This window comes from Papio anubis, chromosome 4, assembly GCF_008728515.1.
Source record: "Papio anubis isolate 15944 chromosome 4, Panubis1.0, whole genome shotgun sequence".
NCBI lineage: Eukaryota > Metazoa > Chordata > Mammalia > Primates > Cercopithecidae > Papio > Papio anubis.
Genome location: NC_044979.1, coordinates 137186249 through 137326955, shown reverse-complemented (window position 1 = coordinate 137326955; position 140707 = coordinate 137186249). Strand labels below are relative to the sequence as shown.

General features: G+C 52.7%; 2 protein-coding genes across 2 annotated transcripts; both read right to left on the bottom strand.

The window, feature by feature from the left end:
• Positions 1-18436: 18436 nt before the first annotated feature.
• Positions 18437-20151, bottom strand: HSPB1 (heat shock protein family B (small) member 1). The gene is made up of 3 exons (XM_003895845.3): positions 19638-20151; positions 18869-18932; positions 18437-18750 (listed from the first exon to the last, which is right to left on the bottom strand). Exons 1-3 carry the CDS (start codon positions 19999-20001, stop codon positions 18561-18563), a joined length of 618 nt encoding a protein of 205 aa, XP_003895894.2. The 5' UTR covers positions 20002-20151; the 3' UTR covers positions 18437-18560.
• A 15633-nt stretch (positions 20152-35784) lies between these two features.
• Positions 35785-120467, bottom strand: SRRM3 (serine/arginine repetitive matrix 3). Its single transcript, XM_031664916.1, is given in 17 exon segments — positions 35785-37459; positions 40012-40149; positions 40240-40464; positions 41192-41556; positions 56277-56454; positions 57401-57505; positions 58059-58109; positions 61300-61335; positions 61466-61528; positions 61970-61999; positions 62651-62731; positions 62814-62942; positions 74314-74417; positions 75448-75459; positions 86292-86334; positions 86336-86553; positions 120320-120467. Coding segments are annotated over 16 exon segments (1968 nt in total). The 5' UTR covers positions 86515-86553; positions 120320-120467; the 3' UTR covers positions 35785-37230.
• Between the last annotated feature and the right edge of the window lie 20240 nt (positions 120468-140707).

The following is a 140707-nucleotide window of genomic DNA, read 5'->3' as shown; positions in this document are numbered from 1 at the left end:
TCACCAGCCTAATCAGAACATTAACATGTGGCATACCAGCTTGCTAATTAGCCCACTGGTTTGAATTTTCCAACTCTGATGTGGATACATGTGGTTGAATCGGAATGGCCACAAGCTCTACCTCTCATTAACCACACAGAGCTGTGGTCAGTGAGGAGTTAGGGCAAGAGTGGCTGGATCACACTGGCAAGACAATGAGTCAAGATATCTTGGCCAGGTGCGGTGGCTCAAGCCTGTAATCCCAGCACTTTGGGAGGCCGAGACGGGCGGATCACGAGGTCAGGAGATCGAGACCATCCTGGCTAACCCGGTGAAACCCCATCTCTACTAAAAAATAAAAAACACTAGCCAGGCGAGGTGGCGGATGCCTGTAGTCCCAGCTACTCGGGAGGCTGAGGCAGGAGAATGGCGTAAACCCAGGAGGTGGAGCTTGTAGTGAGCTGAGATCCGGCCACTGCACTCCAGCCTGGGAGACAGAGCGAGATTCCGTCTCAAAAAAAAAAAGAAGACATCTCAGGTTATGTAAGGTACTCACGTGGCACTCTGTTATCCAGAGTATTGGAGAGGAAAGGCTGTAGGAATTACTTTGAGGAACACTATGACTTGGGCTTTTTTTTTCTTTTTTATTTGTTTGGAGAGACAGAATCTCGCTCTTGCACAGGCTGGAGTGCAGTGGCATGATCACAACTCACTGCAGCTTCTACCTCCTGGGCTCAACTGATCCTCCTATGTCAGCCTTCTGAGTCGCTGGGACTTATAGGTGTGCACCACCACCACACACACCTGGCTAATTTTTTGATTTTTTTGTAGAGTTGTGGTCTTGCTATACTGCCCAGGCTGGTCTTGAACTCCTGGCCTCAAGCAATCCTCCCATCTCAGCCTCCCAAAGTGCTGGGATTACAGACATGGGCCACTGCACCCAGCTGGTTTTTATTTTTTGAACTGGCAGTGCACACACGTTACAAAATACAAAAGTGTGAGGTGGCCATATGCAGTCCACGAAGCGTGACATACTTACTCTCTGGCCAGTAGTTAGCAGACCCCTGGTTTATCAGAAACTCTCCCAGCATGCCCATTACCCGATCACCCATTCACTGCCATTCTTAGAGGTAACTACTGCTGTCCATTCTTCTAAAATAGTTGAGCTTGAAATAGGATTTTTGCTGCCTTTGAGCACTGATGTGACTCTGGCCTTGTGTTTTTTTTTTAATTGAGACGGAGTCTTGCTCTGTCGCCCAGGCTGGAGTGCAGTGGCACGATCTCGGCTCACTGCAAGCTCCGCCTCCGGGTTCATGCCATTCTCCTGCCTCAGCCTCCTCAGTAGCTGGGACTACAGGCCCGCCACCGCCCGGCTAATTTTTGTATTTTTTTTTAGTAGAGGCGGGGTTTCACCGTGGTCTCGATCTCTGACCTTGTGATCCACCCGCCTCGGCCTTCCAAAGTGCTGGGATTACAGGCGTGAGCCACCGCGCCCAGCCGGCCTTGTGATTTTAAATATGGATAGTTGAAATGTGGTGGTCCCAAAACAGACATCTTGAATTAGAATATTTAATTCCATGTAAAGGGTAGGTAGGTAGGTGGTATTGGGGTGCTCAAATCCCAAACACAAAAATTGAAAAGAACGTTACAGTGATTGGCTACAGACCCACTCCTTGATATGGCAGGTACATTCCTCTGTGTGTCGTGGAACCTTGAAAGTAAGTCGCTGTTGGCATTTTACTCCCAACGTTCGTATTTCTCCTTACAAAGAGGACATTTTCGGCCAGGCGCAGTGGCTCACACCTGGAATCCCAGCACTTTGGGAGGGAGGTGGGTGGATCACCTGAGGTCAGGAGTTCGAGACCAGCCTGGTCAACATGGCGAAACCCTGTCTCTACTAAAAATACAAAAAAAATTAACTGGGTGTGGTGGCTCGTGCCTATAGTCCCAGCTACCCAGGAGGCTGAGACACGAGAATCACTTAAACCCAGGAGGCAGAGGTTGCAGTGAGCTGACATAGCGCCACTGCACTCCAACCTGGGCGATAGAATGAGACCCTGTCTCAAAAAAAAAAAAAAAAAAAAGGACATTCTCTAATATAACCACCATACTGTTACCACCCAATTAATAATTCCCTAATATCAACCCATATGCAAATTTCTCTAAATTGTCCTCAGAATGCATTTGATAGCTTTTTCTAATCCCCCTCCCGCACCAGCTAGACTCCCATTAAAATTCATTAACTGCATTTCAAGATTAGGTTTCTTTGCCTTTTTTTTTTTTTTTTTTTTTTTTTTTTTTTTTTTAAGAGACAAGGTGTCAGTTGCCCTGGTTGGAGTGCAGTCAACAGTCATAGCTCACTGCAGCCTCCAACTCATAGACGCAAACAGTCCTCCCAACTCAGTCTCCGGAGTAGCTGGGACCACAGGCCTGCACCACCACTTCCAGCTAATTTTTTTCTTTTTTTTTTTCAACATGGCCTTCCAATAAATCTATTTTTATTTTTTGTAAAGATGGGTATGCTGCCTAGGTTGTTCCTGAATTCCTGGCCTCAAGCGATCCTCTCACCCTGGCCTCCCGAAGTGTTAGAATTAATGGGCATGAGCCACTGCGCCTGGGCCTGATACTGGCTTCTTCGAGACCAGGCTACTTGCCAGTCTTAAGGCCCCACGTTCTGGGTTTGTCCAGTTGTTTGTGCTTATGTCATTTAGCTTGTTTCCTGTCCTTGTTGGGGTACTTTTTTTTGTCTTGTGTTGTTTTTTTTTTTTTTGTTTTGTTTTGTTTTGTTTTTGAGACGGAGTCTCGCTCGGTCGCCCAGGGTGGAGTGCAGTGGCCAGATCTCAGCTCACTGCTAGCTCCGCCTCCCGGGTTCACACCATTCTCCTGCCTCAGCCTCCCAAGTAGCTGGGACTACAGGCGCCCACCACCTCGCCCGGCTAGTTTTCTGTATTTTTTTGGTAGAGACGGGGTTTCACTGTGTTAGCCAGGATGGTCTCGATCTCCTGACCTCGTGATCCGCCCGTCTCGGCCTCCCAAAGTGCTGGGATTACAGGCTTGAGCCACCGCGCCCGGTCTTTTGTGTGTTTTTTTTTTTTTTGAGGTCTTGTGTAAAAACTTTGCTTTCTCCTCCATTTAACCTTCTCACTGGTTCACTTTGTGCTCTTAAGCAGCTACCAGCAGCAGAGCCTGTCACCTAAGTGGACAAGGCCAAAGCCACTGCTCTGAAAGGCCAGAGGGACTGGCCACTACCCATGGGGACCATCTTGTTTTCTGACTGGAGTCTTCTGGGCTCAGGGATTTGCCTCCTCAATCCTCTCCTGCCTCCCCTGGATGGGAAAAGTACAGCATTAGGTGCTTTATTTTTTATTTTTATTTTTTTTTTGAGACGGAGTCTCACTGTCTCCCAGGCTGGAGTGCCGTGGTTTCACCGTGTTCGCCAGGGTGGTCTCGATCTTCTGACCCCGTGATCCACCCGTCTCAGCCTCCCAAAGTGCTGGGATTACAGGCTTGAACCACCGCGCCCGGCCAGCATTAGGTGCTTTAATAAGCACTGGCTTTGACTTACATCCTCACTTGGCCAGCTGGGTCCTGGTGGTCTGCAGCTGTTCTGCCCCTATGGTGGGGAGACAGCACAGCCCATCTTATTCACTAGAGTTAACTCAGGAACCAGAAGCATGCCTGAGACGCTTCCTTCATACTGGAACTGCAATAGGGGAATCACAGTCTTGGTGTTAAATTAGTTCTTCCCACTGTGATGGGTAAATTACCCTACCACTCATTGGCTCTTAGGAGCTGATAAGATACATGAAAGTCTTTTTTTTTTTTTTTTTTTTTTCTGAGACAGAGTCTCACACTGCCTCCCGGAGATGGAGTGCAATGGCGCCATACTGGCTCACCGCAACCTCCGCCTCCCAGGTTCACGCGATGCTCCTGCCTCAGCCTCCCAAGTAGATTACAGGCACACACCACCACGCCTGGCTAATTTTTTTTGTATTTTTAGTAGAGACAGGATTTCTCTATTTTGGCCAAGCTGGTCTTGAACTCCCGACCTCGTGATTTGCCCGCCTCGGCCTCCTGAAGAGCTGGGATTACCAGGCATAAGCCACCGCACCTGGCCACATGAAAGCCTCTTTTTACTCTCTTAACCTGAAGCCAGATTTTACAGATGAGGTTTCATTGGTTGTCAGGTTTTTGTTGTTTTGAGATAGGATCTCGCTCTGTTGACCAGGCTGGAGTGCAGTGGTGCAGTCATAGCTCACTACAGCCTCCACCTCCTAGACTCAAAGCAATCCTGCCTCAGCGTCCCAATTGGCTGGGCTGTCTGGCCTGGCTAATTTAAATTTTTTTTTTTTTTTTTTTGTAGAGACTGGGTCTTACTATACTATGTTGCCCAGGCTGGTCTTGAACGCCTGGGCTTAAGCGATCCTCCTGCCTCGGTCTCCCAAAGTGTTGGTTCCAGGTGTGAGCCACCACGCCCAGCTGGGTTGTCTGTTCTTTAAAGCCAGATAGGAAACTCATTTTTTATTCCATTAGGTTTATCAAAGCAGACTGCCTTCCAAGAGACGGTATTTTTTGGTGTTATAGTTGATAAGGGGTTTTGCCTGCTAAGTTTGCCGAGTAAATCCTCGGACAAGGAATGTGGGTAGTGGGCAGACCAAGAGTGAAAAATATTCTCTTGACCTAAATCAGGAGACTACATTAGAAGCAGACAAGATAGACTCAGGAAATAAAGGCTAAAAGGTATAAAGGACAGGGCAGCTTGTAGCTGACTGCAAGCATTTTGGGGTGAGTCTTTTTTTCATGTAATCTCCCTAAATACCGTCCAAATCTCCAAAGTCAAACAAATGCCACCTCCCGCTGCTGGGGCGGGGGCAAAATGAGTAATAATCATTGCTCCCCGCGGTACGTTAGCGCTTCGATTTCTTTCGCCTAGTGGTGACAGTCAAAATGAAACTGAGTAAGTACAAAACACAGCAAAACAGCATTGGCCCCATCCCTCAGGGCCTCAATCACGCACCAGCCACAGCTGGTCTGGCCGCCCCTGCCCCATTCCTTGAGCTACAAAATGCTGCAGTGATGCTGGTTTGCAAGGCCCCGGAGCTAGGTGATGGGGATTCAGCATCCCTCCTGGCACAGGTCTGGGCCCCCTCCCTACCCCCACCTGGGGGCTCCTGCAGTAGGTCCCTTGCCTTCCCCTCCCGGCTCTGAAGCTGGCTTTCCCGGGGATCGCCTCTTCCAGACCCCGGACTGCAACAGCGCCCTCGAGCCCAGCCACCCACGGCTCCAACCCACCTGGGAGCTCCATCCTCGGCCCTATCTCTGAGCACCTCCCCTCCCCAAACGCCCAGAACCCCTGCCAAGGAAGCCTTTTGCTGCCTGCCGTCTCCCCAAGGGGCCTGCTTTGCACTGGCGAGCCGTTCGGCCCTGGCCCCGGCACGCACTGGCTCGCCTCTGTCCCCCGGGTTCCTCGACGTAAGACCGCGTACTGGGACCACGCAGAGTCCAGGGAACCCGGACTACACGGAAGCCCGGATGTGGGCCGGGCGGGGCAACGGCTTTGTTTGTAGCCCCGCCCCGGGGGCGGCCGCCTTCCCCTCGGGCATGGTAAGAGCCAATCACAGGCCAGCGTGTCCCCGCTCCGCCAATGGTCGGCCTGTTGCTAGGGCCTAGGTCTCTGCCCCAGAATCGGCCCGCTCAGCGGCCCCAGGGTTTCATTTGTTGCAGACCCGGCCTTCCATCCACTAGGGAGCTTTATCTCCCAATTTCACCCGCTCCTCTCTCCTCTGTCTTCCGCCTGCACCTTTGTTACGTGCTTGGGAGGACGAAGCCTTGGGCTCGTGGTGGGCCCTTGGTCCCACGCCTGCCCTTCTTTTCCCCATCTGAACAGTGACGTGATCGTTCGTGTCCCGGCCCGTACTGGTTTGCTATCCTTTCTTACCTACACATGTCTGCTTCTGGAAACAGCCCTGGGAGGTCTGCGTTATTCCCAGATTGCAGAAGAGGAAACTCCTGACCCCCGATGCACACAACAGCCGGGCGGTTTCTGGTGGTGACCTGGGTCTGACGGGTTCCATCACCTTACACGCGGGAGCCATGGTGCAACAGTGAGGGAGGGAGCAGATCTGGTGTCCTGGGGACACTGAGGCCAAGCCCTGCCTCTCTTTGGTATCCCAGGCCCTCCACAGCTAGGTCCCACCCTGCCTGTCCAACCTCGGCTGCCCGCGTGCCCCAGGTGTTACAGCCCCATCAGCCTCCTGTGTGCCTTCCAAGGTCCTCTGCTCGAATGCCCTTCCCTCCCACCATGTCCTGATGGTGATAACTTTGAATCGAACAGCGGCGGCCAGCCAGGGCCAGGGCTCTCCGCCATCATCAGTCCTGAAAGATGTCAAAAATTGAATAAAAACTCCCAGTTTTTTGAATTGAATAAAAACACCTTCCTGTTTCCTGCCTATAGAGTTGTATAATCTCAGGCGTAGAGGGAGACGTGTTGCGCAAGTCACTATGAAGGCTGGATTTAGGAATTAAAAATCAGCTTCAGTGTGGCTGCTGACTGTTTAGAAAGGTGGGATTTCTGTCACTCAGCAATGTCTATTTTATTTTTCTTTCTTCTTTAGAGACCGGGTGTCACTCTGTTGCCCAGGCTGTACCGGAGTACAGCGGTGCAATCATAGCTCACTGGAGCCTCCAACTCCTGGGCTCCGAGTAGCTGAGACTATAGGTGTGCACCACCACACCCAACTGACTTTCTTTCTTTTTTTTTTTTTTTTTTTTTGTAGAAACAGAGTCTCACTGTGTTGCCCAGACTTGGTCTTGAATACCTGACCTCAAGCCTCAGTCTCCCAAAGTGTTGGGATTACAGGTGAAAACCACTGTGCCCAACCCAATGTCTCATTTTTCTGAATAAAGGGCTGTTGGGGAATGAAAGCTTAAGAGCTCAGGATTTGGATTCTCATCCCACTATGTCCTAGTTAAGTGACATAACCTCCCAAGGTATTTAGACTTTTAGAGTGTCAGTTTCCACATCTGTAAAATGGGAATAATACAACCTACCTCAAAAATGTCTAGCAGTGACTGAGTGCTTACTATCTGCTCTGGGCAGCATTCTAAAGACTTCACAGTGGCCAGGTGCAGAGACTTAAGCCTGTAATCCCAGCATTTTGGGAGGCTGAGGCAGGAGGATCGCTGGAAGTCAGGAGTTCCAGACCAGCCTGGGCAACATAATGAGACCCTGTCCCTACCAAAAATTACAAAATTAGCCAGGCATATTGACAAATACCTGTAGTCCCGGCTACTTGGGAGGTTGAGGCAGGAGGATAGCTGGAGTCCAGGAATTCAAGGCTGCAGTGAGCCGTAATGGCACCACTGCACTCCAGCCTGGTCAACTGAGCAAGATCCTGTCTCAAAAAAAAAAAAAAAAAGACAAGCATGGTGGCTCATGCCTGTAATCCCAGCACTTTGGAAGGCCGACCGAGGTGGGCGAATCACCTGAGGTCGGGAGTTCGAGATCAGCCTGACCAACATGAAGAAACCCCATCTCTACTAAAAATATATTAGCCGGGTATGGTGGCGGGTACCTGTAGTCCCAGCTACTCGGGAGGCTGAGGCAGGAGAACTGCTTGAACCCAGGAGGCGGAGGTTGTGGTGAGCCAAGATCATGCCATTGCATTCCAGCCTGGGCAACAAGAGTGAAGCTCTTTCAAAAAAAATTGATAATAATAAGAATACTTCTTAGGTATTAATTCATATAGTCGCATCATTTGCAGATGAAGAAACTGAGACTTAGCAACATACCCAAGGTCCCACAGCTAAAAAGTCAGTGGCCAAGTGGGATTGAACCCAGGCAGTGTGACATGAGTGCCTGCAAGCATAACTGCGATCTCATGCTGCCTCTCAGTGGAGTGGGGTTGCTGTGAGGATTTAATAAGCTAACGAGTGATTGGCAGCTAGCAGGTGCCTCCTAATACGTGCAGTTCTGATTAGGATCAGAAGGGAAACAGTGGTCAACCCTCCTGCAGCAGAGGGTGCGACAAGGCAGGGCAGGCTCCCAGGGCCCAGGTCTTGGCTGCCAGACCCTTCCAAGGCAGAGAGAGTGGGCTGGCTCCTCCAGGAGGGAAATTCAAGGAGGCTTGAAGGCCCTTGGAAACAGAGGCCCAGGGCAGAGAATAACCGGGCTAAAGGCATGCTGGGTGTGGGGCTGGGGCAAGGGCGGTGGAGGAGGTGTCAGTTTTTCAAGACTGGGTCTTTTTCTTTTTATTGTTGTTGAGACAGGGTCTCGCTTTGTCTCCCAGGGTGGAGTGCAATGGCATGATCTCGACTCACTAAAACTTCCACCTCCCGGGTTCAAGCAATTCTCCTGCCTCAGCTTCCCGAGTAGCTGGGACTACAGATACCTGCCACCACACCCGGCTAATTTTTGTATTTTTAGTAGAAACGGGGTCTCACCATGTTGGCCAGGCTGGTCTCACACTCCTAGGCTCAAGCGATCCTCTCGCCTCAGTCACCCAAAGTGCTGGGATTACGAGTGTGAGCCACCATGCCTGGCCAGGACCAAGTCAATTGCCCCTGCTTGCGCTCTACAGGGCTCAGAATCTGTGGAGAGATTCCTGAAGGTTCTGGACTGGGCAGTGTCAGTGCCTGAGGAATTGATTCTCTCTGGGAGGGCACCAGGGGGCGGTCGCTTACTGTCCTATCTGGGCCTGGGAGTGGGGCGATGTGGGTGCGCAGCCCCAGGGCGTCCTCTAGGGGGCAGTCTCGGATCTGTCTGGGCAGAGTTCCATCCCCCGTGTGGGAATGAGGCTTCCTGCCTGACCTTGACCTGAGCCCGCGTGGGGATTCATTTATCTTCCTCCCACCCAGAGCCCACCGCCCCCTGCTGAGGGGATCGGTCTGTGGGGCTGCTCCCAGGGTTCAAGGCTGGGCAGACCTGGAGAAGAGGGGTCTTTGGGGCCACGGGAGGAATTGCAAAGGGATAGTTTGGGCATCAAGGCTCAGAGACAGGCGGGGTGGGATTCAGAGAGGGAAGGGGCCTCAAAGAAGGGAGAGGAGCCTGGGGAAGTGAGGAAGTGCAGTCGTGGGTTGGGGGCTCAGAGAAGACGGGAGAACGCCAACAAATGGGGATTTCAGGACAGGTGAGGCAGCTCACATCTGTAATCCCAACACTTTGGGAGGCAGAGGCAGGGGGATCACTTGATTCCAGGAGTTTGAGACCTTCCAGAGCAACATAATGAGATCCCCATCTCTACAAAAATTTAGAAACTTACCAGGTATAGTGGCGCACACCTGTTGTCCCAGCTACTTGGAAGGCTGGACAGGAGGACTGCTTGAGCCCAGGAGTTGGAGGCTGCGGTGAGCTATGATCTCACCAGTGTACTCCAGCCTGGAGACAGAGTGACACCCAGTCTCTAAAAAAGAAAACAAAAAGAAAAGAAGAGGCCAAGCACGGTGGCTCATGCCTATAATCCCAGCACTTGGGGAGGCCAAGACAGGTGGGTCACCTGAGGTCAGGAGTTCGAGACCAGCCTGGCCAACATGGTGAAACCCCGTCTCTACTAAAAATACAAAAATTAGGCCGGGCGCGGTGGCTCAAGCCTGTAATCCCAGCACTTTGGGAGGCCGAGACGGGCGGATCACGAGGTCAGGAGATCGAGACCATCCTGGCTAACATGGTGAAACCCGTCTCTACTAAAAATACAAAAACTAGCGAGTAGTGGTGACTTGTAGTCCCAGCTACTCGGGAAGGCTGAGGGGCAGGAGAATGGCGTAAACCGGGGCCGGAGCTTGCAGTGAGCTGAGATCGGCCACTGCACTCCAGCCTGGGCTACAGAAGCTGAGACTCTAGATCTCAAAAAAAAAAAAAAAAAAAAAAAAAAATACAAAAATTAGCTGGGTGTGGTGGTGCACACCTGTAATCCCAGCTACTCTGGAGGCTGAGGCACAAGAATCACTTGAGCCAGTCAGGTGGAGGCTGCAGTGAGCGGATAGCCACTGCACTCCAGCCTGAGCAACAAGCAGACTCTGTCTCAAAAAGGAAAAGGAAGGAAGGGAATTCACACTGTGCAAGGAGGGACTTGGTGGTGTTGGGAGGGGTGCAGTCAGGTAGTGGAGGTGAATCAGGGAGGGACAGAATCAGTGGGGCAGATGGGGACTCACAAGGGGTCCAGTGAGGGCATGAGGGCCGAGCGAGGGTAGGTGAATCCAAGAAAGGGAGTGACCTCTTCTTTGTTTTTTTTTGAGGTGGAGTTTTGCTCTTGTTGCCCAGGCTGGAGTGCAATGGCACCTTCTCAGCTCACCACATGGGCTCAGCACCATTCTCCTGCCTCAGCCTCCCCAGTGGCTACAATGCGGGTGCCTCTGTCCTGCGCCTGGCTGATTTTGTAGTTTTTGTAGGGATGGGGGTTCTCCATGTTGGTCATGACTGGTCTTGAACTCTTGACCTCGTGATCTGCCTGCCTCGGCCTCCCAAAGTGCTGGGATTACAGGTGTGAGCCACCGCGCCTAGCCAACCTTTTTTTTTTTTTTTTTTTTTTTTTTTTTTTTTGAGACAGAGTCTCGCTCTGTCACCCAGGCTGGAGTGCAGTGGCTCAATCTTGGCTCACTGCGACCACCTCCTGGGCTCAAGCGATTCTCATGCCTCAGCCTCCTGAATAGCTGGGACTACTGGTGCCCACCACCATGCCTGGCTAAGTTTTTTGTATTTTGATAGAGATGGGATTTCACCATGTTGCCCAGGGTGGTCTTGAACTGCTGAGCTCAGGCGATCCGCCCGCCTTGGCCTCCCAAAGTGCTAGATTACAGGTGTGAGCCACCGTGCCTGGTGGGAGTGACCTCTTTGTCATCCATCCACCTGATTAAGTTTTCAACCTCCTTATCCTGTGGTCCTGCCAGCCTGAAGACATAGACGCTCCCAGCCATTCCTAAGAGGACTTTGGGCCGGGCGCGGTGGCTCAAGCCTGTAATCCCAGCACTTTGGGAGGCCAAGACGGGCGGATCACGGGTCAGAGATCCAGATTTCATCCTGGCTGTACAGTGAAACCTCGTCTTCTACTAAAAATACAAAAACTTAGCGGGCGAGGTCGCAGGCGCCTGTAGTCCCAGCTACCGGGAGGCTGAAGGCAGGAGAATAAAGCGTGAACCAGGCCGGAGGTTACGTGAGGCAGAGATCCGGCCACTGCACTCAGCCTGGGTGACAAGAAGCGAGACTCCGTCTCAAAAAAAAAAAAACCAAAAAACAAAAAAACAAAAAAAAAAAGAGGACTTTGAGGAGCCCATCATATGGAGAGCAGAACGATGTAGGGGAAAAAGGGGTTACTTAGTGCCTGCCCTGGGGTCAGGGGCCAGACTGAAGGCCTTTCTCACCCAGGCCCTTGTTGGTCATGCACAGAAATATCCGCATATCCTCGAGTCCCCCTGGAACTTTGGTCTTCCTACAATTGTTAGGGGACCTGGGTAGCTTCCAATATTCACGACTCCCCCTTGATCTTCACCCTGCATGGGACTGACGACACCAATTGACAATCAGAGATCCCCCAGAAGTGAAGTCTCAGAATGGAAACCGAGCCCAGGGCCAGGCTGCACCCCAGCCCATGTCTCCGCCGGGGTGCATCGGGCCCAAACCAAGATCTAGTCCCAGCCCAGGGCTTTTTCCGTTTTGTTTTTGTTTTTTGAGACGGAGTCTTGCCCTGTCACCCAGGCTGGAGTACTAATGGCGCTATCTCAGCTCACGGCAACCTCCGCCTCCTGGATTCAAGAAATTCTCCTGCCTTAGCCTCCTGAGTACCTGTGATTACGAGCATCCACCACCACGCCTGGCTAATTTTTTTGTATTTTCAAGTAGAGATGGGGTTTCACCATGTTGGTCAGGCTGATCTCGAACTCCTGACCTCAGGTGATCTGCCTGTCTCGGCCTCCCAAAGTGCTGGGATTACAGGTGTGAGCCACCGCGCCTGGCTGGCTTTTTCCTAAACACAGAGCTATTGCAGCCTCCTTGATCAATTCTTTATTTTTTTTAGAGACAAGGTCTTGCTCTGTCACCCAGGCTGGAGTGCAGTGGCATGTCCATAGCTCACTGTAACCTCGAACTCCTGGGCTTAAGAGATTCTCCTGCCTCAGCCTCCCAAGTAGCTCTGACTGCAGGCACCACCACGCCCAGATAATTTTTTATTTTTAGTAGAGCCAGGGTCTCGCTATGTTGCCCAGGCTGAGTGCAGTGGTATGATCATAGCTCACAGCAGCCTCAACCTCCTGCCTCAGCTTCCTGAGTAGCTGGGACTATAAGCACACGCCAACACGCCCAGAAACTTTTTTTTTCTTTGAGACGGAGTTTCACTCTTGTTGCCCAGGCTGGATTGCAATGACACGATCTTGGCTCACTGCAACCTCTACTTCCCAAGTTCAAGAGATTCTCCTGCCTCAGTCTCCCAAGTAGCTGGGACTAGAGGTACCCGCCACCATGTCTCGCTAATTTTTGTATTTTTGGTAGAGACAGGTTTTCACCATGTTGGTCAGGCTGTTCTCGAACTCCTGACCTCAGGTGAACCACCTGCCTCAGCCTCCCAAAGTGCTGGGATTATAGGTGTGAGCCACTGCGCCCAGCCCTAGCTAATTTTTAAAAACTTTTTTGGTAAAGATGGGAACTCACCATGTTGCTTAGGTTGGTCTTGAACTCCTGGCCTCAAGCAATCTTCCCGATTCAGCCTCCCAAAGAGCTGGGATTACAGGCATGAGCCACTGTGTCCGGCCTTGATTCATTCTTTAATCCCAGTCCTTCCTGGCAGGCTCTGCACCCTTGTTCAGTCCTGGGGCAGTGGGCGGGGAGGGGGAAGGCTTCCTTCTACCAGAGTCTGCTGTTGATACCGTTACTGTCATCCTAGGCTGGGCAGCTGCTGTACCCAGCTGAGAAGAAGGGCAGGAGGGGCTGTTTTGCTCTAGGAACCCCGGCCAGAGGGAGTCTGTTTTTCCCAGGGTCCCCAGCCGTGCTCTTTTCTCCCTGGGTTGAGAGTAGGGAGCCCTGGCTGGACACTTGCTTTTGGTTTGCAGGCCAGCCAGGGAGGCTCTCCCACCGTCGTGCTCCTGCCCGAGGCCATCCCACGAGTCTGTTATTGATCCAGAGCCGTCCCTTCTCAGCCAAGCCAGGGATTCCCGGCACTTGTCATACTGCCAACTCTCCCAGCACCAACTGGCAGTTGGCAGAGCTATCTCTTGTAAGCAGCCCATGAAAATATGGCTCGCCCCTGAGAGGCACAGTTAGATGGGCACGGCGAGGTCCAAAGTCACCTGGCGAGTTGGAAAGCGAAAGAGAACCAGAGGTCTCGACCAGGAAGAGCGTGCCAGGAACGGAGTGATCTCTGCTCGTGCATGGGTCTCCATCCCTGGGCTCCTCAGCACTGGCACCCAGGGCATTGGTTGATGGGTAGAACAGTGCACCCTTTGGGGTGGAGTGCACACACCCTGCTCCTCCTCTACCCAGACCTGCTGGGTGACCCTGGCCAAATGCAGTCCTGGTTGGGCCTCAAGTTCCCCTCTGTAAGCTGAGGGGTTGGGCCAGCCAGTTTCTGGGACAGGTACCTGCCCAAACGAATGAGTTCACTGAGGCATGGAGGGAACGCCTTTTCTTTTTTTTTTTTTTTGAGGCCAGATCGCTGTATCTCAGGCTGGAGTGCAGTGGCGTGATCTCCTCACTGCAAGCTCCGCCTCCCGGAGTTCACGCCATTCTCCACGCCTCAGCCTCCCAAGTAGCTGGAGACTACAGCCCGCCACCTCATGGCTAGTTTTTGTATTTTTAGTAGAGGCGGGGGTTTCACCATGTTAGCCAAGGATAGTCACCGATCTCCTGACCTCGTGATCCCACCCGCCCTCGGCCTCCCAAAGTGCTGGGATTGCAGGCTTGAGCCACGGCGCCCGGCCTTTTTTTTTGGGCGGAGTCTCGCTCTGTTGGCCAGGCTGGAGTGCAATGGCATAATCTCGGCTCACTGCAACCTCTCCCTCCCAGGTTCAAGCGATTCTTCTGCCTCAGCCTCCCGAGTAGCTACGACTACAGGCATGTACCACCACGCCTGGCCATATTGGCCAGGCTGGTCTTGAACTCCTGATCTCATGATCCACCTGCCTTGGCCTCCCAAAGTGCTGGAATTACAGGCGTGAGCCACTGCACCCAGTGGGGAACACCTTTTCATTTCTCTTTAAAAAATTTTGTTTGTTTGAGACAAGGTCTTGCTCTGTCGCCCAGGCTGGAGTGCAGTGGTGTGATCGTAACTCACTGCAGCCTTGAACTCTTGGGCTCAGGTGATCCTCCTGCAGGTGCACACCACCACATCTGGCTTTTTTTTTTTTTTTTGCAGAGATGGGGTCTCACTATATTGCCCAGGCTGCTCTCTAACTCCTGGTGTCAAGCAAATGTCCCACCTCGGCCTCTCCAACTGCTCGGATTACAGGTGTGAGCCCGTGCGCCCAGCCTGCAGTGCCTTTCTCTAATTTGCACTAGACATTTACAGATCAGGGACAGTTTTTGTTTGTTTGTTTTTTGTTTTTTTCTGAGAGAAAGTCTTGCTCTGTCACCCAGGCTGGAGTGTAGTGGCCTGATCTCAGCTCACTGCAACCTCTGAGTAGCTGGGATTACAGGCGCGCGTCACCACACCCGGCTAATTTTTGTATTTTTAGTAGAGACGGGGTTTTGCCATGTTGGCCAGGCTGGTCTCGAACTCCTGACCTCAGGTGATCCTCCCCCTTCAGCCTCCCAAAGTGTTGGGATTCCAGGGGTGAGCCACCATGCCCAGCCAGATCAGGCACACTTATAGCTGTGATGCTGTTCCCCACCCATCCCCCATTGCCTTGATATGCCCTCCATGCCCCAGGGGAGCTACACTCAGAGGTCTCCCCATATTTCCTGGGGGCAACTTCCCTGGGAGGGCAGTATGAGCTTAGCTCACATATCAGGCATTCTGAGCTTTGAGGGCCAGTGACAGACTGGCTGAGACCAGCCCAGCCTCACCCACATCCCTCTGCTATTCTGCTTCTACCCTCCCCTCCCTCCCCTGCCAACCCCTGACCTCTGGCACTGTCACAACCCCCCAGGTCCTGGTATGTGCATGTGGGAAGGGTGGGGAGGTGTATAGGGGGCCAGACTGATCCCTGCCCTGCCCTGCCCTGGGCTCTGCCAGGGTGGCATAGGGCTTGGGTGGTCTGGGGCTCTGTCCCTGGGCTGGAGCTCCAGTTCCCCCAACCCTCCTGTCCCTCCTCCTCTTGGTGGCTCTCCCCATCACCAAGAGGCTCTTTGGACCCAGCTCTGGGGTCTCCTGTCACCTTTCTGTGGGCAGCTTTTGCTTCTCTCTCCACCCTTTCGATGGAGCAGTTAAAAGCTGCACCTGCCAAACCCTGAGTTGATTCTATAGCTGGAGTGATGATGGCGCCTGGAAATAATTCACTCCTGGGCAGCCAGGGGCTGCCTGATCTTACAGACTGTGAGGTCAGCAAGCCCCAGACAACATCCCTCCTGGGGTGGAGGGGCAGTTCCAGGCCTCTACAGGCCTGTCCTGCCTTTTTGTTTGTTTGTTTGAGATCTTATCTCACTCTGTTGCTCAGGCTGGATTGCAGTGGTGCAATCTTGGCTCACTGCAACCTCCGCCTCCCCGGTTCAGGCAATTCTCCTGTCTCAGAATTTGAGACCAGCCTGGCCAACATGGAGAAAGCCTGACTCTACTAAAAATACAAAAATTAGCCAGGCATGGTGACAGGTGCCTGTAATCCCAGCTGTTCAGGAGGCTGAGGCGTGAGAATCGCTTGAATCCAGGAGGCAGAGGTTGCAGGGAGCTGAGATTGCGCCACTGCACTCCAGCCTGGGTGACAGAGCGAGACTTCATCTCAAAAAAAAAAAAAAAAAAAAAGAAAGAAAAGGCAGGACAGGCCTGGAGAGGCCCGGAATTGCCCCTCCACCCCAGAAGCAGCACAAAGATTCCACAAATCTCCTAATACCCAGCAGAGACCCCCAGATCTGGGCCAGCCTGCCCTGTCCTGCCAGCCAGAGCCCACTATGCCCAGAGGTGCTGCCCCAGGCTCACATCATCTGAGCTGAGCCCTGGAGCGAGGGCTGGGACCTGCTGTGACTCCTCACCCTGCTCCAGATGTGGGTCTCTGGACAGGGAACCCACGAGGGAGTAGACGTAAAGAGGCTGGGCCGGGTGAAGGGGCTCACTCCTGTAATCCCAGCACTTTGAGAGGCCAATGCAGGAGGATGGCTTGAGCTCAGGAGTTTGAGACCAGCCTGGGCAACATAGTGAGACTCCATGTCTACCAAAAAAGAAAAAAAAAAAGTAGCCAGGCTTGTGGTGTGCTCCTGGAGATGCCTTGAGCCCGGGAGTTCCAGGCTGCAACACTTTGGCGTGGTGCACCAAGATCTCACTACTCCACTCCAGCCCGTGTGACAGTGGCAGACTGTCTCTAAAAAAGAAGCTGGGGCCGGACGCGATGGCTCACGCCTGTAATCCCAGCACTTTGGGAGGCTGAGGCGGGCAGATCACCTGAGGTTGGGAGTTTGAGACCAGCCTGACCAACATAGAAAAACTCTTGTCTCTACCAAAAATACAAAAATTAGCCAGGTATGGTGGTGCACGCCTATAATCCCAGCTACTCGGGAGGCTGAGGCAGGAGAATCACTTGAACCCGGGAGGCAGAGGTTGCAGTGAGCCGAGATCACACCATTGCACTCCAGCCTGGGCAAAAAAAAAAAAAAAAAAAAAAAAAAAAAAAAAAAAAAAAAAAAACAGCAGCAAGGTGGTGTGGGGTGATATTGGGGGTAGTGTGGACATGCTCCAGGCCCTCGCCTGCAGGGTACCACCACCCTTCTTAGGGAACCTGGGAAAGTCAGGCTGTGGGCTGAGAAAACAACATGGGAGTCTCTTTTTTTTTTTTTGAGACAGAGTCTCGCTCTGTCGCCCAGGCTGGAGTGCAGTGGCGGCGCAATCTCGGCACACTGCAAGCTCCGCCTCGAACATGGGAGTGTTTTGCTACAGCCTCAGACTCTGGGTCCCTCAAAAATTTAAGGACCTTGGGACTGAGCTCCAAAGCTCCCATCTGCTTTTTTTGTTTTCAGACAGAGTTTTGCTCTGTCTCCCAAGCTGGAGGGCGGTGGCACGATCTTGGCTCACTGCAACCTCTGCCTCCCGGGTTCAAGCGATTTCCCTGCCTCAGCCTCCTGAGTAGCTGGGATTACAGGCACCCGCCACCACACCCGGCTAATTTTTATACTTTTAGTAGAGATGGGGTTTCACCATGTTGGCCAGGCTGTCTCAAACTCCTGGCCTCAAGTAATCCACCCTCCTCGGCCTCCCAAAGTGCTGGGATTATAGGTGTGAGCCACCGCGCCCGGTCCCCCTGTGGAGTTTCTATCTCCACAACTTCCCCTGGGCCTGGTTAGAGGGTGGCAGCCAGGGCAAGGGCAGGCAAGGGAGAGGGAGACTGGGCCCTTGGAAGCCTGACTACACCTGGAGGGAGGCCAACTGGAAATAAATACAGGCAACAAGAACTGCTGGCCCAGCCAGCAGCACAGGTCTGAGCCTGTGGGTCGGCCAGGGCACTGCCCAGTCTCCCCACCCCAAGACTCTGTGGGCTCCGTTCTCACCCCAGTTCTGCTTGCCAGTTCCCTTGTGACTGCCAACAGGGATGCCCTGGCCTCAGGGGGTGTGGCGGTGAGAGACAGGTATCTCAAAGCTTGCCAGGTCCACTGTGGTGCCCTTGGGGTGTGCTCAAGTTGACGCCAAGCTTTTGACATAGTAATCCTCCCATCAGCTCTGCGGGGAAGTTCAATTACCTCTGCGCCCCTTCACCTGGGACCCAGCCTAGGTGGTCCTGGGAACTCAAGCCTCAGGTGCTTCTCCTAGTTCCTTCTCCTTCCCGACCTTACAGCTTTAATTGCAATCATAACCTTGCAATCATGACCTTTTTTTTTTTTTTTTTTTTTTTTAAAGACAGGGTCTCACTCTTTCTGAGCTTTTGATTGTTTTGTTTTTTTGAAACAGGATCTTGCTCTGTTGTCCAGGCTGGAGTGCAATGGCACGATCTTAGCTCACTGCACCCTTCAACTCCTGGGCTCAAGCGATCCTCCTGCCTCAGCCTCCTGAGTAGCTGGGACTACAGGCATGCAGTAACACCCTGGCTAATTTTTATTTTTTAGAGACAGAGTCTCACTACGTTGTCCAGGCTGGTCTGGAATTCTTGACTTCAAGCACTTCTCCTGCCTCAACCCCCCAAAGGGCTGGGATTACAGGTATGAGCCACTGCGCCGGGCCCTACGACCTCTCTTTATGAATGTGAGTCAGCCCGTGTCCAGCAACCTACATCAGTGTACCAACATGGCCCAGCACGGGGCTGGGCACACAGTACACCCTGAGTAAAGGTGACTTGTGGAAGCCAGCAAATGGCAGGTGCCTGAGGCTTCCTTCCACAAATACCAGGGTCTGAGCCAGTGACAGGTGGGTTACTTGGAACTTTATTTGAGAAAAACAAGATAAACGTATCAAAAGAACACACAGGTTGAGGGTGGGGGGGCGCAGCCAGTGGCGGCAGCAGGGGTGGGCATCCGGGCTAAGGCTTTACTTGGCGGCAGTCTCGTCAGATTTTGCAGCTTCTGGGCCCCCAAGCTGGGCCCGCGACTCGAAGGTGACCGGGATGGTGATCTCGTTGGACTGTGTGGCTAGCTTGGGCATGGGGGCTTCCACGGTCAGTGTGCCCTCAGGGGACAGGGAGGAGGAGACCTGGGTGGGGTCCACACCAGGGGGCAGCCTGGACGTGCAGAGAGAGAAGGCGAGCGTTACATTACACACCGGGTGGGTCCCTGTGCCCTCCTCCCTGACCCCCGCCCCCCGCCCCCCACCCACCCCGATCTGGCGCCAGGACTCACGTGTATTTCCGCGTGAAGCACCGGGAGATGTAGCCATGCTCGTCCTGCCGCTCCTCGTGCTTGCCTTTTGGGGAAAGAGGGAAATCAGACTATGGGGGAGGGGACCGCCTCTCGGCCCCGCCAGGCCAGAGGCCCCACCTCCTGCTTGGAAGCAGCCAGGACTGCAGGCCGGCAGGGATTAACGGAGGGGGTTGGGGGTGGGGGCGTGCCCGCCTGTCCGGGCTCTCAGAAACTTCCGGAAAGTTCCTCGATTCAGAGTTTTGGGAGGAATGGAGCAGGGCGCCGAGCTGGGGAGTGAGCAGTGCGCAGGCGCACTTGGAGCCGCACGCACGCCCTCTCCGCGGCTAGAAACAGGGAACCCGCTTAGCTGGGGATGGGGTTGTGGGTGGGGAGGGGGCTCTGTGGAAAGGTGCATTTTCTCTTTTCATTGATGGTCTTTTAAAAAATTTTTTTGGTTGCTTTTTAATTTTTTTGTAGTGTGGGGGGGCGTCTCGCTATGTTGCCCGGGCTAGTCTTGAACTCCTGGCCTCAAGCCATCCTCCCGTCTCGGCCTTCCAAAGCGCTGGGATTACAGAGCACAAAGCGCCCTTAGAAGCGACCTGCACTCCCAATTCCTGAGCAGAGGAATCAGGGATCCTGTTTTTCCCGGTGCTGGGCTAACATTTAACTCCCCAGGCCCCCGGGACCCCCGTTTCAACCGCACCCCCCCCCCCCCCCCCCCCCCCCCCCCCAGCCCCCCCCCCCCCTCTGCAGGACCAGGGGGACTCACCGGTGATCTCCACCACGCCATCCTTGGTCTTAACCGTTAGCTCGTCCGGGGCGAAGTGGTTGACATCCAGGGACACGCGCCAGCGGTCCGCCGTGTGCCGGATCTCCGAGACTCCGCTGCTGAGCTGCCGGCTGAGCGCGCGGCTGTAGGCGGGCGCGGCCACCGCGGGGCTCTCGATCGCGGCGGGGGGCAGGGGGCGCACGTAGCCTGGCCAGCTGCTGCCGCCCAACCACTGCGACCACTCCTCGGGCAGCCGGGGCAGCCCGAAGGCCTGGTCGAAGAGGCGGCTGTGCGGGTACCAGTCGCGGAAGGGGTCCCAGCTGGGGCCCCGCAGGAGCGAGAAGGGGACTCGGCGCTCGGTCATACTGGCTGACTCTGCTCTGGACGTCTGCTCGGAGAAGTGCGGGGCGCTGGGCCGGGCTGCGCTTTTATGCGCTTCCAGTCGGGTATTTTTAGCAGGCGGTGTTTGAGGTCTCTATTAATGGCAATGACCCGTTTGAGGGCCGCCCCTCCCCATGCACTCCTCCCCTAGCGTTCAGGGGCCGTGGGCGGGGCGAAGAGGGTTCTGCCCTCATCTGGAACCTTCTCTCGTTAAGGAAAACAAATGAGTTCGAGAGCTCGAAGCTGGAGCCGTGCCATGGCAGGGCACTCGCCGTCCCTGGTGCTTAAGAGCTGCCGACTGTGACCCGTGGCCAGGGCCGTTCTTTTGTTAAGGAGGACAGAGCCAGACAGGTTGGGTTGGGGCATACAACTGAGAAGTGGCAGAGGCAGGATTGGAATCACAAGCGTGTGAGATGGAATGTGATATAAAGCAGGCTGGTGCTTGAGCCCAGGAGTTCGAGGCTGCAGTGCGTTATGATCTTACCACTGCACTCTAGCCTAGGCAACAGAGCAAGGACCTGTTAAAAAAATTTTTAAAAGGGGCCGGGTGCGTGGCTCATGCCTGTAATCTCAGCACTTTTGGGAGGCCAAGGCAGAAGGGTCCCCTGAGGCCAGGAGTTTGAGACCATTCTGGGCAACATAGTGAGACCCTACCTCTACCAAAATTTTTTTTAAAATTAGCTGGGCATGGTGTGCACGCCTGTGGCCTCAGCTACTCTGGAGGCTGAGGCAGGAGGCTCCTTTGAACGCTGGTGAGTAGAGGCTTTGGTGAACCTGGATTGCACCACTGCACTTCAGCATGGGCTACAGAGCAAAACCCTGCCTCAAAATAAGTAAATGAATAAATACAAATACAAAGATAAAGCAGTCTGGGCTGGGTGTGGTGGCTCACCCCTGTAATCCCAGCACTTTGGGAGGCTGAGGTGGGAGGATCACCAGAGGTCAGGAGTTTGAGACCAGCCTGGCCAACATGGTGAAACCTCATCTCTACTAAAATTACAAAAATTAGCTGGGTGTAGTGGTGGGCGCCTGTAATCGCAGCTGCTGGGGAGGCTGAGGCGGGAGAATTGCTTGAACCCCGAAGGCAGAGGTTGCGGTGAACTGAGATCTCACCACTGCACTCCAGCCTGGGCGGCAGAGCGAGACTCCATCTCAAAAAAAGAAAAAGCAATCTGGTAATCTGGTATGGTTGTTAGGAGTGTGGACTTTGAAGCCAGACTGCCTGAATTCACATCTTGGTTCTGTCACTAAGCAGATGAACTTGTGCAAGTTAGATTCTTTATGCCTCTGTTTCCCCATCTGGAAAATGGAGATTTTGATGATGGTAACAGTCATGCATTGCATAAAGATGTGTAGGTCAGCAAGGGACAACAAAAAATATGAAGGTGGTCCCATAAAATTATATTATTGGCTGGGTGCAGTGGCTCACATCTGTAATCTTAGCACTTTGGGAGTCCGACGTGGGAGGATTACTTGAAGCCAGAAGTCTGAGACAAGCCTGGGCAACACAGTGAGACCCCATCTCTACTAAAATTCAAAACAAATTAGCCAGGTATGGTGGCATGGACCCGTAGTCCCAAATACTCAGGAGACTGAGGTGGACGAATCACTTGAGCTGAGGAGGTCGAGGCTGCAGTAAGCCTGATTGTGCCACTGCACTCCAGTCTGTGTGACAGAACAAGACCCTGTCTCCAAACAAACAAACAAAAACAATTATGTTACCGTGTTTTTACTGTATGTCTTCTATGTTTAATTAATTTATTTATTTAGAGATGGAGTCTCCCTCTGTTGCCCAGGCTGGTAGCGCAATGTCCCGATCTAGGCTCACTCTAACGTCCACCTCCCAGGTTCAAGTGATTCTCCTGCCTCAGCCTCGTAAGTAGCTGGGACTACAGGCAAGTGCCACGACACTGGCTAATTTTTGTATTTTTAGTAGAGATGAGGTTTCACCATGTTGGCCAGGCTGTTCTTGAACTCCTGACCTCAAGTAATCCACCCGCCTGGGCCTCCCAAAGTGCTAGGATTACAGGCGTGAGCCACCGCGCCTGGCCATCTTCTATCTTTAGAAACACTAATACTTACCATCATGTTGCAGCTGCCTCCAATATTTGGTGCAGTCATATGCTGTAGAGGTTTGTAACCTAGGAGCAGAAGGCTAGACCATATGACTTAGGTGTGTAGTAGGCTAGACCATCTAGATTTGTGTAAATCCACTCTGAGATGTTCCCACAATGATGAAATTGCCTAACAAGGCATTTGTCGGATGTGTCTCTGTTGTTAAGTGACTCATGACTGTAATGGGTAGGCCTGAGGATTCAGTGACCTAATGCAGGTGATGACTTTGGCCCAGAGCCTGGTACATCATAATTATTAGTTGTTACCTGCCTGGGATTAAAGAGAGGGAAGAGGAAGGAGAATTGGTGGGGTTTGGCAATTTTCCCCCTTCCCCTAACAGTGGGGCGGGCCCAGATAAGAACCTCCAAGGCACAGTGTGCTGAGAGGGGCCAGGAGGAAGATTACTGTCACATCTCCTACTATATGTATCTTTCCTTAAGAAGCACTGGTTGGGCTGGGCACGGTGGCTCACGCCTGTAATCCCAGCACTCTGGGAGGCCGAGGTGGGCGGATCATGAGGTCAGGAGATGGAGACCATCCTGGCTAACACGGTGAAACTCCGTCTCTACTAAAAAATACAAAAAATTAGCCGGGCATAGCCAGGCTGGTCTCGAACTCCTGACCTCAGGGAATCCACCCACCTCGGCCTCCCAAAGTGCTGGGATTACAGCCATGAGCCACCACACCTGGCCCATGGTGGTGCATGCCTGTAGTCCCAGCTACCCAGGAGGTTGAGGCAGGAGAATCGCTTGAACCTGGGAGGCAGAGGTTGCAGTGAGCTGAGATTGTGCCACTGCATTCTAGCCTGTGCAACAGAGCAAGACTCCGTCTCAAAAAAAAAAAAAGAACTGAGCCCTTGAAGATGAATGTGAATTCCAAGGGAGTGAGCAGAGTGTGTGGGTTTTGTGCCTTGAGTTGCACAATCTCTCGGGCAGCAGGGATAGATCCAGTCTGTCCTGATTTCAGGCAAGATGAAGGGAGCTTGTGTCTACAAAGGGCTGGCAGCTCCCATCCAGAATGTGGCTGGGCCTGGTAGAGCCACACCTGGAAGTGTTTATAACCACATCTGACAGCTCCCTCTGGGGTGGGGCACCCTGGGCTCCCGTCTGGACCAAGGTGAGCAGGCAGAGACAGATGAGGGCCCTCCCTGGCTCCTGACCTCACCTCAATTTTATACAGCTGGGGATGGGTGGGGCTGGGAGCGCTGGGGAGCAAAAGCCTGGGGCTTTCTGATGCTAAGTCCCGTGGGGTGTCAACCAGGAGCTCCCAAATGAGACCCACTTGGCTCATGACAATGACCCAGCCAGGGAGGTGAGGTAGAAGGCAGGGGTCCTGTCTGTCTCCCACCATTGGCTCCCAAAGTCCCAGGAGTTCAGAGGCCTTTCCAGGAGTGATCTCTGATTCATGGTCCAGCCCCATTTCTTCCCTGATGGGGAGCAGGTGGGTAAGATAGAAAGGCATCTACGTCGGGCGCAGTGGCTCACGCCTGTAATCCCAGTGCTTTGGGAGGCCTAGGTGGAAAGATCTCTTGGGGCCAGGAGTTCAAGACTAGCCTGGGCAACATGGTGTGAAGCCTGTCTCTACAAAAAATTTAAAAATTAGCCAAGTGTGGTGGCACACACCTGTAGATCCAGCTACTAAGGAGGCTGAAGCAGGATCACTTGAGCCCAGGAGGTCAAGACTGCAATGTGATATGATTGCTCCACTGCACTCCAGCCTGGGCAACACAGCGAGACTCTGTCTCAAAAAGAAAAAAAAAAAAAAAAGAGAGGTATTTATGAGCTCGCTCTCAAAAAGGAAACTGAGGCTCAGAGAAGGCATGGGGACTTGCTGCTACCCCCAGCTCATCAAAGTGAGTGGCCTGGAGTCTGCCCGGATTCTGGGCCTGGGCAGGGCAAGACCTTAGTGGCCTTGGCTCCCCACAGAAGTATGAGGAGTGGAGCCTCAGCCCCAGGATAGGGGCAGCAAGTACAGTGGGACAGCAGTGGGAGGCCCTGGGTATTAGAGAGGCAGGAGGTTGGCTCTGTGAGCGCTTTACAGGAGACAGCAGAAAGCCATTTAATCTCCGTGCACAGCAGTTTCCTTGTCTTAAAAAACAGGGATAACAGGCCTGGGTGCAGTGGCTCATGCCTGTAATCCCAGCACTTTGGGAGGCCGAGGCAGGCGGCTCACTTGAGGTCAGGAGTTCGAGACCAACATGGTAAAACGCCGTTTCTACTAAAAATGCAAAACTTAGCCGGGTGTGGTGGCACACGCCTGTAATCCCAGCCACTTGGGAGGCTGAGGCAGGAGAATTGTTTGAACCCAGGAGGCGGAGGTTGCAGTGAGCTGAGATTGCGCCACTGGAACTCCAGCCTGAGCGATAGAGTGAGACTCTGGCAAAAAAAACCCACAGGGATCACAGGACCTAAGTCAGGGTACAAGCAAGGCTGGAATGGCCATGCCTACGAAGACAGGAAAGAGGGAATGTCAGGGTTATGGCAGGAGCCTAGGGCAGCACCCTCCCTGCAAGCTGGGCGATGGGGGCCAGGATCCCATCAGATGGATGAGGTAGGCTCAAGGGGCAAGCTCCAGGCTCTGAACAAGTCTGTGCAGATTCTCCTACTTGGTGCTCCCCTCGCCCTCTGTGATATGGGTATCAAAATCTGCAGAAAGGGAAACTGAGGCCTAGAGAAATGAGGGCATTTGCCCAGAATTACACAGTAAGTCCAGACTAATTCAATTTTGCAGCATTTGAGGTTCCTGGCCAGTGTTCCTTTTCCTTTTTTCTTTTTTGTTTGAGACAGAGTCTCGTTCTGTCACCCAGGCGGGAGTGCAATGGCACTATCTCAGCTCCCTGCAACCTCTGTCTCCTGGAATGATCCTCGTGCCTCAGCTTCCCCAGTACCTGGGATTACAAGCACCCACCATAACGCCTGGCTAATTTTTTATATTTTTGGTAGAGATGGAGTTTCAGCATGTTGGCCAGGCTGGTCTTGAATTCCTGAACCCAGGCAATAAGCCCGCCTCAGCCTCTCAAAGTGCTGGGATTACAGGTGTGAGCCACCACGCCCGGCCAACCAATGCTTCTTTTTTTTTATTTTTATTTTTATTTTTATTTTTATTTTTTTGAGACGGAGTCTCCCTCTGTCACCCAGGCTGGACTGCAGTGGCCGGATCTCAGCTCACTGCAAGCTCCGCCTCCCGGGTTCACGCCATTCTCCGGCCTCAGCCTCCCGAGTAGCTGGGACTACAGGCGCCCGCCACCTCGCCCGGCTAGTTTTTTGTATTTCTTAATAGAGACGGGGTTTCACCGTGTTAGCCAGGATGGTCTCGATCTCCTGACCTCGTGATCCGCCCGTCTCGGCCTCCCAAAGTGCTGGGATTACAGGCTTGAGCCACCGCGCCCGGCTATTTTTATTTTTTATTTTGAGACAGAGTCTCACTCTGTCGCCCAGGCTAGAGTGCTGGAGTGCAGTGGCGTGATCTCGGCTCACTGCAAGCTCCGCCTCCCGGGTTCACGCCGTTCTTCTGCCTCAGCCTCCCAAGTAGCTGGGACTACAGGCGTGTACCACCATGGGCCGGACACGGTTTGGGAGGCCGAGGTGGGTGGATTCCCTGAGGTCAGGAGTTCGAGACCAGCCTGGCTAAGGGCTCAGTTCTTGAGGGACGACTCTTAGATCACCCACAAGGGAGGGGAGATGGGTGGTTTCTGGCAGCATGGGGGTGAGGTGGGTGGTGGGTCAGAAACTGAGTTTTGGGGACAGATAGGGCTGGGCTTGAATTTGGGTGCTGCTGGCCTGGTGACCACTCTGAACCCACATGTCCCTATTTGCAAAGTAGAACTAGCAAAGCCCCTGCCCGTCTGACAGCATTGTGGTCAGTTTCAAGTGTGTGAATATATGTGAAGTGCTCAGGGTACAGTAAGTCCTCACGGTGACTGCAAGGGCCTTTAATTGTGGATACTGAGCCTTAGAATAATCCGAATTACCCAGTTGTATGTGTTTTTTTGTTTTCTTGGGGTTTTTTTGAGTTGGAGTCTTGCTCTGTCGCCCAGGCTGGAGTGCAATGGCGGGATCTTGGCTCACTGCAACCTCCGCCTCCCAGGTTCAAGCAATTCTCCTGCCTCAGCCTCCCAAGTAGCTGCAATTACAGGCGCCTGCCACCATGCCCAGCTAATTTTTGTATTTTTAGTAGAGATGGGGTTTCACCATATTGGCCAGGCTGGTCTCTTGGCCAGGCTGGTCTCTAACTCCTGACCTCGTGATCCACCCGCCTTGGCCTTCCAAAGTGCTGGGATTACAGATGTGAGCCACCATGCCTGGCCATATGTGCTTTATAGAGCATCAAAGTATCCTATCAGAGCCACTTTTTCTTCCTTTTTTATTTTTATTTTTTTGAGACAGAGTCTCGCTCTGTCGCCAGGCTAGAGTGCATTGGCACCATCTCAGCTCACTGCAACGTCCACCTGCTGGGTTTAAGCGATTCTCCTGCCTCAGCCTCCCGCCACCATGCCCAGCTATTTTTTGTATTTTTAGTAGAGATGGGGTTTCACCATGTTGGCCAGGCTGGTCTCGAACTCCTGACCTCAAATGATCCACCTCAGCCTCCCAAAGTGCTGGGATTACAGGCGTGTGCCACCATGCCCAGCCTCCTTTTTTTTTTTTTTTTTTTTTTTATAGATAGGGTCCCCACTCCTCTGTTGCCCAGGTTGGAGTGCAGTGGTGCAATTATAGCCCACTGTATGCTCAACGTTCTGGGCTCATGTGATCCTCCCTGCCCAGCCTCCTGAGTAGCTGGGACTACAGGCACTTGTCACCATACCCAGCCAATTTTACAATTTTTTATAGAGAGGGGGTCTCACTATGTTACTCAGGCTGGTCTTGAACATCTGGCCTCAAGCAGTCCTCCTACCTTTGTCTCCTGACTACCTGGAATTATAGGCATGAGCCATGGCGTCCAGCTAGGAGTCCCATTTTTGAGATGAGAAAACTGAGGGTCTGAATGGCCCCAGGGTCACAAAGCTGGTAAGTGTCTCAGACCTTCCTATTCTCCACCCAGCAAGGGGGAGACTTCCCAGACAGTTCAGAGAGGCCTGTGGGCTTCCAGTGCACAGGGGCAGGAATGCACCTCTTCCACCCTAACCGGGTGCCTTTTCTCCAGGAGGCTGCACTCTGCCCTCCCTACCAGGCAACCGAGCTGGGCAAGGGGGCCAGGGCTGGGTGGCGGCTCCCACGTGCCCCCCTGCCCAGCTGTTCTCTGACAGCGTGGCTGGCTCCAGCATCCAGAGCACTGAGCTGCCAGAGGTGGTCTTTCTGGGATAAAGAGGAAAATTCAGACCAGGCGCGGTGGCTCACGCCTGTAATTTCAGCATTCTTGGAGGCCGAGGCGGGCGGATCATGAGGTCAGGAGTTCGAGACCAGCCTGACCAACGTGGTGAAACCCCGTCTTTATTAAAAACATAAAAATTAGCCAGGCGTGGTGGCACGTGCTTGTAATCCCAGCTACTCCGGAGGCTGAGGCAGGAGAATCACTTGAATCCAGGAAGCAGAGGTTGCAGTGAGCCAAGATTGCGCCACTGCACTCCAGCTTGGGCAACAGAGCAAGACTCTGTCTCAAAAAAAAAGAGGAAAATTTTAGTCCCAGGGATTTCCCAGAAGCCACCATGGAGTGGGGTGGGGGGAGGGGTGAGAGGGCAGGTCATAGCCCTTCCCTCTCTTCATTGCCCACTGCAAGGTCCAGGGAGTCCTTCATCAGACGGTCCCTCCCCTCACCTCTAGCCCCCAAATCTGGGGTGCTCAGCAGCATCCCCAAGACTAACCCCCTTCCTTTCACTGCGCCCAAGGCCTTGACCACGCTAGCCACGCCTTCTGCAGGCTTCTGCCAACCGCAACTGAACCAGCCCCGCCTTGGCTGGCCCGGCCTCAGAGAAAGTGCCAGAATCTCCAGGCAGCTGCCCGAGCTCCCCAGAGAGACCTGACAGCTGATGGATGACTCCAGCCCCCGGGCCTGCTTGGCATTGAAAATGTGGACAACAGTAATCAGAGCGCCGGGGGTGGGGTATAGGGGATGCTGGGTCTTTCTGGAAACATCTAGACACTGCCTCTCTGGGAGTTCACTTCTAAAAACCCACCTCCAGCCTGCCCCACTCCCTGGACCTCTGGTTTCTGGCTGGACTGGGAGGGGGCCACGCCACCCCCATCACCACAGAGGGGCCACAGAGGGGCCAGGTGGGAGGGCTGGGAATCTGTCCTCCCGCCCCTTCCACTCTGGCTGTCTAGCTCTGGAGTCTGGGGACCTGGGTGTCTTTGACTGCAGCCTTGGCCAAGGGCCAGCATCCGTGACTCATTTTCTTGATCTGTACAGTGAAACCATTGGACTGGATGTTCTAAGTCTCCTTCCAGGGCGGTGAATCAACAGTTTCTCCTCCACTCTTCCCCGCCCCTCCAGGTCCCCTGCATTACCCACTCCACAGCCTAAATGCTGCAGGACAGGGGTGTGCACATGGGAAGAAGGGGTGACAAAGATTCCCTGCTTGACCAAACTTTTCTCAGACTCTGGAACCTCCTAAGCCCCTCTGCATAAATCTAGTCTTTTTTTTCCCCCCAGACAGAGTCTCACTCTGTTGCCCAGGCTGGAGTGCAATGGCGCGATCTCAGCTCACTGCAACCTCCTCCTCCCGGGTTCAAGTGATTCTCCTGCCTCACTCAGCTTCCGGAGTAGCTCGGATTACAGGCATGAGCGACCACGCCTGGCTAAGTTTGTATTTTTAGTAGAGATGGGAGTTCACCATGTTGGTCAGGCTGGTCTCGAACTCCTGACCTCAGGTGATCCACCCGCCTTGGCTTCCCAAAGTGCTGGGATTACAGGCGTGAGCCACCGTGCCCAGTTCGTAAATCCAGTTTTTGCAAGAAACCTGTGGAGTCTGTTTCACAAGAACCCCTCACCCTCGACATCTGATCACCCTCCAGATCAGGTTCCTCATCCTCTACCATCTCCAAGGTGATGTCTGATCTCCCTGGCTGGCCTTCAGCTAGAATCCTGCTAGGTCGGTTGAGCCAGAACCCCCTGATATTTGCTCTTAGTAATTTTCCATCCACTCGCCCCACCCTACTCCTGGGCCATAAATTCTCGCTTGCCCATGTTCTATTCAGAGTTGAGCCCACTCTCTCTTCCCCCACTGCACAATCCCATTGCAGTCCCACCTATATAGCTCTTGTGATGGTCCTGAATAAAATGTTCCTGCTCATGCTTTAATGAGTATCATAGAATCATTTTTTTAAACAGTGGAGATAGGAGTGAGGGGAGGACAGGAGACACTCACCAGGCCTGAGAGGGGAACGTTCCCTCCCTGTCAGCCAGCTAAGCCTGGATGTGACCTGCGCTGCTTTAAATCAGAGTGAGATGGAGAAAAGGGGTGAATGGAGCAGGAGTACTTCCTAAGACTGCGGGAGAGTGGGATTCCTGTCCTGAGATAGATTCAGGTTTCCCCCTTAAGAGAGCCCTAGAAAGTGGGTAGGTGGAGGGGGAGGTAGGAGACCCCCAGGCATCCGGGTCTCTAAGATGCCTCCTTGGGTAGGTGGAGCAGGGCCTGGAGGCCAGCAGGTGCCTGGTGATGGGGCCAGTTTGCTGAATACTCCCTCAGCTGAGAGAGGAAGGCAGGAGGCCTGGGGCCTTCTAGAACATCTCAAAAAAAGGCAGGCAGGCTGCTCCAGGTGGCTCACGCCTGTAATCCCAGCACTTTGGGAGGCTGAGGCAGGTGGATCGCTTGAGGCCAGGAGTTTGAGACCAGCCTGGCCAACATGGTGAAACCACATTCTTACTAAAAATACAAAAATTAGGCCAGGCGTGGTGGCTCATGCCTGTAATCCCAGCACTTTGGGAGGCCGAAGTGGGCAGATCACCTGAGGTCAGGAGTTCGAAACCAGCCTGGCCAACATGGTGAAACCCCGTCTCTACTAAAAATACAAAAATTAGCCGGGTGTGGTGGTGCGCACCTGTAATGTCAGCTACTCGGGAGGCTGAGGCAGGAGAGTCACTTTAACCCAGGAGGTGGAGGTTGCAGTGAGCCGATAATGCGCCATTGCACTCCAGTCTGGGCAACAAGAGTGAAACTCCATCTCAAAAAAAAAAAAAAGCCCACAAAAATTAGCCGGGCATGGTGGTGCACACCCGAAATCCCAGCTCTTAGGAGGCTGAGGCATGAGAATTGCTTGAACCTGGGAGGTGGGGGTTGTAGTGAGCTGAGATTGCACCACTCACTGCACTCCAGCCTGGGCGACACAACGAGACTCTGTCTCCAAAAAAAAAAAAAAAAAGTTGGGGGTGGCTGGGGATGGGGGACAGGCTGGGACAGCCAAGCTGGGCAGGTGCCCTGTGTCCTGTCACCCTCGGTCTGGGGCTGTAGGAAACTGATTAAGGAGAAAGGGGAAAATACAGTCGGGAAAACAGGAAACAGGAAAGCTCTGTCCGGCCTCCTGGCTGTTGTATGTGTTGGAAGGAAAAACGTGGTGTGGAATGGAGGCTCCCCTGGGCCCTGCCTGAAGAGAGAGAGACCACAACAGGACCGTATTCACCCCAAACCAGAAGAGTGCGCCCCAGGCTCAGGACCCTCCGGCGAGAAGTGCCCACATCCTGGGGATGGTCCTCTGCCTGCTGCTCCAGGATTAGTTTCCTGTTTTCCTGCCGGCCGTCCTGGTCCTATTCTTCCCTTTCCCCAGGGTATAGAGCAGAGTTCAGTTGGCTGACTGAGTTCAGACAGGAGGGGCCTGGTATGCTCCTCACCCCTCCCCGACGAAGCTGGGACGGGCACGCAGGACGAGGGCTCGGGGCTTCCAGGCTGGGAACCCTGGCCCAGGCGTCTGTCCTCTGCTCCAAGCCTGTTGGTCCTGGCTGCATTTTTTCCTTACTCTCTGTCGTCCTCTAGTGTCATCTTGCCGCCACCACGCCTCACCTTTGGTGCCTAGGCCTCCCCCAAAGTTTCTGCAACCATTCCTCTCTGGGTTCCCTCCTTCACTCGCTGACTCATTCAACAAACGTTTATTTATTTCTTTTCTTTCCTTTCTCTTTCTTTCTTTCTCTCTCTCTCTTTCTTTCTTTCCTCCCTCCCTCGCTCCCTCCTACCTTCCTTCCCTCTTGGTTTTTTTTTTTTTTTTTTTTTTTTTTTTTTGAGACGGACTTTCTCTTTTGTTGTCCAGGCTGGAGTGCAATGGCACGATCTCGGCTCACTGCAACCTCTGCCTCCCGGGTTCAAGCGATTCTCCTGCCTCAGCCTCCCTAGCAGCCGGGATTACAGGCATGTGCCACCATGCCCAGCTAATTTTGTACTTTTAGTAGAGACGGGGTGTCTCCACGTTGGTTAGTCTGGTCTCCAACTCCTGACCTCAGGTGATCCACCTGCCTCAGCCTCCCAAAGTGCTGGGATTACAGGCATGAGCCACCTCACCCGGCCAACAAACATTTCAAAGTGGCCTACTTGGGCGATCCAGAGACAAGATATGTCCTGGCCTCCAGAAGCTCAGAGCTTTGGGGAGAAATAGACATGCTAGCAAATAAATCACTGGAAGAAGAGACTGGGCCCTAAACACAGGCTCCTGGAGGACCCCAGAGACAGCAGTAGTCACGGCATCAGGAATGCTGCGTGGAGGAGGAGGTGGCTGAGCTGGGCCTTGACCTGTGAGCTCACCTGAACCCGTGGAGGCAGAGAAGGCATGAGGGGGCCAGGTGGGCTCAGGGGTATTGGAATCAAGGGCAGTGATGGGAGATGAGGTGGGAGGGCGCCCCGGGAGGAGCCATGGATGGCACGTGCCAGGTGGTTACTCAGAAGGCCTTCCAAGGCCTGTGAGCTGGTGGATGTGGCCATAGGAGGCAGGTTCTGCACAGCAGGGAGTTCTGTCTCATTTATTCTGTACTGTGTCCTCAGGGCCAGCAACTCTGCCGGGGACATAGGAATTGTTCAATAAGTATTTGTGGAATGAGTAAATGGGTGTTCAGATTTGCCTGTTAGAAATAATGGGAGTGGCAGGCACGGTGGTTCATGCCTGGAATCCCAGTGTTTTGGGAGACCGAGGCAGGAGGATCACTTAAGGCCAGGAGTGTGAGACCAGCCTGGGCAGCATAGCAAGATCCCATCTCTATAAAAAATAATGGCCAGGTGCAGTGGCTCATGCCTATAATCCCAGCACTTTGGGAGGTCGAGGCAGGTGGATCACTTGAGGTCAGGAGTTTGAGACCAGCCTGGCCAACATGGTGAAACCTCATCTCTACTAAAAATATAAAAAATTAGCTGGGTGTGGTGGTGCATGCCTATAATCCCAGCTACTCAGGAGGCTGAAGCAGGAGAATTGCTTGAACCCAGGAGGCAAAGGTTGCAGTGAGCCAAGATTGCGCCACTGCACTCCAGCCTGGGTGACAGAGCGAGACTGTCTCAAAACAAAAACAAAAAATAAAAGCAAAAATTAATGGTGTCGTGGAGTGCACCCGTAGTCCCAGCTACTCAGGAGACTAAGGCAGGAAGATCTCTTGAGCCCAGGAGATCAAGGCTGCAGTGAGCCATAATGGTGCCACTGCACTCTAGCCTGAGCAACAGAGTGAGACCCCGTCGCAAAAAAAAAAAAAAAAAAGCAGGAGGGAGGCAGGCTAGCCAGTGCGGAGGCCAGTAGGGCCAGGTGCTGAGGTGAGGTGGGAAGGAAGCAATTGCAATGCCTGGGAGCAGCCTGGCTGTGGCGTGCAGAAGAAGGCAGTCAGGCTGGGCAGTGATAGAATGGGATGGGAGGTTGGGAGACGGAGCAGCCAGGCAGCAGAGTCCCCAGGCCCAATGCCATGCTCAGTGTGAGACAGGCCGAGTTGCAGGCCAACCTCTCGGTGTGTTTCACACATCTCTAGCACAGGGCCAAGTCTGCTCCCCATAGCCCAGCCCCTTGCCTGAGGCCAGTTTTGTTGAACTTGTTAGAAAGGGTTACAGAAATCCTTTTGTTTTCTTTTTCTTTTTTTTTCTTTCTCTCTTTTGTGTGTGTGTGTGTGTGTGTGTGTGTGTGTGTGTGTGTGTGTGTGATGGAGTTTCACTCTTACTGCCCAGGCTGGAATGCAATGGCAGGATCTCAGCTCACTGCAACCTCTGCCTTTCGGATTCAAGTGATTCTCCTGCCTCAGCCTCCAGGATAGCTGCGATTACAGGCACCCGCCACCACGCCCGGCTAATTTTTTGTATTTTTAGTACAGACGGGGTTTCACCATGTTGGTCATTCTGGTCTCAAGTGATCCACCTGCCTCGACCCCCCCAAAGGACTGGGATTACAGATGTGATCCACCACACCCAGCCAATCACCAGGGCTTCTGTGGACAGCTTCCGTGGATCGGAAACGGAGCCACTGGCCAGGTGCCCCTTCTAGTTTTGGGGAAAAGAAACTGGAACGGGGTCATGTCATCGCACAGCCCCAGCTCTGGGGACTGGGCCAAGGACACCTGTGTCATGGCCCACGCAGAGGTGGGAGCAGGGGCCACCTCAGCCGCACCCTCATTGGAGTTGGACTGGGGTTCTTAACTGGTGGGACGCTAAAAGCCTTCGGAGTGAATATCTGTGAGATAGATCCAATGTTACAGGCCACGCTGCGGGCATGCACACATTCTTGTGGGAGAAGGGTTCTCAGCCTTCATCGGATTCTCAAAGAAGACCTGATTCAAAACAAGCTTAAAACCCACCACTCTAAGAGAGAGAAACAAAGGAGAAGAAGGGGAAGGAGGAGGAGGAGGTGAGAGGTAAGAAAGAAGGAGAGGAGGAGAAATTGTGTATTTCTTTCTTTCTTTTTTTTTTTTTTTTTTGAGATAGAGTCTCACTCTGTCGCCCAGGCTGGAGTGCAGTGGCGTGATCTTGGCTCACTGTAAGCTCCGCCTCCCGGGCTCAAGAGATTCTCCTGCCTTAGCCTCCCAAGTAGCTGGGATTACAGGTGTCCACCACCATGCCCAGCTAATTTTTTTGTATTTTTAGTTGGGATGGGGTTTCACCATGTTGGCCAGGCTGGTCTTGAACTCCTGACCTCCGGTGATCCACCCGTCTCAGCCTCCCAAAGTGCTGGGATTACAGGCTTGAGCCACTGCACCCGACGAAATTGTGCATTTCTTTACATCTAATAAAAGTAAGAAATACAGGCCAGGGGCAGTGGCTCATGCCTGTAATCTCAGCACTTTGGGAGGATCGCTTGAGCTCAGAAGTTCGAGACCAGCCTGGGCAACATCGTGAAACCCTGTCTCTACCAAAAAAATACAAAAATTAGCTGGGTATGGTGGTGCATACCTGTAGTCCCAACTACTAGGGAGGCTGAGGTAGGAGGATTGCTTGAGCCCAGGAGGTCGAGACTGCAGTGAATGGAGATCATGCCACTGTACTCCAGCCTGGGCAACTGAGTGAGACCCAGTCTCCAAGTTTTTTTTTGTTTGTTTGTTGGTTTTTTTGAGACGGAGTCTCGCTCTGTTACCAAGGCTGGAGTGCAGTGGTGCAATCTTAGCTCACTGCAATCTCCGCCTCCTGGGTTCAAGTGATTCTCCTGCCTCAGACTCCAGAGTAGCTGGGATTACAGGTGCGTGCTACCACGCCCAGCTAATTTTTGTATTTTTAGGAGAGATGGGGTTTCTCCATCTCTACTAAAATGGTCTTGAACTCCCGACCTCCCAAAGTGCTGTGATTACAGGCCAGGAGCCACTGCGCCTGGTCCTCAAATTTAAAAAACTAAATAAATAAATAAAAAGGAAATTCACTCCTCTAAACTATTCTTTCCAGGCCCCTTGCGAGTTGGAAGCCAGAGGCAGGCACGTTGTTTTCCGTAAGTGGCCACCATTTTTTTTTTTTTCTTTTTTTTTTTTGAGATGGAGTCTCACTCTGTCACCCAGGCAGGAGTGCGGTGGCTTGATCTCGGCTCGCTGCAACCTTTGCCTCCTGGGTTCAAGTGATTCTCCTGCCTCAGCCTCCTGAGTAGCTGAGATTACAGGCGTGCGCCACCACACCTGGGTAATTTTTGTATTTTTAGTAGAGATAGGGGGTTTCACCACGTTGGTCAGGCTGGTCTCGAACTCCTGACCTCAGGTGATCCGTCCACCTCAGCCTCCCAAAGTGTTGGGATTACAGGCGTGAGCCACCGCGCCCGGCTGTGGCCACCTTTTAAATGCTCACTCTATGCCAGTCACAGTCACCAAGCTGAGGACTATCAGAATATTTCATGCCCACCTGATCTCAACCCTGTGTCACATGGCTGGGAGGCACAGGAGCCAGGACACATGCCCACATGCTGCCTGTGACTGTGTCCCAACCACTATGCGACACCCCACCATGTCGTGAGGGTCCCCTGTGCCTGTGTCCACCCTGTGTCTCCTCTCTCTACCCCGTCCCCACCCACTGCTGAAGATAGTCTGGGTGTTTGGACTCAGGCAGCCCACCTTTCGGGGTGTTGAAAGTCCACCGGGCCTCCAGGCTGGGAGGAAGGTCCCTTTGGGTCCCTGTTTTAGCCTCAAGCTCAGAGGCAGGGGGATAGACACACTGGTTCCTGGATGCCAGCTCTTCTCTCTGGGGTCCCAAGGAGCAGTCTGAGCCTTTCTCCTTCCTTGGAGGAAGACCCCCAGCCCCGCTGCCCTCCTGAATCTCCTGGGGTGCCCACATGCACAGAGGCCTGGTCTCACCACCTGCCATCCGGGCACCAAGGGTTTTATTCGAGTCCAATTTTTATCCGCACCGCGGAGAAAGAGGGAGGGGGGACACAGAGAAAGCAGGGAACCCGGACCAGACCCCAGACCCCTCCCCCCACTGGAGCCCGGGGCATCTGCCTGGTTGGGCCAAGGAAGACTTTGTGAGATCCCTGAGGGCCCCAGGAGGAGGGGGCTGGGAGCAGCAGAGGAGGACTGGGGGCCACCACTTCCCCATGGATGCCCCAGGCCAGGGCCCTCAGTCTCTTTCCTCCCCTCCCTTCTGAGGGCTGCAGCCTCCATCTCTGCAGAGGCTCGTCTGACCACGGCCCCATCAGACCCCCAAGGTACTCCCTCAGCAGGTCCAAAGCACATGTTATCCTATGCCTGTGACCCTGGGCTGCCATCCAGTCCACGTCCCAGACCACAGGCCCATGCTGCCCTCCTCTTGGGTGGGGCTGGGGGCATTACTGACCTGTCACCTGCTCCCACCCCGGGAGTCTGTCTCTACTCCCTGGGGGCTGCTCAGTCAGTGGACAACTTAGATTTTCTCTTTCCTACAGATTCCACCCCCTATCTACCCCTTTCCTCTCCCACCTCTTGACCGAACCCCTTTTGACCTCAGGGTCAAATGTACCTGAGGTCTGTACCCCCCCACCTCTTGTCATGCAGAAGTCCTGGCTGGTAGGACCTCAGCCCAGGGCACGGGGTGAGGACAGCCTGGCCTGGAGAGGTCAGACCAAGAGTGAGGCGCCTAGCTCCCCAAGGCTGGGATTTTGGGGGCCACCGGTCTGGGCACTCCTGGGTCAGTGGAGGAGCTTGGGGGAGGCTGTGGGGCCAGCCACCAGCCCTCAGCCAGGGTCCTCCTGCAACCAGCTCAAAAGGACGCAGCTCCCCAGCTTGGATGGGGGTGCACCAAGGGTTAGGCTGTTCTTTCTGTCTAGCTCTGATCCCGTGTGCCGTACCACCTCCTCATCTGCCCAGTGATAAGAGAGGAGTGGAGGGAGCTGTGCAGTGGGGAAGAGGAGCTCGCAGGGCTGGCACCTTGCAAGGTGTCCCTGGCTGCACTGAGCTAAGGTGAAGTGACAGAGCAGATCGTGGACCCTGGTACCATCCACCAGCAGCAGTCCCCAGCCTGGTGAGTTGGCATCAGCAGGAAGGGGGATGGGGAGATCCCTGTGTTCGTAACGGCTCTTTGTTCCCCGGGCACAGTAGGTGGACACGAGGTGGGAGAGGACACCCATAGAAGCAGCACATCTGGCTTCTCCTTGTCCACCGGGTGCCCACCCTCAAAGTCTTCCCTGGTCCCATCTGCCCATGCACTGGCCCTGAGACCTCTTTGTAGCCTTGGGGGCAAGGAGGTACAGCCCCCTCCCCGCCGGGGTCCTGGGGCCCGCCCCTCGCCTCTCCCAGTGCCAGGGGGGCACCAAGCTGAGTCTGTCTGGGCTCAGAAGCCCCCGCTCTCAGAGCTGCTCCGGCTGTGGTAGCTGGGACTGGGGGTCCTCGAGGGGCTGCGTGTCCGGCTGCGGGTCCCGTGACTGCGACTGCGGTAGCTCTCATGGCTGTGGCCAGGGCTGGGGCTGCGGCTGTGGCTCCGGGTCGAGTAGTCACTGCTCAAGCAGCTGGAGGAGGAAGAGGGGCTGGGCCGGTAGTACGGAATAGGACGCTTGCGGGCGCTGCCGGGAAGGAAAAGCTGATTACAGGCCATCCCAGACCCTGAGAACCATCCCGGCAGCGGCCAGGGCTTCCTGCCTCAGTTTCCCCTGAGCCCTGGCCTTAGCGACACCTGCCTCCTCCAAATGGAATCTGACGGTCAGTGGTTACTTGCAAATTCCATGTTGATCGTTTTGCTTTTCTTCACCTATCTGCAGGGAAAGGAGCCCATGTTTCTGTCCGATCCAAACACTTGATAATAAATACTTGTTGAGGCTGGGCATGGTGGCTCACGCCTGTAATCCCAGCACTTTGGGAGGCTGAGGCGGGCACATCACTTGCAGTCAGAAGTTTGAGACCAGCCTGGCCAACATAGTGAAGCCCTGTCTCTACTAAAAATACAAACATTTGCCGGGCATGGTGACACGCACCTGTAATCCCAGCTACTCGGGAGGCTGAAGTGGGAGGATGGCTTGAACCCCAGAGGCGGAGGCTGCAGTGAGTGGAGATTGCGCCACTGTACTCCAGCCTGGGTGACAGAGCGAGACTCCGTCTCAAAAAAAAAACAAAAAACAAAAAACAAAACAAAAACTTGCTGAATGAATGAAACTTGCAAATATGGATGGCTCCCATCACCCAAGCAGGTGTGGAAGTGTCTGTGACTACATCCCAGCCCTGCCTCTCTGTTTCCGTCCCCTCTGCAATCAAGGAGTTTGTTGCTTTCAGGTCACTCAAAAGGAACAAGGAGGAGAGTCCTGGCCGCTGCTCCCCACGCCCACGGTCTGGTTCAGTCCCGCCGGCCCCACTCCTCACTCAGCTACCTCCCACTGGCCCAGAGTTAGTTGGAAGCCAGGAGGCTATGACCCAGAGAAGAGAAAAGAGAGGTTAAGGGGCAACACCGCCCCGTCGCAGGGTTAATTCTGAGGAAGAAAACAGGTATACATTAGTGGAGGAGGAGGCAGCCTGGGAGAGGGGCTGAGTGGGTGCCAGGTGGAAGGTGTGAGGGCCTGGCATACGGGCAGGGTGTGTGACCTGTTTGGGGGCGTCCCCAGCCTGGTGAATTGGCATCAGAAGGAGGGGGGGGGCAGGAAGATCCCTGGGTTTGAAATGACTTTGTTCCTTGGGCATGGTGGCTGGACAAGAGGTAGGAGAGGACATCCGTTAGAAGTAGCACAATCTGGTCGGGCACGGGGTCTCATGCCTGTAATCCCAGCACTTTGGGAGGTCAAGGCGGGGTGGATCACCTGAGGTCAGGAGTTCGAGACCAGCCTGACTAACATGGTGAAATTTAGTGAAACCTCGTCTCTACTAAAAATAAAAAAATAAATAAAAAAATAAAAATTAGCTGGGCATGGTGGCAGGTGCCTGTAATCCAAGCTACTTGGGAGGCTGAGGCAGGAGAATCACTTAAACCTGGGAGGTGGAGGTTGCCGTGAGCTGAGATCGTGTCATTGCACTCCAGACTGGGTGACAAGAGCGAAGCTCAGTCTCAAAAAAAAAAAAAGAAAGAAAGAAAAAAAAAAGTAGCACAATCTGGCTTCTCCTTCAAGGTGGTCTGGCTTTGAGCTCTAGGGCAATGCCCCCCCGCGCTTCTTGGTTACCTGGATCACCAAGGATTAGGAGGGACTAGTTGGAGAATCATACCCTGTTAGAACTGAAAGGTTGCTCATGAAACCCTGGTTATTGTACAGGTGACAACTGAGGCCTAGAGAGGCACACCGATCTCCCAAGGCTGCCCAGCAAGGCAGTGTTGGGCTCAGAACTTTTTGCTTGTGTTCCCCCCACTCCCCGCCAGTGTAATCTAGGGCTTCAGGGTGATTTCCACAAAGGCAATCCATAATGTCACCCGGAGACCCAGGCCCAGACACTTCCAGTCCTAGCAGAGAAACTGATCATGGCTTCACCAGCCACGCCCTGGGCACAGCCCCACAGCTGTGTAGGGCAAAGGAGTGTGGCTGGCTCCTCTGACAGCTGCCCCAGAGACCAGACTGCTGTGCCCCCTCCTCCAAATCCCCCAGGTTAGTGAGAAAGAGAGGCAGACAGACGGACAGCTGACCAGGGCCAGACCAGCTCACTTGGGTATCTCCCAGGCAGCCTGTGCAGAGGGGTCCGCCTGGCCCCCAGGCTGACCACAGGCCACTCAGCAGGCTGGACCTTGAGATGAAGGAGAAAAGGAGACATCATTGTCCGGAGAAGGATGTAGGGAGGGCAGGAGGGGCTCCGGAGGGATGGAGGGACTCTTGCAGAGCTAAATTCCATGCCGGCTGCTGCTCACCCAGACGGAAGTACAGAGCTCCCTCCCCTTCATGGGCCCTCAGGCCCCCACCGGGACCCTTCCCTCTGAGGCCTCCTGCACCTGTCTCTCTGATCGCCCCGAGCACCTCCAGTTCTAGCCCCCTCCTCCCCTGGCCCCCTACCCTGGCAGAACCCACTCATTGTCCTTTAGCCCCTTCACCCCCCTCCCTGTGCCAGGTTCAGTGGATCCTCGAAGAAGGTCCCCGGGCCGAGGTCTCTGTCCCTGATCGGGGTCAGCGGCCCCAGCCCTGAGTCCCCGGTCCCCCAAGACCCTCCATACCTGGTGATGCGCCGCGGCTCCATGAAGCTCGGCGAGTCCCGGCGCCGCTTGCGGATGGGCGAGTAGCTGCGGGAGCGGCGCCGGGCGCGGGCGGCCTCGGCCTCGGAGTGCCTTGCGCGGCCCTCGCCGTCCTTGTCCCTGCGGGGCCGGCCCGAGGTAAATGAGCGACGCGACCCGGCCGCTCCACCCCGCCGCCGCCCCGTCGGCCCTGTCCGGGCGGACACTCACCGGCTGAGGGGCTTCTTGGGCGAGGGCGAGCGGCTGGGGCTGCGGGGCCGCTTCTCCGCGGAGCGCGAGCGCGATTTGGAGGGCGAACGGCTGGAGCTCCAGGAGCGGGGGTGCGGGCCGGGGCTGCGCGAAGAGCTCTTCCCTTCCGGGCCGCCGCGCCGGCCGTGCGCGCCCGGGGACGGAGAGGTGCTGGCGGGCCGCGCGCGCGGGGGCCGCTCCTTGGCCCTGGAGGAGGAAGACGGCGCAGGACAGGGTTCAGCGACCCGGGAAGGGTTCCCTGGGGCGGGGCTTAGGCAGAGGGGCGGGGTCCGTGTAGTTAGTGTTCAGTTTGTGCGGAGTGCGCAGTGAACGCGGAGCCTAGTGAGGGGCAGGGTTCAGTTCAGGGAGAGCCCCGTGAAGGGGGCGTGTTAGGGGAGATCAGTAGAGGAAACTGGTCTGCGGGATGGTGGGGAGAGTGATCAGTAAACGGGAAGCCTCATGGGAGGAGAGGGGGCTCCCGAGAGCAGTGATCAGTAAGGGGAGAGGGATCTGCTGTGGGGAAGGGGTCAGGATAACCGGGGGTAGCTCAAGGTGGGGGGAGGGAGCTCCATGGAGGCTTGACATCAGTGGAGGGGGACTGGGATCAGTGTGGGGAGGGAAACTCCCTGGAGTTTGGAGGTCAGTGGAGGGGGTGTAACTCCCTAGGGAGAGTTGGGGTTCCCCCTGTGAGAGGGGAGTTGGGATCAGTGTGGGGAGGAAATCCATGGGAGGATCCATGGGGTCCATAGGGATTTGGGGTCCATGGAGAGGGAGGGGAGCTCCGGGGGGGGGGGGTGGGAGCGGGGGCGGGGGTTGGGATCCGTGGTGGGTAGCTCAGTGCGGGGAGGGATCCTGTGGGCGGGTATCCGCTAGTGGAGGGGAGCCCTGTGCGGGATGGGGGCGGGAATCCGGCTCGGGGTCCGAGCACGCTCACCGTTTCCCGTGTCCGCCGTGGCCTCGCTCGGAGCCGGGCTCCGGCCCGGGGCCGGGGGCGCCGCCGCCGCTGCCGGAGTCGCTGCTGGAGTGGGCCCTGCTGAGCGAGTGCGACGAGCCCCGAGGGGGCGCAGGCCGGGCGCGCCGGCGACCCCTGCGGCGGGGCGCGGACGCCGAGGACCGCGAGCGCCGCCGCCTCCGCCTCCGCCGCCGCCGCCGCCTGCCCGCCCCGCCCGCCGCGCGGCCTCCGCGACCTTGGGACGACGGCGCCGAGCGCGGGCTCGGGCTCTCCTTCCCCCGCGCGGGCGGCGTGGGTGCGGCGGCCGCCGCCTTGTCACGGGCCCTGGGCGAGGGCGAGTTGGGCTTCTGACGGGGAGAGAGGCAGAGAGGGCACGGAGGGGGGAGAGGGAGACGAGAGAGACAGACAGAGAGAGAGGAGAGAGAAGACAGAGACAGGAGAGAGAGGGAGAGAGAGAGAGGAGAGAGAGAGAAAGAGAGAGATAGACAGACAGACAGAGACAGAGAGAAAGGAAAGAGGAGGGAGAGACAGAGAAAGAGAGGAGAGAAAGAGACAGACAGAAAGAGAGCGAGAGACAGAGAGAGAAAGAGACGGAGAGAGAGAATGGAGAGAGACAAGAGACAGGGAGAGAGAGAGAGACAGGAGAGAGGGAGAGAGAGAGAAGAAAGACAGAAAGAGAGAGGGAAGAGGCAGAGAAGAGAAAGAGGAAGAGAGAAAAAGCGGGAGAGAGAGAGAGTGAGAGGGACAGAGATGAGAGAGGGCGAAAGAGCGAGGGAGATGAGAGCGAGAGGAGAGAGCGAGACAGGAGAGAGAAAGGAGAAGGAAAAAAGGGGGGAAGAGAGAAGGGGACAGAGACAGTGAGAAGAAGAGACAGAGGAGAGACGGGGCGGGGTGGGGGGAAAGGAGAGAGAGAGAGAGAGCGCGCGAGAACGAGAGAGCGAAAAGAGAGAAGGATGGAAGCCAGGGAGAAACAGAAAAAATCCAGACAGGCAGGGGACAAGAGTGGAGGCAGAGAGAGGACAGAGCAAGAGGAGCGAGAGGTTGGGGTGAGAGAGCGGGCGGGTAGGGTGGGGGGAGAGAAGGAGAGAGGGCTTTCACCGGGCCCGGGCCGGGGGCTGCCAGTCCCGGAGCATCGCACACACGGTTCCCCGCGCCTGCCCTGCCTCTGCCTCTCCTGGGTGTCCACCTTCTGGCCTCAACAGTGCAGCTCATGCAGGGTTCTTGGCATGCAAAACACAAGAGGGACGGAGCGGTGGGGGGCGGGGGCCAAAGGGGGAGGGTCTCCAGGACAGGCGTCGGGGCTGGCATTGCCCCCCGATGGGACGGACGATTCCCGGCAGAGAGAAGAGAGAGCGGCACCGGGAGCGGGGCCAGGGCCAGCCCACCAGGCCGGGCCCCCAGCGCTTGGGGGTGGGCGAGGGGATGGAGGGGGGGCGTCACACGGCACACAGATGGGGGAGGGGGCGAGGGGGACAACTGAACTCAAAACTGAACCGAAGAAAGGAAGGAAAAACAGAAATAAAAAAACAAAATCCACAAATGTCATTAGATACCAAAAATCAAAAACAATATCTGATCCTGGGGAACCTGACATTTTTCTGTTAATATTTTTTTTTGTTTTCCGGCCCTGCAGAGAGCTTTGGAGCTGTCAGTAGCACCCGACTGTCTTTCTGTTTCTCTCTTTTCTTTTTCTTTTTCTTTCTTTCTTTTTTTTTTTAAGTTCTGATTTTTAAGTCCCTCTTGGTTAACGTCCACTTACCAATAAAGTGGCACTTCCTCCTTTAGTAGGTAAGGTGTGTAAGAGAAGGGAAAAGTGTGGTAGTATAAGTTCATCATTAGATTCACAAAAATGCAAGAGAGAGATAGAGAGAGAGAGAGAAACGCAACCACCCCATTCTAGGCCTGAGAGGAGGCCACGCCACCTCTGGAGGAAGGGCTGGCAGCGCCCGGCTCCTGAGTGGGCACCTCTTAGGTGACCGCTGGATAGAGATGGCAAATGTTTTTCCAAAAGTGGAGTTAGGACACAAGGATTGGAACACAGAAAACCAGGAAGGTCACCTGGCACCATCAAAAGGGCCCTGGCTGGGATTCAGGAGTCTGACAGCCTGCCTCTATCTCACCGAACGACCCTGGCCACGTCACTTCCCCAGTCTGGGCCTCAGTTTCCCCATCCACAAAATGAGAGGGTTGGCTTTTGCTTCCTGATGTCCCTTCCAGGGCAAAGAGTCCAGGATTCTCTGCATGCCCCCTGCCCATCCTTCCCGTCTCCCTCCCTACACAGAGCTGATCCCCCCTCCTGTCCTTGGCCCTCCATCTAGTAACAGTTGACTGTCTTTGTCTGTTTATAGGTCTGCTCCTCCCTGAAAATCCTCCGATCACCACTCCCAACTTGACTTTGAGCACTTCCAGGGCAGATGTAGTATCTGATTCACCTCTGTACCTCACTTTTTATCACAGAACTTGGCACCTAGTAAAACCTTGATTCTGTTTGCTAAGAAAGGAAGAGTCCTAGAAGCCAGGTGGTGCCTGGACCAAGCTCTTTTGGCAGGCTGTTTCTTTTTTCTTTTTGAGAAGGCGTCTCACTGTCTCTCAGATTGGAGTGCACTAGCGTGATCTTGGCTCATTGCAACCTCTGCCTTCCGGGTTCAAGCAATTCTCCTTCCTCAGCCTCCCAAGTAGCTGGAACTACAGGTGTCTGTCACCACGTCTGGCTAATTTTTGTATTTTTAGTAGAGATGGGGTTTCACCGTGTTGGCCAGGCTGGTCTCGAACTCCTGACCTCAAGTGATACTCCCTCCGGCCTCAGCCTCCCAAAGTGTTGGGATTATAGACGTGAGCCACTGAGCTCAGCCATTGGCAGACTGTTTGGATGAGAAGACAAAAGCTGCTGCCACCTCTTAGGGCACCTTGCTGCCAGGGACTAGAAGGAGCACGGTTTCCTTGGCATGGCACTGGGTGTTTCCTGCAGAGGGCAAGGTGGTGCCCAGGCCTTTCCCTGCAGGGCTGGAGTTGAGCTGAACATGGAGGTAGAACCAGGAGGTCAACCTCATGGGTGGAAAGGCACAGATGGCTCCTGATTGGTGCCTACAGCAGCTAATGAACACTAGCCATAGCTGCCCAAAGTCAATCAGGCCATGAAGACCTGTCCTGGGAGAGCTTAATGTCTCCATTTGGGGCAGAGGCAGGCATAAGTGGACACAATGGATGTTACCTGGTATTGGGGTGCCCCTTTGAGCACCCCTGACTCACAAGCTGACCCCTTGATCACAAGCTCACCCCTCACCCTAGGCTAGGAGAATTGGAGGCTGAATTGGCTCCTCTTTTTTTTTTTTTGAGACAGAGTCTCACTCTGTTGCCCAGGCTGGAGTGCAGTGGCATGATCTTGGCTCACTGCAAACTCTGCTTCCCGGCTTCAAGCGATTCTCCTGCTTCAGCCTCCCAAGTAGCTGGGATTACAGATGCATGCCACCACGCCTGGCTAATTTTTGTATTTTTAGTAGAGACAGGGTTTCACCATGTTGGCCAGGCTGGTGTTGAACTCCTGACCTCAGGTGATCCACCTGCCTCGGCCTTCCAAAGTGCTGGGATTACAGGTGTGAGCCATCGTGCCTGGCCTTGGGTTGACTCCTCTGAGATGGCAGTTCTATTCCCAACAGGAGACCCTCAGTCCCCTGACACATACTCCCGCCACTCCAGAAGGCAGCCAGTGCCCCAGCACTTTCAAGCGCCCCCAGCTCATTCTTTTCCCTCAATAGGAGGCAAATGAGAAAGTTTCTGGGGTTGTCATATTTGCCGTTTCTGTCCTATACTCTGGGTCGTCAAAGAGTGCAAAGTGAACACATATGAGGTGGGGGAAGCTTGGGAGCCAATTCACAGTAGCCCACAACTCAAGGTGACACTGGTCTCCTTCTTTAAGAAATCTTTGCTTGCTACTTTGGTTACGGGAGGTAGCGCGGCAGGGCTTAGGAATAAGCCTGGCTGTGAACCCTGACTCCAACTCTGAATTTGGATCTGAGCCAGCTACTTCCTTCTTTTCTTCTCTTTCTTTCTCCTTCTTTCCTTCCTTCCTTCCTTCCTTCCTTCCTTTTTTCCTTCCTTCCTTCCTTCCTTCCCTCCTTCCTTCCTTCCTTTTTGTTGTCTATTTGTTTGTTTTGAGACAGAGTCTCACTCTGTTGTCCAGGCTGGAGTGCAATGGCGCAGTCTTGGCTCACTATAACCTCCACCTCCCAGGTTCAAGTGATTCTCCTGCCTCAGCCTCCTGAGTAACTGAGGGATTACAGGCGTGAGCCACCACATCAGGCTAATTTTTTTGTATTTTCAGTAGAGATGGGGTTTCACCGTGTTGGTGAGGCTGGTCTTGAATTCCTGGCCTCAAGCGATCCACCTGCCTCGGCCTCCTAAAGTGCTGGAATTACAGGCGTAAGCCACCACGCCTGGCCTGAGCCAGCTGCTTCTGACTCAAAGAAAGGAGCTAACAGTAGGCGAGGAAGACCACGGGCCATGATGGGTCCTTCCCACAGATGCTGCAGAGCCCTCCTGACTTCCCACCACCTTATGCTGAGAGTGGGGTGGGAGTGTTAGGAGCCAAAAGGGTTTAGGTTGGGTGGCTGTTCACCCCCATCATGGTCCTGTCGCCTACCATGAAGGTCCAAGCCCCCAGGTCCAATCCCCTGTGCTGATCCGGATACTTCCTGCCTGCTATTTTTGAAGACCAAGTTCTTCCCTACTTCCTTCTCATCTCCTCCAAGTCACGGGCCTGCCATGGCCCAAGATGATAGTCATTGGAAAAGTGGAACATCCTGAAATTGGCCTTGGTAAGAGTTTGCTGTGAGACCTTAAGGGGGTCACCTGACTGTGGGGAGCCTCAGTTTCCCCATTGGTAAAATGGGGATAAGCGGAGTCTTTGCTGGGTCAGCCTATATTGGGATTGGGAGACTCTTTTCAGAGCACAAGCAACTCATGGTCTCTTCACTGGGTCAGAGCAGTGCAGGAAGGACTGGGGGATCCTATGGGGTGTCCACCAAGTACCAAGATAGCAGAGGATGGGAGGAAGGCACCTCTCATGTCCTCCTCCACCCATCCCTCTGGAAGTCTTCAGGAAGGGGTCACCATGCGCCTGCCAGAGTCTGAGCCTCGTCCTCAGCTTGGCTGGGTCTCATTCTTCCTGGGAATTGAGGAAGATCTAAGGCCAAGCGCTATGGGATTTCATAGGATGCTCAGAGACCTCCAAACCTCCCTTCCAGGAAGCTGCTCTTTGTGCCTTGGTGCCTCTTGCAGGGATCTCCTCTCCCCACCTCCCACCCACAGCCTGGCTAATGCCTATTGGCATCCCTACCCTCAGCTCCAGGGTGCCTTCTCCAGGCTGCATCACATCCGCTTCTCTATGATCCCATAGAACCTGGTTCCTTCCTTCCCATAGGGACTCTGCCAGGCTGTGCTAGCCAGGGGGCTGCTGTGGTGAGAAGGAGCTTCCCACTCACATTTCAGCTTTTTCCCTCCATCACACTCAGTGTTCTTCATCTGTCCTCCATCCTGGGAGGCCCAGGTCGGCCTGCCTCTCTCCTGGCACGGACATCCAAATGGGGCCTGGCACAGAGGAGGTGCTGGGCACATGTCTGCTTAGTGTGTGTGGGAATGAATGAATGAATGAGTGAGTGAGTGAATGAGGGATCTCGCCTGCCTCTGAGCTGTGTTCCCAGGAGCCCCTCCTCTCCTTTTTACTACTTGCTAGCTGACATGTTTTCTTTTGCTTGTGTTATATATACACACACACACACACACACACACATATATATATATATATAAAATTGTTTGTTTGTTTGTTTTTTGAGATGGGGGCTGGCTCTGCTGCCCAGACTGGAGTGCAATGGTGCAATCACAGCTCACTGTAGCCTCCAACTCCTGAGCTCAAGTGATCCCCCCACCTCAGTCTCCTCAGTAGCTGGGTCTACGGGTACACACCACCATGCCTGGCTATTTATTTTATTTTATTTTTAGTAGAGATGGGGTCTTGCTCTGTTGCTCAGGCTGGTCTCAAACTCCTAGCCTCAAGTGATCCTTCCACCTCGGCCTCCTAAAGCATTGGGATTACAGGCATGAGCCACTGCTCCCAACCTTTGGGTAAGAAATTTCTGAGGGTCAAGTGGAAAAGATGATGGAAGGGAGTAGTAAGGGGGCAGTGTGCTCACCTGGTCCTGGTACTCTGAAGGACAAGAACAGGTAAACACCTGAGATGCTTTACTCTTGCTTCCTTTGAGGACTTAGACGACCACCCACCTCTAACTCAGCGTTTGAGATCCCAGCTTGTGGGTCCCTGGTCATATCAGAAACTCCTCAAGGAGGGACCCTCCCCTTCCTCATCGGGCTTCAACAGAGTTTCTCCTGTCAGATCAGCAGCACTTTCCTTCTTTTCTTTCTTTCTTTCTTTTTTTTTTTTTTTTTTTTTTGAGGGAGCAGGGACTGAGTCTCGCTCTGTTGGCCAGGCTGGAGTGCAGTGGTGCAATCATGGTTCACTGCAGCCTCAAACTCCTGGGCTCAAGCAATCCCCCTGCCTTAGCCTCCTGAGTAGCTGAGACTACAAGTGGTATAACCTCACCTAGCTTGCCCTTTCTCCCTTTTTAAAGAGTCACTTGTTGGCCAGGCACAGTGGCTCACGCCTGTAATCCCAGCACTTTGGGAGGCTGAGGTGGGCAGCTCACGAGGCCAGGAGATCGAAACCATCCTGGCTAACACGGTGAAACCCCATCTCTACTAAAAATACAAAAAATTAGCCAGGTGTGTTGGCGAGCGCCTGTAGTCCCAGCTACTCTGGAGGCTGAGGCAGGAGAATGGCGTGAACCCAGGAGGCGGAGCTTGCAGTGAGCCAAGATCGTACCACTGCACTCCAGCCTGGGCGACAAAGCGAGACTCTGTCTCACAATAAATAAATAAATTAATTGATTAAAAAAATAAAGAGCCACTTGCTGTCTCCCCTCCTGGCACCACCCAGTGTTGAGAAGGATGTTCTGAGTGGGTGAACTCCCTGACACCTGCCCCCGGGATAAACATGGGGTGGGGTAGGGACGAGTGGCTGGGCCTTCTCTTTTCAAAGCTGAAGATGGAAGCCGTGGAGGCCTCATAATGGTTGGAATGCTGAATGCCCTTTTTTTTTTTGAGACGGAGTCTCATTTTGTCACCCATGCTGGAGTGCAGAGGCACGATCTAGGCTCACTGCAGCCTCCGCCTTCCAGGTTCAAGCGATTCTCCTGCCTCAGCCTCCCAAGTAGCTGGGATTACAGGCGTGCACTGTAAAATGCACAGCTAATTTTTGTATTTTTAGTAGAGACGGGGTTTTGCCATGTTGGCCAGGCTGATCTCGAACTCCAGACCGCAAGTGATCCGCCCACCTCGGCCTCCCAAAGTGCTGGGATTACAGGCGTGAGTCACCGCACCTGGCCAGAATGCCACATTTCTCTAGCTGCTCCCAGGTGGGAAAGGAAACAGTTTAATAGGCAGGGGTGCAGAGGTGGGGTCCCCTAGGGTCCACCTCCAACTCTAGTACCCTCAGTGTGGGTGGATGAGCCCTGGGCTGAGAGTCACAAGTCCCAGGACCTAGTCCTGGTTCTGCTGCAGCATCCTCTGGGCCCCTAGCCCCTGCTGATTGTTCCTTTGGGATCCTTCTGCTCTGAGGGTCCACATTAAGCTGTTCAAATTCAGAAGATGGAAGGATGCTGAGGGTGGAAGGAGCCCTGTCTGGGTTGGATCATGGACCAGGCAGCAGGCAGGTAAATTACCTGTAAATTACCTCACAGAGACTTTGCTAAGTAGGCCCTCTAGGTTTCAAACCTGCTCCTGGCCAGCTCACTGCCCTGCCCACTGCCACCCCAAATGAATCTACTATCGCACCCAATAGATGGAAGCTGGAGGCTCAGTCCTGGTGCCCGTTTCTCCTCCAGAGCCCTGCAGCTCCCACCCCAAGGCTCCATCCTGCAGCCAGGGAAGGATTCGAGGAAGCGCAGAGTTCCCTTTGGCTCAGTAGGCCCCCGAGGATGGGATGGGGCTTTTCCCTTGTGCCTGACCTTGGCCAGAACTTCCTCCAGGATCTGGAGGCCAAGAGGCCCCACAATGGCTCCTCTGCCCCTGCCTATTGCCCGAAAGGGCCCTGAAGGCCAGCGGGGTGACCGAAGTCCCAGGGGCTGGCAGGGATGAAGGGTGAGGAGGGGCTTCGCAGCTATCCAGACAACAGAAATCAAATTGGCTTCACTGCAGCATACAGTTCAGGAAAGAAACACAAACTTGGAATGCTAAACCACACAGAAATGCATTCGGACAACAGAATGAGAAAGAAGGCGTGAAGGAGGATTTAGGGGTGGAAGTCAGGGATGGAGAGGAAGAAGGAGGGAACAGGGAAGCTGGAGAAGGGGGGGAGATGGGCTAGAAAAGTTGGTCAGGGAAAGTCAAGAAAACCAAACGACAAACCAGGAAACATAGCTTTGTAGCTCATTTGAAGAAAGTGCAAGTTACAAATGAGTAGTCACTAAAATAAAGAAAGAAAAGGGAGGAAGATGAAACCAACCAGGGCAAGATCGAGAGAAAGAGAGAGAAAGAAAACCACATTCAAACCAAGCAAAGTGGCGGGGCTTATCTGGAGATGGGAGCGAGAGCGCACAGCGGAGCTGGGATACCTACCTTCTCAGTGGTCAGGGACAGGAATGCAATAATAAAAAAGAAAAGAAGGTCTCCGCATTGGGAATGCAGAATTGGGGAAAGACAGTGACCCTAAACTGTGCTCCCCCTCTGAGCCAGTAGATGGGTGGCCAATGTGGCTTTTGTCTCATCCCAGGGATGGGAGGGGGCTCTTGCCCGGCCATTTCTGTTTGCTTTTTTTTTTTCCTCCGTTTTAAACAATGGGTTCCACTAGCCAAGCTTTCTTTACTGTTCAAACAACAGAAAACCTCCACAGAGCATGCAGGAAGCAGCTGATGGAAGAGAACCACAGGGTGGGCTACAGAGGGTCTGGCAGCATGGGAGAGAGGCCCATGCCGGGGGAGAGAGATGGAGAGGAAGAGAGAAAGGGACAGGAGGCAGACAGACAGAGAGACAGACGGAAGAACAGACAAAATCAGACAGAGATAGAAATGGGAAGAGAGGGAGAAAGAGAAACAGAAAGACAGAGACAATGACAGAAGCAAACAAACAGAGAGGCAGGAAGAGAGAAAGGTGCCCCCAGACAGAAAGAGGAGACAAGCGCTGTTTAAACAAGGCCAATCGGAGTGGACAGATGGGTGAAGGGAAAATGTGCATTTAAAAGGGAAGGCAACCGCAGAGCCGATCTGGAGGAGTGATCCTGCCTCCGGTCAATCCCACTCCTTTCCCTCTGGCTTCGGCATCATTTTAGCAAAATTCATCCCTTTTGCCTTTTTCTGTTCCTGGATAAGGCAGGTCAGTGGGTGCCTTGGTACCTTTTCTTGGGGGTCACCTGAGGCTGGCCATTACTTGATAAAATTTGGATCAGAGAGAGAAGCCAGAGAGAGCCTGGAGGCCATGATCCTGAGCCTTCTCTGCCACCCTCAGCTAAGGATGTTACCTTCCAGGCAGCCCCTGACACTGTGGGTTTTTTTTTTGTTTTTGGGGTTTTTTTTTTTGTTTGTTTGTTTGTTTGTTTGTTTTGAGATGGAGTCTCGCTCTGTCACCCAGGCTGGAGTGCAGTGGTGTGATCTCAGCTCACTGCAACCTCCACCTCCTGGGTTCAAGTGATTCTCCTGCCTCAGCTTCCTGAGTCGCTGGGACTACAGGCAGGATGATAGCTCACCGTAGCCTCCAACTGCTGGGCTGAAGTGATCCTCCCACCTCAGCCTTCCAAGTAGCTGGGATTATAGGCATGCACCATCACACCTGGCTAATTAAAAAAAAAATTGGCCGGGCGCGGTGGCTCAAGCCTGTAATCCCAGCACTTTGGGAGGCCGAGACGGGCGGATCACGAGGTCAGGAGATCGAGACCATCCTGGCTAACACGGTGAAACCCCATCTCTACTAAAAAAAATTACAAAAAACTAGCCGGGCGAGGTGGCGGGTGCCTGTAGTCCCAGCTACTCGGGAGGCTGAGGCAGGAGAATGGCATGAACCCGGGAGGCGGAGCTTGCAGTGAGCTGAGATCCGGCCACTGCACTCCAGCCTGGGTGACAGAGCAAGACTCCGTCTCAAAAAAAAAAAAAAAAATTGTTTTTTTTGTAGAGATGGGAGTTTTGCTATGTTGCCCAGGCTGATCTCAAACTCCTGGTCTCAAGCGATCTTCCTCCCTCGCCCTTCCAAAGTACTGGGATTACCAGCATGAGTCGCTGTGCCTGCCCCATCCCCTGAAACTTCTAATGCTAGAGACTTCTAAGGTGAGCAAGTAGTCCCTGGGACAGGAATGCAATAATAAAAAGAAAAGATGGCAAAGTCTGTCTACTCTTTCTGGGCCTTGGGAGGGTGAGCCTAGCACCAGGCTGTGCTGGTGGGGGCTGGAGGGAGGCCAGTGAAGGTACCAGGTAAGACTGGACAGAAGGGCTTGTCCCAGGAGGTCTCCTGATCCATTTCTTCCTCTTCCATCCTACATTGTGTGACCTTGAGTGACTCTCTTCCCTCTCTGTGCCTTGATATTTATTTTCCCACATGTATGAATTGTGAGGGTTTAGGGTTCCCTGAGTCACTGAAGCAACAGTCATATAGAGTGAGTTTCTGTAATGTGGCGGCCACCTGCACCCGGGTCGCTCAGTGTGGGCAGACCTCAGTCTAGGGACATGAGAGAGCAGGAAGTTGATTTCTGGAGGGGTCTGATGGGGGAAAACAGGAGCTGAGACAACCAGCATCCACCTCCCAAATCCTCCTTCTGCTCAGGGCTCCCGGACTGTGCTTCCCATTTTCCACCCTCTCCACAGCGTGGCTGGAGTCTAGAGGTCAGAGGGCTGCAGTCTATTTTTTTGTTTTTTGTTTTTGTTTTGAGACAGGGTCTTGCTCTGTTGCCCAAGCTGGAGTGCAGTGGCACAATCATGGCTCACTGCAGCCTCAAACTCCTGGGCTCAGGCAATCCTCCTGTCTCAGCCTCCTGAGTAGCTGGGATTACAGGTGTATTCCACCATTCCCAGCTTTCTTTCTTTTTTTTGTTTTTTTTTTAATTTTTGTAGCAACAGGGTCTTGCAATGTTGCCCAGGCTGGAGTGCAGTGGTGCTATCATGGCTTACTGAAGCCTTGGACTCCTGAGCTCAAGTGATTCTCCCACCTCATCTCCCTCAGTAGCTGAGACTACAGGCACATGCCACCATGCCTGGCTCATTAAAACAAAAAAAATTTTTTTTTTTCTCGTAGAGATAGAGTCTTGTTCTGCTGACCAGGCTAGTCTGGAACTCCAGGCCTCAAGTCATCCTCCTGCCTCAGCATCCCAAAGTGCTGGGATTACAGGTATAAGCCACCGCACCCTGCTTGGGGTCTACTTTTGGATCTACCTCTAAATAGCTGTGTGACCTTGAACCAGTCACTTGACCTCTCGGAGCTGCAGTTTCTCCTGTAAGCAGCAGAACCCAGAAATTCCTGTGGGGTTCAACCATCACCTGGGAGTGACCACATCACTGGCCTCAGTCTCAAGACCAAGATGGATTTTTTTTTCCGAGATGGAGTCTCACTCTGTCACCTAGGCTGGAGTGCAGTGGCATGATCTCCGCTCACTGCAACCTCTGCCTCCCAGGTTCAAGTGATTCTCCTGCCTCAGCCTCCCAAGTAGCTGAGATTACAGGCACACACCACCATGCCTGGCTAATTTTTTTGTATTTTTAGTAGAGACGGGGTTTTGCCATGTTGGCCAGGCTGGTCTCGAACTCCTGACCTCAGGTGATCTGCCCGCCTCAGCCTCCCAAAGTGCTGGGATTACAGGTGTGAGCCACCATGGCAGGCCGAATTTTTGTATTTTTAGTAGAGCTGGGTTTTCACCATGTTGGTGAGGCTGGTCTTGAGCTCCTGACCTCAGGTGATCTGCCTCCCCTCGGCCTCCCAAAGTGCTGGGATTACAGGTGTGAGCCACCATACCCAGCCCAAGATGGAATTTTTCTCTTGCCTGGAGTGTCTCAGCTAAACTCTGCCAGGTGCCTTCAGACCTCTCCCTCCTCCACAGTTACCTAAGGATCTGAGTCTGAGGTCTGACATTGATGGTCCTGAACAACCTGTCCCGCTCCCTGTCCCCCGTGTCCAGCCCATTACACTAAACTGAACCAAGGAGTAGCAGCAAGCTCCAAGAAGCTCCCTGGGCAACCCAGGACAAGTCTCTTTCCCTCCCTGGGTCTCCCAGCTTCTCTCCAGCTTCCTGGGGAATGCAGCAGCACAGGCTGCACCACTGTAGTTAATTTAAAATCTGCGGCAGCTCCAGCCTGTGCCTGGAGTTGAAAGGAGGATTTGCTGCCACTGCTGACTTGGCAGGAGTTGTTGGTGTGGGCGTGATTTTTTTTTTTTTTTTTTTAGAGTTATCTTCCCTTTTAAATTCAGATTACAAAGGAAAAAAAAAGTATATAGAGATGTGTATATGATTAATGTTCACTTAAAATTCAAAAGCCATCTCTGCATTAAGAGGAAAGGTTCCCACAGTAACACACACAAAAAGAAAATTCTAGAACATAGAAGATAGGAAAAAAAAAAAAAACCCAGAGAGATAGTTTGCATTTCTGTACATTAAAATAGAAAAAAAAAAAAAAAAAAAAAAAAGGAAAAGGGAATACAAACAAAAACAAAACAACAGAAAAAGTTACATAAACTTGCCCACCCTCTTCCCTCACCAGCTAAACAAGAAATGGAATCACAGTATTACCACGTTTCAAATGGGAGGCTAAAAAACAAACAAAAACATAGACGGGGTTAAAAAATGTTGAGCTTTCCTTTTTTTCCGTTTGTTTCTCTCTCTCTTTTTTTTTTTTCTTTTCTTTTCTGGTTTTTTTTTTTTTTTTTTTTTTTTTTTTAAAGTATCGTCCAAGAATACCACCCCCAGTATTTTTTCCCAAAGACAGTTTCGTTCATGGTAAAGTCTGGGACCCCTCTCCCATCCCCCATCTCACTTTTCTGCATATGAGCGAGAACTAGCCTCATTTGACTCCTCAGAGGTCTTTTTTAGGCAAAGAGGCAGGGATCTGAATGCAGGTTTGAGACCCAGGATGCTCTGAAGTCCCAGATCTCCCAGGACCCCAAGGGTGAGGGACAGGATTTGGGGACCATGCTTGGTGAAAGGAGTCACAAAATGCCGTCTCTAAGAAAACTCCCAGGGCTGTGCCGAACTAGAGTCCGATGCTGGGAAGGAGACAAGATGTGGGTGCTTCAGAAGCTCCCGCCCCGAGGCTGGTGGCTGGGTCCCCTTCCCCAACTGCCCTATCCCGGGGAGTCTGCCTAGTGGCTGTGGCTATTTTGTCTGCATTGGGGAGGGGGTGGAGGTGGGATCATTGCTCAGGACTCCAGGGCTGGAGAGAGGACCAGAAGTACGAAGGAACCCACTTTCAGCCCTGACTTGAGAGAACCTGCCTCTCTGTGTCTCTCGGGAGGCCCCAGGAGGGGGGATGAGAAGCTAGCAAGAAGGTGTTTGGGGTCCTGTGCTCTTGGGACTCCATGCCCACAGGGGTGGGGGATGGTAGGTGTCTCTCTTGTGGGTTTGTTAATCCTCTCCAGCCTCTGCCATGCTACCCTCAGCTACCTTTGCCTGCCCTCAACCCCCTCCCAAGACAGATCAGGGGACATCAGTGTCATCCTCCCTGGGTGGCCCAACCAAAATCCCCTGGAGCCTAGGAGCCTAGTGCCTGGTCAAGGTGGGACAGTCTAGAGACAGGTAAATGTCCTTCAATAAAACTTAACCTTGAGACCAAGAGCCTTCAGTCAGCTGCCCTTGACTTTCCTCTCTGAGGCCGTGGGAGTAAAGGGTGTTTGAGAAAAGAAAGGGAGTGAAAGGAAACAGCCAAAAATCAAAATGAAACTGACCAACACGTACATGTTTGCTGCGGAGACCTGAGGTCTGGGGAGGGGCAGCTCTCCCACTCCCAGCTGAGGCTTTGGGGTTGGGTGGGGGGCAGTCTGCGGGTCTGGGAAGGAACCTGCAGGCCTCCCCACCCCAAGCCACACCCCCGCCCACCCTAGTGCCCCTGCCAGCACTGCAGCCCCCTCTCTCTGAGGGGTCTCAATCGTGTACTCTATAATCAACAGACCAGAAGGGGATGTGGACCTTCCCTGGGGTCTGGGAGAAGCCCCCATCCAGGCCCAGCCCATCCACCTGGGGACAGACTGAGACGTCTCTCTCCTCTGCCAGTTCCCCCATTGCACCTGCCTGTAGGTCTTCGGACATCTGTGCCCCTCTTGGAGGAAGGGTGGGGACAGTTTTGGGGGGGGTGGTGTTGGTGTGGGGTCTCTGAGGTACCCTGGCAGGTGCCTCAGGAGGGTGGCCGTGGGAAGAGGAGCCGGCAGGTTTGAGACACCTGTCCAAGTGTGGGCGGTGCCTGGAAAAGGGCAGAGTCTCCTGGGAGCAGGGACTTTAGAGGGCAGAGGGACTGAGATGGGGGAGGGGGCGAAGGGAGGGAGGGGCTGGGGAGAAGGTTAAAGGAGGGGTAGGTGGGTGCTCAGAGGTGGGGCCAGGGCTTGGTGGGAAGAGGGAGACTCAGGGCCCAGGTGGTGCCCAGCAGGGGGTCCTGTCTCTCGAATCCTGCTCCTGCCTGGGACTCCTATCAATGTCCATGCCCCTCCCACCCTAATATGCCTAGGGAGGGCACGAGACCCTGATTCCTCCCCAGCCCTGTACCCAACTCAGTGCCCCGTGGTCAACCCCCCTCTGGCCTTTAGTTTGCCAAGCGCAAAGGGTGGCCCAAGACCGCAGACGCCCCTCACCCTGACACTAGGGCCAGGTGGGCGCACCGGCCTAGCACTCCTGGCGGCTCCCGAGCCAGGACGCCCCCAGCGGGGAGCCGAGGAGGGAGGAAGCGGCCGCCCCGCCCCCATGCCACACTTATCGCCCCCTGCCCCTCTGGCGACGCGCCCGACCCCGCACGGCGCAGCCCGCGGCGCGGGAACCCTCCGCAAAGCGAAGTGTACGTACATCGGCCGGGCTGTGCGCCGAGCCGGGGCGGCCCCCGTGCGCTCCGCTCCGCTGCCCGCTGCCGCCGTTCCGCTGGGGCGACCCCCATCCGCTGCCGCCGGACGGGGAAGGCGACCGGCTTCCGCTGGACCGCTGGCTGCCCGTCTTTCGCCCTTCGTCTCGGTGCTTGGGGCTCAGCCTGGGGTTGGACGCCAGGGAGAATGGGGGAGCCGGCGTGGGACACTCGCTTTGCAAGCAGTTGAGCCTCCACTTTCCCCCCTCCCCCGCATTTTTTCCATCTGGGCAAAATGAGCTACCTTTAATGGCCTGATTCCGTGATTCTAAAAGGCCTAGAGTGCTAGGGCGGGAGGGAAGAGGGCAGCTCCCCACCTGCCTTTTCACCATGCTGAGAACCTTTCCACTTAGAGAGGATTTGATCAGGGTGAGCCAGTCAGGCTGTGCCTCGATTTCCAATTCAGGCGGAGGCTTAGGGGCCTTAGGGCAGCTCTTCCTCAAGTTATCACTCCCCTGGCATATTTCTCTTTTTTAAAATTATTATTAGGCTGGGCTTGGTGGCTCACGCCTGTAATCTCAGCACTTTGGGAGGCTGAGGCAGGCAGATCGCTTGAGGTCAGGAATTCGAGACCAGGCTGGCCGAAATGGCGAAACCCCATCTCCACTAAAAATACAAATATTAGTCAGGCATGGTGGTGCACGCCTGTAATCCCAGCTACTCAGGTGGCTGAGGCTGGAGAATTGCTTGAATCCAGGAGGCGGAGGTTGCAGTGAGCCAAGATTGCACCACTGCTCTCCAGCCTGGGCAACAGAGCAATACTCGTATATAAAATATATATATATATATATATTATATAATATATACAATTATTATTATTACTTTTAATTTAATTCAATATATTGCCCAGGCTGGTCTCGAACTCCTGGCCTCAGGCGATCCTTCTGCCTTGACCTTCCAAAGTGCTGACATTACAGCTGTGAGCCACCACACCTGGCCACCCCTGATAAATTTCTACCCACTGATGAATTGACATTCTGTCCACCAGCCCTGCTCCCCAGCCCTTGGAGGGTGTTTAATCTGCAACCCTTAAACCCCATCAGGAGAAAGCCTCCCAGAGGCCCAGGCCTACCTGCTGGGAGATCTGGAATCACTGTAGTGGGAGGAGAGGGAGGGGCTGTGGGAGCTGCCACTGCTATGGCGATGAGACCTCCGGCCTGGGGACTCTGTGTGAGGCCTGGCGTGGATGAGGGAAATCAGACTGTACCTCACTTCTGCCCCCTATTCCCCCTCACAGCCCCCAAGTTGCCCAACCTCCCACCAGGATCCCAGTGGAACGCTACTGAAAGCCAGTGTTCATCAGTCCCCTAAAGTGTCCTATAAAAGGTACATCAGCAGTGTTCGTGCTGGCCGCAGAACCTATCTGGTCCATATGGGTCATCTGTGAGAATTAGGAAAAGGCCCCCTTTTCTCTAGACAACCTCAGCCTCCCAAGACCCCCCTCAGCCCTCACCAGGTGATCCTGGGACTTGCGGGGTGGGAGGAAGGAGGGTGGAGGAGTCACGAGGACTGGGCTTGGAAGGACCCTGGATTGGAAGGCAGGAAGCCTGGGTTTCGATTCCAGCTGTGACTGAGTGAGAGCCCTTGGCTTTCTCTCTAGATGGTAATTTTTCCATCTGGGCAAAATGAGCTACCTTTAATGGCTGATTCTGTGATTCTAAAAGGCCTAGTTTGCTAGGGCGGGAGGGAGAACGAATAGGGGGGCGCTGGAAAGTAGGGAGGGCGTTTACCTCTTCCTCTCTTTGTTCTTCTCTTTTCTTTTGCTCTTGGAGCTTCGAGATCTGCAGAGAGCAGAGATCACAGTGACGGTGTGACCCAGGGAGGGTGTGGCCTTCATGCCCTGGAGCCTGGGTATGCACAGGTGTGGATCTGAGATTTGTTCCACTCTAGGGGCTGAGCCCCCTGGCTGGCGGGGACTTTTCCATACTACTCCCCTGCTTTGTCCCTTTCACTTGGCCAAGGCTGGGTCCTTCCTCCTCCTGGAAGTCCTGGCCCGTGAACACCTCCTCCCTGGGCCACAACTGCTGCCCAGTCTGGGAGGGCCACAGAAATGTGACTGGCCCCAGATAAAGGGGGGGTGCTGTAGCCGGGTGCAGTGGCTCATGCCTGTAATCTCAGCACTTTGGGAGGCTGAGGCCGGTGGATCACTTGAGGTCAGGAGTTCAAGACCAGCCTGACCAACATGGAGAAACCCTGTCTCTACTAAAAGTACAAAATTAGCCAGGTGTGGTGGTGCGTGCCTGTAATCCTAGCTACCCGGGAGGCTGAGGCAGGAGAATCACTTGAACCTGGGAGACGGAGCCACCAGATCCCTTCAGAGGTTGCAGAGGCCGAGATCGCACCTTTGCACTCCAGCCTGGGCAACAAGAGCAAAACTCCATCTTGGGAAAAAAAAACCAACAAAAAAAAGGCGGGGTTTGCTGTTTGTAGGTGTAGCAGCCTCAAGCCTCAGGTCTGGGCCAGGTAGAGATGGTGATTTGCTCTGGTATTGGACTTGGGACATGCTCAATACTCATTTCCTTGAGTATTGGGATATGGCCTGATAGTCATACCTCCTGAGCCCCCTTCCTCCGTGTGCTCCTATACTGGCCCAGCCCTAGGCCAGCTCACCAGGGGTTTAGGAAAGAAATGCTTTCCCAAGGGCATGATGTCCCTGCTTTTTTTTTTTTTTAGTCTTGAGATGGAGTCCCACTCTGTTGCCCAGGCTGGTGTGCAGTGGCACAATTTCAGCTCACCGCAACCTTCACCTCACAGTTTCAAGCAATTCTCATGCCTCAGCCTCCCAAGTAGCTGGGATTACAGTTGCCTGCCACCATATCTGACTATTTTGTGTTTGTTTGTTTTAGTAGAAACAGGATTTCACCATGTTGGCCAAGCTGGTCTCAAACTCCTGGCCTCAAGTGATCCACCCGCCTCAGCCCTCCAAAGTGCTGGGATGACAGGTGTGAGCCACCGTGCCTCGCCAATCTCCCTGTTTTTGAATGACAGCTCTGGATCCATCTCCAGGGCTGCCCCCTCCCAACTCCCACAGCTTTCCGTCACATCTCATCCAGCCCTCTGGGGCAAGTCCCCCAACCCAGCAACCTCTAACTTTGATGAAAAGCCTGAGAAGCTTCTGGTTAGCCCTCAAAAGGTCTCGCCCAGCCCCAGTCCTCAGCCCCATCCTTCCTGGTGCCACCAGATCCCTTCAGTCCTTCTGACCCCAAAACAAAGCCATGCTAAGAACCACAGAAATATGCTTCCCTAGGAGCAGAGTGAGTGCAGGGCAGGCCCGGAGGCTAAGGATTTGTGTGCTGGAGGCTGCTTTGGGCTTCAGTCTCCCCATTGGAAGCTGGTCTATTCCTAGTTCACTTTTAGGACCTGTCCAGGAAGGATGGGAGCTGGCCACAGGGTGTGTGTAAGCTAATGGTGGCCACTGGGGGGCAGTAGGGACTCACACTGATCCACAGATGCTGGGAGGCCAGGGGAAGATGAAAAATTGGGGACATTGGAGGGGCAGGATTAGGTGTTTATGTAGGCTTCTCCCTACTTGGCAAATTCCCACTGCAAGGAAGGAACTCTGGACTCTGCCCTTCCTCTGGGCTGCTGGGAGGGAGTCTGGCTCTGATGCCACCCCTGGAATGTGACTTTCTTCCTTCCGACCTGACCTCTCCTCTCCTCTCCTCTCCCTTTTCCCTTCCCTTCCCTTTCTTTTCTTTTTCTTTTCTCTTTTTTCTTTTTTTTTTTTTTTTGAGACAGAGTTTTGCTCTGTCCCCCAGACTGGAGTGCAGTGGTGCGATCTCAGCTCCCTGTAATTTCCTCCTCCCGGGTTCAAGCGATTCTCCTACCTCAGCCTCCCAAGTAGCTGGGATTACAGGCGCCCATCACCATGCCTGGATAATTTTTGTATTTTCAGTAGAGACGGACTATGTTGGCCAAGCTGGTCTCAAAGTCCTGACCTCAAATGATCCACCCACCTCGGCCTCCCAAAGTGCCGGAATTACAGGCATGAGCCACGGCGCCCAGCGTTTTTTGTTTGTTTGTTTGTTTGTTTCTGAGACAGAGTCTCACTCTGTCACCCAGGCTGGAGTGCCATGCACTCCACTGCAACCTCTTGGCTCACTGCAACCTCCGCCACCCCGGTTCAAACGATTGTCATGCCTCAGCTTCCCGAATAGCTGGGATTACAGGCGCTCGCCACCACACCCAGCTAATTTTTGTATTTTTAGTAGAGACAGGATTTAACCATGTTGACCAGGCTGGTCTCAAACTCCTGGCCTCAAGCTGTCCGCTCGCCTCAGCCTCCCAAAGTGCTGGGATTACAGGCGTGAGCCACCGTGCCTGGCTCAGGCTGTTTTCTGCTTTCTCAGCAACCCTCTTCTCCTGCATCACTCTGCCTCTGCCTGGAATCCTGTCTTTCACTTCCTCTTCCCTCCCCCAGTCCACCCTGAACAAGCCACTGCCCTGCTCAGAGCTCCCCCACGCTAGCCCCCAGCCCTTCTGGGTGGAGGATGCTCCATAACCTGGCAGTCAAACCTGTTGGGAGGCTAGCATCTGTCCCCGAGAAACTCTACCTCTAGCCACAGCTCCCCGACCCTGCCTCCTATCCATGGAGCCTTCCCAGCTCACGATGGAGGTCCTCCTGCCTGGCGAGCTCTTTCCCCGCAAATTCGGGGTCTTGGTGTTTCTGCTTGTCTAACCGGCACCTCCACAGACAGACACACCCCTTGGGCATTGGACCTGCCATGTTGTCTAGAAATTCTTGGGGTCCCCACGTCATGGCTGATGCATGGGTCAGGTGAGGGTTGCAAACAGTTGGTTTTCCTGTTCCTCCTCCACTGCCCAGTCCTCCCAGCCTGGCTCTGGGAAGGAATCCTGGAGCTGAAGGACGGAGCCAGGTGGGACCCTCAAAACTGCCTCCCATCATTGCGTCATTTGGGCTTTGGTCCCTTAAGGGACCACTGACCGTGTCCTCTGCAAAGCACCGCTCACCTGTGCCGTCTCTTCCTCCGGGACCCAGAATCAGACCTGTAGGGCAATAAAGAAGTTCTCTTGAGCCTGCCTGGGGTGGCCCAGGGAGACCTATGAAGGACCACAGCCCTGGCCCTGGGCCCCACAGGAGGAAGAGGAGGCCCCAGGGTGGGGGCAGCAAGGGTACCTGTCTCGGCGATGCTTCTTCACACTCTTCTTCTTCTTTCGGAGGGGTGAGGAGCTCCCACAGCTGTGGACACAGGGAGGTGGGCTCTAGTGAGCTGGGGTGGGGGGTGGGGGGCTGGAAATGGCTGGAGAGGCTTGGGTGCTTGGGACATTGAAACTGGAAAGGGAATTCCAGGCCATGAAGCCCAAGGTCCCTTGTACAGAGTGACCCGAGGCCCCAAGCGTCGCCAAGGTCCCGCAGGGTAGTTGATGGCGCTGCCTATGTTGTCCCCAAGTCACCCTTCCAGCCCACCCCTGGCATTGTAGGCAAAGATAGTTTCAAACCCAGAGGTCAGAGGCTCCAGTGGTGGGACTCATGGCCTCTGTAGGGGCAAAGCTTGCACCCTGGCGGTGTCCATGCAGGCCCTGAGGGTCCAGGCCTCCGGCATCTGGGGAATGGCCTTGGAATCTCTCCCACCCACAGACATCCCCTGCCCTGGGCCCAGCCAGCTGTGTCCCCACTGACCTGCACTCGGACTCCAGTCTCCTCTTTTTGCTGAGGGCAGATGCCAGGAAGAAAGGACAGACGGATGGATGGGGTTAGTTGGGGTCCCAGACACTTGCCATGGTCTCACACAGGACAGGGGAGGGTGGACAGAGAGATTGGGGGATGGCAGATGAGGCCCCTCCTCCCCAGGACCACTCGCACTGGTGTTGGTGGGCACGGGACCCCTGGGGGAGGGCAGAGGGGGAATGGGAGCAGGTGCTGGTAACATATGGGCCGGGTCAGTGAGTCTGGCTCTGGGAGATTCAGTGAGAGGCAGGTGCTAGAGAAGGGCTCAGTGAGGGGCGGATCCCAGATAAGGGGAGGGGTCGATGAGGGGCGGGTCCTAGAGAAGGCGAGGGGCTCGGTGGGGGGCGGGCCCCAGAGAAGGGGAGGGGCTCCTTGAGGGGCGGGACCTAGGGAAGGGGAGGGGCTCGTTGAGGGGCAGGGCCTAGCGAGCAGAGGAGCTTGAGGCCTGGGATGGGTTCAGTTACCTGGAGGACACTTAGTCGAGGGGCTGCATGGTGAGGGCGAGGGACGGGCTCAGAGAGGGGCGGGGCTCACAAATGCGGCATGGTTGGGGGTCCCCTATGGGCCAGGGACTGGCACCTGGGGAGAGACCCCACCTCCTCCCTTCCCGCTCCGGCCAGGCGCGGCTCTCACCGGCTTCTCCGGTGGCTGCCTTTCTTTTTCTTCTTTTTCTTGGGAGGGGGCGATGCCGAGCTGCTAGACCAGTGCTTGGTCCTGGGGGAGAAGGGGCGGGGGTGGGGGCGGTGAGGGGGGGCAGCCCCGCGCGCCCCCCACCCCCGCCGCGGCGGCCGCTGACCTGTACCCGCGGTGGCCGCGGTAGCAGGCGGCGGGACAGTCACAGTCCACCGGGCCGTCGTCGTCGTCAAAGGGCGCGTACTCCAGGCCCGGCTCAGCGCCCTCGGTCAGTCGCGGGGTCTCCGCCACACTGCCGGCGACAGGGACGCTCACCACCTGTCTCGGGACGGCTTTTCTCCGCCCCTTTTCCTGGCGCGGGGGGCCTGACTTAGCCCCCCAAGTCTGCAGGCTGCTACCTAGCTGGAGGAGGGGCGAGGGGCACCTGCGGCCCCTGCCCTTACACGGCTAGGCAGAGATTTGGGGAATCCAACGGGGCACATCCCCTACAGGTCCCCGACCTCACGGTACAATCTTTTGCAAAAAAGAAAGAGGATAACCGAGCCCCTTATTTAGCCTGCACCCCTTCGAAGTTCCCACCATCTCAGTAAGCCCCCTCCTCTTTTTTTTTTTTTTTTTTTTTTTTTAATTTTGGAGATAGGGTTTTGCTCTGTTGCTCAGGCTGGGTTGCAGTGGTGGGATCATAGCTCACTGCAGCCTTGAACTCCTGGGCCCAAGCGATCCTCTCTCTTCAGCCTCTTGAGTAGCTGGGACTACAGGCATGGACCCCCACCCTGGCTCATTTGAAAAATTTTGCAGAGACAGGGTCTCACTATGTTGGCCAGGCTGGTTTCGAACTCTTGGGCTGGTTTCGAACTCCTGGCCTCAAGCGATCCTCCCTTTGATCTCTCAAAGTGCTGGGATTCCAGTCATGAGCCACCCTGCAGTCGTGGGTGGGGTGTGTGTGTGTGTACCTACTCCTTATATGAGGCTACTTTTCCTCACTGAATCCCCTCCGTATTCCAGCCCCATTCATTGACCCTCCCCCTCAGTGAACCTCCCATTTGATCCCTGTGCCCCTAACCCTACTGTCCTATTCTGGGAACCCCATCCCCATCCCTCCTTTCTCTCACTGAACCCTAATTTCTCTTTTCTTTTCTTTTCTTTTCTTTCTTTCTTTTTTTTTCAGAGTCTCACTCTGTTGTCCTGGCTGGAGTGCAGGGGCCCGATCTCACCTCACTGCAACCTCTGCCTCCTACAACCTCCTGCAATCTCACCTCTCTGCAACCTCCGCCTCCTGGGTTCAAGTGATTCTCCTGCCTCAGCCTCTGGAGTAGCTGGGATTACAGGAGCCCGCTAATTTTTGTATTTTGAGTAGAGACGGGGTTTCTCCATGTTGGTCAGGCTGGTATGGAACTCCCAACCTCAGGTAATCTGCCAGCCTCGGCCTCCCAAAGTGCTGTTACAGGCGTGAGCCACCGCGCACGGCGAACTCTAAATTTCTCAGAGTCCCTTCTTCCTGGCCTAGCTCCGCCCTCCCCGAGCCCCGTCTCAATGATGTGGGTCTTCCCTCACCTGGGTGTTCTGTCCCTGAGGCCCCTCCCGCTGGCTGAGTGCCTCCGTGCCCCTCTTCCCCTCCTTTCCTCCAGCCAGGCCTCTGTCGCTGAAATATTCATAGCCTCTCCTCGCCCTCCCCTCTGCAGCCTCCAGGGGGCCCCGCTGCTCATCTCCGGCAGCAGGACTGTGCTCATCAATCAAGCCTGGTGGCAGAGGGTGGGGTCCTCCGATACTCCCTATCCATCTTACAGAACTCTCCTTTTAGCTCAGCAGGGACCAGACACCTCCTGTCCCTGCTCCTGGAGCCCCAGCCAGCCTCTGCCACAGATGTTGGCTCCGTACAGTCTATTCTCAGAGCGCTTCTGTTTTTCTAGAGGTAGCTGGGCTCCAGGCAAGAGCCTGAGCTTTGAAGCTCCAGACAAGGGCTCATCCTGCACTGTCCTGAGTCGCCTTGTGACCTGGGGTCTGCCGTGTCCCTCTGTGAGCCTATTCTCGAAGGTGAGAGTGATAACTCAATTCCAGGGCTGCTGGGAGAATTTGCTGAGGTCATAGGTGCTGTGCAGTTTCTTTTTTTATTTTTTATTTTATTTAGTTTGTTTTTTGAGACAGAGTCTCTCCCTGTCACTGAGGCTGGAGTGCAGTGGTGCGATCACAGCTCACTGCAGCCTTGAACTCCTGGCCTCAAGTGATCCTCCCACTCCAGCCTCCAGGGAGGCTGGGACTACAGGAGCACACCACCACTCCCACCTAATTAAAAAAAATATATATATATTTTAATAGAGATGGGGTCTCACTATGTTGCCCAGGCTGGTCTTGACCTCCTGGCCTCAAGTCAGGAGGATTGCTCAAGAAATTCTCTTGCCTTGGCCTCCCAAAGTGCTAGGATTACAGGTGTGAGCCACCATGCCTGGTCTTTTTTTTTTTTTTGAACAAGCCTGGAAGTGACCCTCCAGAGGCCTGTCTCCAGGGAGGTGGCCCCCACCTTCCATTTTTTATCCAAGCTGGCTCAGACAGTGCCCTCCCCCACCAAGATGGAGGCTTAGCCCTGGTTTCAGCAGAGCTCCCCTTACTCCTAAGTTCTATTCACCTGGCTCACTCCTTCCCCCTCTCCCTCCCCCCCCGCCCACAGCAATAGAGGTGAGGGCTTGGATCGGCAGCACATTAAGGACACGAGTTTTGGATTTGTCAGAGGCATGTGAACCAGAGCAACTCCATCTTGAATAAGGGCCGTATAAAATGAGGCTGAGACCTACTGGGCTGCATTCCCAGGAGGTTAGGCATTCTAAATCACAGGATGAGATAGGAGGTCAGCACAAGATACAGGTCATAAAGACCTTGCTAATAAAACAGGTTGCAGTAAAGAAGACGGCCAAGGGCCTAGCGGGTAGCTCATGCCTGTAATCCCAGCACTTTGGGAGGCTGAGGCAGGCAGATCACCAGAGGTCGGGAGTTCGAGACCAGCCTGACCAACATGGAGAAACCCCGTCTCTACTAAAAACACAAAAATTAGCCAGGTGTGGTGGTGCACGCCTGTAATCCCAGCTACTCGGGAGGCTGAGGCAAGAGAATTGCTTGAACCCAGGAGGCGGAGGTTGCAGTGAGCCGAGATTGTGCCATTGCACTCTAGCCTGGGCAAAAAGCATGAAACTGGAAAAAAAAAAAAAAAAAAAGAAGCCGGCCAAAACCCACCAAAACCAAGACGGTGACGAGAGTGACATGGCAACATCAGGAAGTTACCCTATATAGTCTAGAAAGGGAGGCATGAATAATCCACCACTTGTTTACCATATCATCAAGAAATAACCCTATAAATGGGCAACCGGCAGCCTTTGGTACTGAGTACTCCATACTCTGTCTATAGAGTAGCCATTCTTTTTTTTTTGAAACAGAGTCTTGCTCTTGTCGCCCAGGCTGCAGTGCAGTGGTGTGATCTCGGCTCACTGCAACCTCCACCTCCAGGGTTCAAGCAATTCTCCTGCCTCATTCTCTCGAGTAGCTGGGATTATAGGCACCTGCCACCACGCCCGGCTAATTTTTTGTATTTTTAGTAGAGACGGGGTTTCACCATGTTGGCCAGGCTGGTCTCGAACTCCTGACCTCAGGTGATTCACCCGCCTCGGCCTCCCAAAGTGTTGGGATTATAGACATGAGCCACCATGCCCTGCCTGAGTAGCCATTCTTTTATTCCTTTACTCTTTTACTCTCTCTCCCTTTTTTTTTTTTTTGTGAGACGGAGTCTCGCTCTGTCGCCCAGGCTGGAGTGCGGTGGCACAATCGGCTGACTGCAAGCTCTGCCTCCTGGGTTTCCGCCATTCTCCTGCCTTGGCCTCCAAGTAGCTGGGACTACAGGAGCCCGCCACCACGCCCAACTAATTTTTTGTATTTTTAGTAGAGACGGGGTTTCACCATGTTAGCCAGGATGGTCTCGATCTCCTGACCTTGTGATCCACCTGCCTCAGCCTCCCAAAGTGCTGGGATTACAGGCGTGAGCCACCGCGCCCAGCCCTCCTTTACTCTCTTAATAAACTTGCTTTTGCTTTGCACTGTGGACTCCCCCTGAATTGTTTCTTGAGTGAGATTCAAGAACCCTCTCTTGGGGTTTAGATCCAACCCCTTTCCTGTAACAGATTCACAGAGTTTGAATCCAGGCATGACTAAGCTCTTGGTCATACCTATACATTGAGGAAAAGAACAGACCAACTTTGAGGAGAGGATTAAGTAAGATGCTGTTTATGAGGCCTGGCCTGTGACTGTCATCCGGGAAGGGGTAGCTACTATTAAACAGAGGGGCCTCTGCTGCTACTTACACACCAACACCTCTTCGGGGGAGAAAAGACACTGCAACACGGAAAATGAGACAGAGGGAAGGGAGGCAGGCCACAGCTACAGGGTGAAAGACACATTTTTAGGGAACCCACTAAGTGACTCTTTGAAGCCCGATTTCGTATTTTAAAAAATGTAACCAGGCGGGGTGTGATGGCTCATGCCTGTAATCCCAATACATCGGGAGGCCAAGGTGGGAGGATCTCTTGAGGCCAGGAATTTGAGACCAGCCTGGGCAACATAGTGAGACTCCTGTCTTTACAAAAAAAAAAAAAAAAAAAAGCAGGGCACAGTGGCATGCACCTGTAGAGTCCCAGCTACCTGGGAGGCTGGGGCCAGAGCATGGCTTGAGCCCAGGAGTTTGAGGCTGCAGTGAGCTATGATGATGTCACTGCGGTCCAGCCTGGGTGACACAGCGAGACCCCATCTTTAAGAAAAAAATAGCTGGGCATGGTGGCTCATGCCTGTAATCCCAGCACTTTGGGAGGCCAAGGCGGGCGGATCACCCGAGGTCGGGAGTTCGAGAACAGCCTGACCAACATGGAGAAACCCTGTCTCTACTAAAAATACAAAATTAGCCAGGCACGGTGGTGCATGCCTGTAATCCCAGCTACTCGAGAGGCTGAGGCAGGAGAATCGCTTGAACCCGGGAGGCGGAGATTGAGGTGAGCCAAGATCGCGCCACTGTACTCCAGCCTGGGTGAAAGAGCGAGACTCCATCTCAAAAAAAAAAAAAGAAAAAATAAAAGAAAAAAGAAAGAAAAGAAAAAATAATATTACCCAAGTATGACAGAGTTAGCTAGCCTTGAGGGCATTCTCAAGAACTTCATTCAATTCCCAAACAAGTCCCAATTCCCAAGCTGTATGATGCCTTGATGTCACACAGCGCATAGCGAGGTTTTTCTGGGGTGACAGAGGAGAGGCTCATGTCATCCCTTGGCTTGTGCAGAGCTGAACACCCCCACATTCCTTTGTTTAAACTTCTCTTTTCTTCTCCATGCTCCTCTTCCTGAGGCCGGTGGCGTCCTCCCTCCTATGCTCGTCCCTAAAATTCCCAACGCCCTCATCTCATGAAACACCATCCTTCCAGGGCCCATTACCCCTACACAGGTCTTGAGCCACAAAAGTGCCTGACACATAAAACATAGCCTTTAGCAAAACTTAAGGGCACATTGAATATTGTGTGGGTGAGCTGGTAGGAGCAGGGAGCTTCAGTTAATACTGACACAAAAATGAGGAAGATTATTTACAAAATAAAATAGCCCAGGCTGGGTGCGGTGGCTCGTGCCTGTAATCCCAGCACTTTGGGAGGCTGAAGCATCTGGATCACTTGAAGTGAGGAGTTCGAGACCAGCCTTACCAACATGGTGAAACCCCATCTCTACTAAAAATACAAAATTAGCCAGGCATGGTGGGAGAAACCTGTAATCCCAGCTACTTGGGAGGCAGGAAAATCGCTTGAACCTGGGAGGCAGAGGTTGCAGTGAGCCAAGATCGTGCCATTGCACTCCAGCCTGGGCAACAAGAGTGAAACTCCGTCTCAAAATAGTCCAGTTTAGCCAGGCACTGTGGCCCACGCCTGTCATCCCAGCAACTCGGGAGGCTTAAGTGGGAGTATTGCTTGAGACCAGGAGTTTAAAACTAGCCCAGGCAAGAAAACAAGACCCCTGTCTGCACAAAAAAAACATGTAGATTAACTGGATGTGGTGGTGCATGCCTGTAGTCCTGGAGGGTTGACTACTTGAGCCCAGGAGTTCAAGGCAGCAATGAGCTGTGATTGCATCACTGCACTCCAGCCTGGGTGACAGTGAGACTCCATCTCAAAAAAAAAAAAAAATGAGCACAGAGTAGAGGAGCAGACACAAGGTCTTGGACACTTCTGATACAGCCTGTCCCGAGAGTCCCAGGGATAAACATGGACCTGGGCTGAGGCTTCCTTTACTGGCTTTGTGCTGTGTGGGATCTCCCAGGGTTAGAATCCTAGACTCTCCTATCCTGCTTCTCCTAGATGATACTATCACTAAGAACAATGTTTTTTGGGTTTTTTTTGTTTGTTTGTTTTTGAAACAGAGTTTCACTCTTGTTGCCCAGGCTGGAGTGCAGTGGCACGATCTTGGCTCACTGCAACCTCCGCCTCCCAGGTTCAAGCGATTCTCCTTCCTCAGCCTCCCCAGTAGCTGGGATGACAGGCATGTGCCACCACGCCCAGTTAATTTTGTATTTTTAGTAGAGATGAGGTTTCTCCATGTTGGTCAGGCTGGTCTCAAATTCCCAACCTCAGGTGATCCACCCGCCTCAATCTCCCAAAGTGCTGGGATTACAGGCGTGAGCCACCGTGCCTGGCCAAGAACAATGTTCTTTAATGCTATTTATTTATTTATTTATTTGAGATAGAGTCTTGCTCTGTCACCCAGGCTGGAATGCAGTGGCGCGATCTTGGCTTGAACACCTCCTGGGTTCAAGCCATTCTCCTGCCTCAGCCTCCTGAGTAACTGGAATTACAGGTGCCCACCACCATGCACAGCTAACTACTGTATTTTTAGTAGAGTTTCACCATGTTGGCCAGGCTGGTCTCGAACTCCTGGCCTCAAGTGATCCTCTTGCATTGGCCTCCCAAAGTGCTAGGGATTACAGGTGTGAGCCTCTGCGCCTGGCCTGTTCTTTAATGTTTAAAGAGTACTTCACAGTTCACAATCCGATTCATAGCTCCTCAATGATTTGCAGAAATTGCACCCCCTTCCATTTTGCAGATGAGAAAGCTGAGGTGCAAAGTAGAAAAGGAACATTCCCTATAATGTCAAGTTTTAGTAAGGCATATAAGTTGAGGCTAAGGCGAGAGGATCACTTGAGGCTGGGAGTTTGAGAGCAGCCTGGGCAACATAGTAAGATCCCATTTCTACAAATCAAATGACATGAGGCCAGGCGTGGTGCCTCACGCCTGTAATCCCACCACTTTGGGAGGCCAAAGTGGGCAAATCACTTGAGGTCAGGAGTTCAAGACCAGTCTGGACAACATGGCTAAACCCCGTCTCTACTGAAAATACAAAAATTCGCCGGGCATGGTGGCACGTGCCTATAATCCCAGCTACTTGGGAGACTGAGGCAGGAGAATCACTTGAACCTGGAAAGCATAGGTTGCAGTGAGCAGAGATCACACCACTGCACTCCAGCCTGGGTGACAGAGTGAGACTCTGTCTCAAAAACAAACAAACAAACACCTATATAAGTTCATCTAGCAACTGGCTTTGAGAACTCATGTGCAAATGACACAGCCCTTGAATGCGCTGGCTGACCTTCCCTGCTGGAGATGTAAGCTAACGTGAGGTCTTTCGGCTCACTCATCCCCTTCCCACTTGATAATTACTGTTGTGGGTGTGTGCTCTCTGAGTCCTAGATTTGTTTAATGTTTTATGCTCTTAAATTTTCATGTTTTCTTTTAACATTTATTTTTGTTTTTATTTATTTTTTGAGACAGAGCCTTGCTCTGTTGCCAAGGCTGGAGTGCGGTTGCATGATCTCGGCTCAGTGCAACCTCCAGCTCCTGGGTTCAAGAAATTCTCCCACCTCAGCCTCCCAGCTCCAGAGTAGCTGGGATTACAGGCGTGTGCCACCACGCTTAGCTAATTTTTTGTATTTTTAGTAAAGACGGGGGTCTCACCATGTTGGCCAGGCTGGTCTCGAACTCCTGACCTCAAGTGATCCAACCGCCTCAGCCTCCCAAAATGCTGGGATTACAGGTATGAACTACCTTTTTTTTTTTTTTTTTTTTAAATTTTTAATAGAGATGGGGTCTTGCTATGTTGCCCAGGCTGGTCTGGAACTCCTGGCCTCAAGCAATCCTCCCACCTCAGCCTTCCAAAGTGCTGCTGGGATTACAGGCGTGATCCACCATACCCAGCCTTAAATTCATGTTTGCTAACTAGTTTACTCCTGGTCATGTCTGGGGAGTAGGCAGGGGAAGTTTTACCCCCTTGTGAAAACAAACTGAGCCCCACAGAGCTGATCAAAGTGGACCCAGTCAGAGTCTGCTACAAAGGGACAAAGAACATGTGGAAGTGGAACACAGCTCCACAGAAGACGGGCGTCGGGCTGACCACCATGGGCAGAGCAGATTGCCGGTGGCTCTTCCTCATGCCAGCACTTTCACTAATTAACTGGTCCTGTTTCCCATTAGCCAGGAGCACAATGGCCAACTGACAGATGAAAGGGCTCAGATGTGGGAAGGGGGCAAGGAATCCAGGCAAAGGGTCCGCCCTCTCTGCTCATCACTTAGCCAGGCTGCCAGGCCTGCCAGGGGCCCTGGGTGGGGGTAGTGATGATAGAAACAGAGATGGATCCGGTCTCGAGCTTTTTCCTTTGCTTCTCAGACTGCGGGGTAACAATATGACACAGTCCATATTATGATAATTACTGACCCAGGTGCCAGGTGCGATGAGCACTTTACATGTATTAATCTTATTTATTTATTTATGAGATGGAGTCTTGCTTCATCACCCAGAGCCTGCCTCTGTTTCTGTTTTCCTCCTACTCTGGCCAGAGAGATGAGGATTAAGTGGGGTAAGGTGGGAAATACTTTACCCCTCACTACCCAGCAATACAGAAAGTCTGCAAGAAGGGTTTCCCTATTTCCCACTGAGGTCTGTCGGTTCCTACAGCGCTGCCAGCCTTTACGATGACTAAGGCCGGGCGTGGTGGCTCACACCTGTAATCCCAGCACTTTGGGAGGCCGATGTGGGTCGATCACCTGAGGTCACGAGTTCGAGGCCAGACTGGCCGACATGGCAAAACCCCGTCTCTACTAAAAATACAGAAAAATTAGTGGGGCGTGGTGGTGGGCACCTGTAATCCCAGCTACTCAGGAGGCTGAGGCAGGAGAATTGCTTGAACCCGGGGGGTGGAGGTTGCAGTGAGCTGAGATTACACCACTGCACTCTAGCCTGAGCGATAAGAGTAAAACTCCATCTCCAAAAAAACCCAAAAATTAGCCGGGCCGTGGTGGCATGCACCTGTAATCCCAGCTACTCAGAAGGCTGAGGCAGGAGAATAGTTTGAACCCGGGAGATGGAGGTTGCAGTGACCTGAGATTATGCCACTGCACTCCAGTCTGGGCAACAGAGCAAAACCCTGTCTCAAAAATAAAAATATAAATAAATAAATAAATAAATAAATAAATAAATAAAGATGACTGCAACATGAGAATCACTCAGAAGCTCTGCTGGGATAGCAGAACAGCAAATTAATGAATATAATTAACTCCATTTTTGTTTAAGAGACTTTTACCCATTCCTGCATGTAGGCTAAGATTTTTTAAAATTATTTTATTATTATTATTTTTTGAGACGGAGTCTCACTCTGTCGCCCAGGCTGGAGTGCAGTGGGGCGGTCTCGGCTCACTGCAACCTCTGCCTCCTGGGTTCAAGTGATTCTCCGGCCTCAGCCTCCCAAATAGCTGGGATTACAGGTATGCACCACATACCCCAGCCAATTTTATTTCTAGCCAGAGAAACATGAGATGTTGGTGCTGGGCGGGGCAACTGAGGGTGAACAAGGGGAAGGCCCATCTGAGTGGATTCAGCAGCACTCCCTGAGCACACGGTGCCTGCCAGGCATGGAGCTCGGCCAGCCATAGCTGGACACTCCCAGGCACAGGCTGTGCCCACCCTCGTAATGCAGCCTCCTCCAGTGTTTGTATGGTTTTGAGTGGTTCACAGTTCGCCTCTGATCTGAGACAATATTTGCCTTACTATAACTTGCCTGTTTGATCCAAGGCCCACCCAGAGACCCAGAGCAAACCGGTGTTCCTCCTATCCTGTGACAGGAGGCAGAGGTGTGACCTCAGCAAAGCCATACACCTTTTTTTTTTTTTTTAAGACAGAGTCACGCTCTGTCATCCAGGCTGGAGTGCAGTGGCGCAGCTCATTGCAACCTTCGCCTCCCAAGTGATTCTCATGCCTCAGCTTCCTGAGTAGCTGGGATTACAGGCCTGCGCCACCATGCCCAGCTAATTTTTGTGTCTTTTGTAGAGACTGAGTTTCACCATGTTGCTCAGGGTGGTCTCAAACTCCTGAGCTCAAGCAATCCTCCCACCTTGGCCTCCCAAAGTACTGGGATTACAGGCGTGAGCCACCATGCCCAGCCTTACACCCTCTTTATCCACCAAGTCATTGGTCATGGTAGCAGTGGGATTTGGTGTGTGGGCTCTTACTTCCCAGAGTGTGTGCTTACTCCGAATTTTATTTTATTTTATTTTATTTATTTATTTATTTTTATTTTTACTTTTTTTGAAATGGAGTCTCGCTCTGTCGCCCAGGCTGGAGTGCAGTGGCCAGATCTCAGCTCACTGCAAGTTCCGCCCCCCGAGTTCACGCCATTCTCCTGCCTCAGCCTCCTGAGTAGCTGGGACTACAGGCGCCCGCCACCTCGCCCAGCTAGTTTTTTGTATTTTTTAGTAGAGATGGGGTTTCACCGTGTTAGCCAGGATGGTCTCGATCTCCTGACCTCATGATCCGCCCGTCTCGGCCTCCCAAAGTGCTGGGATTACAGGCTTAAGCCACCGTGCCCGGCCTCCGAATTTTATTTTATTCTGTTTTATTTTTTGAGATGGAATCTCACTCTGTTGACCAGGATGGAATACAGTGGCAGGATCTTGGTTCACTGCAACCTCTGCCTTCTGGGTTCAAGCAATTCTTCTGCCTCAGCCTCCCAAGTAGCTAGGATTACAGGCGTGCACCACCATGCCCAGATAATTTTTCTATTTTTAGTAGAGACAGGGTTTGACATGTTGGCCAGGCTGGTCTCGAACTCCTGACCTCAAGTGATCTGCCTGACTTGGCCTCCCAAAGTACTGGGATTACAGGCTTGAGCCACTGTACCCTGCCCAAATTTCATTTCTATAGGAGGGAATCATTAGGGCTTGCCTGGGGTCACTTTGTCAGCCAGAGACAATGTTGGGCTCAGGGCATATCTGAGGTCTTCCAATTTGCAGCTCAGAATCCCCTGAGCTGAGATCTGGGCTGCCTCCCCCACCCCTCCCACTGCTGAGCCATAGGTAGGACCCAGGGTGGGTAGGAGGAGGCTGTCGGGTGTCGGTGATGTCCAGATGTCCCTGGGCCAGGCCAACATTTCCAGTGGGCAGAGTTCATGCCCTCCTCTCCTCCTCCTTCTCTTCTTCCTCTCCATCCCCTCACCTGAGCCCCAACCAGACCAAGCCACCTGAGGGAGCACCTGGACAGGCCCCTCTAGTACCCAGCTGCTGCCTGAGCCTGCACCCCCTCTCCCCCATCCGCATACAGGTAAGCACTCACATGTGGCCCCCAGGCCGGTCCTCCCTGGTGAGCACTCCCTCCTTCTCCATCAGCATCTGCCGGAATGTCCCCACTTTCTGCCGAATCTCCTCCTCCGAATACCTGTGGGGGCACAGAGAGGGTGAAGGGGCTGGTCTCCTGAATTTGGTTCCCTCTTTCCTGCCCCCCCACTCAGCCCAGTTCCCCCCAACCCCTGGGTCACAAGCACACACTCCAGCTTGCAATAACCTGTCCAAGGTCACAGAGTACTGAGGAAGCTCAAGTTCATTGTACCCAAGCCTGGCTGGGTGCAGTGGCTCTCGCCTGTAATCCCAGCTCTTTGGGTGTCCAAGGCAGGCAGATCACCTGAGCTCAGGAGTGCAAAACCAGCCTGGCCAACGTGGCAAACCCCTATCTCTACAAAAAATACAAAAATTAGCCGGGTGGAGTGGTGGGCGCCTGTAAATCCCAGCTACTCAGGAGGCTGAGGTAGGAGAATCCCTTGAACCCAGGAGGCAGAGGTTGCAGTGAGCCAAGATCATGCCACTGCACACCAGCCTAGGCGACCCAGAGACTCCGTCTCAAAAAGCAAACAACAGCAGCAACAAAACATTGTGCACCAGCTCAATCAACTAACCAAATAACAAACAGACAAAAGGAAAACTTGTTCCCAGAGGTGGGGAGAGGTGACCCCTTTGCCCCTCAGGTGAGGCTGAGCCCCTCCTCTGTACCCTTCTCCATCCCCAGGGCAGGCCTCCCTCCCACATCCAGACTGCAGTGGCTCTTTCAAGAATTTTAGGGGATGAGTGAGAATTTTGGCTTTGAGACATACACAGCCTTTTCTGCTGGCCTCCGTGACATCCGATCCTTATACAGCCCTGGGCGGTCCTCAAAGCACCCCCATTTCTGCAAGAGTAAGGCTGCCAAGTGGCTTGTGGGGGGGTTGTCGGGGGGCAAGGGGGAGTTTCATTGCTTCTTTCTGCTGCTGGCTTGGGGTAGGGGATGGCTGATGTCTGGGCCTCAAATGGAAGTCCCTGACGTCTCTACTCCCCTTCTCCTCTCACTATAAGCCCAGTCTCAGTCTAAGGACCAAAGTGCTGTTATCTACTCCTCATCCCTGCTCCCACTCCTGGGGTCAGTGGTCATTCTCTCTCACTGCTCCTCCATGACAGCCGCTACCTGGCCTTCCAGTTCCTCTGGGGTCTCTCCCTCCAGCCTGTGTCCACACTGCCCCTGGAGGTCTTTGATCATGCAGCCCTGGCCCTGTGCCTGGCACATAGCAGGTGTCCAGCAGCTGTTACTGAAGGGATCCTCTGACAACCTCGAAAGGCAGGTCACATTCCCATTTCACAGACATAGAAGGTAAGGCAAAGTGAATTGACTTGCCCAACCTCACAGAGCTGGGAAATGGCAGGTGCCAGGATTCAAAAACAGGACTGCTGTACTCTTTGGGCTCTCCTTTTCATCACTGGCCCCCGTGGCTCAGCTAAGAGGCTTGACCTAGAAAAATATGAGAGCAGGGGATGCTCAGAGGTTGTGGTCACACTTGAGGCCTCTTTGTCCAGTAGCCAGATGTCACCCTGGGGTCCCCAGCTTCTCCTAGTGAGATGCCCTGGGCATGGAGGGACCCTCCGTAGGCCTCTGAGTTGTTTCAACCCAACACTTCTTTTTTTTTTTTTTTTGAGACAGAGTCTCGCTCTGTCGCCCAGGCTGGAGTGCAGTGGCGCGATCTCGGCTCACTGCAAGCTCCGCCTCCCGGGTTCACGCCATTCTCCTGCCTCAGCCTCCCGAGTAGCTGGGACTACAGGCGCCCACAACCGCGCCCGGCTAATTTTTTGTATTTTTAGTTGAGACGGGGTTTCACCGTGGTCTTGATCTCCTGACCTTGTGATCCGCCCGCCTCGGCCTCCCAAAGTGCTGGGATTACAGGCGTGAGCCACCGCGCCCGGCCTCAACCCAACACTTCTATACACTTGTGTACACCTATACAACTTTTCTTTTCTCTCTCTCTCTTTTTTTTTTTAAATTTTTATTTTTTGAGGCGGAGTTTCACTCTGTCACCTGGGCTGGAGTGCAGTGGTGCGATCTCGGCTCACTGCAACCTCCACCTCCCGGGTTCAAGTGATTCTCCTGCCTCAGCCACCCAAACAGCTGGGATTACAGGCGCCTGCCACCATGCCCAGCTAATTTTTGTATTTTTAGTAGAGATGGGGTTTCACCATGTTGGCCAGGCTGGTCATGAACTCCTGACCTCAGATGATCCGCCCAGCTTAGACTCCCAAAGTGCTGGGATTACAGGCGTGAGCCACTACACCCAGCCACTATACAACTTTTCTAGCCTTAGCTTCTACATCTGTGAAATGGGAGCACAACCTGCCTTTCAAGATTGTCAGAGGATTCATGGTGGTGATGCCCTTATAGCACGTTGCACAGTGCCTGGCATAGAGTAAGTGCCCAACAAATGATAACAACTAAAGGCCCCAGACCTTTCTCTCTGCTCTCCCTGGGCTGTAGGTCATTGTCTTGGACAAAGAACATGGTGAGGGGGAGGTAGGGATGATTAATGGATATCAAAAAAATAGAATGAATAAGACTTACTGGCCAGGTGCAGTGACTCACGTCTGTAATCCCAGCACTTTGGGAGGCGGAGGTGGGCAGATCACCTGAGGTCAGGAGTTCGAGACCAGCCTGGCTACCATGGTGAAAACCCGTCTCTACCAAAAATATAAAAAATTAGCTGGGTGTGGTGGTGCACACCCCGTAATCCCAGCTACCCAGGAGGCTGAGGCAGGAGAATCGCTTGAACCCAGGAGGTGGCGATTGTGGAGAGCTGAGATTGCACCACCACACTCCAGCCTGGGTGACGGAGTGAGACTCCATCTAAAAAAACAATAAAACAAAAACAAAGACAAAAAACAACAACAACAACAAAACACCTACTGTTGGATAGCCCAACAGGGTGACTACAGTGAATAATAACTTAATTGTATATTTTTGAATAACTTAAAGAATGTAGTTGGATTATTTGTAACTCAAAGGATAAATGCTGGAGGGGATGGATACTTCCTCCTCCATGATGTGCTTATTTCACATTGCATGCTTGTATCAAAACATCTCATGTACCCTATAAATATGTATAACTACTATGTATATTAAACTTTTTAAAAAATTATTTAAAAATTTTTTCGGACCCAGCAAAGTTTTAAAAAATAATTTTAAAAAAATTAAAAAAGAAGACATAAAAAAAAAAAAGACATGGTGGCAGCATGGGTCCAGCCCTCCCCACTCAGCCATCCATGAAAATGGTATGTTTTGTTTTTTCCTTTCAGAGATCCCATCTCTCTACTCCCTCCTTCCCCCTGCTCCTTCAACAAATATTTGGGGGATAGCAATTTGACAAGTATCTTCAAAAGCCTTTTTAAAAAATGAACACATGCTTTGATTCATAAATTAACTTCCAGGTTTACCCTGTGGAAATAATCATGGCAAAGATTTGACTCCTTGGATGTTTACAGTAAGATGGATGCCTCCCCCCGTTTCAGGTTCAATGCTAGCGTTTGCATTTCCATAGCAACCCGTACATCCCAACTCCTGGCAGGTGGTTCAGGCTCCAGTAATTATCTGTTGGCTGGTCTGTATCCAACACTGGCCTGGAGTTTGCTGCGGGTAGGGGCCTTGTCTGGTTCCCAGGGGCAGTCCCAGCACCTGGCACCATGCCTTTCACATTGTGGCATCCAGAAATTTGTGCTAAATGAGTGACTGGTGATGGAGAGGCATGGAGAGTTTTAAGATTGGATTTTCCTTTTGAAAAGATGGCTCTGGTGAATTCGTGGCTGGAGAAGAGGGAACTGGAGGCAGAAAGCTGGTATTGTGCTACCGCAGGGGTTCAGAAGGAGACAGTAAAGCCAGAGCAGGGAGAGAGGTCTTGAGGATGAAAGGGGAGAAATGGACAAAATGCCATCTAGGAGGGAGATGGCTTGGGAACCAATTGGTTGAGTCAGGGGGATGGGACTTGGGGACCAATTGGTTGAGTCAGGGGGTCTGGTTGGGTAAGAAGCACGACCAACTTCTTCTATTTTTTTTTGTTTTTTTTGAGATAGAGTCTTGCTCTGTCACCGAGGCTGGAGTGCAGTGGCACAATCTCAGCTCACTGCAACCTCTGCCTCCCAGGTTCAAGCAATTCTCCTCCTCAGCTTCCCCAGCAGCTGGGACTACAGGCAACCGCCACCATGCCCAGCTAATTTTTGTATTTTTAGTAGAGACAGGGTTTCAACACATTGGCTAGGCTGGTCTCGAACTCCTGACCTCAAGTAATCCACCCACCTCGGCCTCCCAAAGTGCTGGGATTACAGACATGTTCCACTGTGCCCAGCCACCACCTACTTCTTAAGCAGGTGTCCCCCTGACCCCCAGCTAGGGTCGGAGTCTGTGCAGGTTCAGCCTGCTGTGTTGCTCACCATGGGGAGGGATGGGTCCTGGCCTGGTAGGGGTTGGGGGCTTTTCTTCTAACCCCCTATCCCCTCATGGCTCAGGCCACCCTGCACTGATGCTACTAACCAGCTCCACCAAGTTCAGGGCGCTGGCTCCTCAGTGTCCACCTCAGTCCCTGTGTGGCCCTCAGGCTCAGGCATTCACCTGGAGGTCCCTTGTCTGGGCATGTGAGTTGGGCAGTGCAGAGCCTGGCACCCAGGAAGAAAGAGCAGTGCCCCACCCCCCCCAGCAGAGGCAGAGAGCAATTGCTCCCACATCACCTTCTCTTCCAGAGACTAGCTTGTCACTGTCACCAGCACAGAGACAAACACAGCACAGGCCCTTCAACACTGCTTAGTCCCTAACTTACAGGCCCCAGGGAGGGAGACAGAGACTGGCATGTGCCCCTGGGCCAGGTGGGTTTGGGGAGGAGATGGCCTAAGGGTGAGGCTGGGTCATTCCCCAGCTGCTTGGTGGGGGGTGGGGGTGCGGGGGGGTGGCTTCAGGCCAGGGTCCAAGCCCCCTTTCCTGGGGGTCTTTGGCACATGGAAGGGTAGGAAATTGGCACAAATAGGTTTCATGGAGACTTGCGGCAGCACATATGCAGGGCTGGGGCTCATCCTGGAGTCAGCGGGTCGGAGACAAGTTGATGAACTCCCACACCTCTCTGTTAGGGATGGGCTGCTGGATTGAACCAACTCAGAGGCCTGGGGAGGGTCCCTCTATGCCCCAGGGCATCTTGTTGGGAGAAGCTGGGGACTCAAGGATGACACCTGGTGATTGGTCTCAAGCGTGATCACCACCTCTGAGTGTCCTTTCCCCTCATATCTCTTGGAGTCAATCTTCTCAGCTGAGCCACTTGGGACAGTGATGACGGACAGACAGAGGAGCCCAACAGTCCTGCTTTTGAATCCTGGCACCTCCCACTTCCCAGTTCTGTGACCTTGGGCAAGTCCATATGCTTCTCTCAGTCTTAGCATCCGCATCTGTGAAATGGGCACACGACCCACCTTTCAAGGTTGTCATCTGGATATTAGTTATCTGGATATTAGTCCCCTCCCAATCTCATGTTGGAATGTGATCCTCAGTGTTGGGGGTGGGGTCTGGTGGGAGGTGTTTGGGTCATGGGGGCGGATCCGTCAAGAACGGCTTGGTGCCCTCCCTGTGGTCATGAGTGAGTTCTCACTCTATTACAGGGGTCCCTAATACCCCAGGTGGGGGTACCACTCTGTGGCCTATTAGGAACTGGGCCGCACAGCAGGAGGTGAGCAGTGGGCAAGGGAGCAAAGCTTCACCTGTATTTACAGCCGCTCCACATCACTCCCATTACCGCCTGAGCTCCGCCTCCCGTCAGATCAGTGGTGGCATTAGATTCTCAGAGGAGTGGGAATGCTGTTGTGAACTGCACATGCGAGGGATGTAGGTTGCACGCTCCTTATGAGAATCTAATGCCTGATGATCTGTCACTGTCTCCCATCACCCCCAGAAGGGACTGTCTAGCTGCAGGTAAACAAGCTCAGGGGTCCCACGGACTCCACATGACAGTGAGTTATAGAATTATTTCATTACATACTACAATCTAATAATAACAGAAATAAACTGCACAATAAATGCAATGTGCTCGAATCATCCTGAAACCATCCCCCGCACTCCCAGTCCATGGAAAAATTTTCTTTTTTTTTTTTTTGTTTTTTTTGAGACAGAGTTTCACTCTTGTTGCCCAGGCTGGAGCGCAATGGCACAATCTCGGCTCACCACAACCTCCATCTCCCAGGTTCAAGCGATTCTCCTGCCTCAGCATCCCAAGTGGCTGGGACTACAGGCCTCCGCCACCACACCAGGCTAATTTTTGTATTTTTACTACAGACAGAGTTTCTCCATGTTGGTCAGGCTGGTCTCAAACTCCCGACCTCAGGTGATCCACCCACCTCGGCCTCCCAAAGTGCTGGGATTACAGCCAGAAAAAACTTCTTCCGCAAAACTGGTATCTAGTGCCGAAAAGGTTGGTGACTGCTGCTCTATTAGTTTAGGAAAGAACTGATTGTTTTAAGGAGTCTGGGGTATCTCTCCTCTCCCTTTCTCCCTCTGTTGCCATGAGACATGCTGGCTCCCCTTCTTCTCCACCATGACTAAAAGCTTCCTGAGGCCTCGTCAGAAGCCAGTTGGATGCCGGCACCATGCTTCTGTACAAGCCTCTAGAACCGTGAGCCAAGTAAACTTCTTTTCTTGATAAGTTACCCAGCCTCAGGTATTCCTTTAGAGCAATGCAAAGTGGACTAACACAGATGTGATGTATTTACATCACTTTGCACAGTGCCTGGCATATAGTAGGTGCTCAGTAAATGGTAGCAACTGGTCAGACACGGTGGCTCACGCCTGTAATCCCAGCACTTTGGGAGGCCAAGATGGGTGGATCACTTGAGGTCAGGAGTTTGACTCTAGCCTGGCAAACATGATGAAACCTTGTGTCTGCTAAAAATACACAAATCAGCTGGGCGTGGTGGTACACGCCTGTAGTCCCAGCTACTCGGGAGGCTGAAGCAGGAGAATCACTTGAACCCAGGAGGCAGAGGTTGCAGTAAGCTGAGATCATGCCACTGTACTCCAGCCTGGGCAACAGAGTGAGACTCCATCTCAAAAATAAATAAGTAAATAAATGGTAGCAACTGAAGCTTATCTGTCCCAGGGCAGTGGGGACAGAGTGTACAGTCATCCCAGGCTCCCTACCCTTTTCCACATGAGACCCCTGCCAGGTTGGCATGGCACCAGCTCCGAGAATCACCTGGGCCTCTTCTCTCTCTGTTCTGCCTGGAGGCAAAGGCTGGGATAAGGGGAGGCTGCTACCCAAACCCCTCGCTCCCTGTGGAGGCGGCAGAGCCGGCCAGCCTAGGGCCATGCAGGAAGGCTGGCTAGCATGGCCAAAGCCTCAGACTCAAAGTCAAGGGCTTCTAGGCCAGGCATAGTGGCTCACACCTGTAATTCCAGCACTTTGGGAGGCCTAGACGGGCAGATCACTTGAGGTGTTTGCGACCAGACTGACCAACATGGTGAAACCCCGTCTCTACTAAAAATACAAAATTAGCTGGGCATGGTGGCATATGCCTGTAATCCCAGCTACTTTGGAGGCTGAGGCAGGAGTATCACTTGGACCCGGGAGGCAGAGGTTGCAGTGAGCCAAGATGGTGCCATTGCACTCCAGCCTGGGTGACAGAGCAAGACTCCGTCTCAAAAAAAAAAAAAAGTCAAGGGCTTGTGTGTGGATGGGGGAAGAGTAATGGGGCAGTGATGTCTGTCCCAGGATCCCCAGCCTCTTGGCCCAGGTGCTCCCCCAGCCAGTCTGGCTCCCTTAGTCCTCATGCCACTCCATGGGCCATAAGGGAAGGGCATGCCAAATGCATTGTGGCTTTGGGGATTCCTGGGTCACTCTCTGGGACAGGAGTGGGGTGAGGGGACACAGAATTTTAAGAGTTCCTCAGAGTGAAAAATGTTTAATTTTGTCTGTCTGTGCCCAGACCCAGTGCTTCCTAGATAATCATTTTCTGCACCAGAGCTTTGAGAGGCATGGTGGCCTTTTTATTTGTCATTTTTATATTTTTTAAAGTAGAGATGGAGTCCTACTATGTTACACAGGCTGGTCTCAAACTCTTGGCCTCAAGCGATTCTCCCACGCCAGCCTCCCAAAGTGCTGGGATTACAGGAGTGTGCCACTATGCCCAGCTAATTATTATTTATTTATTTATTTATTTATTTATTTATTTTTGAGACGGAGTTTTGCTCTTGTTGCCCAGGCTGGAGTGCAATGGCGCAATTTCAGCTTACTGCAACCTCCATCTCGTGGGTTCAAGCAATTCTCCTGCCTCAGCCTCCAGAGTAGCCAGGATTACAGGCATCCACCACCACGACTGGCTAATTGTTTTGTATTTTTAGTAGAGACGGGGTTTCACCATGTTGGCCAGGCTGGTCTCGAACTCCTAACCTCAGGTGATCCACCTGCCTCGGCCTCCCAAAGTGCTGGGATTACCGGTGTGAGCCACTGCGCCCGGCAATTGTTTATTTTTTGGTAGAGGCAGGGTCTTCCTATGTTGCCCAGGCCTCCTGGCCTCAAGAAAACCTCCTGTCTTAGTATCCCAAAGTACTGGGATTACAGGCATGAGTTCCTGCATTAGGCCAGACAGCGACCTTTTGCTTTGTTTTGTTTTGTTTTGTTTTGTTTTTGTTTTTTGTTTTTAGATGGGGTCTTGCTCTGCCACCCAGTCTGGAGTGCAGTGGTGCAATCATAGCTTGCTGTAGCCTCGACTTCTCAGGCTGAAGTAATCCTCTCACCTTAGCCTTCTGAGTAGCTGGGAACACAGGCATGTGCCACCACACCTGGCTAATTAAAAAAAAATTTTTTTTTGTAGATGGGGAACAGGTGGGCTCACTATGTTGCCCAGGCTGGTCTCAAACTCCTGGGCTCAAGTGATCCTCCCTCCTCAGCCTCCCAAAGTGCTGGGATTACAGGCATGAGCCACAATGACTGGGATGGTAGCCTTTTTATTCCCATTTTAGATGAGCAAACAGAACAGGGAGAGGGGAGGGCTCAAAGCTCCAAGCCTAGGCCGGGCACAGTGGCTCATGCCTGTAATCCCAGCACTTTGGGAGGCTGAGGCTGGCAGATCATCTGAGGTCAGTTCGAGACCAGCCTGGCCGACATGGTGAAATCCTGTTTCTACTAAAAACACAAAAAATTAGCTGGGTGTGGTGGCACATGCCTGTAGTCCCAGCTACTCGGGAGGCTGAGGCAGGAGAATCACTTGAACCAGGAGGCAGAGGCTGCAACGAGTAGAGATCATGCCATTGCACTCCTGCTTGGGCAACAAGAGTGAAACTCCATCTCAAAAAAAAAAAAAAAAAAGGTTCCAAAACTAGCTAGGAATGGAGCTGTGCTCTGTCACCTCACCCACGTCCTTACAAGAAGAGGCATGGCATCTGGGCACAGTGGCTCACCCTTGTAATCTCAGCACTTTGGGAAGCTGAGGCAGCTGGCTCACTTGAGGTCAGGAGTTTAAGACTAGCGTGGCCAACATGGTAAAACCCTGTCTCTACTAAAAATACAAAAATTGGTTGGGTGCCGTGGCTCACGCCTTTGATCCCAGCACTTTGGGAGGCCGAGGCGGGTGGCTCACGAGGTCAGGATTTCAGGACCAGCCTGATCAATATGGTGAAACCCCGTCTCTGCTAAAAATATAAAAATTAGCCAGGCATGGTGGCATACACCTGTAATCCCAGCTACTCAGGAGGCTGAGACAGGAAAATCACTTGAACCCAGGAGGCAGAGGTTGCAGTGAGCAGAGATCGTGCCACTGCACTCCAGCCTGGGCGACAGAGTGAGATTCCATCTCAAAAAAAAAAAAAAGAAAAGAGGCATGGCAAGAAGATAAATAGGGTGGCAGGGAGGATGCCGGGGGCCGGGTGGGAGCATCACATCAGAAAGGCTGGAGGCTCCGTCCCGCCCCGCGGTGATTGCAGACTGCAAGCCAAGGCTGTCTGGGAAGGTGACTCCAAGTACGCCATCAATCTCCAGTGGATTAGCCAGCCAGCCATCAATATTGAGGAAAAGGATTGCTTTTTAATGGGGCCAAAGAGTGTGTGTTCCTGTGACTGATGTGAATATTTGTCAAATGCCCGAGAACCCAGTAAATAAACGCGACCGAACCAGTGTTTCTAGAAATGGATATTAATGATTCGATTTGATAAAAGAGCAGCGGCGCCTGGTGTTTATTGGACACTTTGTGGGGACGGGCTGGGGGCAGGGCAGTCCCACGTGTGTCTTCAACGGAAGACTCTCAGAACAGCTCCGGAACACAGGTGCCCCTATTTTCCAGGTGAGTAAACCGTGGCTTGTCAACGTCAAGATAGAGCCAGAAGCCTGGATTTGGGAGTCGCAGAATGCCTGTCCTGCCATGATCAAATGCCTGCTGCAGATGGGGAGGGCAGGCGGAGGGTCACCCAAGACCTGGATTTTTGGGGGTGGCTCCAGGATAAGGACCACCTCAAGTGAGAGCTTGGGTGGGGGAAGGGGTCCTGACTGAGCAAGTGGGGACATAGTGGGTGCTTCCCAGGGAAGCAGGGATCCTTGATGCTGGGGGTCTAACACCCAGGACAAGGACAAATGCCATCACCTTTTGCTTGGGGAGGGGCTCAGTAAGGGAAGGTTCCTTGAAATGGTGGGGGTACTTGAAGGGGAGGGCTTTCAGGATGGGAAAGTACAGAGAAGAGGAGGGGACTTAGTGAGGGGAGAGGGGCTCAGGATGGGGATGGGTTCATCAAGGGGGTGGAGTTCTGGGAGGAGGAGGAGCAGGAAAGTGCAGGGGACACCTCGTCCGTCCCTGTCAACCCTCTTGTCCTCTGCCCACACTCCTGTCCCTCCTCGACTCTCCAGACAGAATTTGGCAGAAATTGCAGGGTTTGTTTGTTTTTGTTTTGTTTTTGAGATGGAGTCTTGCGCTGTCACCCAGGCTGGAGTGCAATGGCGCGATCTTGACTCACTGCAACCTCTGCCTCCCAGGTTCAAGTGATTCTCCTGCCTCAGCCTCCCGAGTAGCTGGGATTACAGGCACTCACCACCATGCCCGGATGATTTATTTTTATTTATTTATTTATTTTTTGAGATGGAGTCTTGCTCTGTCACCCAGGTTGGAGTGCAGTGGCATGATCTCAGCTCACTGCAACTTCCGCCTCCAGGTTCAAGTGATTCTCCTGCCTCAGCCTCCTGAGTAGCTGGGACTACAGGTGCATGCCACCATGCTCGGCTAATTTTTTGTATTTTTAGTGGAGATGGGGTTTCACTGTGTTAGCCAGGATGATCTCTATCTCCTGACCTCATGATCCGCCTGCCTTGTCCTCCCATAGTGCTACGATTACAGGCGTGAGCCACCACACCCCGCTTTTGTGTGTGTGTGTTATAGAGATGGGGTTTCAGCATGTTGGCCAGGCTGGTCTCGATCTCCTGACTTCAAGTGATCTGCCCATCTCGGCCTCCCAAATTGCTGGGATTACAGGCGTGAGCCACCGTATCTGGCTAAGGATTTTCACAGTATTTAATTCATCGAGCCTGAGGTTCTCACCATGTTAGCGAGGATGCTCTCCCATTCCTCGACCTCACTTCTTGCCCCTGCCCCTTGGGGTCTCAAAGTTCTGGACTCACTCTGTGTGACCCACTAGGCTCATCAACATGTTCCCTTGCCAGCTGGAATCTCCTTTCTGTGTGTCCTCAGCATCCTGCCATCCATCCATCTATCCCTCTCTGCAAGGGGCCTCACTGCCCAATTGGTCTGGACTCTGGCCTCTTGTCTGGACAAGGCTCGTGGGTTCCCACGGTCGCCCGACTCTGCCCTAATAGTTCCTAGCCCCGCCCTACAAGCAGCCCATGCCTGTGCAGCCACGCCCAGGAGCATCTTCACTCCCTGGTTCCACCTTGGCCCCCGCCTTGGCCCCCCACCTTCCAGTTGGCCTTCAGCAACTCACTGTCTCTGCCTAAGCCTGGGGGTCATCTCCTGCAGCTCCATGCACTTGAGATCGGTGCGCCGCCTGCTCTAAGGGAGCCCAGGAGGCCTCGGGGTGCGCGCGTTTCACCAGGCCCGGCTCCGCGGTACGCAGCTCCTCCTCAGCCCGCGGCCAGGCCCCCGAGGAGGCGCTGGGCTGCGGGAAGCCGTTCGCGGCGTCGGGTGGGGAGGGCATGCTGGCCGCCCCGTTGTTCACGGTGGAGGACATCGTGGCTGGCCCCGGAGCCGCTGGCCTGGGCCGCTGGCCCTGAGGGACAGACACAGACACGAGGCGGGATGGTCACTTCTTGGCCACCTGCTAAGCTCCTCTCTGCTCGAGTTAATCCTGGAGATTTAAGGGCCCACTCATGGCTCTAATCCGCTTCCTTTTCTGGTGCAGAGGGAGACAGACGGCTGGTTTGCACCTTTGGGTCACACCTCAGGGCACGAGTGGGTTGGAATCTGGGCTTTTTCCCATCTGTAAGGTGGGCGGATGCAGGCCAGACTGGATGGCCTCTAAAAGCCATTGGCTGGGAATCGTGTCACCTCCAGGAACTACCGAGGATAATCCTCTCTGGCTTACATGGATGCTTGGGCCAGACATCCCAGCGCCCACTTGCACACATCATTAACTCCCCAGTCATACTTCTCCTTTAGGCTCAGTTGAAACCGTTTACACACACACCAGGCCCACTGTCCTGGCTCTGTCCAGTGGGACACAGATTACATTCCATGTGTTCCTACCTCCCAGTCTGCTCCCAGGGCAGCCGGCACAGAGGGGAAGATGAAAGCCTACCCCATTCCCACCCCAGAGGCAGATTTTAGCTCTCTGTTTGATCTGGCCAACTTCTCCAAAGTCGACATTCCAGATAAGCCGGGCTCACCCAGATTGGGCCTACAGGACTATCCCCTCCTTTGTTCTGGAAACGCTGCTTCTGGCGATGTGACCAAGGCTGACACTGACTAGCTTTCCAGGCAGCCACGTCCTCCTGTAGGCTCAGGGTGGGGTGGGAGTCAACTTGGCTTGGAGCTAAGAATCTCTGACTCCATGCTAGGCCCTCCAAAGTAGAGCAGACACACACACGCGCACGCACGCACACACACACACACACACACACAAGCCTGCTCACACATACTCCAAGGACTTCTATCTTAACAGAGGGGAGGCACCTCCTGAGCTATTTCCATTTCCTTTCTCCAAGGCTCTGCTAGTTGCTAAGCAACAGGGAGGCCTCATTCCCAGGGAGTGGGGTGGGAGGGAGGGAGGGAAAGGAAGGAGGGAGGGAGGAAAAGAAGGGATTGGGTATGCCTGGACATCTTGGATCAGGCCTTCCCTGTGACACTTCTCCCCCAACACACCCTCCCGTCTCTGGCCTCAGAGTGATGGGATGGGGGTGGGAGTGTTCAGAGCTACAGAAACTGGAAGGCAGAGAAGAGAGAGGGACTGTGACAGCTACTGGAGGCTCTGAAGGGGACAGAGTGACAGCAGGCAACAATGGTGATGAAAACATAAGCTCTTCTCATATGTCCTTCCCCTTGAGTCCCAAGTGCATGGGTTCTAGGCTGCGTTTTTCCACTCCTTGCTGTGTGACCCTGAAGATGTCACTACCCCTCTCTGAGCCTCTGATTTCCACCTGTTCCTGGGAGCATCTGCCAGAGTCTTCTGGAGAGGGGACTATCTGGGGGGCTTAGAGACCAAAGCTGTTCTTCTAACCCCTCTTTTCCACTCTCACACTTGCTAGCTTCCCACCTCTGTCCCTAGACCAGCCCTATACCCCAGTTCCACCAGGGGTTTTCCTGGGACACTCTACAAGCATCACCCACCCCATGCCTCAAACAGAGCCCTGCTCCCCACCCACCTCAACTGCAGGGCTTGGCTTATGGGTGACCCTTCTATCTGTTGGTCATCTGAGCCAGGGACATGTGTGGAGCTTGGATACCCCTATTGCCCTGACCCACAACAGTTCACCTGTCATCAAGTCAGGTCCCTCATCCCCTCTTCTTTGTTCATTTTTTGAGACAGGGTCTCACTCTGTCACCCAGACTGGAGTGCAGTGGCACAGTCATAGCTCACTGCAGCCTTGAACTCCTGAGCTCAAGCGATAGCCTCCCACCTCAGTCTCCCGAGTAGCTGTAACTACAGGCATGTGCCACCATACCCAGCTAATTAAAACAAAATAATTTTTTTGATTTGTACAGTCAAGGTCTTGCTATTTTGCCCAGGCTGGTCTTGAACTCCTGGCTTCAAACGATCCTTCCACCTCAGCCTCCCAAAGTACTGAGATTACAGGCAAGAGCCACCGCGTCCAGCCCCATCCCCTCTTCTCAACATCTCCCACATTTATCCACTTCCTCTCCTCCCCTGTTACCACCTGGACCCAAGCTCCTTCCTCCACGCAGGTCCACTGCCTCACTGTGGTTGCCTGGCCTCCCTGCTCTCAGACCTTCATCCTCCATTGGCAACTTGGCAGATGGGTCCAGGAGCAAATTAGACCATGTCATGCCCTGGTTAGCAGCCTCCCGTGACTCTTGTCACCTTGGCTTAAAGCCACAACATGGCCCTGCCTCCTGGTCCAGCTCCATCTCCACCACTCCCCACCACACACATCCTCCTCCACCTCTCTTGGCTCCAGGCCCTTTCCTGGGACACTCTTCATTCTTAGTTGTCCTCAAAGTCACTGCTGATAGGCATCATCACCTTTTGGAAGCCTTTCTTTCCCCTCTGGCTAGTGTCAGCCTCCCAGAGCTCTTTTTTTTTTTTTTTTTTTGGTCTTTGGAGATGGAGTTTCACTCTGTCACCCAGGCTGGAGTGCAGTGGTGCAATCTTGGCTCACTGCAACCTCCACCTCCTGGGTTCAAGTGATTCTCCCGCCTCAGCCTCCTGAGTAGCTGGAATTATAGGTGCCTGCCACCTTACCTGGCTACTTTTTGTATTTTTAGTAGAAATGGGGTTTCACCATGTTGGCCAGGCTGGTCTTGAACTCCTGACCTCAGGTGATCTGTCCTCCCAAAGTGCTGGGATTACAGGCATGAGCCACCTCTCCTGGCCTTACCTCCCAGAGCTTTTGCTGTTGTTGCTGTGGGTTCCCAGGTCTGGCTCCCCCTGGGCTGAGGGCAACTTAGCTTTCAATTCCTAGCTCCAGCTAAGTGCCTAGTGCATGTGAAGCTCAATGCGCCCAGGCTGAACAAAGACAGTGACAACAGGAGGCAAGATAGAGGAATACATGGCATGGCCCTGGATGCAGCCTGCAAGACCCCTTTGCATTCTGTCTAATGCTATCTTGCAACTTCATCCCATGCTGCACCCCGTCCTGCAACCAACACCCAGCCCCTTAGCCTTGGTCCTCATCCCCCAAAGGCGTGCTTTTACTTCCTCCTTTGTGCCTTTGCCTATGTGTTTCCCCTCCGCTGGAGTCCTGTTCTTCACCTAGGGAACTTCAACTCATCCTTCAGGGCCCAGCCCAAAAATCACCTCCTATGGGAAGTCTTCCGCTCTTCCAGCAAGGATGAGTCATTCCCTCTTTGTGCTTCTGCATCTTTTGTCCACACTTTTTTTTTTTTTTTTTTGAGATGGAGTCTGGCTCTGTCGCCCAGGCTGGAGTGCAGTGGCCGGATCTCAGCCCACTGCAAGCTCCGCCTCCCAGGTTCAGGCCATTCTCCTGCCTCAGCCTCCCTAGTAGCTGGGACTACAGGCGCCCGTCACCTCGCCTGGCTAGTTTTTTGTATTTTTTAGTAGAGATGAGGTTTCACTGTGTTAGCCAGGATGGTCTCGATCTCCTGACCTTGTGATCCGCCCGTCTTGGCCTCCCAAAGTGCTGGGATTACAGGCTTGAGCCACCGCGCCCGGCCTTTGTCCACACTTTTTAAATGCGACATTTAGATACCGAGATTCAGTTGGCTGTTTGCTTCTAACTCCTATTCTAGACTATGAGCCCTTTTAGGGGAGGGGACCATCCTTTCATTCTGGCTCATTAGAGCCTACCCCAGCACCAGGCAATGCAAGAGGCACACTGAAAGTGTGGGGAGAGCACGAAGGCGCCAGTGAGAGCCCTGGAAGCCATGCTGTTCTGCACATCTTCCCTCTGACCTGGGCAAGGCTCCCCAGCCTCGAACTTGGCCTGAGCTCCTGGAGGGCAGAGGGTGAAAACTGGTGAGAGTCGTTCTGAATGCACTCAGATCTCCAAACCCTGAGAAATTCTAGCCTCAGTGCTAGGAGAACACCTGGCTAGCAATGCTAGGTTGCCCAGGGTAATCTTTGCAGAAATGATTGAGGAGGAAAGGAGAGCTATGTGAAGAGAGGCGTGGCAGATGCAGTCTGGATTTTCACTAGAACAGATGGTGGATTTGACCAATTTCACCTGGTGAGTTGGAGAGGCACCGGGCAGGAATCTGCGGCAGGTCATTAATAGAATGACCCAAAACAGTGCACACTAAGCCCATTTCCTTCCAAGTCAGGTTTGTTGGGCCAGCAGACTAGGGGGTGACTGCAGGACTGCAGGCACAGGGTCCCTCTGTGAGTCATATGACATTATATTTTATGAAATCATTGTGAGGCCGGGCTCAGTGGCTCACACCTGTAATCCCAGCGCTTTGGGAAGCCAAGGTGGGTGGATCACTTGAGGTCAGGAGTTCAAGACCAGCCTGGGCAACATGGTGAAACCCCGTCTCTACTAAAAAATACAAAAATTAGCCAGGCGTGGTGGTGGGTGCCTGTAATCCCAGCTACTCAGGAGGCTAAGGCATGAGAATCACTTGAACCTGGGAGGTGGAGGTTGCAGTGAGCTGAAATCGCACCATTGTACTTCAGCCTGGGTGACAGGGCAAGACTCTGCCTTGAAAAAAAAAAAAGAAAGAAAGAAAAAGAAATTATTGTGAGATTTATCCTTCCTTCCTTCCTTCCTTCCTTCCTTCCTTCCTTCCTTCCTTCCTTTCTTCCTTCCAGACTCTCGCTCTGTTGCCCAGGCTGGAGTGCAGTGGCATGACTATAGCTCACTGCAACCTTGACCTCCTGGACTTAAGTGATCTTCCTGCTTCAGCCTCCAAGTAGATGAAAGTACAGGTGCGCCACCATGCCCAGCTGATTTTTAAATTCTTTTTGTAGAGATGGGATCTTGCTTTGTTGCCCAGGCTGGTCTCAAGCTCCTGGGCTCAAGTGATCTTCCTGCCTCAGCCTCCCAAAATGTTGGGATTATAGGCATGAGTCACTGCGCCTGGCCTCACTGTGAGATTTCATAAGGTGACACTGTCCTAGTGGGTGCTAATATCCCATTTTGTTGTAATTGGTTGATTGATTGACCTATACTCAAAAAGAGCTAGTTAATGGATCAATGTCATGTTAGATGTAGGTATTTAGTGGAGAATCACAGGGCACTATTCTCACCACATCTGATCCAATATGTTCACTATTGACTGGATAGAACACTGGTAGTCTGGGCCGGGCGCGGTGGCTCAAGCCTGTAATCCCAGCACTTTGGGAGGCCGAGGCGGGTGGATCATGAGGTCAGGAGATCGAGACCATCCTGGCTAACATGGTGAAACCGCGTCTCTACTAAAAATACAAAAAACTAGCCGGGCGTGGTGGCGGGCGCCTGTAGTCCCAGCTACTCGGAGGCTGAGGCAGGAGAATGGCGTGAACCTGGGAGGCGGAGCTTGCAGTGAGCCGAGATCGCGCCACTGCACTCCAGCCTGGGTGACACAGCGCGAGACTCCGTCTCAAAAAAAAAAAAATAAAAAAAAAAAAGAACACTGGTAGTCTGACAATCAAATTCACTGAGGACACAGCCTGAGAGGGCTGGTGGATATACAGTCAGAATCTAAAAGGACTCAGTAGTCGGAGACATTGAAAGAATCTAAGAAGGTAAAACAGGGCCAGGTGCGGTGGCTCACATCTGTAATCCCAGCACTTTGGGAGGCTGAAGCGGGCGGAGCACAAGGTCAGGAGTTCCAGACCAGCCCGGCCAACATGGTGAAGACCCATCTCTACTAAAAGTACAAAAATTAGCCAGTCATGGTGGTGCATGCCTGCAATCTAAGCTGCTCGGGAGGCTGAGGCGGGAGAATCACTTGAACCCGGAGGCAGGGATTGCAGTGAGCTGAGATTGCACCACTGCACTCCAGCCTGGGCAATTGAGCAAGATGCCCAGAAAAAGAAGAAGAAGAAGAAAGAAGATGAAGAAAGAAGAAAGAAGAAGAAAGAAGAAAGAGGAAAGAAGAAAGAAAGAAGAAGAAGAAGAAGAAGAAGAAGGTGAAACAGGATAGTGAGAAGTGCCACATTCTGAATCTGGGTCCCAAACTAAAATTGGAATGGGGTAGACATAGTTTAGAAGCAGAATGTTTAGGAAGGATTATGGGGATTTTCAATGATTACAGACTCAATTTGAGTCAATATCACAATGTGGCTGCCAAAAATGCATGTTATCTTAGGATATATCAACAAAAATAGGATGCTAAGGAGGGGGAAGATTATAAGAATATACAGGTGGTCAGAATACCTAGCTTCAAATATACGAAGGTTTGTAGAGGATCTAGGTCAAACCTGGCTGAATCAACTGAGAGGCTTGTTAGAAGTAGCGATGTTTAGCTAGCATTGCCAGATTTGCCAAATAGGAACCCAGTTAAATTAAATTTGAATTTTATATTTGGAACATACTTCGACTAAGAAATTATTCGTTGTTTATCTGAAATTCAAATTTAACTGAGTGTCCTATATTTCATATGTCAGTGCTACCTGGAATCCAACCCAGATCCACTGAATCAAAGTCTCAGCCGAGTGCGGTGGCTCATGCCTGTAATCTCAGCACTTTGGGAGGCCGAGGCAGGCCGATCACGAGGTCAGGAGATCGAGACCATCCTGGCTAACACGGTGAAACCCCTTCTCTACTAAATATACAAAAAATTAGCCAGGCGTAGTGGCGGGCGCCTGTAGTCCCAGCTACTTGGGAGGCTGAGGCAGGAGAATGGCGTGAACCCGGGGGGCGGAGCTTGCAGTGAGCCAAGATCTCGCCACTGCACTCCAGCCTGGGTGACAGAGTGAGACTCTGTCTCAAAAAAAAAAAGGTCTCTGGGGATGAAATTTCTCATGTCCCCCAGGTCCTCCTGATATAGCCCAAGTATGGACCACCAATTAGGGGGAGGTGGGCAGTGGTCTAGAAATAGCCATTTTCAAATTTTATTGCCACCAGGAAGACTTGTTAAGACACAGATTTGTTTTGTTTTGTTTTGTTTTGTTTTGTTTAGACGGCGTCTTGCACTGTCACCCGGGCTGGAGTGCAGTGGTGCAATCTCGGCTCACTGCAACCTCTGCCTCCTGGGTTTACATGATTCTCCTGCCTCAGCCTCCTGAGTAGCTGGGATTACAGGTGCACACCACTACACCCGGCTAACTTTTTGTATTTTTAGTAGAGACGGGGTTCCACTATGCTGGCCAGACAGGTCTTGAACTTCTGACCTCGTGATCCGCCCGCCTCGGCCTCCCAAAGTGCTGGGATTACAGGCTTGAGCTACCGCACCCAGCAAGACACAGATTGTTGACTTCACCCCCAGAGTTTCTGATTTGATAGATGTGGAGTGGGGCTTGAGAATTTGCATTTCTAACAAGTAACACCAACACTACTGGTCCTTAGACTACCTTAAGAGGAACAAGGCCCTAGCCAATCTGCAAGAGAGAGCCAAGATTCTCGCAGGCAAGTCATCTAGTGTTGATTTCAGCTCAGTTCAAAAAAGAGTCTTGTCTTGTTTTGTTTTTTATTTTATAATAATCAAAACTCTTTAAAAACTAAGGAGTTCTGGCCGGATTTGGTGGCTCGCACCTGTAATCTCAGCACTTTGGGAGGCAGAGGCGGGCGGATCACTTGAGGTCAGGAACTCGAGACCAGCCTGGCCAATATGGTGAAACACTGTCTCTACTAAAAATACAAAAAATAGCTGAATGTGGTGGCGTGTGCCTATAATCCCAGCTACTTGGGAAGATGAGGCATGAGAATAGCTTGAACCCAGGAGGCATAGGTTGCAGTGGCCTGAGATCGCGTCACTGCACTTCAGCCTGGGTAACAGAGTGACATTTCGTCTCAAAACACAAACAAAACTAAGCAGTTTGTCCTAGGATGAATGAGGTCCCTGTTACAGGAATTGTTCAAACATGGGATAGAAACGATATTCATGCATTCACTCAACAAACACTCACCCAGCATCTACTCTGGGCCCTACTTTATTAGAGGCTGCGGGTATAGAGATGAACATGACGCCATCATGGCCCTCTAGAAGCTCACAGGCTGGTTCAGGAGACTGACAGGTAAACAGCAGCGTAGTGTGATAAAAGAGAACTGGAGAAGTGTCTGTAGCCCTGCTTGGTTGGTCAACACAGGCTTCCCAGCAAGGCTGGGAGGGAGCAGGAGGCAGGGCTGCCAGAGCTAGTGAGGATGACCAGGATTCAAGAAATGAATGGGCCAATCTGGCAGGGTTTGTAATTGACTGGATGTGGGTTGGGGGAGGCAGCTTAGATGACACCGGGTCTCTGGCCTGGGTGACCAGGTGGGTGGTGCAGTCATTTACTGTGATGGGGAACGTGGAGAACAAATAGGGGTTGCTTGAGGGTGAGGGGTTTGCAGGGGCAAGCCGGCAGAGATGGAGTCTAGAGCCATAACTCTAACTTGTTCTGGTCCTTGGAGGCATTGACACTGTCCTTCTTTGGAGGCAGCGCAGCAAATGGGAAGTCTTCACATTACCACTGATTGGCTGTGAGACCCTGAACAAGTCCCTTCCCCTCTCTGCACCCTTGTTTCTCCCACTGAACAATGACTCAAAGACCCCATGGGTCCTTTCCTACTCTGGAAGTCTGGGTAATATTAACTCTAAATGTGTGGCATCAGGCTGGGTGTGGTGGCTCACGCCTGTAATCCCACCACTTTGGGAGGCCAAAGCAGGTGGATCACCTGAGGCCAGGAGTTCGAGACCAGCCTGACCAACATGATGAAACCCCATCTCTACTAAAAATACAAGAATTAGCTGGGGGTGGTGGTGCATGCCTGTAATCTCAGCTACTTGGGAGAGTGAGGCTTGAACCCAGGAGGTGGAGGTTGCAGTGAGCCGAGATCGCACCATTGCACTCCAGCCTGGGCAACAAGAGCAACTGAATCTCAAAAAAATAAATAAATAGCACCAGACCTTCAGCCCACTTCCTTTCTGCTAATACAGCCAGGAGCCAGGGCCCCACCGGCCACCCTTAGAGCTCAACTGAGGCTGTCCCCAGCATTGGGTCAGCTCCCAAGGGCAAGCCCAGATACTGGAGCCAGCCAAACCCATGTGCAGATTAAGTCATTAAACCCTAGTTTAATGCCTGCCAAAGGGGCACACCCCCTCTTCTGCAAGCCAGGAAGCGGTTAAAGGCCTAGAGGCCTGATTTTCCAGCCTCCTGGCTGGGTCCCTGGACTTGCCTCCCTCCCATAAGCCCAAGCCTGCATTTCCTGAGCAGCCTGGCTGTGGACAGAATGGGCCACAAACTGGATGCTGCTACCTGTAAGTGATTAATTGAAGGTGAAACAACTCATCTGTACTGCAGGGTCCAGCCTGTTCCGGAAAGTCAGCTGCTGACAGGCACAGAGGCCTCTCAGCTAATGAGGTCAGAACTCACCCTGGGGCTCAGAGGGAGAAGATGCTGAGATCGGTAGTGACCTGGTCAGGTCTGGGGGAGAGGGAACGGGCTGTAGTGAGAAGTGAACCACAGATGGGTCTGGGAGGAGACCTGACCCTGCCCCGGGGACCCCTGATTTGAGAAGGAGACAGGACGGTGATCTTTGGGAGTTCATGAGCTGAGAGTCCTAGGGCATGTGACTTCAACTCTCTGGGCCTCAGTTTCCTTGCCTGTAAAATGAAACTAATTAATAATAGTGCCTTCCTCATAGGTTTGTTGTAAAGGACTAGAGCATGGGAAATACCCTCACAGTACCTAGTGTGCAATGAATGTCTCATAAATGGCACTGGAGATCATTATTATTATTATTATTATTATTATTATTATTTTTTTTTTTTTGAGACGGAGTCTTGCTCTGTCACCCAGGCTGGAGTGCAGTGGCCGGATCTCAGCTCACTGCAAGCTCCTCCTCTCGGGTTCACGCCATTCTCCTGCCTCAGCCTCCCAAGTAGCTGGGACTACAGGCACCCGCCACTTCGCCCGGCTAGTTTTTTGTATTTTTTAGTAGAGACGGGGTTTCACCGTATTAGCCAGGATGGTCTCGATCTCCTGACCTCATGATCCGCCCGTCTCGGCCTCCCAAAGTGCTGGGATTACAGGCTTGAGCCACCGCGCCCGGCCTTGAGATCATTATTATTATTAATTATTATTATTATTGTAGAGACAGGGTCTCACGATGTTGCCCAGGCTGGTCTCAAACTCTTGGCCTCAAGTGATCTCCCCGCCTTGGCTTCCCAAAGCAAGGGGATTACAGGAGGGAGCAAACTCCTCCATGCTCCCCATCTCTCTGGCAGCACCGCAGCCCTCCAGCACCATGGACAGCACCCCCCCCAACAATTCAGGGGTCGCATTTGCTCCTCGGGCTGAGAAGCCTCTCTTGCCGCGTGGGGCAGGGGGAGCCGGGGGCAAGGCAGGGGCAGGAAGGGCGAGGGGGGTGCAGCATCCTTCCTCTAGGGGCTTTTTTCCCTGGCCCTGCCAGCCAGAGGCAAGCCTCCCCAGAGATAATGTCAGGACTCAGAGCCTCCACACACTACAAAGTACAGATTCCCACAGCTTCAAGTGAACACTTGAGCACTCCGTCTGCGGTCACACAATTTAACCACCTTCTTACTTCTAAGATCTTTCTGCTGTCTTCTACGAGGGCCAGGAAAAAGAGTATTAGACCAGAACAAAGACTTGGAGTCAAAAGACTAGCTTAAATTCTGGCTCCACTACTTCTGCCTGGGTGATCAGGAAAAGTCATTAAACTTCTCCGAGCCTCAGTTTCCTCATCTGTAAAATAGAGTGTTGGGATTCGATCAGGCTGGTGGGAAAAATATTAGTTATGATAACCACAAAACCCTTTCGGAAGGCCTGAGGGTTTTCACATGACTTCGGTAATAGACCCTGGAGAAGACGGCCTGGTCCCATTACCTTTAGTTAAATGGATTAGAGTAGTAAATAACGGGATGTGGGGAAGTTATCTAGTTAACTTGTTTACTCATGTAGTCTTAAGACGAGTCTTTGATGTGTGCTTTTTACTCGGGAAGTCCTCAATGTCAATTACCCTCTAATGGCGCTGACTCAAGCTTTGGTTAACTAATCTTAATGAATAAATGTGAGTCTCCCTAGCTGATCCAGGCGGCCGCAGTGACAAACCTCTCTTGGTGTGTAGGCGGTCACTCAGCAGGACTGGCAAAACAGAATATCTGTGTATCAGTGCACGTTTTATTCATCCATCATTTGGGTCAGGGTCTGCGGGCAGACCCTCACAGCTAACGCCCTCTTGAGAGGAGCAAGACCTCAATGGAGACAATATTCCCTAGTCTTGTAGCTTGTAGCTTGGTGGGATCATTCATTCATTCTTTCTTGCAGTAACAGGCTTGTTATGAAGACAGATCCTGATGCCATTCTCTCACCCACCCACCCACCCAGTCTTGTGGGAGCAAAAAAGAGACCAGGGAGGCTCTACCTTTGCCTAGCATGGTCAGGGAAGGTTTCATGAGAAGAATGATGTTAGAAATGTGCCTTTGAAAGATGTGTCTTCGGCCGGGCGCGGTGGCTCACGCCTGTGATCCTAGCATTTTGGGAGGCCGAGGTCGGCGGATTGCCTGAGCTCAGGAATTCGAGACCAGCCTGGTCAACACAGTGAAACCCCGTCTCTACTAAAATACAAAAAATTAGCCAGGCCTGGCAGCGTGCACCTGTACTCCCAGCTACTCGGGAGGCTGTGGCCAGAGAATTGCTTGAACCCGGGAGCTGGAGCTTGCAGTGAGCCGTGATCGTGTCACTGCACTCCAGCCTGGGGGACAGAGCAAGACCCTGTCTCAAAAAAAAGAAAAAAAAAAAAAAAAAAAAAAAAGAGGGGAGAGAAGGGGAAGGGGGGGGGGGAAGGGGGGGGGGGGGAGGGGAGGGGAGAGGAAGGGAAGGAAGGGGAGGGAAGGGAAAGGCAGGAAGGGAAGGCAAAAGGCAAGGGCATGTTAAGATCCAGGGACCCTTGACTAAGAGGGCTACAGTGGAATGGAATTTCTGATCCAGGAAGCTGCATTCCTGTGAAGGTGGTGGCTGCAAACACAGGATGAGATCTTCCAGAAAAAAAGCCCAGTGTGGCGGCAGCAGGCGGGCAGGGATGTGCCTCCTGAGGAAAAAGATTCTTTGTAACTGTCAGAAACGAGACAGAACTGACAAATACGCATGAAACCAGGTCCTTAAGTTGTGAAACTCATTCTGGGTTTTGTTAAAAATAAGTGTGCGTAACAATTGTTTGTCAAGATACTTTATCAAGCTGGAAAAGAAAAGCCATCTGCCTCATATTCAAGGAATCTAGGTGTGTCCCCACTCCAAATCCTGGCATTGAAGCCAGGTGCAGTCATGACAGGGACATACTCCCTGGAGCACTCTCCTACTGACCCTTCCCTTCTCTGTGTAAGGACCCTTCTGCAGACCTCCAGCCTTGAACACTTTATATTGAAAGCTTCTCCTGTGCTCACTGCCCAAGAGCGTGGGGCTGGGGGAGTAAGAACCAGAGGACCAAGAGACACCCCATCAACTCCAGGGTTGGGTCATTCATTCAGGTCACAGCTACTTGTGAGTGGCTACTCTGGGGTTCACCAGAGGACAAGAGAGAAATGCAGAAGGAGAAGCTCTGGTGCTTATCAGGCTGGGGATGATGGATGCATGACAGAGACATCTAACGGAGCTGGGTTGTGTCAGAAAAGGAGCATAACTAGGAGGTCTCCCCAAAGGAGAGATCTTGAAGCATAAGTAGGAGTTGGCAGGACAAAGGAGGAGGAGAAGGATGTCCTGGTCAGGGTGTGGGGGTGAGCGGGAAGAAGGCATGGAGAGGAAAGAGGGAAAAGCATGGACTTGAAGCTGGGCGCCGTGGCTCACTCCTATAATCCCAGCATTTTGGGAGACTGAGCCAGGAGGATCATTTGAGGTCAGGAGTTCGAGACCAGCCTGGCCAGCATGGTGAAACCCTGTCTCCACCAAAAATACAAAAATTAGCCAGGCATGATGGCGGGTGCCTGTAATCCCAGCTACTCGGGAGGCTGAGGTATGAGAATCACTTGAACCCAGGAGGCAGAGGTTGCAGTGAGCCGAGATCATACCACTGCACTCCAGCCTGAGCGACAGAGGGAGACTCCATCTCAAAAAATTAAAAAAAAAAAAAGCATGGGCTTGTCTTGCTGAGCCCACTGAGCCAGGAGGGGAAGGAGGGCCATGTCCCCAGGGCCTTCAGACTCAGGCTGAGGACCTAGGACCATACCCTGCAGGCAATAGGGAGCCAGTGCAGGGTATTGAGCTGGGGAGGTCAGATTTGCATTTTGGAAAAATCTCTGGCAGTTTTTTTTGTTTGTTTGTTTTGGTTTTTTTTTTTTTTTTTTTTTTTTTTTTTGAGACGAGGTCTCCTTCTATCACCCAGACTGGAGTGCAGTGGTGCAATTATGGCTCACTGCAGACTCTACCTCCTGGGCTCAAGCGATCCTCCCACCTCAGCCTCCCAAGTAGCTGGCCACTACTACACACAGGCGCATACAACCATGTCCAGCTAATTTTTAAAATTTCTGTAGAGACAGGGTCTCACTAGGTTGCCCAAGTTTGTCTCTAACTCCTGGCAACTCAAGCAACCCTCCTGTCTTGGCCTCCCAAAGCTCTGCGATTGCAGGTGTGAGCCACTGTGTTCAGCTCTCTCTTGCAGCCTGATGCCCCCAGGCCCCTAAAGGATAACCCAGTCCACATGAGCCAAGACAGACCTGTGCCTGTCAGCCAGTCGCAGATGCATTCAAATCACTTACTAGGTGTGCTTAAGTGACGTAATCTCTGCCTTATCTGTAAAATGGGGTTAATATAAGTACCCCCACCTCAGGGTAAGGAGTAAAGGAATAACATGTATACAGTGCCTGGGGAGGTGATAAGCTCTATGCATTAAGCGTTAGCTGTTATCAGCCATGAACTATGCCAATCAGTCTAACTCACTGGGAGGAAATATAGATCCATATAAATCAGAACAGATCAGGTCTATAATTACCATTTTAAATCATTACAAACACCCATAGCCCAATCATGGCACTTTTCACAGATACAAACCCACATAGACCAGTAGAGACCAGCAGAGATGGGTAAGAAGAGGCCAGGCCTGGTGGCTCACACCTGTAATCCCAGCAATTTGGGAGGCTGAGGTAGGTGGATCACCTGAGGTCAGGAGTTTGAGACCAGCCTGGCCAACATGGTGAAACCCCTTTACCAAAAATACAAAAATTAACCGGGTGTGGTGGCGGGCACCTGTGATCCCAGCGACTTGGGAGGCTGAGGCAGGAAAATCGCTTGAACCCAGGAGGCGGAGTTTGCGGTGAACCGAGATTGCACCACTGCACTCCAGCCTGGGCAACAAAGCAAGACCTTGTCTGGAAAAAAAACAAACAAAAAAAAGATGGTAAGAAGACACTGCAGGGAGAGGCCTGGGAGGAGGTGGCTCAAGCAGCCGGCAGAGCCCAGTGAACTTTCTCCATGACTCCTTGAAGTCTCTCTGGAGAGGCGCTGGTGCTGGCACGGCTGTTTGTTACCCAACCCTCCAGAAGACACGGTGAGGGGAGGGGAACTGCTGAAAGCGTTGCTTTCAATAATTCAGCAGCTGGAGCTTCCTGCCGCCGCTGCTGGAGCTGGAGGAAAATCTTGGCCAGAGCCCCCAGGCTGGGGCTGGCTGGGGGTGGGAGGGCTGGTTCCTGGAGGGGCAGGCAGCCGGGCTTGCAAGGGTGCAGGCACTACAGCTCTGCGTTTTGGCCATAGCCCTTGTGGTCCCTCTTCTGCCCTCCCCTTTTCAGTCTAGGGCTGGGTCAAGCCATGCCTGGGCAGGGCTCAGGCTGACCCTTTCCCTGCCATCTCAGTCTGTGCTGGGGAATGGAGGTGGCTAGGCTGGCAAAGTTCCCAGGGCCAAGATGGGGTGCTGGGGACAGCGAGGCAGAGAAGACAAATCTGCAGACCACAGGAGAAAGTCCTGGTGGCTTAGCTGGCAATATGTCCAGCCCTATGCTAGTCCCTGTCTAGCTCCACACCACATTCCGCTCCACCCAAGAACGCACTGACCCACGCTGTTCCTCATGCCTGGAAGGTTCTTCCTCATCTACCCATCCTGCAAAACTGCTCAAGCATCACCTCGTCTGTGAAGCCTTCCCTGACTACCTGGAAGGACTTCCTGGAGGACATGCCTCTGCTGTCACCCTCTGGCTACTACTCACCATCTAGCATGACTGTTGCTCCCTGGGTGACTGAGGGCTGTCCAAGGGCAGAGACTGGGCCGATCTACATCTGTACCCCTAGTGCCCAGCACAGGGCTTGGCACAGAGCAGCCACCTGGAACTGTTTGTTGAGACCCCGCCTGTGTTTGCACCAATAGGCGCTCACTACTTATTGTTTTACCACCATCATCTCTGGGAACTACAGAGGGAGAAGTCCTTGGTCACTGCTCTCACTATGCCTAGACTATGTGCATGCTGACATTTATATGGGCCTCATGTACTTTGGGTCATCTACTTTATAAATCCTGGAGTCCAGCCTTGTCTTTGTTTGTTTGTTTTTGAGACAGTGTCTCGCTGTGTTGCCCAGGCTGAGTGCAGTGGTGTGATCTCAGCTCACTGCAACCTCCACCTCCTGGGTTCCAGGTTCCAGCCATTCTCATGCCTTAGCTGCCCAAGTAGCTGGGATTACAAGCATGTGCCACTAGGTCCGGCTAATTTTTTGTATCTTTAGTAGAGATGGGGTTGCACTATGTTGGCTAGGCTGGTCTCAAACTCCTAACCTCAAGTGATCCACCCGCCTTGGCCTCCCAGAGTGCTGGGATGACAGGTGTGAGTCACTGCACCCGGCCCCAGCCCCGTCTTTGAATAGATAGGAAGGACTTGCCTGGTCGAGGCTCCTGTCTTTGCTGGCTCTGATTTGGGTTCCTGGAGCACAGATTTGGGTGGCAATGAAGCAGGCTGCCCACAGCATCCCCTCAGGTGTCTGCTGGGCTGGCTGAGATCAAAGAGAAAGCCGGCTGGGAGCTGGAGCATCACTGACAAGGGTCAAGAAGGGACAAGGAGGCCTCCACTGTCTGCTGCCTCCAGAGGAGTCCACAGTACAGGTAATGCAGCCCAGGTGAGAACAGGTAACAATGCTCAGGTAAGATCAGTGCAGATTGATGTAGCCACAGAACCCAGGTCATACAAACCTTGTTCGGACGAACCCAGCAAGCCAGGGACTCCAGACCCCGGCTGATGAACAGAGGACAGTGAGGACACTGCACCCCAGCACGACAGACAGCTGGAAGGTATCAGAACAAGCAACACTGGCTACTGGAAGCAATACAGGTCGGGAGTGGTGGCTCACGCCTATAATCCCAGCACTTTGGAAGGCTGAGGCAGACGGATCACTTGAGGCCAGGAGTTCAAGGCCAGCCTGGCCAATATGGCCATCTCTACTAAAAATACAAAAATTAGCCAGGTAGCTGGTGGTGGCGGGTGCCTGTAATCCCAATGATTTTCGGGAGGCTGAGGCAGGAGAACTGCTTGAACCCAGGAGGCAGAGGTTGCAGTGACCAAGATCACACCACTACACTCAGCCTGGGTAATAAGAGTGAGACTGTGTCTCCAAAAAAATTAGCCAGGTGTGATAGTGCCTGCCTATAGTCCCAGCTACTTGGGAGGCTGAGGCAGGAGAATGAGCGAACCCGGAAGCAGAGGTTGCGACTGAGCAAAGATTAAACTCTTCATCATTTCCGCGGCGCAGAAAGGAAAGAAAAAGGCACGTCGTCAGGATTCAACAATGAACAGATCTCAAAGGCAAACAATCACTCATCATCAGTTCAGTCTGGAACAAAATCTCAGTTATTCCGGTAAAGCCTTTACCACCAGGAGCAGACAGCTTCCCTGGGGCTGCTGAGCAAGAATGAGGTGGGGGTGGGAATGTTCTACCTGAGCAGTTTTCAGCAGAAAGAACAGTCTTATGACTGAGCTGCCACTGATGGCAGATGGCGGTTTCTGTGTCCCGGGAGGGTGCAAATCAGAAGGCCATGGTGGAGATATGGAGAGAGAACCACCCTCAACATCTCTCTATGGAGAAAGCATGTGTCAGAAGCCCGTGCTCTCTGAGGACCCTCCCAAGCTGGCCCTGAGGACTGACCCTGCAGTGAAATTGGATAAGCCTGTGTGTTTTCCCCAGTTTTCATCACCTCCTTCTCCTTCCCCCAGGATCAGATCCCAACCCCGGCCCCAGGCTCACACCTGGGGGCTAGGCAGAGGAAGGCACGATGGGCTAGAAGTTGTATAACCAGATCCCCTTTCCTTTCCTGGCTTCAGTTTCCCTCATCTGGACCAAGTGTCAGGGGCCTGGATACTGGCGGGGCTCGGGTGGTGTTAGTCTAAACTGTACCCTTTTGTAAGCTCCTTGCTATTTTGCAGAGCTTAGTTAAAGCGAAACATTTTACGGAGGTTCAGGCTGTGAGAAACATCCTACCTAACCACCTGACCACAGGGTGGACAAAGGCCTGACTGAAGAAACAGCCTACCTCTTATGATATTCTGCTGCGAGAAAATGCAGAGTACCACATTCTGCCGGAACAAGGGCCAGAACTTCCTCATCACTGGGACATCTTATTAATATCCTGCTGGGCAAGCCATATTGCCCAGACCCCTTCCACCCCTACCTATAAATTGTGCCAGCCTGTAAGCAGCGGTGGGCTCTGACATTAGGCTGTCCCCTCACTTCTGTAGGTTTTATGCTGAATGTAACACCTGCATTTGCGCCCGGATGCGGTGGCTCACGCCTGTAATCCCAGCACTTCGGGAGGCCGAGGCGGGTGGATCACCTGAGGTCAGCAGTTTGAGAACAGCCTGGCCAACGTGGGGAAACCTGGTCTCTACTAAAAATACAAAAATTAGCCGGGTATGGTGGCACACACCTATGATCCCAGCTACTTGGGAAGTTGAGGCAAGAGAATCGCTTGAACTTGGGGGAAGGAGGTTGCAGTGGGCAGAGATTGCGCCATTGCACTCCAGCCTGGGTGACAAGAGCAAAACTTCGTCTCAAAAAACAAAACAAAACAAAACAAACAAACAAAAAAATCTCTGCATTTGCTTTTGAGCCGCCATATTTTTGTGTGTGTGTCTTTCCATAACCCTCGCCTTCCCTTCAAAACCTAACAGGTGGGGCTGGGCTCTGAGTCCCTGGCAGTGCAAGACTGACAAGAATCAAAATTGGATGGTAATGTGCACCCCCACCCTACCCCTACCCAGGCCAGAGCTGTCAGCAGGAAGGGTGTGTGCTGGACAGACAGTCCCACCCCTTCCACCCGCTGGGGAGGGTGATAGGAGAAGCCAGGGGCAGCTGCCTCCACTGCCCATACAATCTCATTATGGAAAATTCCCTCTATTGACTCAGCTCCAATCAAGCTGGCTGCCTGGGGGGCATCCCCTCAGGTTTCTGCTGGGCCGACTGAGATCAAAGAGAGAGCTGGGCTGGGGGCTGGAGCATCACTGACTTTCCCATCGATCCAGATGCGCCTCTCGTTGCTAGGCAACAGCCTCCCTCTCTCCTGGTCCTTCCTCCCCACAGGGGCTGCAGAATTGGACAGTAAAAGGGGAGAGAGGGAGAGACCCCACATTCACTCTCCATGTCATCCCTTCCCAAGCTAGAAACCTCTGTCACCAACCTGGGAACCCCTCTTCCCCAGAAAGCAATTTCCCTGTCCATACTGAGAGCTTGACCCTCCCACCAAAATGAACCTCTTCTCTCCCCTCACATTTGTATGCACCTCAAGTGTACTGGAAATTCACCCCTCCTCTGCTCCATGTAAGCGCTCTCTCACGAAGACAGGCCGGGGACTCGCCATTGAACAAATCAAGGCTCAGAGAAGGGAAGGCACCCTCAAGGACTCAGTGGAAAAGTCAAGATAAGACTGCAGACTCCCTGTCCAGGCTCGGTGGCTCACGCCTGTAATCCCAGCACTTTGGGAGGTCGAGGCTGGGGGATCATCTGAGGTCAGGAGTTCAAGACCAGCCTGGCCAACATGGTGAAACCCTGTCTCTACTAAAAATACAAAAAATTAACCAGGTATGGTGGCACAGGCCTGTTGTTCCAGTTACTCAGGAGCTGAAGCAGAGGAATCACTTGAACCTGGGAGGCGGAGGTTGCAGTGAGCTGAGATCATGCCACTGCACTCCAGCCTGGCGACAAGAGCGAAACTCTGTCTCAAACAAACAAACAAATGACCAGCCTGGGCAACATAGCAAGACCCTGACTCTACAAAAAATACCAAAAAAAAAATTAGCCAGTGTGGTGGTGCATGCCTGTAGTCCCAGCTACTCAGGAGGCTGAGGTGGGAGGATCATTTGGGCCTAGAAGGTTGAGGCTGCCGTAAGCTATGATTATACTACTGCACTCCATCCTGGGCAACAGAGCCAGATCCTGTCTTTAAAAAAAAAAAAAAAAAAAAGGCCAGGCGTGGTGTCTCATGCCTGTAATCCCAGCACTTTGGGAGGCCGAGGCGGGCAGATCACGAGGTCAGGAGATGGAGACAATCCTGGCTAACACGGTGAAACCCCTTCTGTACTAAAAATACAAAAAATTAGGTGGGCGTGGTGGCAGGCGCCTGTAGTCCCAGCTACTCGGCAGGATGAGGCAGGAGAATGGCGTGAACCCAGGAGGCGGAGCCTTCAGTGAGTCCAGATCGCACCACTGCACTCCAGCCTGGGCGATAGAGAAGAAAAAAAAAAAAAAGACTGCGGGCTCCTAACTCCCAGCCCAGTATTGGACTAAATATGGGAGCCATTCAATCTTCAGAGAATGTCTCTAAAGACAAATGCACATTCCCATGTTTCAGTGGGTTGGCTTTTTTTTTTTCTCTCTCTTCCCAAAACGTAGGATGCATTTCATAGTAGTTTTTTTTTTCTTGTTGTTTTAAGTGCTATAATTTAAAACTGTTAGTTGTGTTTTAAAACAGGCATAAAAATGTACTGTGGGTTTTGGGGGCTGTAATTGACTAAATAATGCAAATCTGATCATTTCATCACAGTTTAATATTCTGCATATTTTATCTACCCTATACTGCTCATCTTTCCTGTTTCTTTTCCTTTTTTTTTTTTTTTTTTTTGAGTGAATATATGCACGTCATCCTAGCAGTTGTTCTGTGGTGACCTACTTATTTCAAGGCTTATTTCGAATTTTGAGGTCTCTCTCCCTCTGAGGTCTTTACAGGCCTTGGGGATGGAGGAAGGAACGTCTCCCGGCCGGGCACAATGGCTCATGTCTGTCATCCCGGCACTTTGAGAGGCTGAGGCAAGAGGATCACTTGAGATCAAGAGTTCAAGACCAGCCTGGGCAACATAGCAAGACCCCATCTCTATTTTTATTATTATTATTTTTTTATGAACAGGAAAGTTTCTCAGTCTTCCCCCAGTCCCTGTCAAACCTTTCCTTAAACAACTTGTTTCCCAAGGTGTGAGGGGCCAGAACTCAGAAGTTGGGGCTCCCTGAGAGGTGCCAGGAGGTGCACAGTCCCTGAGCAGCGGTCCTGGTGGCCTTGGAACTGCCACTGCCTGCCACCTGCACACTCCCAGCTGTTAGCACGGTGACAGCTCCTCCCTGACTCCCCTGCCCGGCACCAGTCACACACTTCAACTCTGAGAAGAACGGCTTTTCAAGGTCCTTGACAAATGGTAACCAATTAATGTCAATTAATCTGATTAGCCTAAATAGTTAATTAAGCAGCTAATTTACAACATCGTTGACAATAACCCACAGCTCCTGAGGGATGGTGGGTGGGAGGTAGAAATGGCAGGGGTGCTGAAGGGAGGTCCTCCTTGCTCTGGGAACAGGAGAGTCCCTTCAGGTCAGAGTGGGAGTGGGAGCTCCCGGTGCAGCAGTGGCCTCTCCTAGTCTCCACTCTGCTCTGCTATCGTCCGAGAATCTCCATCAGAGTACCCAGCCCCAGGCCAGGCTCAAAGGGGCTGATTTCTGTGGGACAGGGTGAACCACAGCATGGTGGAGGAGGGAAAAGGCCTCCTGTCTGGGAAACTGTTCCACCCTAAAATCCCAGAGAGGGCTGGGCACGGTGGCTCACGTCTGCAATCCCAACACTTTGAGAGGCTGACGCAGAAGGATCACTTAGTCCAGGAGTTCAAGACCAGCCTGGCTACGTGGTAAGACCCCATCTCTGCTAAAAATTAAGGAAAAAAAAAAATTAGAAAGGCATGGTGACATGCACCTGTAGTCCCAGCTACTTGGGAGGCTGAGGCAGGAAGATCGCTTAAGCCTGGGAGTTCGAGGCTGCAGTGAACTATGATTGTGCCACTGCATTGCAGCCTGGGTGACAGAGCAACCCTGTTGAAAAACAACAACAACCACCACCACAAGCACCTTAGAGCTCATAACCCCTTTTTGTCCCCAAACTACAGAGAAGCCCTGAGAGAAAATTCCCATCCTTCAACCCATCCTACAGATGAGGAAACTGAGTACTTCCTGGATGCCAGGCCCCCTGCTTGCACTGACAACCTGCAACGATGAATCTCACGAGGTCCCTGCCCTTAAAGAACAGCCACTGTGGGGCCTCACAGTATTTTGGCGCACCTTTGCGCGTCAACCACTTCTTTTTTTTTTTTTTTGAGACGGAGTCTCGCTGTGTCACCCAGGCTGGAGTGCAGTGGCGCAATCTCGGCTCACTGCAAGCTCCGCCTCCCGGGTTTATGCCATTCTCCTGCCTCAGCCTCCCGAGTAGCTGGGACTACAGGCGCCCGCCACCTCGCCTGGCTAGTTTTTTTGTATTTTTTAGTAGAGACGGGGTTTCACCGTGTTAGCCAGGATGGTCTCGATCTCCTGACCTCGTGATCCGCCCATCTCGGCCTCCCGAAGTGCTGGGATTACAGGCTTGAGCCACCGTGCCCGGCCACCACTTCTTAGCTGAGTGATGGTATTTACCTCTCTGTGCCTCCATTTCCCCAACTAGGACCTACCTACTTCATTGGATGTTGTGAGGACTAAATAAGTTAATACACGCAGCAGCACCGGCACACAGAAAATACCAAATGAGTTGGAAAGGTAAACCACCAGTCTGAATGGGGTGTAAAGCCGGCACAGTGGCTCACGCCTGTAATCCTAGCACTGTGGGAGGCCAAGGCGGGTGGATTGCCTGAGGTCAGGAGTTCGAGACCAGCCTGGCCAACATAGTGAAACCCCGTCTCTACTAAAAATACAAAAAATTAGCTGGGTGTGGTGGCAGTCCCCTGTAATCCCAGCTACTAGGGGGGCAGAGGCAGGAGAATTGCTTGGACCTGGGAGGTGGAGGTTGTAGTGAGCTGAGATCTTGCCATTGCACTCCAACCTAGGCGACAGTGAGAAAAAAAAAATGGGGTGTAAAGTGAACCAGGGAAGAAGCAGCACCGGGCCCTTGAGGGCACCCAGATTGGAACAGGACACCACGCAGAAGATGTCTGAGCAGAGCCTGAAGCTCAGGGAGATAGAGGAAGAGGGAGGAAGGGCATTCCAGGTGAAGGGAACCACATGTGCAAAGTGATAAGGCACTGGTTTCATCTAATGGTTCCCCATGCAGTCCGCGTTGAGGCTTTAAAATGCAGACCTTAGGCGAGGCCTTGAGGCTCCCGCGCCTGTAATCCCAACACTTTGGAGGCAGTGAGCGAGATCCACAAAGGTCAGGAGAATCAGACACGGTGAAGCCACGTCCTACTAAAAATACAAAAAATTAGCAGGCTGGTGGTGGGGCCTGTAGTCCCAGCTACTCAGAGGCTGAGGCAGGAGAATGAACCGGGAGGCGGAGCTTGCAGTAGAGCGAGATCGTACTGCACTCCAACCTGAAGACAGCCAGCGAGACTCCCGTCTCAAAAAAAAAAAAAAAAAAATGCAGCAGGGCTGGCACAGGCTGTGACATACCTGTAATCCACCTGCACTTGGGGAGGCCAAGGTGGGAGGATCACTTGAAGCCAGGAGTTGAGACCAACCTGTGTATGGTAACCCGTCTCTACTAAAAAGAACTAAAAATTAGCTGGGCGTGCTGGTGCGTCTGTAATCAGTTACTTGGGAGGCTGAGGCAAGAGAAGTCGCTTGAACCTGGAAGGCGGAGGGAGGTGCAGTGAGCAGATCGCCTCTCTAAGACATGAAACAAGACTCATAAAGAAGAAGGAAAGAAAAGAAAAAGAAAGAAAAGAAAAGGAAGGAAGGAAGGAAGGAAGGAAGAAAGAGGAAGAAGAAAAGAGCAGACCTTTGCACAGGTGCAGTGAGCTCCTGTAATCCCAGCACTTTGAAGCAGGTGGGAGGATCACTTGAGGCCAAGGGTTCAAGAACCAACCTGAGCAACAGAGCAAAACCCTGTCTTTAAAAAAAAAAAATACAAAAATTAGCAAAATTAGCCAGGCATTGGTGGCATGCCTGTGGTCTCTTCTGCAGAAGATCATCAGTGGGGAGGTCAGACTCAGTGAGCTGTGATTGTGCCACCTGCACCTGGCAAATGGTGAGACCCTGTCCTCAAAAAAAAAAAAAAAAAAAAAAAAAGAAATACAGACCTCCAGCTGGGTGCGGTGGCTCATGCCGCAATCCCAGCAGGGACCGAGATGGGAGGGATCGCGGTGGTTGAGACCGCTGGGCAATAGACCCGTGTTTGTAGAGACTCTGTCTCTATAAAAGGCTAAAAAAAAATATCTGGGCATGGTGACATGTGCCTGTAGTACCAGCTACTCAGGAAGCTAAGGCAGGAGCATTGCTTGAGCCTAGGAGTTGGAAGCTGCAGTGAGCCATGACTGCGCCACTGCACTCCAGCCTGGACAAGAGAGTGAGACCCAGTCTCTAATAATAATAATAGTAATAGTAATAGCAATAATAATAATAATACAATTCAGACTCCTAGGCCCCACACTCAGATTTGGAATCAGTTGTTTTGGGTGGGTCCTGGGAATCTGCTTTTCATGGACAATTCTAGAAATACTGGGGCAGGTACCTCTGCACCTAGGGACCATGGCTGCAGTTGTTCTGGGTGTCCAGATTGGGCTGAGCCACGGAGAGGAGAGGAAAGGTCCCAGGCCATATGACCCATGTCCTGAAAACACACCGCAGGCCCCCTGTTGTCTCCATCTGTACAAGTCACACTCACTTTTCAGGGTGACCTTCCTGGAACAGCTCTGGCCGTGCACTTACCTACTGGGAACATTCCTGGCATTATCTGCCGTCCACGGAAAAAAGGCTAGGCTGCCTCGCCTGGCACTAAGACCCTCCTACCCCTTACAGTGAGGCCCCTGTCTCCAGCCCGGGCTTTGGCTCCTCCGCCCAGACCTTGGCACTCCAGCCACGCTGTTCCCCAAGCGCCTGGTGCTCTTACCTCCTCCTCTCTGCTCCTGCCAAAAACACCCTGTCTCCTTGTGCCTCCGCCTGGCAAACCTGCATTTATTCTATGAGCTCCATCTGTGAGGCCAGCTCAAAAGTTAACCAAAGTCAACCAGGTCAGGCAGTCCTTCCCCACACTGGTGTCCCGGTAGCCCTTGGAATGCTGCTACATAACCCCTAGTCCATCTAAAAAACATTCTTGGCTGGGCACGGAGGCTCATGCCTGTAATCCCAGCACTTTGGGAGGCTGAGGTGGGCAGATTACAAGGTCGGGAGTTCGAGACCAGCCTGCCCAATATGTTGAAACCCCATCTCTACTAAAAAATACAAAAAAAAAAAAAAAGAAGAAGAAGAAGAAAAAAAAATTAGCCAGGCATAGTGGCAGGAGCCTGTAGTCCCAGCTACTCGGGAGGCTGAGGCATGAGAATCGCTTGAACCTGGGAGATGGAGGTTGCAGTGAGTCAAGATCGAGCCACTGCACTCCAGCCTAGGTGACAGAGCGAGACTCCATCTCAAAAAAAAAAAAAAAAAAAAAAATCTCCAGGGCTGCTGGGGCTCAAGGACTGTCCTGCTCCTCCCATTTTTTTTAGAGGTGGGATCTCACTATGTTGCCCAGGCTGGAGTGCAGGGGCTATTTACAGCTGTGATCATAGTGCACTACCGCCTCAAACCCCAGGATTCAAGCAATCCTCGTGTCCCAGCCTCCCAAGCATCTGGGACCACAGGTGCTAGTCACTTGCCCAGCTCCTGCTCCTCCTCCCTTTACCTAGTGCCTAGCACAGGGCTTGGAGATGACAATGTGTTCATGCAGCTTTTAAGTGGGGAGGAGCTGCTGCTGTGTGATGAATGAATGAGTGAATGAATGACCATCTCTGCTTTCTGATGTCTGAAGAGCAGGAGAGAGAAGAAGAGAACATTTGAGAGGCGGGGAAGAGAGAGGTGTTTTGGGGAGAATGATGGATGGGTCGTGAGGACCAAGACATATGTGTCAGATAGGGCCTGATGGAGAGGGAAGACAGGGCTTCCCCCAGGAAGGACCCCCTGAATGTGCCAGCTTTTCTGCCTCCCCAGAAGCCCTCTCTGGGGCCCTGATGGGAGAAGGGGTGGCTTGGAGGTTCTGCCAGTCTTAAAGCCCACTCCTCTGACCTGGGGCACTCTGTCTGATAACAAGGGCTGTGCCATCAGCTGGAGATGGGTGTAGAGGGCAGGTCGCCCAGCTCCCAGAGGCACGTCTCTGGTATCCTATACCCCATTTCAGCGGTACCGTCACCTCCTAATAAATAGGGACGCAGACACGTCCCTGACCTCTCGGCTCTTGGTCTTTCTCTCCTTCTCTGCCTCCTACCCCATTGCAGCCAGAGGGGGCTTCCTGAAGTGCAAAACTGAGCATTTTATGGCATTGCTCCAGAGCTTATGGTTGTCATTCCTTTCTGAATAAATTTCCAGGTCTTGACTGGGTGCAGCGGCTCATGCCTGTAATCCCAGCACTTTGAGAGGCAGAGATGGGAGGATCGCTTGAGGCCAGGCATTTGAGACCAGCCTGGGCAACATAGGGAGACCTTGTCTCTACAAAAACATTAAAAAGTTAGTTGGGTGTGGTGGCACATGCATGTCATCCCAGCCACTTAGAAGGCTGAGGCAAGAGAATATCTTGAGCCCAGGAGTTGGAGGCTGCAGTGAGCTATGATCTTGCCATTGCACTCCAGCCTGGCTGATGGTGAGACCCTGTCTCAAAAACAAACAAACAAACAAATAAAAACAAACACAAACAAACAAAAAAATTCCAACTCTTCAAAGCCAGCCACTCCCACTGGGCTGCCTTCTATTATCAGCCCGCCCTCTGTCCTGTCCTATGGCCACATTAGGTAACTCTCTATCCCCTGAATCCAGCCAGGAGGTTTCATACCTCTGTGCCATTGCCCATGATGCTGTCTGGAGTGCCAATCCTCTGCCCTCTCTGTCTGGCACTTCCCCTATCATTCTTTGAGGCCCAACTGAAATGTCCCCTCTCCCAGAAGCCTCCTCTGACTCTCCATATCACTTTGGATGACTTAGTTCTAGCAGAACCTCAGTGATCATCAGTTTTCATGACTGCTTTCCTTCCCACCGGTCCAGAAGTTCCTCATCAGGTCTGACTCCCAGTCCGGTCTCGTGCTGTGCCCAGAAAACAGGAGGCTCTCAGCGTCAATTGAGCAGTCCACCACCGCGTGACCCCAACCTGAAGTGCACTGGATTTTAATCTTCCTGGTGCTTCTTTGAGGATCTTTGCTCTGTCACTCAGGCTGGAGTAGTGGTGCAATCATAGCTCATTGTACCTTGACTTCTGTCTATGATCCTCCCGTCTCAGTGATCCCTGAGAATATTCATGGTGGAATCCACCATGTCCTCAAGACTTTCTTTCTTTCTTTCTTCTTTCTTTCTTTTCTTCTTTCTTTTCTTCTTTTCTTTTCCTTCCTTTTCTTTCTTTTCTTTTCTTTCTTTTTTCTTTTCTTTTTGCGTGCAAAAAGATTGAAATCTGAGCGAGTTGTCGAGTTGATCTCGATTAGAAAGCATTATTCTGAGCTGATTTTAATGAAGCCTTGACCTTTATGAGATCGAGCGACTGGTTTTGATTCCTGACCTTTAGATCCATTTTATTCTTTGCTCCCAGAAAGATGATGACTGCGGCCTGGTTTCGCGTGCCGGAAATTGACCTGATCTGACGACAATCGACTCCGATCCAGATTCAATTTGATCCCTCCCAGGCCTGTCTTATTCATGACTTTATTTGATTTCTCGAACTCCTGGGTCTCAAGTGATCTGCCCATCTCGGCCTCCCAAAGCGGGATGATGGTGCGTGAGCCACTGTACCCCGCTTAATTCTTTTTTCTTTTTTATTTCTTTTTTTCTTTTTCCTTTTTTTTTTTTTTTTTTGCAGAGATGGGGTCTTATTATGTTGCCCAGATTGGTCTTCAACTCCTGGGCTCAAGTGATCCTCTCACCTTGGCCTCCTAAAGTTCTGGGATTATAGGCATAAGCCACCATGCCTAGCCCTAGGGTGTTTTCAAACCCAGGACCTGAGTCACTTCTAGTATCACCTGGAGGCAAGTATCATTATGTCCATTTTACAGAAGAGAAAAAGGGTGGAGGTTGGAGGCCAGCTGAAATCAGGGTCCAGGAGATTCGGAGCCACCTGATTCCAGTTCTAGGTGCTTTCTTCTGGGGTCTTGTTGGATCCAAGCCCTTGCCGCCACCTGAGCCCACCCTGCCAGGGATGTATGATGCGCTCATGTCCTCCTTCCCTAGCAGTTCTGGTAAATCCTCACCTCAATCCCTGGCAGAGGGGCATGCCTTACTTTCTGTCTGACCTATCCCAGGCCATAAAGTTATTTTCACCAGGGGAAATTCACACACACAGACCCCAAAGCTGTGCCCACCCAAGACGGGCAAGGCAGGGGCAGGGCAGGGGAGAGATTCTCTCTGCAGCTCTCAGCTTCACCCATGCCCAGCCTTTAAAAGGCTATTAAAAATATGGTTTTGGAAGAATATTTATTTATTTATTTATTTGTTGAGACAGAGTCCCGCTCTGTCGCTCAGGCTGGAGTGCAGTGGTGCGATCTCAGCTCACTGCAGCCTTGAACTCCTGGGCTCCAGCGATCCTCCTACCTCAGCCTCCTGAGTAGCTGGGACTACATGCGTGCACCACTAAGCCTGGCTAATATTTATTTATTTATTTATTTATTTATTTATTTATTTAGGTAGGTAGGTAGAGATGGGGTTTCACTATGTTTCCCAGGCTGGTCTCAAACTGCTGGGCTCAAGTGATCCTCCTGCCTTGGCTTCCCAAAGTGCTGGGATTACAAGGGTGAGCCACTAAACCTGGCCCTAAAGAGTCTTTAAAGACATCAGACAATGCTCATGATAGAGTAAAACCAGCAACAGACTCCCTCCTGCAGCATGTTCCTGATTATTTAACTCTATGTACCTCCATGTACGGACACATGGAAAAAAGCCTGCAAGGAAATACCATACCGTATTCAAAGTGGTTGTCTCTGGGTGGTGCGACTACTGATCATTTCTATTTTCTCCTTGGTTTCTGTATTTCCCAAGACTTGTACAATGAAGATATGTCATTCTCTCTCTTTCTGTGTGTGTGTGTGTGTGTGTGTGTGTGTGTCTGTTTGTGTGTTTTCTTCTTTTGAGATGGAGTCCCACTCTGTTGCCCAGGCTGGAGTGTAGCTGTGCAATCATAGTTCACTATAGCCTTGAACTCCTAGACTCAAGCAGTCCTCCCACCTCAGCCTCCCAAGTAGCTGGGACTACAGGCATGGGCCACAACACATGGCTGATTTTTTATTTTTATTTTTTTTAGTGAGCCGAGGTCTTGCTATGTTGCCTAGGCTGAAGATATGCCATTCTTAGAATCAAAACAATTCAGTACAACTTGCTTTTACCTGTCTCTGTCCTGGGAAGTCCTGAGAAATGGTGGTGAGGAGGGAGTGCTGGACTAGGAGGGGGCTCAGCTGAGGAAGCCCCCTGGACCCTGGGGTCCAGGTAACCGGCCAGGCCTCCTCACAGCCCTCAGAGGCCCTGGCAGGATGCTAAGGGAGCCGTGGCACTGTCCGTCAGCTTCCGCCGGCACAGCAGCCTCTGCAGTGGGCAGGAGGCCAGGGCGGGGGCGGCAGGAGGCTGAGGCCAGGCTGGCTGCCGAGGAAGCAGCACTGCCGAAGGACAGGCCAGAGGCTTTAGGCTCTGGAGGAGTCCTGGGAGGGCGAGGACTGCTCTGGAGCCAATGTACACATGGCCCCAGGGGCCTGTCTTCTAGGCTAACAGTCAGTGAGGCAGCCTGAACCTGGCTCACCCACCCAGGCCCTCTGAGAGCCCTTTTCTAGATGACATGGGGCCAAAAAGGCTGAGCCTCTGGGATGGAGATGTCACCTTCCTGTGCTCATGACCCAGAAGAGGGCAGAGGGGCAGCACGCCAGAGGTATCAGCAGGTGCTAAGCCACAGTGAAGGCCTAGGCTGGGTGAGGCAGGGTCTGTAATTGTCGGTAACAAGCCCTTCCCTGTCATAATCCCCTCTGTTCTCCTGGGCATCCCGCTCCTCCTGCTGGCTCTCTCTCTCTCTCTCTCTCTCTTTCTCTCTCTCTCTCTCTTTCTCTCTCTCTCTCTCTCACTCTCTTTCTCTCTTTCTTTATTTCTTTCTTTCTCTCTCTCTCTCTCAATCTCCAATCCTTTTCACCTCTCTGAACCCACTCCCCCTCACTCTGCCCCCCCAAACGCCTTCCCTTCCCCTCATCCGATTCTTCTCCATTCTTCAAAAGCTGTTCTTGGATGGGTGTGGTGGCTCATGCCTCTAATTCTAGCACTTTTGGAAGCCAAAGCAACATAGTGAGACCCCATCTCTAAAAGAAATAATAATAATTGCTGGGTGTGGTTGTACATGCCTATAGTCCTCGCTATTCGGGAGGCTGAGGAGGGAGGATCACTAGAGCCCAGGAGGTCGAGGCTGCAGTGAGCTGTGATTGTGCCACTGCACGACAGCCTGGGCAACAGATTGAGCCCCTCTCTCAAAAAATTTTAAAACAAATGGGTTTTGACCAGATGACCTCCCACACATGAAGGCCCTGTCAGTCCGAAGATTTAAACATCTCTCTGCCCTATAAATCTGTATGTCAGGAAGTCTGCGGTTCCATCATTAGAGGTTGAAGTCACCTCCAGTGTTTCAAGCTTTGATTTATTGGAGCTGAGATTTCAAATTCACCTGTCCCAAGTCACCTACAGTCTTGGGTCTTAATTAAAGGTGGGGGAGGAAATAGGGCTTAGACAGGCCCAGTGGCCACCTACAGCTCCCAGGACTCTGGTTGAACCAAGATTAGAGTCCTTTCTGGCTGAGAATTTGAGGTGAGCTGCAGGGACACTGAAGATGTCTTCCATACACCTCCCAGGGTTGTTCACCAGAGCCCACGAGGCCCCCAAGGACCACAGGCATGGGACGAGGGAAGCAACAGAGGTGAGGTGATTGAGGCTTATTCATGGAATTGTGGGGAAAATAGGAGAGTTTGCAGCTGGCGTTGTAAAAACAGGAGGCATGGCTGGGTGCAGTGGCTCACGCCTGTAATCCTAACACTTTGTGAGGCTGAGGTGGGAGGATCACCTGAGGTCAGGAGTTTGAGAGCAGCTTGGCCAACATCGCAAAACCCCATCTCTACTAAAACTACAAAAATTAGCTGGGCGTGGTGGCGCACACCTGTAGTCCCAGCTACTTGGGAGGCTGAGGTAGGAGAATCATTTGAACCCAGGAGGCAGAGGTTGAGTGAGCTGAGATTGCGCCACTGCACTCCAGCCTGGGCGACAGAGCAAGATTCTGTCTCAAAAGAAAACAAACAAACAAACAAACAAATAAACAAAAAAGAGAGAGAGAAGAGGCAAGCCCGGCTGGGGGACTGGGTCAGTGTGGAAATGAGTCCAGGCTGAGTGGGAGGGGCTGCAAGAAATGGAGGCGAAGTTCCTTCTCAGTTCAACACCTTGGCTCAGTGAAGGAGTTGGGCAGGGGGGTGATGAGAGATGGGGGAGGGTTCCATGAGGGGAGAGGGGATCAGGAGCGGGGACTCACTGAGGGGCAGGAGGCTGAGTGAGAAGAAAGGAGCTGGGAGAAGTGATGTTCAGAGGAGAGCAGCTTTCTTTTTATAATTTTTTGTAGAGATGGGGTCTTGCTATGTTGCCCAGGCTGGTCTTGAACTCCTGGCCTCAAGGGATCCTCCTGCCTTGGCCTCCCAAAGTGTTAGGACTACAGGTGTGAGCCACTGCACCTGATGTTAAACCCCATCATTTTAGTGTTGGGGACACCGAAGCCAAGACATGGGAAGGGACACATTCAAGGTCATACAGGGAGCCAGGATCAGAGATAGGGCCAGAAAGAAGGTCCTTGGACTCCTGTTCAAGAGTCCTTCAGTTGCCTTCACCACATGCCACCCACCCCTCCAACACTCACTGGCCTCTTGCCCTGGGGAGCCTGGAGAACTGGGGGCAGAGTAGTGTTGTGGAAGTCACCTTGGGGTTCTGAGGCAGTGGGTTTGGGTTGCACCAAGACCTTGCTCTGTGACCTTGGGAAAGTCCCATCACACCTTCAGGCCTTGTTTTGCTCCTGTGTGAAAGGCAGACAGCAGCAGCACCTTTGGCTCCAGGTTATGTGAGGATGAGATGAGATCATGTATATGAAGTTACAGGACCATGGGCAGAGGCTCAGTGTATGTGTAGGAGTGAAGAAAGAGGGGCTGGGCTCCTCTAACCTCCCCGTCGATGCCCCTGGTAGGCTTCTGAGATAGGAAGAGCTATGATTTTGTCCCTGGGAGACAATAAAATGTGGGCAGAGGAGGGAGAAAAGTCAGGAAGGGAGGCTGACCCCAGCAGCGCTAGTAGCTGCTCCTGGCCATGGACCATCTCAGGAGGTGAGGGTGAACCACTAAGAAAGGAAGGGGCAGTCACTGGCTTGCAGAGGTCAGCAAGAGGTTGGGAGGCAGAGGAGGTGCAAAGAGGGTACAGAAGTGAGCAGATGGGACTGTCAGACCCAGACTCCTTCTTTGGTAGATGTGACAGGGGTGGAGGCACCCTGCTGGCCAGTTCAAGTCACATTCTACCTCCAAGTATCCCAGTGACCTTGCGGGAGTCACCTCCTAACTACACTGTACGCCCTCACCCATCTCACTCAGGCTCCCCACCTGTAAAGCTGGCATCATAAATCAAGATGCTGGCATTGAACTGGGCCTTGATAAACAGAGGATGGGACAGGTCATCAGTAACTCTCCCGCCTCCAGGAGGACAGCACAAGTGGCTTCATGACCTTGGGAAAGTCACTCAAGCCTCATTTCTCAGCTATGAAATAGGGACAATGATGTCTTCCTTGTGAAGCTTCTGCGAGGATTAGCTGAGTCAACCGTTGCATTGTGCCCAGCATGGAGCTTGGTATGAGGCTCTCAACCACTGTTAATCTCCTCCGGGAACAGAAAAATGTGCTTCAAATAACACGGAACACTCTTCCACATTTATCCAGCTCTTCTTTAAGAAATTCTTACTTGTCTCCTATTTACTAACACTCACCCAGCATTTTATACCATAGAAGTCGTCTCCCATCCCCTCATCCAGATTATTTCTTTCAACAGCAAAGTAGACATTGTTAACACTACACCTGTTTTACAGATTGAAAACAGACTCAGAAAGGTCAATGGCTTACCTGAGGTCACACAACCTAGATTTGATTCCATGTCTTTCTGACATCAGAGTCCATGACTCCCAACCCACATACCCCTACCTCTTAAAACCCAGTTGACTCTTCAGTCACTCTTCAAGAATACCTCCTCCACCCCACAGGAGAGTGGGATGGGGCATAAAGTTAAGGAACCAGAAAGCTAGTGTTGTGTGGGAACAATTTCCTAGCCAGCTGGGTCCTATTTTTGGCTGAGGAAGAAGCTGGAACAAACGGAGGCCATGACCTTAAGATGCCCCCTGGACAGAGGAACTTGTGCACATCTCTCCATCAAAGCCCAGCACCTGCCATTTCTCTTGCCATGGGACAAAAGACCAGCCCAAGCCCCCTAATGCTAGGGTGAGTGAGGTCTTAGGGCAGCAAGAAGTTATGGCTGGGATAGGGCACAGGCATTGAAGTACCAGGTCAGACCTTGGTACAACCTTCCCTTCCTCCCCCTAAATCTCTCCCCACAATGGATCTGCTGTCAGGAGTAGGAACTGCAGGAGACTTCAACACTGTCCAGGCAGGAGCCCTGGAAGGGAGGGGGAGGCGGAGGCAAGGCAGAGGTTGCGTCTTTTCTCAGCTCTCCTCTTTACCAGGAATTCACTCTGGGGCAGGGCTAACTTGGGCTCTAGAAACTCTCTCTGGGCATCTGTGGGGAGGGGTGTGTGCACAGAGAACCCCCTCCCAAATTCCTAGTAGCTATTTTCTCTTCTGTGTCCTCCATCCTCTTCTCAGTGCAAGAGTAAATGCCATCCTGTGAGACCCAGTTCTCCTTGCCAGCTCCTACCTCCCTAGGGGCATTTGGGCAGCCGGGAAAGGGGCCAGGCTGTCCCCTGGGCCAGCACCTCATGCTGGACAGAGGCCCAGCATCCAGGTGGGGGCCTGCTCCCTCCACCCGGGCCAGTGACCAGCATCTCCATGGGGTCCCTGCATCGGTCCTCCCTTCCCTGGGGAGCAGGTCCTTCTCCTCAGTGGGGTTGCAGTTGGGGGGCCTCTCTGGCACCCTCATGGACCAGGCCATGGTCATTTATGTCCAAGGGAGTCCTGCCCGTGACCCCAAAGAGTCCCCACTGTCTCCATCCCTCTCAGTGAAATGAATGTCCCTCATCTCTGCTCCCCGGGCGCCTGGAACCCCCGGACAGACACCCTCGCCGTCCCCCCATATTGCCCCTCTGCTCCGGGGAGCCTGCAGACCACGGGGGTACTGGGGAGGCCTGAGATTCCACCCAGCCCCAGCCCCTCTGGGAGATGCCCCCGCCCCACAGGCGCTCTCACCTCCCCGCTGACCGCCGCGATCTGCCGGGCGCTGGGGCCAGGCCCTCGGGTCCCGCTGGTCCGGGCTGCCGCCTCGCCTGGGCTGGGTTGGGCAGGGCAGCTCCGCGGCCCCCGCGGCCCCGCACCCTCCGCCTCCCCGCGGGAGCCGCCGCCGCTTGCTGAAATGCTGGACAGCGCACAGCCACCGAGGCGCCTCCCTGCCCGCTCGCCGGCCAGAGCGGCCAGGCCCCGAGCCCGCAGCGCCATCCGCAGGCCCGGAGGAACGCCAGCAGCGGAGGCAACGGCCCGGGAGGCTGGGACGGACCCTCCCCCCGCCCGCTCCTCCTCCCTCCCGCCCTCCTACCCCGTGTCCCCGTTGCCCCCCACCTCCCCGCTCCCCGCCCCAACCCCTGGCCTTCGGGGACATCTGTTTCCCCCACTTGCGAGAGGGGGCACGCCAGCCCTGGAAGGCGCCTGGGTCAAGGGAGGCTATTAGTTTGGGTCTGGGAAACGCATTCGGTGTGCAGAGGCCTCGCCAGGACACTGTCTTCCCACCCAGTGTTAAAGAAGGCACCAGGGGCTGGGCGAGGTGGCTCACGCCTATCCCAGCACTTTGGGAGGCTGAGGCAGGAGGATCACTTGAGGCCAGGAGTTCGAGACCAGCCTGGCCAACATGGGGAAACCTAGTCTCTACTAAAAATACAAAAATTAGGCAGGCGTGATGGCGGGCACCTGTAATCCCTACTACTCAGCTGCTTGGGAGGTTGAGGCAGGAGAATCGCTTGAACCTGGGAGGCGGAGGTTGCAGTGAGCCAAGATCGCACCATTGTACTCCAGACTGGGCGACAAGGACAAAACTTAGGGTCAAAAATAAAATAAAAGGCACCAGGGAGGTTGAGGTGGGAGGATTTCTGGAGCCCAGGAATTTGAGGCTGCAGTGACCTATGGTCATGCCACTGCACTCCAGCGTGAATGACAGAGGCTGTTATTTTTTGACACCATCTCAAAAGTTAAAAAAAAATAAAAAAAATAAAAAAAGGATGGGGTAGTGTGGGAGACATCACAATGGAGACAGGAGATTTCAAAAAAAAAATTTTTTTTTTTTTTTTTAATTTTAAAATTTTGGCTGGGCCGGGCGCGGTGGCTCAAACCTGTAATCCCAGCACTTTGGGAGGCCAAGACGGGTGGATCACGAGGTCAGGAGATCGAGACCATCCTGGCTACCATGGTGAAACCCTGTCTCTATTAAAAAATACAAAAAACGAGCCGGGCGAGGTAGCGGGCGCCTGTAGTCCCAGCTACTCGGGAGGCTGAGGCAGGAGAATGGCGTGAACCCGGGAGGCGGAGCTTGCAGTGAGCTGAGATCCGGCCACTGCACTCCAGCCTGGGCGACAGAGCGAGACTCTGTCTCAAAAAAAAAAAAAAAAATTTTTTTTTGACTGGATGCGGTGGCTCACACCTGTAATCCTAACACTTTAGGAGGCTGAAGTGGGAAATCATTGAGCTCAGGAGTTCGAGACCAGCCGGGCCAACATGAGGAAACTCTGTCTCCACAAAAAATACAAAAATTTGCCAGATGTAGTGGCATACAGGCACTTGTGATCCCAGCTACTTGGGAGACTGAAGTGGGAGGATGGCTTGAGCCTGAGAAGCAAAGGTTGCAGTGAGCCAAGATTGCTCCATTGCACTCCAGCCTGAGCAACAGAGCCACATTTTGTCTCAAAAAAAAAAAAAAAAGCAAAAAAAAACTTTAAATTTTTGATAGAGATAGGGTTTCACTGTGTTGCCCAGGCTGTCCTTGAACTCCTGGCCTCAAGCAGTCCTTCTGCCTTGGCCTCCCAAAGTATTGGGATTACAGGCATGAGCTGCTATGCCAGACTTTTTAAAAATTATTATTATTATTTTTATTTTTATTTTTTGAGACAGGGTCTCGCTCTGCTGCCCAGGCTGGACTGCAGTGGTGTGATCATATCTTATTGCAACCTCAAACTCCTGGGCTCAAGCCATCCTCCTTCCTCAGCTTCTCAGAGTGCTGAGATTACAAGCATGAACCACTGTGCCTGGCCAGGGGGAGAGCATTTTGAGAATGGAAATACCGAGCCTTTGATGTTGCTGGGTTGGGAGTCTGGGGTCCACAGTTTAAGTCGCCATTGGGTTACTCTCTGTGTGACCTTGGTCTGTTTCTCCCACAGCTCCTGGCCCTCTTTGAGTGAGCAGGCTGAGTGAAGGAAATTCAGAGTTGGAGACCGTTGGGAGACAAGAGACCTTCCCTAAATAGAGACGTTAGGAGACCAGAGACCTTCCCTTAATGGAGACGTTATAAATCAGGAACATGGGCCGGGCGCGGTGGCTCAAGCCTGTAATCCCAGCACTTTGGGAGGCCGAGACGGGTGGATCACGAGGTCAGGAGATCGAGACCATCCTGGCTAACACGGTGAAACTCCGTCTCTACTAAAAAAAAAATACAAAAAACTAGCCGGGCGAGGTGGCGGGTGCCTGTAGTCCCAGCTACTTGGGAGGCTGAGGCAGGAGAATGGCGTAAACCCAGGAGGCGGAGCTTGCAGGGAGCTGAGATCTGGCCACTGCACTCCAGCCTGGGTGACAGAGCGAGACTCCGTCTCCAAAAAAAAAAAAAAAAAGAAATCAGGAACATGGAGTCCCCTGTTTCAAGCTCACCATTGGCGTCCCCATGGCTGTGTCAGGGGGCAGGACTGGAAGTGCCACAGCAGCCCTGACTTAGGGGGACAATGGTAAGGCACATCAGGTGCTTGGGGTGCAGATTTTAGGAAGCATTTGCATGACAACAAGAGGCATCCCTGGGTCTGAGTGTATGTCTGTTGTGAGTCTGTGAGTGGGTTTATGTGTGCGTGTGCCCCGTGTATCTGTGTCTGTGCATCTGTTTTTAGTTTTTTGAGATGGAGTTTCACTCTTGTCACCCAGGCTGGAGTGCAATGGTGTGATCTCTGCTCACTACAAACTCCACCTCCTGGGTTCAAGCAATTCTGCCTCAGCCTCCAGGGTAGCTGAGATTACAAGTGCCCGCCACCACTCCTGGCTAATTTTTGTTTTTGTTTTTTTGTTTTTTTTTCAAAAGTAGAGACGGGTGTTTCACCATGTTGGCCAGGCTGGTTTCGAATTCTTGACCTCAGGTGATCCACCTGCCTCGGCCTCCCAAAGTGCTGTGATTACAGGCGGGGCCACCGCACCCGGCCTGTGCATCTGTTTTTGGATTCATGTCTTTCTGGAGTGTCTGTATGTGCCCTCCTGTAACTGCCCCATGGGTTCTTCCGCTGTCCAGATAGAGCCAATTTATCAAGACGGGAACTGCAGTATACAAGGAGTTTAATACACATAGAGCCAACTAAATGGGAGACCAGAGTTTTATTATTACTCAAATCAGCCTGTCCAAAAATTCAGAGGCTAGAGTTTTTCAGGGATAGTTTGGTGGGTTGGTGGCGGGGGGGCGGGGGCGGCAAGGGAATGGGAGCTGCTGATTGGTTGGGGATACATTCCTACGGGTGTGGAAAATGGTCCTCTTGCATTGAGTTCGCTTCTGGGTAGGGACACAGAGGAGTTGCTGGTCTGAGTGGAATAATCCGACAGGAATGCAAAAGTCTGGTCAGGCACGGTGGCTCAGGCCTGTAATCCCAGCACTTTGGGAGGCTGAGGTAGATGGATCACCTGAGGTCAGGAGTTTGAGACCAGCCTGGCCAGCATGGCAAAACCCTGTCTCTAATGCCTTCTTTTTTTTTTTTTTTTTTTTTTTTTAGTAGATACGGGCATTTCCCCATGTTGGTCAGGCTGGTTTCGACCTTCTGACCTAAGGGGATCTGCCTGCCTCAGCCTCCCAAAGTGCTGGGACTACAGGCATGAGCCACCATGCCTGGCCCTCTCTTACAATTTTTGCAAAGGCGGTTTCACTCCTCCCCTCTTCATTTGCCCAGGTTTCCTTACCTACCAGAATCTTTGGAGTGAGTGTGTGTGTGTGTGTGTGTGTGTTTAAGATCCTTGAACTGCAGGCCCTTGCACTATTTGCAGAACAAAGATTGAGGGTGAGGGAGAGGGGTGGGCTACAGCTGCCGCCACCAGTACTGCAGCTCCACAGCCCTGGGGTGCTAGTCTGCTGATGTCCTGCCTTCTGGCTGCATGAATATTTCATTTGCTGGGACTTTGGGCTGGCCTAGCACCAGTCAGCTTGGTTGCTCCTTCTTCCTGAGAGGAGCTGCCCCCTCTGTGCCTGGCGGTGACTTCCTAGGTAGGTCAATGTCTGGGAGAGGCTCCTGGGAGTGGGGGGTTGGGGCCGGCGGCTGCAGGCCTTTCCTTGTCTAAAGAGCCATGGCTGGGTGTGTGGAGAGGAGTGGAGGAAACTCACAAGAGGTGTGGAGATGCGGCATCATCTCAGAATGAAATGCATGCCTTAAATGAAGCTGGTTTTTTTTTTTTTTTTTTTTTTTTTTTTAGGTGGAGTATCGCTCTGTCGCCCAGGCTGGAGTGCAGTGGTGCGATCTCAGCTCACTGCAACCTCTACTTCCCAGGTTCAAGCAATTCTCCTATCTTAGCCTCCCGAGTAACTGGGACTACAGATGCATGTCACCATGCCCAGCTAATTTTTGTATTTTTAGTAGAGATGGGGTTTTACTATCTTGGCTGGGCTGGTCTCGAACTCCTGACCTCAGGCGATCTGCCCACCTTGGCCTCCCAAAGTGCTGGGGTTACAAGCATGAGCCACCAAGCCCAGTCAAAGTTGGCTTTATGAAACCTCACCACATTGCTTTGGTTCCTGACCAGCCCTGGCCTCAACTCCGGAATTAGCACCTGGGAACACTGCCCAAGCTGGGCACACCTCCTCCTGCCCTCCCCTGGTCTGTCTCTGCGGCCCCTGCCTCCCTGATTTCACAAGGGGAGCAGCTTCAGGGAAGAAGGGGATTTGGGCCTATAAAAGTTGACTGCCACCAGATGTGGTGGCTCACACCTGTAATCCCAGCACTTTGGGAGGTCGAGGCAGGCAGGTTACTTGAGGCCAGAAGTTCAAGACCAGCCTGGCCAACATGGTGAAACCCTGTCTGTACTAAACATACAAAAATTAGCCAGCTGTAGTGGCGGGCGCCTGTAGTCCCAGCTACTCGGGAGGCTGAGGTGGGAGGATTGTTTAAACCAGGGAGGTGGAGGTTGCAGTGAGCTGACATCATACCACCGCACTTTAGCCTGGTTGACAGAGCGAAACTCCATCTTAAAAAAAAAAAAAAAAAAAAAAGCTGGCTGCGAACAAACTTCTCCAGCTGCCTGGAACTCTCTATTCAACCAGTCTTGGAATCCCAGGCCACCTCTCCATCCCAATATTCCCCCCATCTCCCTTTGCACTCCCTTCCCCTGGCTCATAGGGATAGACTCTGCCTTGGTTTCCCCACCCAGCCTGCTAAGTTTCCCAAAACGTGCTCCTCCCCTTGTGTGACTCGTTTCAAAAAAGGGCACCGCCATCTGTGCTCACTTTTCTCCATGTGATCCTCTGGCTCTGGCTCTGTCTCTGCCCTGCTCTAGGCCTTGGCGGGAGGCTGGCCTCTGCGGGCCGATTACCCAGACTCCCTTGCTCTTGGCGTCCGGTTGGGTTCATCTAAGGGGAGGCATCACCAGGAGGAGCCAGATCCAGGAGAAGGGGAGGAGAGAGCGGTTAGGGATTTATTCCCCTGCTGAGTTCCTCTCCTGTCCCTCTTCTCTACCTCCTGTTCTTCTGGCCAGGTTCTGGCTTTCAGCCTCCTCCCTACAGCCTAGGAGTGGTAACGGCTTCCCAGTAATTTAAGTCCTCAGCCGCTTCTCTATGTCTTGTCTGTTCATTCTCATATCCCCATCTGCACCTGTGTGCAGGGCCCGTTCATCAAGCTCTCATCAATGGGACTTTCGTACGGGGATGTCTATTTCATTCTAGATCCCTGACCCAAGAAACTTCCCTGCCCCAAGTCCGGTCTTCAAGTCGAGACCTGTGAGTCTGTGGGATTCTCCAGTTCCTCCCTTCGCCCTTTAGGTCTTCCATCTCCTGGGACTGTCTCCACTCTTTTTTTTTTTTTTTTTTTTTTGAGATGGCAGTTTCACTCTTTCTCCCAGACTGGAATGCAGTGGCACGATCTCGGTTCACTGCAACCTCTGCCTGCTGTGTTCAAGCGATTCTCCTGCCTCAACCTCCTGAGTAGCTGGGATTACATGCACCCGCCACCACGCCTGGCTAATTTTTTTATTTTTAGAGTAGAGATGGGGTGTTGGGAACAAGCCCCCCCAAATCTGGCCATAAACTGGCCCCAAAACTGGCCATAAATAAAATCTCTGCAGCACTGTGACATGTTCATGATGGCCATGATGCTCACGCTGGAAGGTTGTGGGTTTACCGGAATGAGGGCAAGGAACACCTGGCCCGCCCAGGGCGGAAAACCGCTTAAAGGCGTTCTTAAGCCACAAACAATAGCATGAGCAATCTGTGCCTTAAGGACATGCTCCTGCTGCAGTTATCTAGCCCAACCTATTCCTTTAATTCGGCCCATCCCTTCGTTTCCCATAAGGGATACTTTTAGTTAATTTAACATCTATAGAAACAATGCTAATGACTGGCGTGCTGTTAATAAATATGTGGGTAAATCTCCGTTCAGGGCTCCCAGCTCTGAAGGCTGTGAGACCCCTGATTTCCCACTTCACACCTCTATATTTCTGTGTGTCTGTCTTTAATTCCTCTAGCGCCACTGGATTAGGGTCTCCCCAACAGAGCTGGTCTCGGCAACAGGGTTTTACCATGTTGGCCAGGCTGGTCTCGAACTCCTGACCTCAGGTGATCTGCCCACCTCAGCCTCCCAAACTGCTGAGATTACAGGTGTGAGCCACTGCACCCAGCCCTGTCTCCACTTCTGCAGCCTCAGAATGTCTGCCTGGGCCAGGCTTTGATACCAGACCACTGCCCTGTGTCCTCCCCTTCCCCAGTCACTCTCCCTCTGAACAGGCAATCTCTGCTCAGATGGCACTTAGTCAATGAACCTTTCCAAGACATCTGCATATAAAACAGTGTCTCACCAGCCTGGGCAACATAATGAGTATCTGTTTCTTTAAAAAATAAAATAAAATAGCTGGGCGCGGTGGCTCACGCCTGTAATCCCAGCACTTTGGGAGGCTGAGACGGGTGGATCACGAGGTCAGGAGATGGAGACCATCCTGGCTAACACGGTGAAACCACGTCTCTACTAAAAATACAAAAATTAGCCAGGTGCAGTGGCAGGAGCCTGTAATCCCAGCTACATGGGAGGCTGAGGCAGGAGAATGGCGTGAACCCGGGAGGCGGAGCTTGCAGTGAGTGGAGATTGCGCCACTGCACTCCAGCCTGGGTGACATAGCGAGACTCCGTCTCAAAAAAATAAACAAATAAAATAAAATAAAATAAAAATGAGTTGGGCTTGGTGGTGTACAGCTGTAGTCCAAGCTACTCAGAGGCAGAGGCAGAGGCAGCAGGATCACTTGATCCAGGAGGTTGAGGCTGCAGTGAGCTGTGATCATGCCACTGCACTCCAGCCTGGGCGACAAACTGAAAATTTGTTGTTTTTGTTGTTGTTGTTGTTGTTGTTGTTTTTGAGATGGAGTCTTGCTCTGTTGCCCAGGCTGGAGTGCAGTGGTGCGATGTCAGCTCACTGCAAGCTCTGCCTCCTGGGTTCACGCCATTCTCCTGCCTCAGACTCCAGAGTAGCAGGAACTACAGGCGCCCACCACCACGCCTGGCTAATTTTTTATATTTTTAGTCAAGATGGCGTTTCACCATGTTAGCCAGGATGGTCGTGATCTCCTGACCTCGTGATCCACCCGTCTCAGCCTCCCAAAGTGCTGGGATTACAGGCTTGAGCCACTGTGCCCGGCTGACAAACTGAAACCTGAAAATAAAAAAGAAAATCAATAAAACAGTGTCTTCCTGTCCAGCACTATTTTCCCCTTTCTTTTTTTAAACTTGTGGTAGCCTGGCCAACATGGTGAAACCCCGTATTACTGGAGGGAGAGTCACAAGCCAGGCACAAAAGGTGGGGAGGATGTGGCTGACTCCATGGGATGAATGGAATTTGGAATCAGACCCAGGACCTGAGCCAGATTTTCTGCTTCGTAGCCATGTGAACTTGGGAAAGCCTCCTGGAGCCTCAGTTTCTTCATCTGTAAAATGGGGCTAATAACACTTGTCTCTGAGGGTTGCTGTGAGGTCTATTGTTAGAAATCTTCTTGGTCGGGCATGGTGGCTCACGCCTGTAATCCCAGCACTTTCGGAGGCTGAGACAGGTGGATCATCTGAGGTCAAGAGTTCAAGACCACGCTGGCCAACATGGTGAAATCCTGTCTCTACTAAAAATACAAAATGTAGCTGGGTCTGGTGGCATGTGCCTGTAATCCCAGCTGCTCAGGTGGCTGAGTTACTAGGAGAACCATTTGAATCTGGGAGGCGGAGGTTGCAGTGAGCTGAGAGCATACCACTGCACTCTAGCTTGGGAGACAGAGGGAGACTCGATCTCAAAAGAAGAAGAAGAAGAAAAAAAAAGAAATCTCATGGTTATAGCCTGGAGGGATTTAATGGTGCGTGTGGTGCCTTTTATCTGGAGAATGACAAAATCTGGGCTGGATGTGGGGTCTCATGCCTATAATCCCAGCACTTTGGGAGGCCAAGGCAAGAGGAATGCTTGAGACCAGGAGTTCGAGACCAGCCTGGGAAACATGGCAAAACCCCATCTCTATAAAAAATACAAAAATTAGCCAAGCATGATGGCGGGCACCTGTGGTCCCAGCTACTTGGGAGGTTGAGCTGGGAGGATCACTTGAGCCCAGGAGGTTGAGGGTGCAGTGAGTTGAGATCACATCACTGCACTCCAGCCTGGGCGACAGAGCGAGGCCTCGTCTCAAACAAAACAAAACAAAACAAAAAACAAAACCTGGTCCCTCTGCTGTCCCAATAGCTTAAATGCTCACTCTTTTCTGCTGGCCCAACCCATCAACGTTCCCATGCCATCGGCCTCCTTTTTCTCTCCTCACTCCCTCCAGGACCTCCCTTGTGCCCCCTCCATGTCCAGCACTTTGCTGGATACAGATCATATTGGGGGACCCCTGTGGACCACGCAGCCTCCTTCTCTTCTCTTTGTGCCCCTCTGCCTAGCCCACCCAGATCTCTTCCTCGCCATCTCCCTCCCCTCCCCCAGCACATCTCCATCTCTCTGCAGAGCCTGGGAAATTGAGGAGTCCCTTGTGGCAGGGCTGACCTTGAAGCAGATCTTTAATAAAAAATGAGCAGAGGCGGCAGCCTCCCCTGCTCGCCCCTCCTCCCTCCCAGGCTGCTACACTCCTCTCCGTTGCTCGTAAATCCACCATCGGGGCCATTGCTCTGGGGTAAGCATTGTCCTCATTAGGGTCTTTTAAAAGCTGCGCATTCTTGGGACGTGAGGATGTGAAGGAACAAAGCTTTTGTTGAGATCTGGAGATGTGATGTAGAAGGGAAGGGGGCTACACTTTGAGGCTGTGGCCTCTGCTACTTCTGCCTAGAGTTTCACATGGGCCCCCCTGCCCTGGGACCCCCTCTCACCACCAAGCTGTTACACGGTCCTAATGGTCCAGCCCCCATCCCAGCCCGAGGTCATCCTAGCCTGGGAAGGGATGACTCTCAGCAGCAGCCTATGCCTCACCCACTTGGAGGGGCTTCAGATCAAGTCTCCTGCAGATTCAGGTCTGCTCTCAGCCTGAGTCCAAGAGTGACAGTGACACACATCTTTGAAAACTGCAATAATCTGGCCGAGTGCGGTGGCTCACACCTGTAATTCCAGCACTTTGGGAGGCTGAGGTGGGAGGATCACTTGAGCCCAGGAGTTCAAGACCAGCCTGGGTGACATAGTAAGACCCTGTCTCTACTCAAACAAAACAAAACAAAACAAAACAAAACAAAACAAAACAAAACAAAACAAAAACAAAACAAAAAAACTTAGCTGAGTGCTGTGCACACACTTGCAATTCAAGCTACTTGAAAGGCTGGGGCAGGTGGATCTCTTGAGGCCAGGAGTTCAACGCTGGTGTGAGCTATGATCGCACCACTGCACTCCAACCAGGGTGACAGAGTAAGACCCTGTCTCTAAAAATAAACAAATAAGGCTGGGTGTGGTGGCTTATGCCTGTAATCCCAGCACCTTGGGAGGTCGAGGTGGGCTGATAATTTGAGGTCAGGAGTTCGGGACCAGCCTGGCCAACATGGCAAAACCCTGTCTCTACTAAAAATACAAAAATTAGCCTGGCATGCTGGTGCCTGTAATCCCAGCTACTCAGGAGGCTGAGGCAGGAGAATTACTTGAACCCGGGAGGCAGAGTTTGCAGTGAGCTGAGATCAGGCCACTGCACTCCAGCCTGGGCTGAAAATGAGACCCTGTCTCAAAAATGAATAAATAAATAATAAAAATAAAATTTAAAAATGAAAACTGCTGTATTCCAGTGATTGTACTTCCTCCTGATTAACTCTAATCCCACAATGAGCCTGTGAGCAAAGGACCAGTGTCCCATCTTACAGATGAGAACATTGAGGATCAGTGCGGTTCGGAGCTTGGCCACAGCCATTCAGTCCATAAGCATCTGGGCAATGATTTGAGCCAGGATCTGTCTGACCCAAAGCCAGGCCTGCCCCTGGGCCAGTGGCCTTGGGGTTGTGCCCCATCTCATCTCTCTTCCCTGGGTCTGCGGCCAAGGCCCCTGCCCTGAACAGGGCCCCTTCCTGATCCCGGAACCCACCCAGGCCCTTGAAGGTGGGCCGTGCTGGAAGGACAGACCTCTCAGAATCAGGTTGTCAATTTCCCAACTCCTCAGCACTTTCCCCTCTTCCCTTGGACCTCTTGGGACGCTACAGCCTGAAACCCCCTGAGTTGTCCACATGGTGGGTGTGTGACCCTGGCTGGCCCAGCTACCCTGCCCAGGCCCCTAGGCCTTGAATATGTCTTACAGGAGGTGCAGATGTGTGTATAATGCGTGTGCACAGATGAGTGTGTGCATGAGACAAGGGGGGGGAAACGAACGAATGAATAAATTCATGAATGCTTTTGCAAATGAATGAATGAATGAGGATGCATTCCAATGAATAAGTGAATGAGGCATTGAGTCAGTGAACTCTGCCTTCCAGGCAAGGCTGAGGCAGAGACAGAGACTTCATCCTCTCTGCGTTCTCCCTCCCTATGACCCCCACTGTGACCACCAAGTGTTCATGCTTCCCTTCCAGAATGGAGAGTTGTTAGCGGGACAAGAATGCCAATCTGGGGACTACATCTCCCAGCATTCCTTGTTGGTATAGAGTTGGACCATGTGACTAATTCTCACCCATGGAATGCAAGTAGATGTGACCACTTCCTGGAATAGTCCCTAGAAAGTAGATGTGCTCTCTCTGCTCTCTCCTCCCCCATTACATTGGCTGCTGGCACAATGCCCAGGATTCCAAGGCCCTGGGTTGGGTGGGGAGCCACAAGACAGAAGGAGCCTGGGTCCCTGAATCACCATATGGAGGAGAGCTGCCTGCTGACCACAAATATCAACTTAGGATTGTCACTTTGGGAGGCTGAGGCAGGAGGATTGCTTGAGGCCAGGAGTTCAAGACCAGTCTAAGCAACACAGTAAGACTCTGCCTCTATTGCTCTAAAATTAAATAAAAAATTAAAACAAAAACCAAAAACAAAACCTTAGGACTACCAGAGAATGAGAAATAATAAGTAGCAAGAAGCCCCTGAAATGCTGTGGTATAATTGTTACAGCAGTATTGCCTGAACACACTAGCACAAGCAAATTATTTGTCATCAAGCTATTTAGGCAGAGGTCCCCTGTAGGCTTGAGCCAAGGAATCTGGCTGGACGAGTGGCTCACGCCTGTAATCTTAGCACTTTGGGAGGTTGAGGCAGGTGGATCACATAAGGTCAGGAGTTCGAGACCAGCCTGGCCAACCTGGTGAAACCCTGTCTCCACTAAAAATATAAAAATTAGCCAGGCGTGGTGGCAGGCACCTATAATCCCAGCTACTTGGGAGGCTGAGGCAGGAGAATCACTTGAACCCGGGAGGTGGAGGTTGCAGTGAGCCGAGATCGTGCCATTGCACTCCAGCCTGGGCAACAGAGCCAGACTTCATCTCAAATAATAATAACAATAATGATAATCATGATCATCTCCCAGGCAGGGACTTGGAGATCCTTGACAGGTATCTGTGACCAGGGCCAGGCAGGACCTTCATCCTTTTCCTGCCAGCGGTAAGGACAGACAACATCACCTCCCAGCTTTCTCTTCGCTTCTCATGATGCAGAAAGGAGCTAATATCCCTCTCGAGTTAGGGGAGGGATTCAGGTGTTGTGGTTAAACATGATGGCAGACAAAACTCCTCTGTGGTGTCTAAAGTCATGAGAGTAGTTATTTGCAGGAGATGGTGACCAGAGGGGGCACAAGGAAGGTTGAGAATGTTCTGTTTCTTGAGCTGGGTGCTGGATGGATGGCTATGTTCAAATTGTGAAAATGCACTGGGCTCTGTGTGTACGATGTCTATACTTTCTTTTCTTTTAGAGACAAAGTCTTGCTCTGTTGCCCAGGCTGGAGTGCAGTGGCGCCATTATAGTTCACTGCAGCCTCGAACTCCTGGGCTTAAGTGATCTTCCTGCCTCAGCCTCCTGAGTAGCTGGGACTACAGGTGCACACCACCACGCCCGGTTCATTTTTAAAGTTTTTTTGTAGAGATGAGGTCCTGCTATGTTGCCCAGGCTGGTCTTGAACTCCTGGCCTCAAACGATCCTCCTGCTTCAGCCTCCCAAATTGCTGGGATTACACGCATGGACCACCATGCCCAGCCAGAGTTCTGTACTTTCTGCATGTATTGTACCTCAATAAAAGTTTAAAAAAATGCGCAGTTGCTGGGTGTGGTGGCTCACGCTTGTAATCCTAGCACTTTGGGAGGCCGAGGCGAGTGGATCACCTGAGGTCAAGAGTTTGAGACCAGCCTGGTCAACATGGTGAAACCCCATCTCTACTAAAAATACAAAAAATTAGCCAGATGTGGTGGTGCATGCCTGTAGTCCCAGCTACTCAGGAGGCTGAGGCAGGAGAATGGCATAAACTCAGGAGGCAGAGGTTGCAATGAGCCGGGATCACGCCACTGCACTCCAGCCTGGGCGACAGAGCAAGATTCCGTCTGAAAAAAAAAAAAATTGCCCAGCCAAGTAGAGGGAAAGTTAGGATGAAGAGAGAATGGGGTGATGTGGGCAGTGGTGGAGGGCAGAGGACAATGGTGGCCTGGGGTGCACCTCCTCTCTTTTTTTTTTTTATTTTGAGAGACAGAGTCTTACTCTGTTGCCCAGGCTGGAGTACAATGGCACGATCTCAGCTCACTGCAACCTCCGCCTCCCAGGTTCAAGCAATTCTCCTGCCTCAGTCTCCAGGGTAGCTGCGATTACAGGCATGCAGCACCACGCCCTGCTAATTTTTGTATTTTTAGTAGAGATGGAGTTTCACCATGTTGGCCAGGCTGACCTCATGATCTCGAACTCCTGACCTCATGATCCACCCACTCAGCCTCTCAAATTGCTGGATTACAGGCGTGAGCCACCACTCCTGGTCCCCTGTCTCTTTCCTTGGCCATCACTACTCACCATAGTCTCTTCATTCCACCCTGGGGAACTGTGTCCAGGTCCACTGAACAGGTGCCCAGCCCAGGGACCCTCACCCCCAAGGACTGTGCAGTGAGCTCTCTCTTCTTGGAGGCTGGGAGCACTGCACCTGTGTCCCTGTGTTCCGACTGGAGGCAAGATGCCAGCAGAGACAGCAGCTGAGGCTACCTTGGACAATGTGACCCAGTTTCATCTCCTACATCTGTCTGCCAGGAGAACAGATTCAGTCACCTGAATTCACTGCACACATCCACACCCACATGCCAGACTCACGCACATCTACCGTGTATTGTATATCGTATATACGTGCCACACACACAAAGCCACGCGTCCCCCACACTTTTCTACACGCCCCCCTCACACCCCATGATATGCTCCATGCACTGGCTGTATCTACTCCTCCATACCCATATATGCACACCTCTTTCACCCTGTGAGAATCAAACTTCAGGCACACCCCACACCCACACAGCTCCTGACATGCACAACAACACAAACACTCCCATATAACCAGCCTGGCCAACATGGGGAAACCCCATCTCTACTAAAAATACAAAAATCAGCCGGGCGCGGTGGCGCATGACTGTAATCACAGCTCCTTGGGAGGCTGAGGCAGGAGAATCACTTAAACTCAGGAGGCGGAGGTTGCAGTGAGCCCAGATCGTGCCATTGCACTTCAGCCTGGGAGACACAGTGAGACTCTGTTTCAAAAAAAAAAAAAAAAAAAAAAACACACACACATGGGCACCCATGCCTGTGCACCCATGCCTAATATACCTACCAATGCGTTGGACCCTGGCCCGCGAAACTATCCTCAAAAAACCCTGGCCTCCGAATTTTCGGGGAGATTGATTTGAGTCATAATTCTGTCTCCCACGTGGCATGGCTGGCCTCATGTCAATTACACTCTTTCTTTATTACAATGCTGTGGTCTCAGGGAATTGGTTTTATCTGTGCAGTGGGCAGGAAGAACCCATCGGGCAGCTACAACCCCCAGCCAGGCACGGTCCCAGAGTGAGCCCAGGGTAGCTATTGTCTATGGGATGGCCACCCTGTGCCAGGCGCCTCCTGGGCATGGATGTGGGGTGGGGAAAGGTAGCAAGCTGAGGCTGAGAGTAGAAGACCTGGCCTGCAGAGGTGGCTGCCCAAAGGAAAAGTACACCCACGCTGACTTGGAGCCCCAGCTACCCACAGACAGGAGGAGATGGACTGAAGTTTCCTTCATGAGGTCCCAGCCCGAGGCCCCATCTCTTCCACAAAGCCTTTCCTGACTGTCCAAGGGGCCCCAGACCCCCGAGAAGCCCAGGCAGCAGAAGTCTTTACTTTTTTTTTTTTTTTTTTAGAGACAGGGTCTCGCTCTGTTACTTAGGCTGGAATGCAGTGGTGCGATCATAGCTCACTGCAGCCTCAACCTCCTAGGCTCAAGTGATCCTTCTGCATCAGCCTCCCTGGTAGCTGGGACCACAAGTGTGCTAATTTTTATTTTATTTTGTTTTATTGTATTGTATTTTTTTTTTTTTTTTTGAGACGGAGTCTCGCTCTGTCGCCCAGGCTGGAGTGCAGTGGCCGGATCTCAGCTCACCGCAAGCTCCGCCTCCTGGGTTCACGCCATTCTCCTGCCTCAGCCTCCCGAGTAGCTGGGACTACAGGCGCCCGCCACCTCGCCCGGCTAGTTTTCTTTGTATTTTTTAGTAGAGACGGGGTTTCACCGTGTTAGCCAGGATGGTCTCGATCGCCTGACCTCGTGATCCATCCGTCTTGGCCTCCCAAAGTGCTGGGATTACAGGCTTGAGCCACTGCGCCCGGCCTGTATTTTATTTTTTAGTAGAGACTGGGGTCTCACTATGTTGCCCAGGCTGGTCTTGGACTCCTGAGCTCAAGCAATCCTTCTGTCTCAGCCTCCCAGAGTGCTGGGATGACAGGCGTGAGGCACCTCACCTGGCTGTAATTCATGTTTTGCTGTTTTGTTTTTGTTTTTTGTTTTGAGACAGAGTCTTGCTCTGTTACCCAAGCTGCAGTGCAGTAGTGCGATCTCAGCTCACTGCAATGTCTGCCTCCCAGGTTCAAGTGATCCTCCTGCCTCAGCCTCCCAAGTAGCTGGAATTACAGGTGCCCATCGCCATGCCTGGCTAATTTTTGTATTTTTAGTAGAGACAGGGTTTCGCCATGTTGGCCAGTCAGGGCTCAAACTCCTGACCTCAAATGATCCACCCACCTCTGCCTCCCAAAGTGCTGGGATGACAGGCGTGAGCCACCATGCCTGGCCTGTAGTTCATATTTTATGTCCACATTCTCACTCCACTCCTCCTGCAGGGTTATTTACTTTATCCCTTTCTTTAAGTCTACTCATATTTGTACTAAGCCGTGTTCTAGGCAGTACCGCCCAGGATGTGGTAGGCTCAATGTGCTGGTTTCGAGCATTTCGGATACCCATATTCGCATACGTGAATTATTCATTATCCACAAAATGAACGTGTCTAAGTCATATTGGCACCCCTTGGAGATGCCTGGCTTCGCTCCCAGCACCAGCTCCCAGAGCTCCTGAGACAGTCTCACTCCCTCCCACAGCCAGGCTGATGACCACAGCCAGGTCAATGACCCTGCTCCCTTACCCAGGAGAAGCACTTTGGGGTAGGGTCTGCTGGGGCTCAGAGGATTCAGATGCTGCCCCCCACCCATCACGTGCTGTGTGGCCGCAGGCTAGGTCTTCTACTCTGAGTCTCAGCTTGCTAATTTCCCCCACCCCACATCCATGCCCGGTAGGCACCTGGCACAGGGTGGCCATCCCATAAAGACAGCAATAGCTGTCTTGGGCTCACTCTGGGACCGTGCCTGGCTGGGGACTGTAGTTGGTCGATGGGTTCTTCCTGCCCCACTCCGCAGACAAAACCAATTCCCTGGGACCATAGCATGACAATAAAGAAAGCGTAGGCCGGACGCGGTGGCTCACAACTGTAATCCCAGCACTTTGGGAGGCCTAGGTGGGCGGATCGCCTGAGGTCAGGAGTTCAAGACCAGCCTGGCCAACTTGGTGAAACCCCATTTCTACTAAAACAAAATAAAACAAAAATTAGCCAGGCATGGTGGCGGGTGCCTGTAATTCCAGCTACTCAGGAGGCTGAGGCAGGAGAATGGCTTGAACCCAGGAGGTGGAGGTTGCAGTGAGCTGAGATCGTGCCATTGCACTCTAGCTTGGGGAACAACAGCAAAACTCCATCTCAAGAAAAAAAAGAGAAAGAGAAAGAGTGAAATTGACTTGAGGCTGGCCACGCCATGTGGGAGATGGAATTATTAGTCAAATCAATCTCCCCGCAAATTTGGAGGCCAGGGTTTCTTGAGGATAGTTTGGGGGGCCAGGAAGTGCACATCTGGATGGGGACACATAGCCAGTTGGTGGGTCTGGATGAAGCAATCAGTCGTTGGAAATGCAAAAACCTGGCCAGGCGCAGTGGCTTATGTAATTTGGGAGACTGAGGTGGGAGAATTGCTTGAGCCCAGGAGTTTTTGACCAGCCTGGGCAACATAGCGAGACCCCACCTCTACAAAAATTAGCTGGGCACGGTGGCACACACCTGTGTTCTCAGCTACTCAGAGGCTGAAGTGGGATGATCGCTTGAACCCAGGAGGTCAAGGCTGCAGTGAGCCATGATTGTGCCACTGCACTACAGCCCAGGCAACAGAATGAGACCCTGTCTTTAAAAAAAAAAAAAAAAAAAAAAAAAAGGCCGGGCGCGGTGGCTCAGGCCTGTAATCCCAGCACTTTGGGAGGCCGAGAAGGGTGGATCACAAGGTCAGGAGATCATCCTGGCTAACACGGTGAAACCCCGTCTCTACTAAAAAATACACACACACACACAAAACTAGCCGGGCAAGGTGGCGGGCGTCTGTAGTCCCAGCTACTCAGGAGGCTGAGGCAGGAGAATGGCGTAAACCTGGGAGGCGGAGCTTGCAGTGAGCTGAGATCCGGCCACTGCACTCCAGCCTGGGCGACAGAGCCAGATTCCGTCTCAAAAAAAACCCATTTATTTAAAAAAAAAAAAGGCAAGATGGGGGTTGGTTAGATCAGATCTCTTTCATTGTCATAATTTTCTCACTGTGGTAATTTTTTGCAAAGGCAGTTTCAGGGCAGCCCCTCTCTGCCTTCCCATGTGTAATGTGGGGTGAACAGCCTCCCTCAGAGGCCTCCCGGGACTCTGTGAGATGGCAGATGGAAGATTCCGGGTGATAAGATGCTCTGCACGCAGGCATTTCCAGGCTTTGCTCTAGGGTTTGCAGTGGGAGCTGAGAGGGTCCCACTGCGCCCCTCTTTCCTAAGCCAGACATTTCAGCCGAGCTCAGCCCAGCCTGGGGTATATCTGCCATCAGTCACCACTGTCAAAGCTTACAGTACCCAGCCCCCGACACATACACAACCACACACATGTCACTGCCCTCCCCCAACACAGAATCAGGCCCCAGCCTGTGGAGGGAGCATTTTCAGTACCCCCAACCACGGCCCCAACCAGGCGACCTCCCTCCAGGGCTGCAGCGGTGTTAACCTAATTCCGGGCCTGCGGTGGGCCTGGCACACTGGCGCCGGCTCACAGCTCACAGCCGGCTGGGAGAATACAAACCAGAAGGAGCCCGGGGCGGGGAGGGATTGGGGGAGCCAGCAGGACGCGGAGGAGTTATTTTTAGGCAGCAAGGTGGGGCTTGAGGTGGATCTGGTGGCTTAGGGAGGAGGGGGCTCCACACAGTGATGGGAGGCTCCAGTCGGAGGGACAGGATGGCGAGTGCCTGGCTTCTCCTTAAAGGTACAAGGCCAGCCTGGGGCTTCCAGGAAGGTGGGGAGGGGGCCGAGAACTGGAAAGGGGATTGCCCTGGCTTTCTGCCAGAGCTGTCCCTGCTGGGCCTGGGAGAGACACAAAGCACACGCGGGGGTTTTTGGGACAAAGAGGCCAGCAGAGGGGGGGAGTGGGTGGAGGGGTGGTGAAATGGCTCTAAAGTGGGCAGAAGGTTAGGCATGGTGGCTCATACTTGAAATCCCAACACTTTGGGAGGCCAAGGCAGGAGGACCACTTGAGACCAGGAGTCTAAGACCAGCCTGGGGAACAGAGCAAGACCCTATCTTGACAAAAAAATAAAATATGTTGCTGGGTATGGTGGCACATGCCTGCAATCCCAGCTACTTGGGAGGCTGAGGTGGGAGGATTGCTTGAGCCCAGGAGGTCGTGGCTGCAGTGAGCTATGACTGCACCCCTGCACTCTAGCCTGGGAGGCAGAGCAAGACCCTATTTCAAAAAAAATAAAATCAAATATAAAGATAGTGGGCAGCCCAGGTGCAGTGGGTCACGCCTGTAATCCCAGCACTTTGGGAGGCCAAGGAGGGCAGATCATGAGGTCAAGGGTTTGAAACCAGCCTGACCAACATGTTGAAACCCTGTCTCTACTAAAAATAAAAAATTAGCTGGGCGAGGTGGTGGGCGCCTGTAATCCCAGCCACTCGGGAGGCTGAGGCAGGAGAATCGTTGGAACCTGGGAGGTGGAGGTTGCAGTGAGCCAAGATCGCGCCACAGCCCAGCCTGGGCGACAGAGAGAGAGTCTGTCTCAAAATAAATAAATAAAGTAAATACCAAGGTGTCTGTGGGCTGTGTTCCTTCTGGAGGCTGTCTCAGAGAGCTCTTTTCCTTCCCTTTTCCAGCTCCTAGAGGCTGGCTGCATCCCTTAGCTCATGGTTCCCTCCTATATCTTCAGGGCTAGCGGCGCAACATCCTCAAATCTCTCTCTCTGTCTCTCTCTCTCTCTCTCTGACACACTCTCTCTCTGTCTCTGTCTCTCTCTCTCTCTCTCTGGCCTGCATCTGGGGTCACATCTCCTTCTCTGACTCTGACCCTCCTGCCCCTTCATAGGAGAACCTTTATGATTACATCAGACACACTGGGATTTGTAGAAGAACCTTCCCACCTCAAACTCCTTAAATGACCACACACGGCGGCTCGTGCCTGTGATCCCAACACTTTGGGATGCCGAAGCAGGAGGATTGCTTGAGCCTAGGAGTTCGAGACCAGCCTGAGTAACACAGTGAGACCCTGTCTCTACAAGACATTTTAAAAAAAATTAGCCAGGTGTGGTGTGTGCCTGTAGTCCCAGCTACTTGGGAGGCTGAGGTGAGAGGACCACTTGAGGCCAGGAGTTCGAGGCTGCAGTGAGCTTAGATTGTACCGCTGCACTCCAGCCTGGTCAACAGATTGAGACCCTGTCTCTAGAAAACAAAGAAACAAACGAAACCAGGGTAATCATAAGGGATTGCTTCATTAAATGCCAAGACCCACACACAAGCCTGGGAGCCGTGTTAGAGCGCGGGGTTGACTTGATGACGTGCTTTTTATTTTTAAATTTTTTTTTTTTTTTTTTTTTTGAGACGGAGTCTCACTCTGTCGCCCAGGCTGGAGTGCAGTGGCCGGATCTCAGCTCACTGCAAGCTCCGCCTCCCGGCTTTACGCCATTCTCTTGCCTCAGCCTCCCGAGTAGCTGGGACTACAGATGCCCGCCACCTCGCCCGGCTAGTTTTTTGTATTTTTTTTAGTAGAGACGGGATTTCACTGTGTTAGCCAGGATGGTCTCGATCTCCTGACCTCGTGATCCACCCGTCTCGGCCTCCCAAAGTGCTGGGATTACAGGCTTGAGCCACCATGCCCGGCCTTTATTTTTAAATTTTTAAAAAATATTTATTTATTTATTTATTTATTTGTTATTATTTGAGACAGAG

Excerpts from the sequence above, each read along its gene's own strand:
- HSPB1 (XM_003895845.3), bottom strand. The coding sequence starts at position 20,001 with ATGACCGAGCGCCGAGTCCCCTTCTCGCTCCTGCGGGGCCCCAGCTGG. Across the intron at positions 18,933-19,637 it reads TGGCGTGGTGGAGATCACCG|GCAAGCACGAGGAGCGGCAG; the intron begins GTGAGTCCCCCT and ends TTTCCCCAAAAG. Across the intron at positions 18,751-18,868 it reads TGCTTCACGCGGAAATACAC|GCTGCCCCCTGGTGTGGACC; the intron begins GTGAGTCCTGGC and ends CTGCACGTCCAG.